The sequence below is a fragment of the Scardinius erythrophthalmus genome (assembly GCF_964197995.2).
Source record: "Scardinius erythrophthalmus genome assembly, chromosome: 1".
Taxonomy (NCBI): domain Eukaryota; kingdom Metazoa; phylum Chordata; class Actinopteri; order Cypriniformes; family Leuciscidae; genus Scardinius; species Scardinius erythrophthalmus.
Genome location: NC_138221.1, coordinates 29,081,791 through 29,204,560, shown reverse-complemented (window position 1 = coordinate 29,204,560; position 122,770 = coordinate 29,081,791). Strand labels below are relative to the sequence as shown.

The following is a 122,770-nucleotide window of genomic DNA, read 5'->3' as shown; positions in this document are numbered from 1 at the left end:
TTTTACGCGTGCCGTTTTTCGCGTCGTTGTGCACACTCACATTGGCGCCCTTTGTTTAGTTACGAGGTGTTAAACGTCGGCATAACTTTCACAGACTCAAATGTGTTTTTAGAATGATTGTTTTGACCGAGTAAAATAGGGCTGCGTTACCTCACAATTTTAGCTAGTCAAATAAAGTGACCTGTATGAGTAATAATACAGAACTTGCCGCCGTTTCATTAGAATGAAATAAATAATGTGAATTTAAGTGATCAAACGTAACTGTAACAAAATGGAAGTTTAGGGAAGAAGGAGGCGGAAAACAGCAAGTATCACGTAACTTTAACTGTAAAATAAACATAAGTAACTCGACCACTCCCATGAATCCACACTCATTCGCGGCTTCATCAAGCTATGCCTTTGTAATTGTTTAGAATAAGCGACCTCTAGTGGCGAAACTTACACACTGTACCTTTAAGTTTGATTATATTTCCTTTAAATAATTAGGTTTCTTATTTTGGTTGTTGAATACTATGCAATGGAGTGTTAATGTCTTATTCTTTAATGTTTACTGTGATATGTTACTGTCACATGTTTGATTGATTTTTCTAAGTAAAGCTTTCTTTAAAAATAAATCTATACCTTCAAGAAGAAAAAGGAGCTGATTGTAATTGCTTTCATAGAAAGCATCTGTCATAAATGCTCATGTGTGAAAAGGGTCAAGCATACGCCAGAGAAAGATCTTCTGTGACGAGCGAGGGCTTGGTAACAATCTTTACCACACACACTATCCTACCCACACTGTGTTAAATAAATAAGGAGCTCCTGTCAAAGGAAGGGAACATGATAAATCAACACCAGTAAACAAAGAGACCAAGAGAAATGGGCCGGTCTGCCGGTGAGTACTTGCATAAGTAACTAATGTGATCACATCTTGACAGCCACATTAATGATGTGTGTCTCATATGCTGCATTAATGCTAAATAGTCAGTTCCTGCGGTCTTGCTGTCCACTGTGACATCATAGGCAGCTCAGATTTCATTGCAATGCATTCTGAGATTGTCTTCTCCATGAAGGATGCACACAATGCTGCTTTAATTTGGAGAAATTAAAGAAAGAAGCATAATTTGGAGAATATTGCCAATGCAGCTCACTATAAGTCGCCAACTAGTGTTTTAGTATGATTTTGGGATAATGTTTTTTTTGTGACGGTATGTCTTCTGCACAATCTGCAGCTTTAAAGGGGTGGTTGATTATGATTTCACTTTTCTAACTTTAGTTAGTGTGTAATGTTGCTGTTTGAGCATAAACAACATTTGCACAGTTACAACGCTCAAAGTTCAAAGCAAAGGAAGATATTTGCTTTTAAAGAAATCGCTTTTTAAAGGGTCATTTCACCCATTTGAACATTGTTTTTTATTTAAAGTGGGTCATATATGTAGTCGAAATGTAAAATAATTTTTGAATTTGGTGCCTTCGTGACCGAGAAAAGACAAAAAATAACTTCAGAACGCATTTGTATGAAAGACAACAACTCCCACAATGCACCACATTGCACAGCTCCGCAAGCCACTCCCACTAATCCAGAAAGTGCATATCTGCCTATAAGAGAAATCACTCTTCCGTCTACAAGGCTAGCTACCACCAGAGCTTGAAATTCATTTCACATTCACACAAAATGTCTAGTTAGTTGGCGAACTCATATAGTGCATTACTCCTCGTTTGTATTTCTTTTGAAAAGGTGAATTATTGCATGGTACCTGGATGTTCAGTCAGAACATATGCGGTGCGAAACTAGGATAGTTCACAACACAAACGTCCGTGTCCTCGTCTGATTCAGAGATTTCGTCCAGGAGAAATTGTCATCGTTGAAATTCTTTGCCGCAGACGGACTCTATCTCTGTGTTCATAGCGGTTCGTTGCTGCATAGTGAGATCACCGGCGCCACCGGTCCGCCCTAACTCGAGCCAGTCCGGGCTCCTCGTCCGCGGCAGGCAGGTCTTCTGCCTCGGCTGCTCTTCGCTATAATGCGGCTTGTAAAGGTAGCCACAAACACCTGATTCAAGCATCAGACTTCCGAAATCCTCTTCCTCTAGTCTATATCATATTGAGCACTCTCCTCCGCTATTGTCATAACTGTACATCTGTCTCCACAGCGCCTGTTAGCTTAGCTTCAAACAAGATGGAGGATATTGCTTTCAGTTTCAGAGAGTAAAGTCCCACCCACTGATCTGTAATAGGTCTGTAGCGTGAGCGCGCCCCACCCTGGGAAAGATGAGAAACTAGTGTCTGTAGTCTTAACAGAAATCCCCCCCTCTAACACTTCCTCCTACAATGACGCAAAATGACGATTTTTGCGTCATTGTAGGAGGAAGTGTAAGAGGTAAATAACAGATTTCTCCCGTCTCAGGGGAAAATGAGAGAGTGTTGCACGACCATTCAATAGAATGACTGGGTTTCTAACAATGCAAAGCTTAATGCAAATGGGTGAAGTGTCCCTTTAAGGACTAATGGCTGGTAGGGACTACACGGCATTACTCCAGAGTTAGTAACATCACCAACGCTAATATTAACATAAACCCGCCCCCCGGAACACTATTTATAGATTATCATGACAGAATATGCTAAGCAATGACCAGAAGATAACTACACATGAGCTACATAAATTCATCAACTAACCATTCAAAAATATCCTGTTGCTTCTACATGTTGTCACTTCTTCTTGAGTCTCTCCATCATTGTCTGACTCCGGTTTGAACGTAAAAGGCTAATAGATTTTGAAATGTTCAGTGCATGTCTGTGTGAGGTAAAAAGACAAATCTCTTGAAGCTCCACCCCCTGTGCCGGGAGCAGCAGCTCATTTGCATTTAAAGGGACAGACACAAAACGGTGAGATTTTGCTCACCCTCAAAAAGTGACAATTTTAACATGCTATAAAAAAATATCTGTTGGGTATTTTGAGCTAAAACTTCACACACACACTCTGGGGATATCAGAAACATATTTTACATCTTGTGAAAAGGGCATTATACCACTCCTTTAAAATCAAATCACACGCTTTTGAGTGGATTCTGATTGGATGTTAATGTATTCATTGTTCATCAGCTTGAAAAAATAAAATAAAATCATTCTGATGGTGATTCCAATTATACAGTTTTTCTGTGTCCAAAAACGATTACTATAAGGATGACTATAACGATAACTTAGTTCTATTATGGCCCACACCAACACACGACATTAGTTTATTATTATGAGCGCGCGTTGCCGTTACATCTTCTGTCAGTTTAAATGCTCGCGCTCTGGTGGATTCTGATTGGCTGTCGATGTTTTTATCATATCAGCTGGAGAAAAAATCATTCTGATAGAGATTCCAGCGACATCTTTTCTCAGTGTCCTATGGTGTGGACGTCCCTATTAAACGTTCATTAAAACTTGTTGTGTTCGGTCCATTTTTGACCCAAAGATGATTTTATTTTTCCTTAAAGGGGGGGGTGAAATGCTATTTCATGCATGCTGAGTTTTTTACACTGGTAAAGAGTTGGATTCCCATGCTAAACATGGACAAAGTTTCAAAAACTAAGTTGTACGTTTGAAGGAGTATTTTTGTTCCAAAAATGCTCCTTCCGGTTTGTCACAAGTTTCGGAAAGTTTTTTTCGAGTATGGGCATGTGTTACGTCAGATGTAACGGAATTTCCTTATATGGGTCCTAAGGGCTCTTCTGCCTGAAGAACCGCGCGCGCACGCGCACTCGTAGACCAGAGCAAGAGAGTGAAAGCAGTTCGCCATCAAAGCGCCCTGCCCGGCTTTTGGGAAGTCAATGTCACCAAAGAAGTGTGTTTTTGGTTGCCAGGGCAAGACAACCCTGCACAGATTCCCAAAGAACCCAGCGTTAAGGCACCAGTGGATGGAGTTTGTTTTCCTGAGCATAAACGGAGTTGTGTAAGACTGTTGTTCCCTGCATTTCGACGATGATTGTTTTATAAACAAAGCCCAGATCGACGGATTTGCAGATCGTTTAAAGCTTAAGGATCGAGCAGTCACAATGATAAAGGTTCGCGGTCATGCGTTGGAACGGTGAGTAAAACTGTTGAACAAATGTCTCTGTGTGTTGTTGCTAGCTCGGCGCGTTAGCACAGCTTTAGCTTCGCCCACACGGCCCACCCCCAGCCGCTCGTTTTTTCCAGAAAGACTCGGTACAGCCAATCTTTCAATTAAAAATATAATAAAACAAAATACTTTTTTGAGATATGAAGGATGCAATATTACTCTATAGGTAAACCCCCCCCCCCCCCCCTTTAAAATGTTAATTTTAAAGTATTGGACAAAAATACTGACTTTGCCCGAACAGGGTTTTACTACCCAGCATTTTTGGAATAATTTTTGTACCCCCACCTTGTTACACTTGTGGAGTTCAAATGACTGGCCTTAAAAAATGGCTTATAAATTTATTGTTATGCTATAGCCTATAATCACCAAATATTGGATTCAAACTTTTTGTCAACTTGTTTTCTTTCAGTTAGGGCAGGTTTTGTATTTATTGTTGAAACTGAAATATTGAAGGCCTCATTGATTTGAGCTTATATTGGTCAAAAATCACCATTCATAGAAAATAAATGGGGGAGATTCAGAATAAGAGAAACATTTTGTTTAGAAGCATGTTCATCATGTTCATGTTCACATATTTACATGTGCGCTTGCAAAGATAAAGGCCTTGGACCTCTGCATGCGTAACACAAACACACACATTTATGTACACAAACTATTTTGAGTATTTTCCACAGAGATTAACTTCATATCCTCAGATCAATGGGGCCTACGATCAATCCGTTTCAAAAATAAATACTAAACCTATCCTAATTGAAGGAAAACAGTTTGACAAAAAAAAGATTGAATCCAATAGGCTATTTGGTGATAACAAAGGTGTTGCAGAGTTTTTTTAACACAGTGTAAAGGTAGGCCTATACTATCTGTTCTAGATTCTCCAACTTCAGATCCTGTTTTCCGTGTTTCATGACCGATGAGTTCTCCGCAGCCTGTGTGGCTTTTGTTCGAAGCCTGGCGTGAACTGCTAGCACTGGAATACAGGGTGATTTGTCTGATTTGGAGCAGGTTTATCGAGTTAGATGTCTGGCTGCAGGGCTTTTCATGTTACAGTGGAGAGGAACATGAAAGGGCTTCCAAATCTCTCTCTCTCACCCTTTCTCTTTGAAAATTCATTTATTTGAGTTTGTATCTGTGGATCTCTGTGTTTTCCTTTAACTAAGTTAACAGCGTCTACAGCTCTGAACGCAAGCATCACTCTTCAGGGTGCCATGCTCATAGCCAAACAAAAAATGACACCCAGCAGCTTTAAATCACCCCGTTAATCATCATAAGCGATGGCTGTGTGCTGATGTGATCAGTGTGACCGCAGCTTTTTTTACAGGGCTCATAAAAACGAGCTGGCCCATAAAGAATGACGGTAAAATTCGGTCCTGAATGAACCGCCAGTGCAGTGCAGGAGGTTTCATAAGCTCTCGGGGTTTCATAATGCCTTTATCATCACAGAACTGCACTGCTGCAAGACTAACTACACAATCTAAAGCCAACTTCAGCTGTAAAAACACAGCTTCACATTCAGACACCTCCTCTCTGCCGTTATGTTAGAAAACGTATTACATTATAACGATGAATTAATGATTTGGTGTAAAAAAAAGGGGAACAAATATTTTTTTTTCACACCACATCATTATTTCATGGTTCACCTGATGGATTCGCTGCTGTAAAATCCAGCTTCAACTGGTGGATGTGTTTTGGGAAATGCAGTGGATTTCTTGCTACCCTTTATGATCTGGTTTGATAGGCCTATTATTAGCTGGTAATGTATACCTTGAATGCAGTATGTCATTTTTGGATAAAGTGTCTGCCAAATGCTTAATGTAAATCACAAACTAAGAATGAATAATAGTTTTACAGCATTTATTATTAATCTAGGTTGATATTAATTTATATAATATATTCTAAGTATACATTTTAAGTATATTTTCACCAGTGTTTTGACCAGACGGATGTGTTTCTGGGTGAGATGGAACATTAAAGTTATGGTTTGCATCGCTTTATTGCTGTGGTTCTGCTCTACAGGAGTTCGGCTGATATTTCTAAGGCTGTCGATAAACAGCTCACAAGCTTGGAAGTGCGTGTGTATGTGTGTGTGAGTCTGCCCATGTCCTCGTGTAAGCAAGTGTGTTCTGAATATTGTCTTTCAGAAAGAACACGGGCAGTATAGATTTTAGTTAGACTGGCTTTCTCTGAAACACCCTGCTGTTTCGATTCAGAGCAGAAGGTCAATAATGAAGCTCTACTGCCCTCTAGTGTTGAGATCTGGTAAATCTGATTCATTTGAATGAACGCTTCGGTGAACCGCTTTGATTCATTTGAGTCATCACTAAAGTTTTAGAAGTCATTTAACGAATTCTTTTTTTACTCAAATATTTAATTGAATACTTCTTGTCAGCTTAGATAAATAGGTTTGTTGTAGTACACCGCCGCAACCCACACAGAGTCACATCTGTTTGAAATCAACACTTTTCTCTCTGCTTTTCTTTAGACACCTCTATCCCAGAATGCACTGGGCATTGAGAGTGAACTGAGAATGAATGTTGTCCTCCTGTCTTTGAGTTTTACATCCAGTTTTATTATATAATGTTGCATTTGACTATTTAGTTCACATGCCACATATTCTCTTGCAGCAATGAGATAAAATGGAAGGCAAATAGAGACTTTTACTGACATCTCCTGCTTCTCAGATGCAAGAGTTTTAGAAGAGTTCATAATTTCTTCTTCCTCTGAACATCAGATTCAGAATACGATGGAAAGGCTCTATTGGGAATATCTGACCATCATGTTTCAAACTTAATTACACAGTGATTAATGGATTCCTGACAGACAGAAGATGAGATCATGATACCATCAAGTCCTCATGGACCAGAATCTGTGGTTCTGTGGCAGCTGGGAAAACCACAGCATCATTACTGACAAATTGTGCGCACTAATGCATTGTGGGAGAACACCTGGTTTAGGAGACATGTAGTATCTATCTATCTATCTATCTATCTATCTATCTATCTATCTATCTATCTATCTATCTATCTATCTATCTATCTATCTATCTATCTATCTATCTATCTATCTATCTAAACATCCATCCATCCATCCATCCATCTATCTAATATTGTCAGCATTTAAATTCTGCATCAGAGCGATGACATCTCAGATCATTATCTAGTCTCATGTATACTTCATTTAGCCAAGGCTGCAAAACCGACTCGCTGTTACAAGTATAGTATAACTGTGACTTCTACCACTAAAGATTGCTTTATTAATAATCTTCCTGATCAGTTTCATCTCCTCAGCATCCCAGATAGCTTAGAAGAACTCGATGTTGCAACAGAAACGATTGACTCTCTCTTTTCCAGCACTGCATGGCTGCTCCTTTGGGCTTAAAGAAGATTAAGGAAAATAGTTTGATGCCGTGGTACAACGAACACGCTCAAGAAAGAAGCCCGAAAAATGGAGCGCAGCTAGAAGAAAACAAAACTAGAGGTATTTCGCATTTCATGGAAGGAAAGTGTTATTGCATACAGAAAGGAATCTAGACTTAAAACACATCTCTTTAACCTGTGTGTTGAAACTGATCTCCAACCAGATGGAACTAGATTAAATATTTTGAATGTTCTGATACAATCTGACCTATAATGCTGCCTGAATCATAATTACACCGTGTTTGTTCGTTGGCCCTGACTGAGCCTGGTTTCTCCCAAGGTTTTTTCCCTCCAATCTGTCACCTGATGGAGTTTGGGTTCCTTTCCACTTTCACTTTTTGCTTGCGTAGCTGGGGACACATAATATTCAACAATATAGACACCAAATTAACTAATTCAATAATTGATCATCTTTACAATGGAACTGAATAAACACTGAAGTGACTGAAGCTGAAATGCATAATGTTCCTGTTATCACTGTAAAGCTGAGTTGAAACAATATGTATTGTATAAAGCGCTATATAAATAAAAGTGACTTGACTTGACTATCTATGTTCGTTCGTTCGTTTATTCAGTCTTTCATTCATGCATTCTTTCATTCTATCCGTCCTTCCATTGTTGCGGAGAAAAGTCATCTCTTTCTTGCAAATGAAGCTCAATACGCAGAGTTCCAGAAGTCAAAATAAGACATTATTGGACAATGCAACAAAGCCGAGATGCAGGACATCTTAATCTGTCTCTGACCATGCAGGTCTCATCTTTATACACTCATCTTATCAGCTGTTAACCAATGAGATTTCAGCTCAATCGCTATACCTGCTTCCCACCATTAAAGCCCTCTCTCCTTGCCTTCCATCTAATTTTGGGATCCTGCCAATTGAACTATCCATCCATCAATGAAAAAACTATCAGGACTGTGCTGGTAAAGAGAGGATGAGAGAGTGTGGAAATCAGAGGAGAGGTGGGGGAGGGGGGGGGTTGGGGTGAAAATTCCACTTAGTGTCCATACAAAGCACTTTAGCGCGCACACACAGAGACACACACACACACACACGCCTCTGAGGTCTTGGATCATCTCACAGCAGAGGAGTTGACAGGAATGATGCTCATCTGACAGATCAGACAGATATCGGACTCCAGATAAGAGGATACTCACGAGTACAAAGATTGCTCTGTCAGGTAAGACCTATAATTATGTCTCTTTTTGACCATATTTATTCACAGTGAAAGATTATAGTATATTAGAGTATATTAATGATCAGAACTGATATTTATAACTTCAATTTATTTGCAAATCTTTGTATTGGACAGAAGTGATGCATTTAACAGTCGTCTTATTAAACACTCTTCACTTATACTATAGCATAATATTCTATTATTACGGGCTGTTTATGTTTATGTACAGTAGCTCATCAGGGTGTGGTCCTGTACGCCATATAAAACAGTTATTTCACTACAGTAATACTGAGATCACCACCACCACCAACAACAACAACAACAACAACAGTGCATATAATGTGTGGTGTCTGTTTACTGTCATGTAGCTTATGACATTGTTCATAGTCTTCTTTTTGGACTTTATTAGTAATGCTTGCCAATGAAAGCATCACTATTTTACTTTCCACACTAAGTGTTAAACTAAAGATTGGTGCTACAGATATGAACGATTCCTCCAGTTATGTGTGAGTTTGTGCTGATAATTTACTAACTGATCAGATGCACGATTTTCATCTGCTGGACCAGAAAACAGGTGAAAAAAAGTCCACTGTAGGAGAAACCTGAGCATATCTTTAGACTAAAAGATCACGGAGACTTGAAGTACAGGTCTCCTTTTACTCCAAAGAGAAAGAAACCACCTAGCAACGATCACCATAGAAACATCCTACCAACTGTAAAGTAACGACACAGAATACTTTAGCAACTGCTTAACAATGCACTAAAAACCCTTGATCGCATAGCAGCGTAACATCATAGCGGCAAGATTTGCAAATGCACGTATGCACATTTTCAAATTATGAAGGCACTGCGATATTAATAATAATGCATTCTTTTATTATTATTATTATTATTTTGATGCTCAAATTCATTGGTTGAATTATTTCCCCAGTCTCGGCCGAGTCCACGGGCGGCTGTGGGACATCTGAAGACATGCCGTCTGTCCCGGAGCACCTGCCCCTCAGGGACTGTTCCCGCTCATGTTCCCGCGAGCAGCTGACGCCTCGCTCCGAGACCACGGTCCTCAGCCTGACCGGCAAAGAGATCCGCTGGACCCCTCTGCCCCCTCCAGGCAACTGCGAGTACTACTGGCAGGCCATCCTCCTCATGACCTCTGGGGGCAGCGTGCTCCTCTCCGGGATGGTGCTGAGTGGACTTTACTTCACTGGGGTTTCCATCATGGCCACCAATATTTTAGGCCCCGCCCTTCTGTCTATTGGTCTGATGGTGCTGGTGGTGGGTTTGGTTTTGATGCCCATCACAAAGGAAATGAGGCATCAGAGTGCAGCGAATCGTCTCAGCAGTTTATACAAGCCTCAGATAAACCTATGAGAAGAACCTAATGTGTCCAGACCCTGTCCTGGAGGGCCACTGTCCTGGAGAGTTTAGCTCCAGTTTGCCTCAACACACCAGCCTGGAAGTTTCTAGGCTGTGTTCGAAATCGCCCCCTATACCCTCATTCACTATTCCCAACATTACTCTGCTAATATCGTTCACTTGAAGGAGTGAATGAAAACGAGTGAGTGAATTCGGACACTGAGTGCTGCAAGGGCTGCTGCTTTTACATAGTTTGTGCTGTTTAATAATCATTTGAAACTTAGCAAACTGGCAGCTCCAGTAGTAATGAAAATATTTCACTTTGTCATGTAATCTATGTATAAACTCTAATTTAACAATTTAATAATCAATTAAACAGGAAGTTATACCTGTATGATATTACGCTGTACCCACATTGGACGAGCGATCTTGAAAATGGATGGATGGATGATTCAGCTGCACGCGCCATCTTCTGGTCAGATGTGGGTATTCATTTTATGTGCGACTCTCACGGTGCATTATAGGTATTCTCTAGCCGTTGAGTGTACATTGGTTGTACACTCGTCATTGTGGGATTGAATGGGAGTGCGCTCAATAGTGTCCACTATGGTTTCAGACACCACTACAAATGGCTAGCCCTTCAAATAGTGCCCTATCTAAGGGTATAGGGGGCAATTTTGAACACAGCCAAGTAATTCTGACAACCTTAATTAACTGGTTCAGGTGTGTTAAATTGGGGTTGAAGCTGAACTCTGAAGGACAGTGGCCCTCCAGGAGTGGGATTGGACACCCCGGCAAGACCATTGTTTTTTTTGTTTTTGTTTTTTAAGGCACTGTTTGATTCTGCTTCCATTACATTTCTTTCTTCTTCTTTTTTTTCGCTATATATATATATATACATTTTGTTAATTGAAATAAAGCTGGAATAAAATAAAATAAAATGTCAGATGAAAAACAGTATTTTCGGATCTATGAAAAAGATTTATTCAAACTCTCCCCTATAAAATGTTTTTTTTTAATATAATTTCTAAAATATTATATTCTATAATATGTTTAATTGAAAAGTTTATAGCACTTTTCACAATGCATATTGTTTCAAGCTTTACAGAAAAGATTGTTCTTCTGTTCTGCAAATGAGTGCATATATAATTAAATATTTGCACTTTTAAACATACAATTTCAGAAAACGTGTAATGTGAAACATTGTCTTGATGTACAGTGATTAATCAATTGGAGAGAGTGTGGTGATATCTATTTAATTTTTATCTATTCACGTAGTATCTTGTCTTAATGGAAAAAATCGCTTTGTGGCTGTAAAGAGAGCCACTTCCTTGGCAAAGATACTGAAGTTCACTTTATTTATATAGCACATTTACAACCGCCACTAGGCTGACCAAAGTGCTTTACAGAACAACCAGATAAAAATAGGAAAATAATACATGCATAACAACACATAAAACACAAATAAAAGCAAATAAAACCTTAAAATCGGAGTAGCAAAACAGTAGCAGACTCAAATATAGAAAAACAGGAGTGGCAAAACAGTATCAGAGTCAAATATAAAGTAGTAATACCAACCTAAGAATAGAGATCAATATACTAAAGAAAACAGGTAGGTTTTTAACAGAGACTTGAAGACAGACAGGGTAGGGGCCGTTCTAATCTCTAGAGGCAGGGCGTCCCAGAGTCGTGGCCCTGCCACCGCAAATGCACGCTCCCCTCTACGCTTGAGTCTAACGCGAGGGACGACCAGCAGAGCCTGGTCGTAGAGTCTTAGGCTTCTGGAAGGAGTGTAGGGATGAACAAGTTCAGAGAGATAGGCAGGAGTTGAGTTATGTAGAGATTTAAAAACAAAGAGTAGAATTTTAAAATCTATTCTCTGTCGAACTGGCAGACAGTGTAAGGATTTGAGAATCGGAGAGATGTGGTCATATTTGCGACACTTATGTAGAAGTCTGGCGAGCAATTTGAGAACTTTGCAGTAATTGCAGTAATCTAGCCGAGAGGTTATAAATGTATGAACAGCCATTTCCAGAGTTTTCGGGGTGAGAAAGCCTTTGATTTTAGACAGTTGACGAAGTTGGTAGAAACTGGAACTGATTACGGATTAAATGAGTTTGTCAAATTTTAAAGGCTGGTCAACAAGAACACCTAAGTTCTGCACCACTGTGGATTTAAAAGCCAAAAGACTCTCTAAGTCAGGGCTTATACACTGAGTATTTTCATTTGGGCCGAAAACAATGACCTCAGTCTTGTCTTCATTTAGAAGGAGGAAATTTTGGGCTAGCCATGCTTTAACCTCCTCTAAGCATTGCAGAAGAGAATTCATCGCTGCAGGGTTGTTTCTCTTGACTGGAATATAAATTTGGGTGTCGTCCGTGTTAACAAGAAACGATACATCATGTTTCCTTAGAATAGCGCCCAAAGGTCACATGTAGAGATAAAACAGAGAAGGAGCCAAACTAAAGCCCCGTGGAAGACCACAGGTCAGAGGTGCCGTAGAGCTGGAGAAAGTACCCATCTTTACTCCAAACTTTCTGTCAGACAGGTATGACTGAAATGTCAGAACCAAAGCTTTTAGACCCACCCAAGACTCTAGTCTAGATAGGGTGGTCAATGGTATCAAAAGCTGCCGACAGATCTAAGAGAACAAGAACCACAGTATCTCTGGAATCAGTGGGAAGATAAATATAATTTAACACTCTCAGGAGGGCGGACTCAGTGCTGTGAGCAGTCCTCAGACTAAAAAACCTCATATACAATTATTTGACACAAAGTGTTGGAGTTGATCAGCACAATTTTCTCCAATAGCTTATGAATGAAAGGTAAGACAGTGAAGGCTTCTTGAGCAGAGGAGTGACGTAGCCACTTTAAGATTGGCAGGAACAGAGCCCGTATTGAGACACTTGTTGATGAGAGATACCCTACCTGGCCCAACCGAATCAATGATTCATTTAAAAAATCTCAGGCGAATGATATCATTAGGACAAAATGAAGGTTTGAGTTTGACAGTCACGTCTTTCAGTGTCTGGAAACCTCCCAAAAACCAGAAGCAGGTGTCAAGATTGGGGGACAGTTAAATTAGGGCAGACACTAAGTCTAAAGTTAGTGATTTTGTTAATAAAAAGTCTTTAGAAGTCTTCACATAGAGCATTTGAGGCAACAGACAATGTGTTAACAGACTGATTTACAACAGACTGAAAACAGAACCTTTGGGTTAGAGTAGTTTGGATTCAATTAAGTTAGAAAAATAAGCAGCTTTAGCAGACTTAGCAGAATTGTGGTATGATGTTAGAGTGTCTTTGAACATTTGGAATGAGACAAGTAGCCTGTCCCATTTCCATTTGCGTTCAGCCTTTCTACAAATTTGTCTTTGGTTTTTGAAACCAAGATGGCGCCTGTGTGTTTGGCTTGCTGTCTGTTATACTCTCGTGATTTCTTCTCTGGTTGTCTGCTGTGTCTTTAACCTGCTGTACGCTTCTAGCATACGAACGTCAAGCTCATCGGCGTCTCTGTTGTAGACTCATTCACAAACTCTCGCACCTTGGACGTGGACTGCCCATTTTACAAGGTTGCTCAGAACGTTCATCCTGCACGGTATCCGCCGTTGGCCGCTCGACATCTCATGGAGAAAGCGAAGGAGGAAATGACGAATCCACGGAGGATACATTGCGAAACATTACATTCCTCTGCCTAAGATGGCATTAATAAACGCCTGCTCTGAGGTGAATAAGACCTTTTATTCCTCCACGCCTGAAACTTTGTGTACATGTGCATTAGTTAAGCAAATGTGGTTTTGGGCCTGGTTTGTTCGATGATATTTTTTTCAGCGTGTCCTGTTGTTATTGAACCATTAGTCTCAGCCTCAGACGTCTCAACCATGGACAGTTGGCTGAATGTCTGATGCATTATGGCACATAAAATGGGAAACACTTCAGGAGTTTCGAAGTCTGATTGGTTGAATTCTACAGGATTTCTCGTTCTTTAACCACCTGGAAATAAAGCAGTCGTGAAGCCAAAACCCCTCATGGAAAAAGAAAGCCACTGTGTTTACAACTGTGAAAATGAGTGCTTAAATTAATTCCACAGCACCATTATTGCAGTAAAATTGCACAACGTTCTTGAATGAATTGCACACCAGTCTGTTATTGTGGGGACATTGACTTTATATTTTCACACACCTAAACATGATGCTGAACTAAACAAGCTGTGATTGGTTGCTTTGTGTGTCAGTTAGACGGCCTCTTGGCTCTCTTTGGCCAGTGAAAGCTGCTAAGGAGTCAATCTGAAGGTCTGGCTATACGCAAGACTATTGAAACATATGTTGGCAAACAATTTTATATTTCTTGTATTTTAATTCCACATGAGCTGTGAACTTGCATGCCTTGAAAATATATGTGTTGAAGCATTACTAAGATGGGCGCTAACTTGCTTTAATAAGGACTATTCAGCTGTTCGGAAGCTGTTTTTGTTGTCTGTCTGATGTGATGAACATTTTGGGTCCTTATAATCCCCAAACTGACCACACAAACCCGTTGTATACAATACAGTTCAATGATTAGTGGTGTTTGCTTAAGAAATCCCTGTCAACATTGCTCAAAGTTTAGGAATTTGAACAAATGTATTAAAAAATTGTTTTGGGGATGACTAAATGGGCTTTACAATGCCCTCAGATGCATTGTAACTTTATACGCAAATTTACACTATGGTAAAACAAACTGCATAATGTGAATGTTTATTAAAATTCTGTTTGATTATTGACACAGATTCATATTTAATGTGCGAGATGTATTTGTTGTCTTTTTAAAATCTATAAATTTGTAAAGCATTTTTATACTATGAGTTTAGTATGTTCGTTTGGCAGGAAGCTAGTTATTTGACTTTATAAAGTTTTAAATTTTAATATTTTTTTTTTTACACTAACTAATTGTTTTGCTTCAGAAGGCCTTTATTAACCCCCTGGAGCCATTTGGAGTTCGTTTATGATGGATGGACGCATGTTTTTGAGCTTCAATCTGTTGGTTGCCATCCACTGCCATTATAAAACTTGGACATTTATTAGTATAACTCCAATTGTATTCATCTGAAAAAAGAAAGTCATATACAAGATGGCTTGAGGGTGAGTAAATCATGGGCTAATTTTAATTTGAAAGTGTACTACTCCTTTAACAACATCTTATTAAAGTCTTAGGAAGTCAAGCTGGCATAAAACATTTTCTTTTCTCATCATACCATCCAATCAGAGAGTGTCTGAGATTAGAAACTAACATCTAACCAGATAGATGTGTGTGGCTTTGGTAAAAAAAAAAAAAAAAAAACAGATCTCTCATTTGAATTACTTGAGCCCACATTTGACAGGCAAATTTTTAGGATGTAGCCTACAATCTGACACTGAATCCAACATACTGAGGTATTAGTTTTTTTAATTATTCAGTTTTGCTTAGCAATAGGCTATCATTGACTCTAAATAACATATAGTCAATAAAGAGGCCAAAATGGAGGTGTAGCCTACTCTTTTTACAGCATAAATAGTAGTAATATCGCTGAATTAAACATGCGATGTAGGATGGCCATTTGACTGCAAAGTCTTGCCGCCATAGTGACGTTACAAGGGCGTTCCCCTCGTGCGCCAGGTGAGTCTCACCTGAACTCGGCAGATCTTCGGCGATACCGACAGGAGCGACAGCATCCTCCTCCTCCTGCTCCTGAAGATGAAGGAGCTGCGGTGCATCGGCACCTGTTTGCCGGTATTCGTCATGGCGATCGTCTTCGACATCATCGGTGTGATCCTGCTGTTCGTCGGCGTGTTCGGGGACGTGCGGCAGAACGGCGTGTTTTACGGGGATTTCCTCATTTACTCCGGCGCGCTGCTGCTGTTCGCCAGCCTGGCCTGGTGGCTCATGTGGTACGTGGGGAACATCAGGGTGGAGGATGAAAGTGTGGAGCGCAGATCGAGCGCCGCGCGCAGCGTCAAAGAGCTCGCGAGGAAACTCACGGAGAGACTCTCCAAACCACACAACTGCGGTGAGAAGCTCACAAACTCACAAACCAAAACAACATTTACGTGAATCATTGAGAACTTTTGTAATCTCCAAAGAACCATGGCGGTAACACTTTACAATAAAGTTCATTAGTTAGCCTACCTTAAATGAATAGGCTACTTCTACAGCATATAGTCATCTGAATTCATATTCATTTCAACATTTACTAATACATTATTCAAATCAAAGGTTGTATTTGTTAACATTAGTTAATGCACTGTGAACTAACATGAACAAACAATGAGAAGCTGGATTTGTATTAACTAACATTAACAAAGATTAATAAATAGGCCTACTGTAACAAATGTATTGCTCATTGTTAGTTCATGTTAGTTAATAGATTAACTAATGTTAACTAATGAACCTTATTGTAAAGTGTTACCAAAAAAGTTTTATCTTAATAATAAAAAAAAGTTATGGAGCCTAAAGGACATGATGATGGGAAGAAAAATATAGGCTATTTAAATGCTGCATAATATGATTCTTAAGATGAAAATAATAAGTTGTGGCAATACAAATAATTCAAGCTACTTGAAATTTAGCTATTTCTTTCCTCCCGTCTCATCTTTTTATCATCTCCGTATAAAGGACGATTGAAGAAAATACCTTAAAGTGCATGCATCCTTATTCTTTAGAGCTTTTTTTATTTTTAGCATCATATATATATATATATATATTTTTTTTTTATTCAATTTAAGGTTAAATACTAAATTAAAAATTAAATGATACATTCAAGGTTCTTTATTGGCATCAAAGGTTCCATGAAGAACCTTTAACACATTCATGGAATCTTTCCATTCCACAAAAGGTTCTTTATAGTGGAAAAAATTCTTTAGAATATTCAAATGTTCTTCACACTAAGAAAAAGAAAAAGGGGTTCTTTTAAGAACTGTTGACAGAAAGGTTCTTCTATGACATCACTGTGAAATCCCTCATTTGGAACCTTTATTTTTAAGAGTGTGTGCAACTCCAGTCTGTATATCCACATGTATTTGTGTGTGTGTGTATTGATCTTTATATTGAAGCTAGCCATCTGTCTTTGTTTTGCACAGGTGAGAAAACAGGAAGCAAATCTTCCACCATTCGAAACGTGACGTGGGGCAAATCCACATATTTCCCAGGACACAAGGATCTTGATATGATCAAATGTGATGAACTATCCAAAGAAAAGCCAGGTGATGATCAGTTCATGTACTATCAGAATCAAGGGTACGAAGACGAGGAGTCGGGCAAAGCAATCCCAGTCGATGGTTCTGAATCAGATGTGATCGAATGCAATGAGGAGAAAAAGCCAAAAGAAGATCAGTTCACCTGTTACCAGAATGAAGGGTATGAGGATTCAGAATCAGACGGGAAACCTCAGGAGGAGAAGCCAGATGATCAGACAGAGCCACAGAGTTTCGATGATCTGCTGTGAAAAGAGGCGAGTAAATATGAACCCTGAATTTCCTTCATAATAAAGGCACTTCAATGTAGTTCAGTTCAACTAAACAAACTCCCATGCGACACGAACTCTCCAAATTTTCATGCTGTGCCCATGACATTTTCATAAATATACATCCGTGACTTATTTTAGTTGGTGTGTAATTGTTTACCAAGGATAATCTGCAAATCTAAACCTACAACTTATTTACATAGGATCATAATGTTGTATTTAGGTATGTTACTTATATGTACACACTTGCATGCATGCTTCTTTATTCAATTATTGGGAAACACTTTACAATACGGTTCATGTTAGTTAACACATTTACTAATGTTAACTAATGAACCTTATTGAAAAGCGGTACCAATTATTGTTTATTATGATCATATATTTAGACCATTTTCAAGATACATTTATTGAAGCAAACTCACTAATTAGTTCATGAATTTATGTACATGGGAAATTGTTCTACTTGTGAATGAGGCCTGATATATTTTCACACAGAAGTTTAAGAAAACTGTTCTTATTTTCCAGGTCCTAAAACTATGACTGAATTAGCAGAGAATTCTTCAATAGTCTTCAACTATTTGTCATCAGCAGTACGCTTAGATACTGCACACATTTCAAACAGGGTCTGAAGTGTAGAATTACAGCTTTAATATACTAAACACAACTGTCTGTTTGTGTTTATGTTGTTTACTGATAACCTTTACTGATATCTGTGGCTTATGTAATGGAATTTAGTAACCAAACTGGTCAAATGAAGTGAACTCTTACTTTGTACATTATTTACACACTTTTATACGCTTTGGCAAAGCTTTTGGCAAATTACCTCCAAAAAGTGGAAGTAACACCAACAATTGATCATTTCAAAATGACCAATGCGGTTCAATATAACAGTCTATCTCTATTTTATTGTGTGATGTTGTGTCCACTTGTGTCGTGTTTCAGTTGATATTCTGTGTTGTTTTGAAGTGATACTCAGGTTCAGCCCTTGTTTTTGCACATCCTCATTTGTGAATTCATGCATCGCCTCATGCATTGTAGGAATCCATTTCCCTTTCAAAGTGGCAGCTGGAGCGTTCATGCAAACTCCTCCACAGAGTCAAGTCATTTCACTTGTTAGCCAATCAACATTCGGTGCCGTCATCAGCGACCAAACCAGTCCGACAGCAAATGCTGCTTCAGCCTGACATTGCAATACTTTAGTGCTTTAGTGGAAAGGGGGTCAAATGAGAATTTTATTTTATTGCTAAATATTGTGGCATAAAACTACAGTATATGAAGAATTATATATTGCCAGATCAGGAAATTTCAAGATGTGAAACATAACTATATTTTAATATAGATTATATCTGTAGTAGTGAGTGAGGCATGGGTGTGTGTACATGAAGAATTGCATAGTGTATGTAAATATAAAACATGTAATCTTGACTAATCCTGCTTTCACTGTACCAATGTAATATGAAATGCATGTAGTGTTAAATTTGTCTTTAGCTCAAGTTTGTATAAACCGTCCATGCTATCAAATTAAACCACATTTCACCCTTAATGACTTATTGGTGTTTTTTTGTCAGTCAAGAATCACTTGGCACAATCTCAGGGTTATTGAACCCATAATCTTGAGTATTGAAGGATTAGTTCACTTCAAAATGAAAATTCTGTCATCGTTTACTCACCCTGAAGTTGTTTCAAACCTGTATGTATTCCTTTCTTCTGTTGAACACAAAAGAAGATATGTTGGTAACCAAACAGTTGATGGACCCCATTGACTTCCATAGTATTATTTTTTCCTACTATAGAAGTCAACGGGGCCCATCAACTGTCTGGTTACCGACATTCTTCAAAGTATCATCTTTTGTGTTCAACAGAATTGAAATTGAACGAAAATCGTGTGCCTTGCTGAAATGTGCAATGTGACTGATCTGTGACTAATAGAAGTTGTTTGAGTATTACATAACTCAGAAAACAACTCTTAATGCCGCATCCGCGGTGGTTCTTTGACTAAGGCTTTTAGAAGGATCTGAATCAGTTCTCTTCACAGTTGTTCCACTTTCATTGTGAGGAAAACAGTGTTGGATAATATGCATAAAAATAATCTTGACCTCGTCTGTAAGTATTTGACAGGCGGTTGGACTTGTTTGGATTGTTGCAAAGCATGCCGTCAAAGGAATGGACTACGTAAGAATGTGGGTGAGCTGCTTCATAAAAGCTTTACAAAGAAAGGGTTCCTGTCATTCATTCATTCATTCTTCAGGGTTATCAGCCTGCTGTACGTCTGTTGGCTCTCCTTACCTGAGCTTCTCCAAGATGGACTGCAAGGAAAGAGTGGGACGTTGCATTATCTTTTTCTTCTTGGCCATTCTGTTCGACGTAGTCGGATTGGCTCTCTTGCTCATTGGCATTTTTGCACCTCTCAGTTATTGGGACTTTTTTGTCCTTTCTGGACCGATCATCATCTTCCTCAGTCTGGTATTTTGGATCTTTTGGTACATGGGGAACCTCACGATACCGTACCATGAAATCCTGCCCAAGTGAACATGGATAAGAGGAGGAATATGGACTGGAGAATTTGAAAATATGAACTCTTGGAAGTCGAAGGGACTTCATTCTCAGAAAGAATGACGTGTCACTGCCAGAGTCAACTGTTGAACCATCATTGTGACCACTTGTCTTGGGAGTTAAAACCTTGGGAATTTAAAACTTTAACAGTTTTCTCCATCTCAAGATGCTTCCAGATTGAGAAAAGTGGAGTGATATCCTGACAATGAATTTTATTGGCAGAGACTTGACCCAAAAAGAGAGGAAGATTCTTCAATTCCATCTTGAATCCTTGTTCATTTTTAGCCATTCCATTTTTCCTGATTATGAAAGACTTATTGCTGAGTATCACATACATAGTTCTTGACTCTTTTGGGGAGATCCTGTCATGCACTTTATGGAAAACGTTGGAAAACCTCAGGTGAAGTGCTGAGCCCATAGACACTGATTACTGTACTGAAAGCTAATTATTGATTTACTATCCATGTCTTGACTTTTCCAAAGATTTTGCTTCCGTTTACAGGCTAACAAATCAACTATTATTAATCTTTTAGGGCAGACAATGGTGATGCTGAATGTGAACACCTGTACTGAAATCATGCTGTGGTTACTTTGAATGTTTCATATAAGATTAATTTATAAAATTAAGTTTTTGTTTGGTCAATGACAGCCAGGGGCGTCGTCTTCTATGACTTTGTGTTTTGGTCAGAATGCTTTCTGGAAACCAGATGAACTGGAAATGCCAGCACAAACGTCAGTATTGAATGTGAGAGATCCACCCTGTATGCATGACTCAGGATAAGCTTTTGTTATTTTACAGAAAGTGCTTCCTCTTATGCTTATGGTGTCCACCATGTTGAGATCATATGGCAAGTCCAATATTACACATTTCTCATGCTGATACCAATATTACTTTTCAGTGTTCAGTTCTGAAGACATTATTGTTTACTTGATAAACACTTGATGTTCAAAGTTCAAATTCTGGATACCTGAAGCAAAACCAGTTGAGACCAACTGACTTACGTTGGTTGCAGAAAGTCTGCAAAGTTTTAAAGATCAAAGTGCACAACAAATAAATTATTGTCTCCCGAAAGAAAGAATTTTTTCTGAACTGCTGAAACGAGTCGTCAGCAATTCCAGTCTCACTTCCTGTTACATATCTATGTTACAATGTAACAAATTTGCATAATGCCTGGCTATGGTCTTCATTGGCTGCCGTAAACAATGCCTACTTTGACTCTCAAACACAGTAGTTGTAGCTGCCTGAGTCTGGAAGAGTTTGGTTCGTGTTATCAACATGTCGAGAAAAATTTTCTGAGCTGCGAATACACTTTTCATCCGCTTCAAAAGGATGGAAGGATGAAAAACTGATGCCATCGTTTGTATCACTGTGTATCATTTGTTGAGGTACATCTAGACCTGAAATTCAGATATAGTAATAGGTTTCTGACACACACTGCAAGTGGTCGACCAATCACAACAGACTGGACCATCTGACCAATCAGAGCAGAGTAGACCAATCACAACAGACTGGACCGTCTGACCAATCAGAGCAGAGTAGACCAATCAGAGCAGAGTAGACCAATCACAGCAGACTGGACCATCTGACCAATCAGAGCAGAGTAGACCAATCACAACAGACTGGACCGTCTGACCAATCAGAGCAGAGTAGACCAATCACAACAGACTGGACCGTCTAACCAATCAGAGCAGAGTAGACCAATCACAACAGACTGGACCGTCTGACCAATCAGAGCAGAGTAGACCAATCACAACAGACTGGACCGTCTGACCAATCAGAGCAGAGTAGACCAATCAGAGCAGAGTAGACCAATCACAACAGACGGGGCCATCTGACCAATCAGAGCAGAGTAGACCAATCACAACAGACGGGGCCATCTGACCAATCAGAGCAGAGTAGACCAATCACAACAGACGGGGCCATCTGACCAATCAGAGCAGAGTAGACCAATCACAAACAGACTGGACCGTCTGACCAATCAGAGCAGAGTAGACCAATCAGAGCAGAGTAGACCAATCACAACAGACTGGACCGTCTGACCAATCAGAACAGAGTAGACCAATCAGAGCAGAGTAGACCAATCACAACAGACTGAGTCATCTGACCAATCAGAGCAGAGTAGACCAATCAGAGCAGAGTAGACCAATCACAACAGACTGGACCGTCTGACCAATCAGAGCAGAGTAGACCAATCAGAGCAGAGTAGACCAATCACAACAGACGGGGCCATCTGACCAATCAGAGCAGAGTAGACCAATCACAACAGACGGGGCCATCTGACCAATCAGAGCAGAGTAGACCAATCACAAACAGACTGGACCGTCTGACCAGTCAGAGCAGAGTAGACCAATCAGAGCAGAGTAGACCAATCACAACAGACTGGACCGTCTGACCAATCAGAACAGAGTAGACCAATCAGAGCAGAGTAGACCAATCACAACAGACTGAGTCATCTGACCAATCAGAGCAGAGTCGGCTCTCGGAAAGTTTAGAGAGACTCACCCTGTTTCTCAACTTGATAATGCCATTCACCTCACCTTAGCTACTACTATCCCCACTTTACATTAACAACAAAACGAAATATAATACACAATACACAAACCTGCCTCTTTTCGTTTTCATTTTAAAAATATGAAACATATTAATATGTGGTTCAGGTAATATGTGCATGTACTCTGATTATCTTTGGTGTATTTATTTGTATCTATAATAAAATTAAATACGACATAAAACACAACCCTTTTCATTCCATGTCAGTTTTAATGAACAATAATTGCCATTATAAAAGTACAAGTATAAAGTATAAGAAGCTCATACAATAGGAAATTTAGCCAAGCAAATAATTCAGTCAAAAATATAAAGTCAAAGGTCTAGTGCAATGGCATCTATAAATAATAAATAAAGTTCTGAAACGTAACTTTGCCCTCAGCCAAAACAATATACCTGTGAAAAAATTATATATTCATGAGAACGAAGATCGCCCGTTAGATATACACAAAACAAATTATATCTCATGTTTAACCATTATAGATACATCAAAACCAACGGCAAACGTCAGAAGGAGTAGCCGAGGAAAGTTTGTTCTCGGCGGGGTTAATGAGCGCCCGTTGATCGCCTGGATCTCACAACTCCGAAAACTTCAGATCAAATTTTCAAATAGGCACTATCTTTATAAATAAACCACAGATTTGAGCTTTAAACAACTACATTCTCACCCGAAAGCTCTTAAAACTACATTTTGTGACACAATAACCCACATGGCAACATTGTGACATCCTAGACGTCTGTGTGTGTGTCATCGTAGATTGACATTTTGAGCTCATGTTTGTTAAAATCTTTTAACTGATTGTTATAATATTGCTGGATCTCATGCTGCAGTAACACGGGGTGTGTGATGTGAATGTATTAATGGAACAATATAATTGTTATAAACAGACATCAGTGAATCAGTCTATTTCATGATGATTATAAAACCATCAACAGATAATCATCATCACCTGATCTCATTTCACTTTAGCTTTCTTTGCTGCTGCAAATGTGTTTAACAAACACAGTGTCATAGCAGCAAAAACAAAGACATAATAAGAGTTAAGAGCCCAACTAATGGAAACACTAATCACTCTTATGGTGACTTTAAATGAAACACATTAGAGTTAAACCTCTGTTAATTCTCAATAAAAACTTCTGTAGACGTCTGACAGAAATAAAGTCAGTCTGGTTAGTAATAAGTGAAGCTGGTAATGCTGTTTGTGGAGTTGTTTAATCCTCTGCTGAGATCTTCACAGATTTAATGTCTTCTTTTCTCTTCAGTTGATTTCATCTAAGGCTGTGTCTGAAGTCAGTTGTAGTTCTTGTGTTTCTGCTCGTCTCTTTTTCTGTTCTCTTCTTTCCTTCAGTGATTCTGCTTGTTAACAGGCTTATTAAGGCTGAGATGACTCCATATTTAATATACACAGACTTTGTGGCTCAGATAAGGTCCAGTTCTGGTTTATTTCTTTTCTCTTGGCTGAGATGTGGCATTGCTATGGCCTGCTTGTGGCCCAGATCTGGCAAACAGTAGAGACCCGCCTAAGTGCCATCATTCCACGCTGCATGTGGGCCAGATCTTCATTCCACATGTGCCAGATGTGGGCCGGATCTGGGGCGTCACAATGTTGCTATGTGGGAACAGTAGTATTTTTACTTTTGTATTTTTGTGTCCAAGTGCATTATTTCCTTTTTAAAATTCATGACTTGTATCACTTTATTCTATAAAACCTATTTAGTTTGAATTCATTTTCAGTATATTCAAATAATAACTATAATTTTATGTTTTCGTATCTTAAACCCCCAAAATGTCAAGTGGTGCAGCCGTCCGCACAAAAACCATTTAAAGTGGTGTCTTAATTATACGAATTTCAAAATAATATACTGTCATAATTTATGTTTACAACCTTTCATATAAACAAGTTGTATAAATATTAGTAGTTTTAAAGCTGTAAACTTTTGCCTGGGAATTTTCATATTCTCAAATGTCAGGGTGGCACAACTGCAAACAAACATGGCTCTTTTATTATGAAGTGAAAAGGTAATAACAGTAAACATGATAATGTATCATCCTGAGGAGCCTGACTGATCACTGTGGAAGAGTGAAAGGTTTGTTGATCTCTCTCAAATGCTGGTAAAAACTGCTCATTTCAAGTATGTGTGTTTGGTACACTTTCCATGTCAGGTGCTGCAGTCAATGCAGGTTTAAAACCAGAAAAATAATATTTTATCATAAACTTCTTTAATGTGTTTAAAAATTATTTTGCTGCATCCGAAATAGTAGGTGAAAAACATTATGTGACAAAATAAGTATGTCTGATTTCATCGTATTAATAAAAGAGTAGGCATAGGCCTAGTTATTGTCTTTTGAGACTTTCTGATCAAAATTGTATTTTGCATGATAACATTATAAAAACAATCACACAATCTATAAATCAGATGTCTGGAGGAAATTGTATTTTGCATGATAACATTATAAAAACAATCACACAATCTATAAATCAGATGTCTGGAGGAAGTGCACTTTAAAATTCTTACTGAGTGTATATCCATAATTTTGTGTTAATCTGTTTTATGATTGTAAATTTGCCTGTGCCTTCTGGGAGGATTTGCATGGTTATTTTCTAAATTTACAGATTTACCATTAACAACTGAAAATGTCAAATGTGGAATGAAAGATGAAACGCATGACTTGGCAGTTAACACATTTATTATTATGCATATAAAATTCTTTTTACACAAGAATAGATTCCTGAAAAGAAAACACTTCCAAACTTTGATGTTTTTCATAAGGAACTGGGTCATTACTTCTTATCGTTAAAATTAATGAAGAAACAGAATGCCTTAATCTAATCTACTTTGATAGAGGATGAAAACCCCTAGTCTTGTATTTACTCTAATGTATTTTTATTTTACATCTTTACTTCTTTATATTTCCTTTATCTAGCCGTTGTGAAGTAATTAGTTATTCAAAATAAGTACCTACTCTAGAGAGTATGTGAATTCGGATGCAGCCAATGTATGATCTTGTTAGCATATAGGCTAAAGCTAATTCAGGCATCCAAAGTATAAACCTGTTCATTGTAAGATTAGTTGCAAAAATCAGGTGGTGCAACCACAATGAATGTCCCTATATGAAATATATCTAAAAAAAAAAAAAACCATTATTTAAGCTAAGATTGAGGTATGGTTAATTAAGGGAAGGAAGGATCAACAGTGTAATTGTAGATCTTATTACAGATATTAATTACAGATGTAATAAGAAGCCATTTTTTAAAATATATATATTTACAATGTAAAACATGTATGTAGCCTACACAATAGGTACATTGCATGATTCATTTACATGTCAATACATGGTAGTTAAAGACACTTAATAATATAAAGTGGGACTGAGAACTCAGGGAGCGCATTGAAAATTATATGGCTGCAAGGAAAGCATATCTTGCAAAAGAAAAGAGAGGTAATGAATCTTGTTTTGTAGTTATATTGTTTTCCATTAAAGTTGCTCTGCATTTTATGTTTTAAACATTTTGATGAATGCATTTTTGAGAGTTCATTTTAAAGGCACAATAATATAAGCTTTTTTGTAATAAAATATCCAAAAACCACTTGCACAGTGTGATATATTTCAGTTGTACTTGCATAACCCCAAAAGTGTGTAAATCCAGAGAAATTCCCATTTTAAATAATGACATTTTTTTTTACTTCATTTTTTATTGAAAAACATAGAGATTACATGTATGACATACAACTTTGTATACAATATACAAAATGTATTAACAATTAAAGAAGATCCAAGGCACTCTTCTCCAGAATTATTTAAAAAGCCTTTATTTACCGGGCTTAATCATGTCTTTTAAATGTTCAATTATGATATAGCCAGTTAAATAAAGGCTTTTTAAATAATTCTGGAGAAGAGTGCCTTGGATCTTCTTTTTCCCACATTTAATTGAATTCCCGACCCCAAAGAGCACCTCGCTGAGCACCCGGCAAACACTTTTTTATTGAACTCCCAGAGCACCCATTTTTTTCTTTCCTTGTATTAACAATATGTGACTCTGGATCACAAAACCATTAGGCTAAGTCACACGGGTAAATTTGTGGCAATAGCCACATTGTATGGGACAAAATTATCAATTTTTCTTTTATGCCAAAAATCATTAGGATATTAAATAGGCTAAAGATCATGTTCCATGAAGACATTTTGTAGATTTCCTATACCATAAATATATAAAACGTTTATTTTTGTGAGTGGATGCAGCACAATCGTGAACATAGGCAACTTTAAAGGCAATTTTCTCAATGTTTAGATTTGTTTGCACCTTCAGATTCCAGGTGTTCAAATAGTTGTATCTCGGCCAAATATTGTCCTATCCTTACAAACCATACATCAATGGAAAGCTTATTTATTCAGCTTTCATATTATGTAAATCTAAATTTAAAAATTGTGACCCATGTGACTGGTTTTGTGGTCCAGGGTAACATATGTTCAATGTCTTCTGAATACAAGTGAGAAAAATAGAGTTAGAGCTAAAACGTTTAGTTACGTTGTCTCCTCACTATCCGCTAGCTGCCTGTCCCCTGAACACACACTGTGAAAAACCGCAGTCTCTGTAGACAGTCCAGGCTCCACAAACGGCAACAAAAACAAACTGGGCTCACCCGCACCACTAAACATAACAAACAGAGTTCCAGCCAGTATTTAAGGGTGGGGTTTAGGGGGTTAGTGCGCGTGCACATGAAGTGGGTGTGTGGAGGAGAGAGAACAGAGAAGCATGAAGAGGTAAGTTGGAATTATGGCTGACACACGACCAAAGAGACGACGTTCCAAAGAACAAATTGCAAAGAAGAGGGACAAGGATAAGGAACGCGCGAGGTACCGAATTTACATCGGGAAAGCCTTCGAAAGGTGGAGAGAACTCCGCCGGCACAAGAGCTTCCAGTCCGACATTCAGGTGGCTCTGTTTTTGCTGGACAGGTGGGTAAATCCATTTTACTTTCTGGTTGAGCAATAAAACATGTGAAAACAATACATTCTATACTTTAAAAACCTGTGTGTAATTGCAAATTATCTAACAAACAACGTAAAATGCCTACATAATTGCGATGGAGAGTAAGTAAAAACACGCTGAACGAAGCTTGCGCGGAATTATGAGGTCATGATTTTCGTCTTGATGTTGCGCGCACGCGCGCTGAGCAACAGCACTGGGAAACAGCAGGGAAACCGGGGAACTGAATTCTCTGGCACACCGAGGAGGAGGAGGAGGGGAGGAGGAGGGGAGGAGGAGGGGAGGAGGGGGGAGGAGGAGGGGAGGAGGGGGTTGGAGAGGAGGAGACGGGATGAGGACGAGGGAGGGTAGGGTGACCACCACCATCAAACAAACCAAATGTGGGACGATTATAAGTTTGTGTGGGACAATGTGGGACATTTTACCAACACTAAAACATAAACCACCCCTGTGTTTCTGCACCCTTCAGACTGATTATCTTTAAAGATGGACTTTTTTGTTCGTTTTTTTATTATTATTATATGTCTAACTTAATAAAAACATTTGAATTCTGCCTTTCAGCTGATACAAATTCTTTGTTCTTTAGTCCCTTCCAGAAAACACCATTAGCCTATGTAACACACATAGCCACAATGTAACATAACATGTCTTTATTTGACATGTCATTTAAATTCAACATCTGAGCCCAAAGGCAGCAGGCATCATGCAGATAACTATTTTTGAAACAGTTCTGACCAAGTCCAATTAAAATCCAACAAAATAAACAATGAACAAATAAAATATAAAACAACATGAAATTAGATCATTGACAGTCTTATATATTAAGAATATATTAAACCAAAAACGTTCATATTTTTAGAAAGGATGTGAATTAAAACAACCACAGCAGGCAACAAGCTGATAAATTCTGTTAAATTAAATAGTTTAATTTAATTAATTATTAATTATTTAGTTATTTAACAATTAAGTTCATTTTAATTGACCGAATTATCCATTTGTTTTCTGACAGGAAACACATGGAACGAATCACCGGTCCACATATTGATTGACAGCTGTCACAACCAACTAGTGACCGTGTTTACTCCTTTCTTTTCAACCATTGGATAGGATTTAAAAAAAGGCTGTTGTGTTTGTACTTCTGACGAAGCGCTGTTAAATAGCCTATAGGTCAGGGATAGACAACTCCGGTCCTGGAGGGCCACTGTCCTGCAGAGTTTAGCTTCAGCCCTGATAAAAACCCACCTGCCTGTATCTATTTAGTAATCCGGAAAACACTGATTGCCTTGTTCAGGTGTGTTTAATTAGGGTTGGAGCTAAAGTCTGCAGGACAGTGGCCCTCCAGGACCGGAGTTGTCCATCCCTGCTATAGGTGAAAAACTACACCGCAAAAAAGAATAAATAAAATGCTTTCTTAAAAAGGCAAAAGAATGCATGCTCGTTTTCTTAGTATAATAATTAAAAACCAATAGACCGATGAAAATGCGGGACATATTCTCAATATGCGACGTGCGGGATAAGGGGTGAAAATGCTGTGCAGTACAACGCAAAGCAGGACGGGTGGTCACCCTAAGGGAGGGTCTAGCTAGCCTCCGTTTTGTTTGACAACAATTCGAACGTCAACAATAAGTTGACGTTCAACTTTCAAAAACACAGAAAAAAAGTTTTTTAAATAATGGTCTTTATTTATTTTTTTATTTTATTTTTTTATTAATGCCATGAACCAGAACAATATAATGAGACATAATCACTTAAAGGGAAAAAGGGTGTTATAATTATACTTTCTACAACATCATACCTGCTTACAATGCTATAATAAGCTCTAATTGCCTTTTTACTTGTGCAATTACACAAAACAGAACATTAAAGCTTAAAATCATTTTAAAGCAAGGAAAGTTAGGTTTGGAGTCAGACCATTTCATTTTATGAACATGAAACTTTAATATTAACAATTGTATGAAATATACCTCAACCCCATTATCATTGAAGTGCATCATTATGTCAAATCCACTAAGCTGTAAATCAATGTTCATTTTTTTCTTAATTAAACGCTCCACATCAATCCAAAATATTCTTGTATGCAATGGTAAAATAAATGAAAAATTGTTTACTTTTCAAAATAATCAATATCTAATTTAAAACGTTCCAGCACATATTTTACTGGATATAATCTATGCATTATTTTAAGTTAATAATGGTCGTCCCTTGTCATTGTCGCCTATAAGTGACGTAAAATCCGCGCTATCCTCGGTTTCCGCTTGTAGAAACCACAGTATATATACATAGATGCCTCATTAGCGGCCGTTTCAATGGGCTGCTAAACGTAAGTCGACAATGAGGCATCTATGTTTTTATATACATCTATGATACAGCCTCTAGCACACGCCGCTGTTGTGTTGTTCAGTCATCATGATGGATCACAATTATGCATTGGCGATTACAGAAATCCCCAAAAAACGTAAACGTAGACCAACAGAGGCAAGCAGGTTTTGGGATAAAAGGAGAAATAAAACCAGGATAAATATCGGCGTGGCGTTTTGCAGATGGAGAGAACTTCGAGACAAACTTAGAATTGACAAAGACGCTGCTCTCGCATGTTTTTTAATAGACAGGTAAGCAAATGGGCTATATATTATTTATTGTACAAGTAATAGTCATTTGATGATTTCAATAGATTATTCATTTACTTTTAGTAGCTACGATTGTTTTCAATTGTCCAAATCTGTATCACATTTTCAAAACTCTAAACACAATTAGCACAACTGTTGTGACCGTAGCATTAACACATGTAGTTTTAACTCAATATAGCCTACAGTCAATTAACACGTTTCTAATATGTTTACATTTTCTTTTTTAGCTTACCCAATACTAAAATCATGGATCTTTCTGGTCTTATTTATAAATGCTAAAACACAGTTTGACAGAAATGAAGACCTATAATGTTCCAAAACTTAAAATTATTCTTAACTTCTGCAACATCAGCTCAAAAGTACTGAGAATATATATAATATATATATATATTGAAACAACTGGTAAGCATTTTTTGGGTAACAGATCACTGACATACCTGGATCCAATCTCAGTCAAGACATTGTCAGGTGTTGGAGTTCTTTCCATTACATGGACATGTAAAATAGGACTTGAATTGGTTTTGTTCAATGTGGATGCCGAACAACTCCGAGGAGGACAGGGAGAGGAATAGTTGGAGGAGAGTAGTTGGATCAGGACAAGGGAGAAGAAGAAGTAGAGGAGAGGAGGAATGTGTGCCAGACTGTGCATCTTTATGTTTTCCCCCCTTACATGTGTGGAACCTATTCAAGCTTATTTCCACAATGGAAAATAAAATAAAAATTGTGACTTTTGATCTCACAATTCTGCCCCTTTTTTTCCTCAATTCCTAGTGTGCCGCAATTCTGAGAAACAAAAAGTCAGAATTGTAAGATGTAAACTTGCAATTGCAAGAAAAAAAGTCAGAATTGTGAGATTACAAAGTTACAATTACTTGTTATCCTTTTTTTTTATTCTGTGGCAAAAAAAAGCTTTGTAGTAACCAAAGGCCATATGTTAGATTTGTTGTTGATCAAAGCTTACACTAAAAGGAGGTTGTATCAGCGATTTCAGGCCCAAACATAAATGATCACATTCATCTTTCCTAACGATACCGCCCCATAAGCAGGCTGTCAAAAAAACGCGTCTCTGTAGGCAGCCTAGGCTCCGAGATCTGCAGACAAAAACAAGTGGTTTCACCAACCACTCAAAACCAAAATAAAGTGTTCCAACCAATCACCGACAGGGGTGGGTGTTGTGTGGTTTTGCGCTCGTGCACGGTGACGGCTGCACGCGAAGTCGGAGCTGAAGAAGAAGCAAGAGAACAAGAGAAATTGAACATGGCTGAGTCTGTCCCCAAGAGGAGGTGTAGGATTAGGTCGAGGGAATACCATCGTGTTTATTCCAAGACACGAATAGTTATCGGGAAGGCTTTTGAAAGGTGGAGAGACCTTAAAGAACTGAAACATTTTAAATCGGACGCCGAGGTTGCACTGTTTTTCCTGGACAGGTGAGTAGCTGCTAGTGCTGACTTGTTTCAGTGTGATCTGTGTGTTGAAAATATCAACATCAGCTGTGGTAGGCTGTAGCTCTTGGTAAGCAGTCCTCCCTCCCTCTCCCTCTCCCTCTCCCTCTCCCTCTCCCTCGTGCAGAACTGTACTAGGTCAATAAATGATAATAGGCAACGTTATGACACCTTGCTAGTAACCATTTATATTTCAAATGACTATTCTGTTAGCTGGGAGCAAAGCTGGAAGCGAGCTATGTAGTTGATAACATAATGTTCATGCATACAAAAAAAAAAAAAAAAAAAAACATTCTCTGCATTAGCCTATTTTAGAATACACAATATTGAATGTGCAAGTAACGGCTATTATATTTACTTGGTTATAAAATTATGTTACAAAACAACTATAATGACTTACCCAGCAGAATGAGCCATCAGTAGAACGTCGATCTGAATATCGTGTTTCTGTCGCTTTAAGAAATGCGCGTGCATGATCGTTTTTTTCTTTCATGATGCACGAAACGGGAGGGAGGGGCGAGCTAACTTGAGGGTTGTTCCATAAAGATGCCAAGAAAAGCGGGGATTAAACTCCAAAACCCGACTTGAATAAACCTAACAAATAAGTTGGGGCTAAAGCGGTTTCATAAAAGGTAATTCAAATTCACGCAATCCCACTAATTTGATCCAGGTTTATCTAGTCTAGATAACTGCGTGTGCACGCGTTTCTGAAGCAGCCCGAGAGGTCGATCATAGATCAAATCGATCCACCATCAAAGAACGTATATTCTGTGCTGTTTTATGCGTTTGAGACATGGTGTTTGCAAAACTTACATTTCACAGGAATATTCTCCATCTGTAAATCTTAGAAAGTCGTGCAAATATTTCCATTTTGCTGCTAAACTTCACATTGAACGAGCGCTGCTGCGCGCATGCGCGCCAAATAGGAGCACAATAATTTGATCAATATACATTTTGCTTGGAAAATTAATAGGCTATGCGATATTTTATAACACCAGAAATATCTTCTAATTATAATAATTTATCTTTAGGATGTTGGATAAGTTGCAGTGAACTTTTAGCTCATTACACTCATATTGTATAATTAAAATAATAATAAAAAAATTGAACAGAAGTAATTCAGGGAAGAATTTTTTAAGAAACCAAATATAATAAAGATACAAAATGTAGTTTTGGGTTTAGGACTTAAGTTACTTAACAGAGATGACTTATGCTTATTTAGAATGCTGAGAATTACAGCTTTTAAAGCAATAATTGTTTTTTTGGAGAAAGCAAGAATGTTTGGTTAGATTTAGTTTATTATGGAGAGGATAACGTGAAATTAAGAGCAAAAGTATACATTTTGAAAATATATTTGTGACTCTAAAATTAAAGAATATTCCATAAAATAAAGGAATACATATTAGCCTACATTAAAGGAACCGTATGTAAGAAATGTATTTCAATTAATCATAAAATGGCCCTGATATGTCACTAGACATTAAGAAATCATGTTCATTTCAAATACTTATATCACTGACAACAGTAGTCCGGCCAGGATATTGTCATTTAAAAGTGAAGTTGCAGCCCTCAACTGATATTGATGTTGTCATGTTGTGTTTTGGCCTGATGCGCCACACTCCACCTATCTACCAATCACGAAGTCAGTAGTGTTTCGGCATCCGGGTTGCCAGCTCTGCTCTAGTTACCACAGCTGCAGCTACAAACGTGTCGGATAAAAAATGTCTAACATTACGAAACCCAAAAGACCTCGTTATGAATCCGAAATACGTCGTGACAAAGTCCGAAATAAAACAAGGATTTGTATAGGATACGTCTTTGAAAGATGGAGACAGCTGAAAACGGAGAAGAATTTGAAGACAGACACCAACGTTGCTAATTTTCTCCTGGACAGGTAAGATTCATCTATGTTTGGTTAGACTATCAGCTACTGTTCTAACAATGTACTGTCGCATACGAGCGTACATCTTTATGATTATATTTGGCTAGTCGCCATTAGTAAATTTTTGCGATTACATAATTACTTCGCAAAACATCTCTCATGAAGCATAAACATAATTAACAGAAAAAAAAAGTACTGTGTAGACTCGTCACTTGCCATTGGAAGCTCCTTGTAGCAGCCTACGTTCCTGCTGGATCCTGCAGCCTAGCTGGCAACCTCGAGTCGGGGGGAGGGGGAGGGGAGGGGATACACCGCTCTACAGTAATTTGAAAGTGATTGCAGTACCAGTTTTGACCACAATCTTACATACGGTTCCCTTAAAGCTACACTGTGTGATATTTTCCCCCATCTAGCGGTAAAATTGTATATGACTACCCAGTGAATATTAGTTTCTGTTCCTTTCAATTCCGAGGGCGTTTTAACTCCTACGGTGGCCGTATTATTCCAAGATGAACATGGCTTCCAGTTCGACTTCGCAAAAATTGCGCCTTTAAATCTATTCATCACCTGTGATCCGTCGCAGCACAGATTTATGTTACAAGGTAAACAATACTTTTTCACCATTGACACGAGGAAAAGTAACGCAAGTTATACTAGAGGTCGTTCTGGCGTTATGCACAACCATGCACAACCAACTATGCGTTATCCTCCATCTTCAGCAATCTTTCAAATCTGCCGGCAGTCGCGAGTAAACTCCCCTCACATTCGTCTCGGTGGCACTGAGTGTAAAAACGCGAAAGGCAAAGCTTGAATTTCCAGGTATGTCCCTGTTTGGCGAATGTATTTTCAAGATGGAGGCACAACATGGCTGCCGCCATTTGAGCTACTCGTTCGTATGTATTATAAATGGCAGATTTTACGCTTACGAGAATACTTTATTGGTGGAAGTAATTACACATGAATGAGCACATACTTTTAATAGAACAAAGTGTTTTTTGCTAAGAATCAACTTAAAAAGTTACACAGTGTAGCTTTAAATAAATGCACACAACTTAGAGACAAAGCTTTGATGACAGAATTGAAAGTTCTAGCAGGCAGAGGAAAATTATGCAAAGTCATAAATTCTTCATATTCCAGTATACTGCCATCCTTTTTTAAATAAATCCATAACAAAAACAATACCTCTATCATACCACTTATCCATAAAAAATGATTTGTTTCGGATTAAAATGTTCAAATTATTCCACAGAATTTCTTTGTGGGGACTGGGGAGGGTTTGTTTGGGATCTCGCTTCAAACACAAACAGAAGTGGCGTCACCCACAATCGCTGATACAACCTTTAATTATAAAAAAACTATGTATTTCATATTGTCTGCAGGAACTGAAACACACAAGTAATGCAGTTTTCATGATGTCATCAACTATTAACCTAGTATTTTGACAGTCATTGCGCTATGATTCACTATATGTTCATGTTGGTAAGAGAACTAGTGCTAGTGTTTTGACTGAATGATTTGATTTTGAGTCCGTGTTTGATGGAGTTATTACCCTATATGTACAAATGTTTTTTTAGCATTGTGAAATTTAGAGTTTGTATTTATGTAACAAAATGTGTTTTTGGCCAAAATTGTGTGATGTAGGTGTGTTGCTGTGTTAAAGGTGCTCAAGCAATGTCACACGTTTTTTAAGCTGAAAAATGTTTTTGTCACACAGAGCAAACATCTCCTCACTATGCGCTAGCTGCCTGTCCCCTGAACACACACTGAAAAAACGCAGTCTCTGTAGACAGCCCAGGCTCCACAAACGGCAACAAAAACAAACTGGGCCAACCCGCACCACTAAACATAACAAACAGAGTCCCAGCCAATAACCGGCAAGAATGATTTGGGGTGGGGGTTGGGGGGTTAGTGCGCGTGCACATGAAGGGGGGTTTGGGGACTGGAGTGGAAGAGAGATAAGCATGCAGAAGTTAGCTGGAGGAGAGATGACAACGACTAACGTTAGAACTATATTCCCTTGAATTCTGTTATGGCTGACACACGACCAAAGAGACTACGTTCCGATGAGCAAAAAGCTAAGAATAGGGAAAGGGAGAAGGAACGCGGGAAGTCCCGAATTTACATCGGGAAAGCCTTCGAAAGGTGGAGAGACCTCCGCCGGCATAAGGGCTTCCAGTCCGACATTCAGGTGGCTCTGTTTTTGCTGGACAGGTGGGTAGATCCAGTCTGGCGTTCATGACTGTTTCAGAAACGCACGCACGCAGGGAAGGAACGGGGAGGGGACGGGATGAGGAGGAGGGAGGGTCGAGCTAGCCTCCGTTTTGTTTGACCCAACATGGCTTAGAGCAGCTTTAAACCAACAAATAACAGGTCGAAGTGAACAAATTGTTTCTTGAAAACTTGGCAACCCGTGCCGGAACGTCTGTTATTGTTGTGGTCCGTGTGGCCCCGCCCACTGCCGGGTTGCCAGTTAGCGGAAAATCACAGTTGCCGTCATGGAAGCCAGCGAACGAACTGTCTCAGAGACCGCAGATTCTGCTCGACCGAAAAAGCCCAGGCATCCGTCTAAAAAACGCTATGACCTGAATTACAATAAAAAGCGGATAAATATCGGAGATGCGTTTGAGAGATGGAAACAGCTTAAAGCCCAGAAAGACTTTAAAAAGAATTCAGAGTTGGCTGGTTTTCTCCTGGATAGGTAACGTTAATCGTTGAGCTTCAGCTAAAGTTAGCTGGCTAATAATCAGGCTTCTAGTTGGAATGGATATTTTATGGTTTTATTGAGACACCGTGTTTACCTCGTGACGAAAACCACAAGTTTGACTCGGATTTACGAATGCGAATGCAACTGAATAGATGTGTCTAGCGTTAGATTGCAATAGTTTAGTTCAATGATGTGTAATTTTCTGTGTGCATAAGTTGATTATGGCATATTCTTTTATAGATACGAGGGTAAAAGCACCCCCATTCCTGGTAGACGTCGTAAGCGTAAGTCGAAGGCTCCTGCACAGTCCAGTTATGAAGGTCCAACAACACTCTCAGAATGGTCAGTATCTGAATCCATATTCGTTTGCAAACTATATTGTGAAGTGTATGAGTACATAAGCTAATACTAAGAAGTTTGTTGTTAAAGTCAATTTGAGTGCATTTTTGTATTACCTGTATAGACATTTGCACAAATGTAATGTCTGTAAAATGGACACAATCTCTATAGAGAAGAGTTGCAACATTAAGAGAATATTTCAAGGGGTAGTTCACCCAAAAAATGTGGTGTCTTAGTTAACATGACAGTGAACTAGAAGCATACATATGCAGAATTGTTTTGTATATCTAGTCTTCAAAATTTGAGTGTCCACAACGATGAAAACTTTATCATAAATGATCACTGACCTCACTAACACACTGTGCAAGTTGTAATATTTGTTGTTTTTAATAGTATTGCATATAGTATATAATGTCGTATGATTCCTAGTTTACTAATCTCAAATTTTACAGTTATGATTGGGGAACAGATGATGAGGAAGAATATGAAGATGAAGAAGAAGAAGAAGAACAGAAATCTGATTGCTATGACAGCCAAGATGATGAATTTGTTCCTCGTCTTTGTGGACGGTATGTTTATATATTGCTCTTATCGAACCAACCTATTGCTGGCTCAATGTTACTTAAATCTATAGTGTTGTTATTGTGTACAATGGGACGAGTCTAAAGTCACTACTCATATTTAACTGACATTTTATTCCTTGCAATGCACTACACACTCAATCTGTGACCAAACTGAATCTTCATTTGCAACATGTACAGTCAAACCAAAAATTATTCAGACCCCAGATATCATTTTTGATATTTTTTTTGCAGGGCACTACAGTTCATTTATGTAAGTGAGGAGAGCAAAATAAAGTAAACTGTCACATATTATACCCATGTGTATTTAAATTTAACAGCTGACAGATATTCAACACAATTCATCTGTGAGACAGTCTAACAGAAGAATGGACAAAACCAGCGAAATATCAACTGACCTGATAACTCTGAGTTCGTCATATTACCGTTTTCTAAACTATAGCGAGTAAACCGTGATAATGTGAGAAATGTTGAAGGTGTCTGAATGAATTTGGTTTGAGTGTATATGAGTGTGTGATGCGTATTGGCTAAACCTGTGATGAATATATTTCGTGTGCTGACAGGAACGATGGAGCATTGGACGACATCGGACCGGATGAGATTGTTTATGATGTCCGTGCCACAGAGCCTCCATCCACTCCCCCGCCCATCTTTCCCTCTCCTCCCGAGATCTTCACCGAGGACGACCTCACGGGGAAACGGGCATCCATCACCTATGAGGAGTGTCTGAAGCAGCTGGCATCGTTCCTCACGCTGCCTGTGAAAAGGTGCCCGTACAGGTGTGACGTCAGTCATGTGAGGTGCCAGTGCCTTCCCCCCTTCCAGGTCTCCATCACATTCAGGGGTACAGCGAGCATCATGGAATGGGTGAGGAACTGTATAACACTGTAAAACACTGTAACCAAGTCGTGTATGTGCAGTGAACGTGGTTTTGTGAGACTTTATTATTCGGTTGTAAAAGCTTGTATATAAAATGTGAATCACTGTATACTTTAATTTGAGAATGTTAAAGGAATTACCCCATGATTACATATTACACATTTATTATTGATTACACTATACTTGCATTTGAGAAAAGTAAAGGGTTAGTTCAGCCAAAAATGAAAATTCTGTCAGTAATTACTCACCCTCATGTTGTTCCAACACCGTAAGACTTTTGTTCATCTTCGAAACACAAATTAAGATATTTTTGATGAAATCTGAGAGCTGTCTCACCATGTAATTTCATTCTGCCGGCCCAGAAAAGTTAGTAAAGACATCGTTAAAATAGTCCAAGTGACTACAATGGTTCAACCTTAAAGGTCCCATGACATGAAATTTTCACTTTCTGAGGTTTTTTAACATTAATATGAGTTCCCCTAGCCTGTATATGGTCCCCAAGTTTCTAGAAATTTCAATCGGTGTAAATCGAGCTTTTGCTATCTTTCTCTGCCTTTGAGAAAATGGAAGCTCAATCGCGCTGATCTTGAATCTCCTCCTTGTGACGTTATAAGGAGGAATGTTACCTCCCCTGTCTCTGCTTTGCCCGCCCAGAGAATATTTCTCGCCCATGAGAAAATGAGCTAGGAAGGAAGTAGGAACACGCGCGCGCGATTTTAGTTTGTCCACGAGAGATATCATGGCTTTTGAGCGAGCGAAGCATAACACTTGCTCAATAATTGGATGTACAAATGAACACCGAAGGGTTAATACAGAGCTGGGCTTGCTGAACGTCTGAAACTAAAGTCTGGATCACTCTCTTTGGCTCAGCTACACACCTCGGAACAGTAAGTCAACTAATGATATATAAGTGTGTTGCTTTACTGTTTATGTTTGCCTAGACTGTTACAAGTAGAATGTGGCTGTCACATTAGCTATGCAGCCATGCAGTTTATGTGTGTGAATACACACACTGTAACGCGAGTGTTGTACACTTCTTTGTTATTTGGATAACCGTTTTCCTGTTGGTTATACGGCGCGCGCGATATCCGCATTTCAAGATCGCAGAGCTTGATGATGTAATTGTAATAAGATAAATTACAGATGTTACAGATCTCTCATGAAAAGGCAACAGTAGGTTAGCGTTAGCTACATGATAATAACTGTAAACCATCCGAATAAAGTACCGTATCCAGACATATACAGATATTTTAAACTAACCATTCGGAAATGTCCTGCTGGAACCGCTGAGTTGTTGCTTCTCCATCCGGATCAGATTCTGGGTCAAACTGAAATGCTTGAACGACTGCGTGTCTCCGTGCCATCGCAATATATCCAATGTAAACATGCATGGTCTACCGTTGCCGCAGATGGTCAAGGCCACACCCACCCTCCACCTTGCGCCGCCTTTCTCCTCCTTATTAGTATTTAAAGCTACAGACACCGAAACGGCCTGTCTGAAGGAAGCTCATTCTGGGACTGGCTTATAGTGGCTATAATTCTGCACTGAGACTGAATTTTTGAAAAGAGATTTCAGATACAGTACTAGGGACCACTAAGGCCTATATTAAAGCCTACAAAAAATAGCATGTCATGGGACCTTTAAGTTTATCAAGCGACGAGAATACATTTCGTGCGCAAAAAATGACTTTATTCAACCATCTCTTCTCTTCCATGTCATTCTCCTAAGCTGCTGCAAAAAAAGTATTCCCATCGCTTGATTAACTTAAGGTTGAGCCACTGGAGTCTCTTGGACTATTGTAACGATGTCTTTACTAACTTTTCTGGGCTGGCAGATATCAATTACCTAGCAGCCTATGAGGGAGTGAGACAGCTCTCAGATTTCATCAAAAATATCTTTTTGAAAAATTTGTGTCCCGAAGATGAACGAAAGTCGTACGGGGTTGGAACAACATGAGGGCGAGTAATTACTGACAGAATTTTCATTTTTTGGTGAACTAACCCTGTAATAGTGTGGTGTAGGTATGATGTCACTTTGTAGGCCAACCGGTAGTTTGCATCACCCTGGTTTCCTTAAGAAAAACCTAATAGGATTTTCCCATAGGCTTTTGGATTATCGCTAAAAACAAGGTCTGTGATCAACAAAAGTTTATGATACTTGCACGTTTTGACCATCAAGATAAATATCACTGATGAACACAACTTTTGTGAATTTTGAAGCCTAAATGCAGTCGCTAGTAGTAAAAAGCTAAAGGTAGGCTATAAACGAACTACATCACGGTCCCATGAATTCAACGTCACCATCATTAAGCTTCCGACAACTTTTTCAGTTTTTCTCCAAAAAACTAGGGCTGCAAAAATAATGCATTAATTTGTTAAGTAATCGGAGAAAAAAATTATGTGTTAAAAAAAATAACGCAGATTAATCCATTCAATATTGACCTTTGACCTGGAGCCGTTCTAGCCACCATTCGACTGTAAAATGAAGGAGGGAGACGAGAACGCGCTGCCTGGATCATTGATTGGAACATTTACTTATAAAAAAACGCCTGATGGAAGTGTTGATAAAAATAAAGTCGTCTACAATGTCTGCAGCAAGAAATTTTCATATCACCGGAGTTCGTCAACTCTAAAGTACCACATCAATGCAAAGCATCCAGGAGTTAATGTTAATCTGGAGGCACGACCTAGCACGTCCCGTGATACCAACTCTAGAGTGTTAATTTATTCATTGTGTCCCCTATGTTATAACTGTGGCCTGAGATGCCTTGTATGTTCAGTGAAAAACATCTTCTTCCTGAAGCACTTTTAATTTATTTCCTCAGCGTATTAGGTCATATTTTTGATTGTTATGGCCATTATTTGAACAGTGAAAATAATAATAAAAGAGTTTTTGAACTTCAATGTCACTAATGCTGATTATTCATTGATTCATTTGAATTGAAATATTTAAAATACTTTAACAGCAAAAATTATGTATGCGGTTAATTTAGATTAATTAATCACACAGTATGTAATTAATTAGATTACTTTTTCTTAATCGATTGACAGCCCTACTAAAAACATTTTCCCAAAACGTTTGAGTTAGAATAGTTTATAAGAACACAATTACACGCATAACGACGCTGTAAAAGCGGACTGAGTTTATCTGTTCGGCGTGATGACGTTTAGGGCGCTTTCACACTAGCACTTTTGGTGCGCACCCGGGTTCGAATGACGTCAGAGTTCGGTTCGTTTAGATGATGGGAACGCTGAACCGTACTCGAGTCCGCTTAAAAAGGTGGTCTGGGGTACGGTTCATGTGAACTCGTACAGTTCGCTGCTGATATGAACGCAATCGAACCAAACCGCGGAAGTGAACCGCTAATGTGTCTTCGGCGGACAACCCGCTGTCTTTGAAACGTTTTCAGAATTTTTGCGGCAGACAGACGCAAGTGTGTTTCTGTATGTCTATGTTGAAAACAAAACAAAAGGTTAAAAAAAGAAGAAAAATGTCAACCGAGCAAGTCTATCCATTTGGGCGCCTTTTCATTCGCGGTTACCAAGCAACACCATTACGTTGTCCCATTAGCCCGTTGTTAGCAACCGCCTTTTTCAAGACACATAACAGCTTCACGAATCACGAGTGGAGTAATACTGATGTATTTTATGTCGTAGAAAAATATCCTGAAAGTGTCTTGAGCTTGTGTTCACACCACATACCTTATTTCAGCCATTTAACCAACAAAACCCATTCATAAAAACCCACTGACTTCGGGACGATGGAACTGGAAGTGAAAAAATGCAACTCGTTTACTCGTTTTTGCCTACAAAGTGATGTCATACCTGCACCACTCTAGAATCAGAGCATGGTTTTTTTCCAACTTTCTGCTGTTGACTCTCAGACCTGTCCCAATGGCCACACTGTGTGGAGGTGGAGCTCGCAGCCAACAGTAAGGTGTGGCATACAAGCGGGGGATTACATGCTGGCCACTAACATCTTGCTCTCTGGGAGCAACTACTCCAGCATGGGTATGACGAGCGACGCGAGGTTGGCATGTCTTCTGTTGGACAGGTATGTGCCCACGTTTCCATTACAACTTCTTCTGTTCATACAGATTAGGTTGCAGTATAAGGCCTGCTATCAACCAATGCACTGGCAGATCATATGACATGATGTCGACGTTTTCGTGGGTTTGCGTTTTTGTGGTTTGCGCAAAGATAACCTTTTTTTCCCAAAATTTTTCAAGGCTTGCACCTTAGAGTCTATTTCAGGGTTTGCGTTCTCGAGCCACCAGTTACTGTTTTGTGCGGAAAGGTGGCATTAAGGGTTTTCTGTTAGAACGGTGTCGTCGTGTTAGCGTCCCCTAAGTTAATAACTGATGATCTTTGCAACGGAAGTGAATCAATCAATCAAAACTAACTTTAGCTGGACATTAACTTTATCCTAGAGCTGCTGTAAAGCCAAAACAATCTTTTCCTGTAATTTCCTATTATCACTGTAAAGCTGCTTTGAAACTATCTATATTGTTAAAAGAGCTATATAAATGAAGGTGACTTGACTATTTATTCAAATTAGTGCTGGGCGGTTTACCGGTTCATACCGAATACTGGTGTTTATTTTTGTTACGATATGAATTTTTAATATACCGCAATACCGGTGTATGTCACTTTAATCGGAACGCGGTGCTGCGCGACACAGTCTCACCCCTCATTTACAACACACGTCTGCGGCGCATTACAGCTGCGACAAGGTTTTATTCCGTCCTCCACGCGGTGCGTCAAAATAGACTAGGCGCCTAAATTTAGCGAAGCGGCGCGGAGAGCCGCTTCTGGGAAGCTTCGATCTGAAACACAAGCATTGACTAGAATGGGCACGAGACGTGTGGGGGTGAGAGTGTCGTTATTACGATTGAATCTTTCTTTATCTTTCCTGATAAAGCAGTGTTTATGAGCGTTGCTGCTTTGTGTACAGCCGTTACCGGGGAAACCACTGTTTCTGCCGCTCCTAAAGCGCGTCCTGCTGGCACCTCTTTGTAAACAGCCTTGCAAACCTGTATTATTAATATTAGTGTGGATTTTTTCTATAATATTCACTCATGACAATAAAATAGGGCATTATAAGTAAATCTGCTTCCGTATTTCCTCTCTCACTCAGTAGAAAATGTGGTTAACACCCATCATGCTTGAAAAAAAAAAAAAAAAAAAAAACGTTAAAAACCGTGAAACCGGTATAATTTAGAAAAAAAACGTGATGTTGATTTTTGGTCAAACCGCCCAGCACTAATTCAAATACAATTTATTTATTAATTTAATGAATATGCAAATGAGCCCCGCCTCCACTCACTCACAGCAGCTCAGAGATCCACTCGTTGACGATCACACGTTGATCTGATTGGTTACAAGGTAGTTTGTGATGTCAGAACCCGTGTTTTTGAGACTGTCTTCGGTTCACTGCAGTTTTAAAGGCGCAGTCTGTAAGATGGACAGCTAGTGGTCGAAATAGGTACTGCAGTCCAAATTCAAAATATCGTAGATCGTTGTTTCCGCCGCCCCATCCTCCTCAGACTAGACTTGTCAGTTTGAGGACGCGCAACAGGAACGAGCGCAATTAACAATGAAAGCAGAGGAGACTTGCACACTGTAAGTTAACGAGTTGATTTATCAGTATTTTAATACGATCTCGTCTCGTTCATAGAGATTTTTAGATGGATACCATGGCTTTTTAGGTTGTGTGTAATCTGCGATCTCTGACCCAGTTTGTTTGCTGGCTTTAATACGCTGTGTTTCCTGCCAACTGGCATCCCGGAGTGTCGAAATACTTTTGGGTGAACTGGCAGTGGGCGAGATCAAACAGATTAAAACAAAAACAGACATTTCAACACAGAACACAGATTTCAAAGTAAAATAACTGGCTGTAGAAGAAACAAGTATGTGAACATTAAGGACATTAAGGTTTTAACGGATAATGTTGGTTTTACTATAAGTCTGAAGGGATTGTTTTTAGATAGGATGGCTTTTAATAGATATTGATATATATGTGTAATTTTTTTTTGTTATTTATTTCTTTTTTTGTGTGTATGGTTTGTCTTGAAAATGTCTCGTTAAAAAAAATCAAAGACCACAATGGAAATAAGTTAATGCAACTTTATTGTGTTGTCCTTGACAAAGACATTGTGCATTCATTGCATTATGCTTTCATTATAGTGTTGGAATTTAGGGTTTATGATTTTTTTTATGCCTATTTGTTCACAGGGAAATGGCAGAATCTGAAGACATGCTGTCAGCAGAACAATCCGAAGACAGGTAACGTGTATTTGACTTTATTACTCGACAAACACGTGATTTATTGAGGTTGCCAATAATTTACCCTCTTTAGACCTATTGTTTATTAAAGATGGGGGTGTACATACACACTTACACACAAAGAGTGCTTATGCATGATTTATATTATTATATCATTATATCATATAAAATAATATAACAATTATGAAGTGTGAAATTCTGTTCACAAGCAGTTGCATGGCTGTGAATCTTTGGGTAGACAGCGAATCGATTCGCTTTGTGATTCATTGGTTTTTGGCTCAATTCAAGAACGATTTTTTACAAATTCAGAATGCTTCAATTCGAGATGATTCTCAATGAAATATGAATTTGATGATTAATTTTTTTTTAAGTGCATTCATGGGATTATTTAAATTCTTTCCCTAATGTGTCTTAGTCAGGGTGTGAATTACACCGCGACCTTCAGGGTGTCAGAGAGTGAGGGCAAAACAAAAAAACGTTGTTTAATGATGATACATTGAATTGCATTAAACATACAATTCTTCCATGGATAGACTTCCCTAAAATATTATGCATGTCAGTTTAGTGCATATCACGAGAGTTTGTGAGGGCGCAACGCAAATAACTTATTCATGCATGCAATAATTTAATGTTTATATTAGGGCTGTCAAAGTTAGTGCGTTAATAACGCGTTAACGCAAAATCATATTAACGGCACTAATTTTTTTAACGCACGATTAACGCAGCGCGTATTTTCTGTTTGACCCGTGACCCAACCCCTAGTTGGAGAAATGGAGATACACAGTGTTGGCAACTTACCGACATTGCAGACCCCTTTAGCGATTTTTTTTCCCTTCAACAAAGCGCCCAAACCTTATTTAGTTTCTGAGAATATACCGGTACCGCCGGTAGGCTACTGCTCTCTCAGCACCTCTCTCTCTCTCTCTCTCTCTCTCTCTCTCTCTCTCTCTCTCTCTCTCTCTCTCTCTCTCTCTCTCTCTCTCTCTCTCTCTCTCTCTCTCTCTCTCTCTCTCTCTCTCTCTCTCTCTCTCTCTCTCTCTGCGTCTCACGCGGAGGAGCAGCGCTTTAATTCAGTTAAACACAGATATTATGTTGCTTCTCTAATTTTACAAATATAGCCGAAATCAGAGCACGGATATTGTCTTTAGCTTATGTGTATTTGATTTCACCAGACGACGGCTCGATTATCAGAATTTTTGTGCAGATTAACGTCTTGGAAGGGAGAGCTGGTTATGTTTATTTGGTCGCGTTTCAGTCACCATTTCAAATTCATTCCGTTGTTTGACAACAGAAACAGTAAAATATACGTTTTATTGAGAATTTATTGAGAATTTAGCTTCATCAAAATGGGCACAGAGAGAGACAAACTACAATGTAATAATAAATGCTAAATGTACATTTAGCATTTTCAGAAGAGCTGCCCTGTCATGCAAAAATCTAAACATTTTTGTGTTAGTAAATTGCTCAGTGCAAAGAAAGAGAAGTAATGGGAACCTGGTATTTCTTTGTTCTTTCTAACAAAAACATCTATGACCTTTGAAACATGTCTGTCTTCATGCTATATTGACTATGGTTTCAATAATAAACATACATTTGCATAAAGCATCTATATTTATTCATGCCCACGTTGATTAGAGTATTACAAACTTGAAAAGTATTAATTTAAGGTGTATTTAGAACAAATAAAAAATGTGCGATTAAATGCGATTAATCGCGAGTTAACTCATGACAATCATGTGATTAATCGCGATTAAAATTTTTAATCGATTGACAGCCCTAGTTTATATATTTAAAGCATTAAATTGCTACTGAATCACGTTTCATTCAGTTCCTAGCATTTTAAATCAGTTACTGACTGAAAATGATTCACGTTTCAAAAATAAATGTTTCAAGAATGATGCATATGTGAGGATGTAATTCATATTACACACCCCTTCTGTTGCCACCAGATTTGTTTTTTTTTTTCTTGTAAAAGCTCCTGAAATGCCATTCTGCCTAAGTGAGATGCCGTCGTTTTGCCACACAGTCTCCCAGTAGCGTTAAAACACGGGTTTCCTAAATGGTTTCCTAAATGGTTTCTGGAAGGGCTTTCCAATGTAATTGTCGGCAAGGCTTTCTGGAGTGCTGAATATTGATCTCTACGCTCTTTATTTTAGTGATTGTGCATCCTGGTGGACATCGGTAGATACAGAAAATACCACAATGAGGCACAAAGAGCAAATGATGTGTGTGTGTGTGTGTGTGTGAGAGAAAGACAAGCCATAAAGAAGAAGAGATGCTAATGGCAGTGATAATGGGATGAGGCCAACCATATATTTCATCACATAAAGATTGTATTTCGAATTATCCACATAATTAATGAGCAAACTAATATAATGGCGTAATCCAATAATTCCCGCTTGTTCAATACATTGTTTCTCTAAAGACCTCATGACATCTTAATGGAAGTTTTATGGTTTATATACATTTAATGTTTTCAGGCTTTCTCTTTAGGCTGAATGTACCAAAAATATTAATAAGTCATCTCGTTCACAGGGGCGTATACTGGTTTTTGTGCAATCAAATCATCTCTAGAATGAACAATGTCACTCATTTCTCACCGTCCCTTTACTGACAATTTACTGATTTAATCTTTAAGTTTGATAAGCATGGAGGATATTTCACAATTTTATTTATACTTGCTCACTGACTTTAATTTGCTTCAGAGCACTTTTATTATTGTGGCCACTTGTAATGTGGCATATAGAAGAAATATATAGAAGAAATTTTCAAAAGGGGGTTTTCACTGTGATGCCATAGAAGAACCATCCAGTTGATGACGCTTGCTCACTCAAAAGTCATAAACATCAAACATGTCTGATATTTAAGATATGGGATTGGGTAGGATCTGGGGAAGTAATATAATGGTAATGACGCCACACAATTGAGGAGTTTTTTGACAAAAAAAGTCAGTTGCAACAAGCCTCAAAAGCCCCTTTTACACAGAGATTCCGGAAAATACACGGATAATGTGTTCCGGGATTGTTTGATTTTGGTTCATTCACACTGCCAGTGATTTTCCGGAATCTGTAAGTGCGTTCACACACATCCCGTAAAGACACGTGGCGTCAGGATGTCATTGCGATGGCACGTGCGTTGGGGCTGTCAAAATGAATTTCTTTCTTCAATATTAGCAAAATTCGAATTCTATTCGAATTCTAAAGGCAATACTTAAAGGTGCTTTAAGCGATGTTGGGTGACGTCACTTCTTGTTGATGTTCGAAGTACTGTCAAACAAAACGGAGGCTAGCTCGACCCTCCCTCCTCCTCATCCCGTCCCCTCCCCCCTTCCCTGCGTGCGTGCTGCATTCTGCATGCTTCTCTCTCTCTTCCACTCCAGTCCCCAAACCCCCCTTCATGTGCACGCGCACTAACCCCCCAACCCCCACCCCAAATCATTCTTGCCGGTTATTGGCTGGGACTCTGTTTGTTATGTTTAGTGGTGCGGGTTGGCCCAGTTTGTTTTTGTTGCCGTTTGTGGAGCCTGGGCTGTCTACAGAGACTGCGTTTTTTCAGTGTGTGTTCAGGGGACAGGCAGCTAGCGCATAGTGAGGAGATGTTTGCTCTGTGTGACAAAAAAATGTTTCAGCTTAAAAAACGCGTGACATTGCTTGAGCACCTTGAACCAGAGTCCTGCACGGGTCCGATTTTGTAAACCCGCACCTGCCCGTACCCGCAGTGCTTAAAACCGCATCCGTCCCGTTATCCGTCAACAGCACTAATTAAAATCCGCACCCGACCCGACCCGCTTAAAATAGAACCGCTACCCGACCCGCACCCGAAATAAAATCAGTTTAGACTATCACATTATAGACACAATTACAAAAATGTTTTTTTGCCAGGTCATACAGAAGTTATTACAGGACAATTAACACAAGGACAACTTCAGCCGAAGCTGTCAAAAGGCCGGTAGGCCTACATGAAGAACATGGCTAACGTTACCACAAAACTGAGTAGCCTTATAACATTTTACCAATCGAACAGATGCGGCTACAACACTATCTGCCACGCAATTCGTCTAGCCGACAATTTTGGGTTCAAACACGCCCTGCACACCACACATTATTAACAGTGTTAAATTTGAAAAATACTGTTCGATAGAACTGCTTTGTTACCACAGTTATCTGCGTGCTTCCTCGGCGATGAAGTTCCACATTTGCGGCTATCCAACACGAAAATGCATGCAGCAAAGCCTTTCACAATATTTTCTTCAGATAACTCCAAATTTCTCCCACACACTGGACTTTATTTTTGATGACGTATTGTCGACAACTTTACAATCTCCACTAGCTATTCTTTTCCTCAACTCCTCAGCATCCATCTCGACGACTGCAAGCAGATCGCTCGCGCGCCGTTATGAGGATTTTTTTAAAGTGAAAGTAACCTATACGTTATAGATTCCTGCATGGGAGGGCGGGGCGCGTGGGCACAAATAAGCTGATGTGGATTTTAAATGTTTTTTATTAACTTGAAATACTGGCATATTTTTGTAGATGTGTTCCTAAAATAATGCATATATTTTTTAGGGCTGACTTCTAATAGTCGAGGATTCGACGATTCGATTCGGAGAGGTCTGATTCGACTATGAACCTCATAGTTGAATACATATGGGCGTCAGTTTGGTTTGAAATGTGCTGGGGACAGAGACGCATTCGCATTTTCAGAAGGGCTGGGTACCATTTTTATTTTCTTTTTTTCGCTTTCGCGCAGGTCATGTTTTGAAAGACGATGTCCTGTAGCTTACTAATGTAAATAAATAAAAATGTATTCAAAAACCTGCTTCACGTTTTCAGCAGGGCTGCGGAGCGGCTGTGAGTTGACTCCACATGGTTCTCATGTGCGTTAAAAAGCTTTACGTGGTTTAATGTACCTAAACAATGATTACCAAATTCCCCTCTCATGTTGCTCCTCATAACCACTTAAAATGGTAAAAAAAATCGAACCCAGAGTCCAATTATTATGGACGTTAACAGATATTAAGCGTTTCTGCTTCACATTTTCAGCAGGGCTGCGGAGCGGCTGTGAGTTGACTCCACACGGTTCTCATGTGCGTTAAAAAGCTGACTCCACACGGTTCTCATGTGCGTTAAAAAGCTTTAAGTTGTTTAATGTACCTAAACAACGATTACCAAATTTCCCTCTCATATTGCTCCTCATAACCACTGAAAATGGTCAAAAAATCGAACCCAGAGTCCAATTATTATGGACGTTATCTGATATTAAGCGTTTCTGCTTCACATTTTCAGCAGGGCAGCGGAGCGGCTGTGAGTTGACTCCACACGGTTCTCATGGGCGTGAAAAAGCTTTACGTGGTTTAATGTAAACAACCATCACCAAATTTCTCTCTCATATTGCTCCTCATGTTTATGAAATGTTATGATATATGTGTGATATATATGTGTTTTTTAGCTCTTTTGTTTGAAATGGAAAAAATCTAGCTGCTATCTAAAAAAAAAAAAAAAAAAAAAAAAAGGTTCGACTATCAGTCGACTACGGCAAAATCTAACGAATCAGATTCGACTATGAAAATCCTTAGTCGAAAACAGCCCTAATATTTTTACTTTGCATGTGATTGTTTTAAACCCGTGTTTAGACCCGTGTTTCCCCCGTGTCCGACCCGCACCCGTATCCGACACAGTTGGATATTTCTCACCCGTTTGAGCAAAATTTGCGGGTCACCCGTCGGGTACCCGCGGGTACCCGAACCCGTGCAGGACTCTACCTTGAACGCGCTGTGTGAAAGGGGCTAAATTGAGCCATCCGCCTCCCCCCAACATTTTAAAAATCTAAAGAACAAAGAACCATAAAGAACCTTTTATGGAATGAAAGGATTCTATAGAGCAGGGGTATTAAATTAAAGGTCCAAGAGGTCCGATCTCTATATTTAAGTTATACATTTCCTTCGGGGTAGCTGTAGGACTCTGTCAAAGGAAAAAATCTTCATTCGTTGCATTCATCAGAGCCAAAGCAGTGAAATTTTGACAAATATTTTCCAAAAAAAAGGTAAATATTACTCCTAGCTGGATATGAATATAAAAAGGTTAGAATAGCATAACATAAATGCTAGTGATAAACATAGCCATGTTAAGACAGTGTCTTACGTTTTAGTATGACCCACTAGCATTTAGTCAGGGGCGGTCAGTCTTACTTTTCAGTGCCAAATTAGGCCAATCTCAGTTTTTATGTAACTGATTAAAAAAACTAACTTAAAGGTTTAATGTCTAACTAGTGTTTAACTTTAATGTCTCACTAGTCTTAGAGGTGTATGCAAATGGTCCCAAATGTTTTTTTTTACATTTTTAGACACCTTTGTGTATGGCACAAGGAAGGCCTTGGGACTGAGAAAACACACTGGGAGAGCAGGTTTACCTCTTAAGAAATGTGTGGACCATTTTTATATTTTGCTCAAAGAAATAAACTACTAAAAACAAAGTACATAATCTAATAATCAAAACTCTCATCATGAGTACAAAACAAAGTGAACTAGTCATTTCAAAGCTCGTCTTCCCTTCCCTAAATCATTTTCCAATTCATAACATTGTTTTTTTTTTTTTTTTATGGAATGCTCTTACTATGCTGATTAATAATGCTAATTGTATGCTATGCATTAACTTGTTAAACAGTCTGAGTCATCTCTATTACAGAGAAAAATAACCGTATTTGCTGCAATCTGCAGCGTTTTAGCACGGAAGCGGAAAGGGCTTGAATGAAGTGTGTTTGGCTCTAGATAAAAATATTAGAAGATGTAGTGCCAAAAGACCATTACCGTAAGCACTCACTTTAAAATATAAAAGGTAAAATGGCTCAAGTATGTCCCCTTTGCCTTCACTAGGCCTTTAAGTGTGACATGCATTTTCACAAGTACAAATTTCCATGTAGTCTATCAGTTAAAAATGAACTAAAAGCTGCATGCATAATGTAAGAGAATTATCAAAGTGCGCGGCTTTATTCTGTGCCTTCATCTCTTCCGTCTATTGGCTATTGTAATTTACACCCTTGTTTCTACAGTGACATTCAGCATGTTTCTTATGACAACATCTGACATTTATGTTTATCGTGGCGTGAGAAACTCACATATACCATGTGAAATCCAATGGGAGCGGTCAGACTGAAACGGATTTCCAGAAATGCGATTTGAATAGGATTCAAAACGCATGAATGTAGCTTGAAACTGATTTATACAAATTGCATTTCATGTGATGTTTTTTCGACATTCAAACTTGCAAAATACGATCAGATTTCAATATAACATGCACAAAAACGGATTTTGAACGAGGCTAGCAATGTTGAAAAGAAGGCGTGTTGAACGGTCTCTGTTATTGGTGGAGTGAACGATGGGGGCGTGGCTAAAGGGTTTCTGCCATTGGTGGAAAGAGGATCTGTCAGGACCAATGGGAAAATCCGCGGAACCTCGCATCATTTCCTTTAGCGATATTTTGAACACGAAGACGACGGTGGTAAGAGAGATTTTTCTATTGTACTATTACTAGGCATATTTATTCTGCATATCCTATTCTATCTATATTTTATTAATGCTCCATAGAGTCAGTTATATTTTTGAGTCACAGATGTATTTACACCATCTGAGAGGTAAAAGCCTTTGTTACACAGGAAGCTCAGACTTCGTTCAGTGAATGCAGGTTTTTGTCATTATTTTAGTGTTTAGAAACAGAGACAGTTGTCAGATTTCATTGGTGATTTCAAAATATGAAATTTAATCGTAAGCTTGGAGAACAGCTTTGGAGGATTTGATGTTTCCCCATTCAAAGAGATACGAGTTGTTCTTGCATGACTGAATTAGCGCTTCAAAGATGGCCGCCGACTGAAATGACTTGCTTTAAAGGGAGTTTTGGTACATCTAAATAACATTTTGTGTGTTTTGCAGGTATTGTGACTGGGATTATGTCCATGTAGAGGTGAAAAAACAAGTATAGATGTATATGTTGGAGCACAAGATGACCAGTAGTGCTGGACGTGGACAGGTACTGTAAAGTGAAGTATGCAGTGTCTGAGTAGGTACTACATTTGAGTTTGAATTTATTTCAAGACTACTCTTGCCGTACTGTTTTCCGCCTACAATATAGTTAGGGAAGTGTTTGATTATATATATTCTAGTCAACTATTCATGAAGATCAATTATTAAAATGTTTTCTTTTTGCTACTCATTTGCTGTGATTATAAAATAAATGTTTTCATAGTTAATGATGCTGTTGTGTTTTTAATACAGATGGGTGTGTAGAACTGATGATTTGAACTGTGATGTTGGTCACTTGTAGTGTTCAAGCTAAATAAAGCAATAACCTATCCTACAATCATTCTGTGGCTGTAATGATTTTGTGATCGATGAAATGCAGAACACTTGCATTTGATTGGCCCTCTTTATTGCTTATCAGGCATAATATGCAAATAAATAACATAATAATCTACAAGCAAAACAGAAGTTGTGTCATGTATGTTGTATGTGTCTCAATACATTACAAAAACACCTCATAAGTGTTTACATCCACTGCTTAGTCAGTGGTAACAGAAGTTTGATTGACAGCGAATTAAATCACACTTTGACCTGCTGTCTCCATTTTTTTTTTATGCAGTCGGTTTGTGATCAATTCACAAGTCTTTCCATCGCCAGACTCTCAACACGTTTGGGTAATAAAACAGTGTGTCCTGTCCTATTGTTTGGATGTGTATTGTGTTAGGTGACACATACACCACTCACAACAATCACCTGACACCTGACCTCACGTTGGATAAAAGCGTCTACTGAATGATGAATGTAAGTGTAGCATCAGGCTTTATCAGGTGTCAGTCTGTGGCATTTCCCTGCAGTCTTCTGTTCCCCCGCTGGTCATTTGAACGAGGTTCATGAGGATTGAACAGCTGTCAGATAAACATTAGTTTGAAGGGTCGTTTCATTGGGAAGACTATCATCCCCACATCCTCCTGAGACAAAAGACAACAGAGTAACGTCTCCCTCTAGTGGCTGATGCACAACTGACTAGTCCTGAACACAAATCAATAGGCGCTTAATGCATTTATCCAACCTTTTGGCACAGACTTTCTCAGGCAATATATGCTTTAAATAAATAGCACTTCACTTATATTTATACTTTATGTGAGTTGCATTTATTACCACTTGCAGTTAGTATAAGCAAGATGTTTTTGTTGTTGTTTACACTTGTTGCAAAACTGCCAGATATATAATATTAACGGTTTAGACATTAAATGACCATAGTGTTCCCTGTGTGTGTGTGTGTGTGTGTGTGTGTGTGTGTGTGTGTGTGTGTGTGTGTGTGTGTGTGTGTGTGTGAGAGAGAGAGAGAGAGAGATTGTGTGTGTGTGTGTGTGTGTGAGAGAGAGAGTGAGTGAGTGAGTGAGTGTAAGTGTGTGTGTGTGTGTGTGTGTGTGTGTGTGTGTGTGTGAGAGAGAGAGAGAGAGAGATTGTGTGTGTGTGTGTGTGTGTGTGTGAGAGAGAGAGAGAGTGTGTGTGTGTGTGTGTGTGTGTGTGTGTGTGTGTGTGTGTGTGTGTGTGTGTGTGTGTGTGTGTGTGTGTGTGTGTGTGTGTGTGTGTGTGTGTGTGTGTGTGTGTGTGTGTGTGTGTGTGTGTGTGTGTGTGTGTGTGTGTGTGTGTGTGTGTGGATCTGAACATCCTAAAATCAAAATACATTTGCTTTGAGATGCAAAATGATGTAAAGTCTTGTTTTGAGGCTTAGGTTTCTGCTTAACAAGAACAAATATGTGTCAATGAGTTATAAAAACTAGTTTTTGCTTGAACTAAGTCCATTGGCAGATATCTGTTATTTTATTTTATCATAAACTGTTTATTTTGATCATTTTATTTTCAGAAAACAAGACCTCTTATGTCATTTTGTTTCTAAATGAAATGTGTCTTGATTTAGGAATCTTTAGGCATTTGCATTGGAAATACTGAGGAAGAGCAGCACTTGTTTACAGTGTGATCCGAAGGAAACGTAAAAGTTATTTGCATGTTCTAGTGGTTGGGAGTGGAGGTGTTGAAACCATAAGCTACTTTTTTTTTTTTTTGTAAAAGTAATTAAAATGTAATATGGTCGGTTGGAACAACTCACCGTGTTTCTCCGTAAACATTTACATTTAGAAAACATATCAGTATATTTTGTTCCATTCAGTTTATTCCTTATATTTTCTTTACTTGGTTTAAAACGGTCTTGAAAACGTCTTAAATGTACCGTCATACAACCTTCAGAAACCCTGGGTAAAGAATCATGGAATGTGCTCAAATAACAGGGTAACAAAGGCAGCATTGAATCATAAGGAAAAAATACCATATTAAGCATGGTTCTACTATATACTTCCTACTGTAAAATAAACAAGTGAATCAATTGTGGTACGTGTGAAAGTGATTATGCAGGACAAGATTCTCCATTGTTCCACAAACAGCATGTGCTTCCTCTCAGAGCCGTTCTCGGGTGTAACGGGGTGTGATCGTGAACGCGCCCGGGCGGGTCACACCCATAGAGCACTGTTTACAAACACCAGGAAGAGATGACGTCACCCTGCTCGAGCACATGTTCCGCGAGTATGCTCGCACATCTCCCTGTGCGCGTGCACTTCGTCGTGGAAATGACGTCTGCTGAACGTATAGAACGTCGTTCTACGTGTAGTTTAAGGAAAATGGGGGGTTTCGCGCTTAAAACGAGGCAAAAAAACGCGTTTGTTTTCATGACCTCCATACTCAAAACACACACGCTGACGGGCGCGGAGGATTGTGGGGGAATCGGCGACTGCAGACGTGGAGAACCGTAAAACACGGAGTGGATTCCAGTAGGATTCTGCTCTAGGGTTACTCTGTTTTCAAATATACAGGAAAATAAATGCTTGGGTTTTTTTCCCCCACTCAAGAGATACACTTTATTTTTAGTTTATAAAGATACATTATTATAAGCTTTTTTTGATTGAAGATCAGTGACGGATTATAAAAAAATGCATATCACATATTAACTAATTGTGAACTATTAGAATATGTTAAATTGGTGATGAGCTAAAAACCTTGGTTCATTATATTGAACCACAGTTATAGATTCTAAATTTCTATTTTTTTTATTTTATTTTTTTTGGCAACATTGTTAAAATGTTTTAAACCTGTTTAAAATGTTTAAAATCTGCCCATTACCCTAGTATAAAATACAATTTTACTTTAAAGGTATTTTTATCGGTAGAATTGATGTACGTGAAATATTCCCAAAGCATTAATAGGCACACACACACACAAAAAAAGGGGAAAAAACATAACAGTAAGACAAATACGAATAAAAATAACCATTTAAATCAATTAAATTAAATAGCCACTCTATTACAATAATCTTTTATTTTTATTTAAAATATTTATTTTATTCTAGAAATCCCTATTTTATTTGTATTCGATACTTTCTTATTGTAATATTTTTATATTTATTTATTTATTTACTTGTTATAAAACCATTTCACGTCCTTTACACAAATCTCCAGACCAGTGTTTACAACTCTCCGCGTACATGCGTGTTGGGGCACAGCGCAACCGACCTTCAATCCGTCAAATCGTCCATGTTTTTTATCTCATTGGCTGCGATTGAATTACTGCATTCCTTAGAGCGCCTCTAATTGGTCGGCGCACCCGTCAATCACAGAACCCCCTCCTCCAGCGCGCTTTGATTGGCTAATCCCCCCTTCCCTTTCTCTCTGGTGTATCGCGGCGGTGGGTCGAGTCGCCGCCGCTGCTGATGCTGGTGTCTCCGGTCGGGCACGTTTAACGTTTCATATTTTCCCTTCATATTCATATCGTGCCCCGTTCCGTGTGCGGAAAGATAAAGATGGCAGCGGTGGCTCGTTTGGAGGGTCGTGAGTTTGAGTATGTGATGAAGAAGCGCTCGGTGACGGTGGGTCGGAACTCGTCGCAGGGTTCGGTGGACGTGAGCATGGGCCACTCGAGCTTCATCTCCCGCCGGCACCTGGAGATCTTCACCGCGGCGGCCGAGGACACTGGCTCGGGCCCGGGCGGAGGAGAGTTTTATCTGCGCTGTCTGGGGAAAAACGGGGTGTTCGTGGACGGGGTGTTTCTGCGGCGGGGGGCGCCACCCCTGCAGCTACCGAGAATGTGAGTTATTATCATAACCTTCATCATTCTTCATCGTGCTTATCATACCATCATCATCATCCTCGGCGATGTTATTGTTGTTGTTGTTATGGTGAAACGCCGGGAGCACGTGCTAGTGTGCCTATGCCGCACAAAATTTTCGTTTCGCTTTCAGAGGCTCTCTGGGCTGTGTCTCATTCCCCAGTGAGGTGCCTAACTAGACAGCGTTCACGCGCTTCATGTATTCATGCAGCATTTTGGCCATTGTGTGGAGAAGCAGATTCATTGTTTTTAGAGCATCATGCAGAATTTTTGGGGCCACCAAAACAATTCTGCTTTTTTTTTTTTTTTTTTTTTTTTTACGAGGGCATGGCAGACCCCATCTTACTTCACCATAAATGCATGCATTAAGTTTGGGGTGTCATGGACACATGCTGCTACAGATTAAGAGCATCACAAGCGTGCACTTTTGCGTGAATTGTGTGTATATAGATTTTTTGGGGGGAGGGCATTATACAGGCTTGCAGCATTTTGGGGTGTTAAAGGTGTGTGCAACATTTTTGGACATCCAAGGGTGTGTGTAGCAGCATTTTTGAGAAACAATAGGTGCATTCAGCATTTTGGGGCATCATAAGCGTGTGCAGCAGCAATTTGGGGCATTATAAGTGTGTGCAGCAGCAATTTGGGGCAGTATAAGCGTGTGAAGCAGCATTTGGGGCATTATAAGCATGTGAAGCAGCATTTGGGGGCATCATAAGCGTGTGCAGCAGCATTTTGGGGCATCATAAGCGTGTGCAGCAGCAATTTGGGGCATCATAGGCGTGTGCAGCAGCAATTTGGGGCATCATAGGCGTGTGCAACAGCATTTTGGGGCATCATAGGCGTGTGCAACAGCATTTTGGGGCATCATAGGCGTGTGCAGCAGCATTTTGGAGCATCATAAGCATGTAAAGCAGCATTTTGGGGTATCATAGGCGTGTGAAGCAGCAATTTGGGGTATCATAGGCGTGTGAAGCAGCAATTTGGGGTATCATAGGCGTGTGCAGCAGCATTTTGGAGCATCATAAGCGTGTGTAGCAGCAATTTGGGGTATCATAGGCGGGTGCAGCAGCATTTTGGAGCATCATAAGCATGTAAAGCAGCATTTTGGGGTATCATAGGCGTGTGAAGCAGCAATTTGGGGCATCATAAGCGTGTGTAGCAGCAATTTGGGGCATCATAGGCGTGTGCAGCAGCATTTTGGAGCATCATAAGCATGTAAAGCAGCATTTTGGGGTATCATAGGCGTGTGAAGCAGCAATTTGGGGTATCATAGGCGGGTGCAGCAGCATTTTGGAGCATCATAAGCATGTAAAGCAGCATTTTGGGGTATCATAAGCGTGTGTAGCAGCAATTTGGGGCATCATAGGCGGGTGCAGCAGCATTTTGGGGCATCATAAGCGTGTTCAGCAGCATTTTGGGGTATCATAGGCGTGTGAAGCAGCATTTTGGGGCATCATAAGCGTGTGTAGCAGCAATTTGGGGCATCATAGGCGGGTGCAGCAGCATTTTGGAGCATCATAAGCATGTAAAGCAGCATTTTGGGGTATCATAGGCGTGTGAAGCAGCAATTTGGGGCATCATAAGCGTGTGTAGCAGCAATTTGGGGCATCATAGGCGTGTGCAGCAGCATTTTGGAGCATCATAAGCATGTAAAGCAGCATTTTGGGGTATCATAGGCGTGTGAAGCAGCAATTTGGGGCATCATAAGCTTGTGTAGCAGCAATTTGGGGTATCATAGGCGGGTGCAGCAGCATTTTGGAGCATCATAAGCATGTAAAGCAGCATTTTGGGGTATCATAAGCGTGTGTAGCAGCAATTTGGGGCATCATAGGCGGGTGCAGCAGCATTTTGGGGCATCATAAGCGTGTTCAGCAGCATTTTGGGGTATCATAGGCGTGTGAAGCAGCATTTTGGGGCATCATAAGCGTGTGTAGCAGCAATTTGGGGCATCATAAGCGTGTTCAGCAGCATTTTGGGGTATCATGATAGGCAATGCTGTCTAGGTAGGCAGCTCACTAGAATTTCAAACACCACTTCTAAACAAATGCATATACATGTTAATATCACCTGTCAGAAATGTGCACAAAATAAATAAATGTGTGTTGTGTGTCATGGAAGAATGAGTGTTGTTTTTGTCTCAGATGGAGTGTAAACAGTAAACACTCACAGGGTTAGATGTTAACTAGGGGTTTAGATCCTGACAGCATCAAAGGCTCTTTCTCAAATGGATTTTTTATTTTTGGCATCTCAGAAAAGCCCCGTCTGTCAGTTAGCTAGGTTTTGTGTCAGATGTTTGCATTTTCTTATTTGTTTGTCTTGAGAAGATGTTGGACATCTGGGTGTGTTGACATTATCCTGAAGTCGACCTTTGGATCGTGATCATCGTGCTTTATCTGTTTTGAATGAATCGTCTGATTTGTACTTAGTCTCACCCACGGCTGGCCAGCGCATTTCAGAATCATTTTGCACTGAAGATTTCAGGTATCTCTTTTTGAACGACATCAAATCACAGCGTCAAGCACGACTGTAGTGCACACTTATCCCTTTGCTTTTTTTAACACATGACCCACATATCTCAATATAACAACAAATCTGTTGCACCCTACAATGCCAGCCTTTAAAGCTATTTTATGCACTGCCATTTTCAGCTCGTCTCATTTCAGCAAACCTTTCTGTTGAATTCTGCACAGGTTTAGAAATGCACATCACCTCTAGATCATCTTGATACGTGGTGTCACTTTAAGAGTGCAGTAAGGTAGTGTGAGCTGATATAGTTTGACTGATTAGCGCTTTCTAAATATGGAGGCATGCATGTTTCGTTTGTTTGAGTTATAAAGAGACTCTCTGATGTATTTGTGCTGACAGACTTGATGTGGCTTCAGAAAATGTAAATAAGGCTTTTTATAGCCAATATTTATCTTTAAAGCTAGGGTATGAAATCTGTTATTTCTCTCCCTAAATTTTTTTTTTGTTCGTTTTAATGTTTCTGGATTCCATTGTAATGGTTTAATTAAATTTTAATAATCTAAAAGAACGTTTTATCAGTTGAATTAATAAAATGTTAATTATAATATTGCCCTATGAAATCTGTCTATTAAATTTTTTCTAGATTCTGTTTTATGGTTTAATATAAATTTATTATCAAAATAATGTGGTAATCAGATGAATGCATAAACATTTAATATTCTAAAATGTAAGCAATTGAAATTTGAACAATTCCTTTTATTTTTAATGCCAGACAAAGTGTTGCGAAACAAAGGTTTACTGTTATGTACAAAATTAAGTTTTGATAAAAATGAAACATCTTTTAAGGAATAATAAATAAATAAACAGTATTGCTATTAATGCTATATATTATACTTTAACAAAGTACATTCTACTTTGCAATAGGGGTGGGAATCACAGGGTACCTCACGATACATGGCTCACGACACAGCAATTCTGTGATAATCAATATATTGCTAGACAATCCTATAACGATACATCACAATATGTGTCTAACTATGAAAATAAAATGCCTGAGAAAAGGTTAAGTGCAGGTTTTTTCTTTTTATTAAAGTCCAAACTTTTAGAAAACGGCACAACATTTTTTCAGTCTGTAAATTAAATCGAACATTTTAATTAATTTAAACATTTTATGCTTATATTTTTTAAAAGCTTAAACTTTTCTTTGTGTGTAAACTGACACATTTAACTGCTTACCAACCTCTTTTATTTAAACCTGGGAACATCTCCGTGTTTACCAGCTGCTTCCTTAAAATAAACCTGGGAAAGTGTCGTCAAAGGGTACTGACTTTTATACTTTAACATTTTAAAAATGTGACGACACCAGCTTTTCCGACTAAGCGTTTCGAGCGCTGTTGAGCGGATTCTTAAACGCCTCTGATTGGCCAATTGTGTTCACACGTTCAACACATGTCTGTGATTGGCTAGTGGCTACAATGATCAACGGTTCCAAAACATGTTGCAAATAGACATCGTCTACATTTAAAATAACGAACTTGAGCGCGCAAAAGACACGACGTGAACCATTTTATGACTGGATTTCGTGTTTCCATCTGCATTTTTCACGGAAATCATAGGGCCTTGTATAGTGAAAATGTGCATATTTCCTTCTTGCATTTATGCATTTGCCAGATGCTTTTATCCAAAGTGACTCGCATTGCATTCAAGGCATGTTTTACCAGTTAATGCATGACCTAGACGTGGCTAGCGCAGTGAGGACTGACTTATAATGGCTTACTTATAGGTGACTGCACTGAAACGGGTTGTTTATAAATGTTTGTCCTTTAGCAGTTTTGTGTGTCTGTAAAGCTGTTAGCGTGCCATACGTGCTGGATGCTGTTGCTAATTACACTGCCACTTCTCTAAAGATTAGAGACAGAGCCACGTCCACACTTTAATTATCAAGAAATCAATGCGTCGCACCCGCGGAGACATGCAGTACGTCCAGATGGTTTGTATGGACTGTAATGGACAGCGCGTTTGAGGTAGAGACGCTCTGAGTCACAATATTGATCAAGAAGCTAAAGAGCATTTAATTAGTGGAGATTCGCTGCTATTGGCTCTCTGTCAGCACAAAGAGATGCTGACGTCTCCACACATGTCATGACCTGGCCTAGACAAGAAACCATGAGCTCTTTCAGCATTATTTTTTTGTCTTTATTGTTTGGAATGGATTCAAACATGGTGAAATGTTTTAAAGCATCCTATTCTTGTCTCTATGCCCCGGTCAAACACTGTTTAATATGTCCATCGATCCTGGGGGTCTTTTCCAGAGTGTTTCTGATTTATTATGATGTTTTTATGTGCAGAAGCAGCAGTGAGGTGTCAGGTGAGGAGAAGGTCATTGGTTTGGGATGTGTCGTAAAAGACTATGCTAAATAAATGCACCTCCCGCTGGGGTCGGTTGAAGCCAGAGAAACCCAAACACTGAATCTGAACCCACTGACCTTCTGCTCAGAGACAGAAACTCCTCTGTGAGGGAGTTTACACTGTGAAGATGTTAGAGCTGAACAGTGCTGGATAAATTGAGAATCAAACATTTTTTTGTTTCAAACAGAGGTCACGATTCTCAACTTGACAACTAGATAGATAAAATAACATGTAATTTACTAGAGGTTCTGACCGAATGTTAATTTCTGCAGTCTTTTAAAACTTTGAATGATTCAATGACTCATAGATACTTCACTTGTTTCATGAGTGGATGATTCAGCGTTTTTGAACGAATCTCTTGAATGAATGATTCAATGACTCACGAATGAATGATTCAATGACTCACTCATGAATACTTCACTTATTTTATTCTTGGATGGATTAGCGTTTTTGAATGAATGATTCAAAGACATTTTTTAACAGTATCTTGTCGCCTCCTGGTTAGGGCTGTCGCGGTGAAGGATTTTCCCTTGCGGTAATTTTAAATGGCTCAATAGCGCGATATGCGGTTTTACCGCATTTATTAATTTTTTTTTATTTATTTATATTTATTTGTTGCTATATAAATAATCCGCATGCACAAAAACGAGTACATTTTTAGTAACCAATAAACTGAAACTAAACGGCGTCTCTGCGCATTTGAAAGCCTGTCACTCAGCGCGCAGTTGTTACGGCAATGGACTGTCTTTGAGTGAGTCATTAAACTATTCATTCAACAACATGTTCAAAAACGCTGATTGATTCATTAAAAGATAGTAATGAAACAAGGTTAATTATTTTTTAACTTTGAGCTCCACTTTTCAAGGCTCAGCTAACCAGCAATGCGACGCATGTGTAACGCTGAAGCTTCACTTAATGGAGACAAATGGCATTGATTCAATGCGTGACTCACTGAGTTTTGTTTCCCGCGACCGCAAGTTCCTCGCGCTGTGGATGCTGACCAGCGCTGTCGCTGATGCCATTCATGGTAAATAACCTTTATTTTAAACGTTAAAATGACAGGACAAATATTTACCTTTCCTTGGACACGGTAACCTTTTCACAAATATATGACTTGACCTCAAAGACAGACGCAGGTAATCGCACGCGCTCAGTCGATCGCTCTCATTCACAGTCTGTTTTGGCTTAAGTGCAAATCCACGAAGCCTCTGTACAAATCACCATGATAAAACCATGATCGCCGCGTCTTATCATTATTAACTTATTTAATATCAATACATGCACGAAGTTCAAAACAAGAAGGGTATAGCCTTATGAAAAAAGAAAACACGCGAATATCGCGGTTGCTGCGGTTACTTGAATTCCTCTGCGGTTGGCTTGTCAGTAGCGCGGTACTGCGATATTGCGGTTATCGCGACAGCCCTACTCCTGGTGGCATATAGCGATGTAATCGATATAATCTTTATTTGAAGTGCCATGTTACTTTCTAAAGGTGATTTCCTTTAGATTTTTTTTCCCAGTTCTTTTTTTGATATGAATGTTTGTAACTAGGGCTGCACGATTAATTGCAATAAAACTGCACGCGATTTGGCAAAGGCTTTGATTATTTTGTGCGCAACTTGTCAGTGGAGTGCGGCTGATTGGTAGTAAATACTGCCCCATCTGAACACCAGAGGGCGCTCTCACGCAAACACGATAAATATGCCCCGCCGCAGAAGTACAATATTTTTTGTCAGCCGAAACCACTTTGTGTCATTCAGACCTCATATTATGAAGCGATGCGAGTGCTTTGTTTGTACAAAACAGAATTTACCACTTTATTTACAAAATATAAATCTCCAATGCAAGTTTAAGCAACAACATCTGGTCTCGCGTCAACAGAACACGCATGCATCGCGCGTTGGAAATTTATATTTTGTAAATAAAGTGGTAAATTCAGTTTTTTTTGTACAATCAGAGCACTCGCATTGCTTAATAAAATTGGGGTTAAACCACTGGAGTCACATGGGTTACTTTAATGATGTCTTTACTAGCTTTCTGGACCTGGAAAGTGGTAGTTGCGTAGGCTGTCAATGGAGGGACAGAAATCTCTCAGATTTAATTTAAAAAAAATAAAAATAATGTGTTTTGAAGATGAACGAATGTATTGCGGGTTTGGAACGACATGAGGGTGAGTAATTAATGACTATTTATTTTTTTGGGTGAGCTAACCCTTTAAGATTTGAAAAATGCCTAACTAATCTCTAATGACGTTTTTTTTTTTTTTATATTTTTTTACTCATTCATTATTTTATAAGTTTAGTCATGGCTTAATTTTATAGTTTAGTCCCAGTCTTTCCCCTCTGTGTCTACATCTTGGTTTACTGTCATGGCTCTAGACAGGACTTTACCGCCGGAGGAGTGAGTCAAGCTTTAATATCTGTTATAGTGTTGTAAGACAGTGAGTCACTGGGAATGGGATTGTTTCTGTCTGGAAGTCATTAGGGTTTGCTTTGGTCCATCTTTGAGCATATACACCCCAGCTGATGACGTGATCTAGTTTTAGACTCCACTAACTCACTTCTTGCTCTCTTCTGTAGCTGTTGTGAGGATCTTACACTCTTGAAGCTTAACATGCCAAAATATTTCACACTGCCAATGAAGTTATTTAATTAAAATTGATTTATAGTTGTTATGACAAGTATCTGTTGTTCCTTAGTGTACTTGCAAAAAAAACAAAAAACGTGGGAAGTTTAATTTGATACATACTCTACAAAAACTAAGTTGCACTAACTGTGTTTTGGTGTTGCTAAACCCAGTTTGTAAAGAGTGTAAGTTTTGGCGTGATTCCTCTGCTTTAAGTGTTGAGCGGTGCAGACTGGGGAGGACGAACACTCCCACCATAGTCAAATACCTTCTGTGTCATTAGTTAGGGCCAACACTTTTTGCTGTTTTACCAAAGGCAAACGCACTCATAATTGAAGCGACACGCTCATTTTTTTCCAGGCGCAGCGAGATGAAAAAATCTCAACTTTTCAGAATGCCTCAAGCACACCGCAGGTCATGTGACAAGAACCAACCAATCAGCTTCGCCCTTTCCATAACAACATTGAAAGCTCAGTCAACATGAAAGATGGGGGTGCACCCAAACACTATGGGTGTTTTTCTCTTCTCCGTAAATAAATCTTGTAGCAGAGCTAGCGTTTTTCGGTGGTGGAAATCCATTAGCTACTAAAACTTCTTTGTTGTTGTGGAGAGCGCAGTGCATGGTTGCATAGCAACGACAGATGCCACGGGAAAATCGGACCGAATTTTACTATTAATAATAAAAGATAAGCTAAAGAGCATTGTAAATGTCTGTAATTTATCATTTTTGACTCATTCTTTTTATAAAAAAAAGATTTAAAGGCTGAAATATGTGAGGTTTAACTTTTTATAAAGCCTTTTGTCACAACTTCATTTGAACTTGTACATGTTACTAGATAACAACATGTTGCAAGACACTCTTTTAAAAATGGCCATCATTTTTAATGGTATTATTTTAATGTTTATGTAAACAAAAAGTACATATTGATGCTAATTCTATTAGCAATTTTATTTGTTATTTGCTGGTTTTCGACATAAAACTTGGTGAATTGATTTCATTGTGTAGTTCTTTTTGAACAGGATTCTGTGATAACCGTGATAATTTTTTTGATGACTGAATTCATTGAAATAAAATGATTCTTTTTCAGAATTTCTTTGATTTTAATATTTTTTTTTTTGGTAATGAGTCGTGTAGGTCTTAAATTTCAATCTTTATGGTCTTAAAATGTCTTAAAAAGGTCTTAAATTTGACTTACTGAAACCTGCAAGAACCCCCACAAAAGACCATCTCTCTGTCTACTGAACTAATGTGTAAACATTATGGGAAACGCTCTAGCCAGACGGGATTTAAACTGTCGGCTGGAGACCCAAGTTTGGTTTGAAGATGAAAAACATACCAAGCACAATGTTCTCTCTCCATTCCTGATTTCTAACTCACTCTCAGCGTTCAGCTTGTCTTAAAGCTGCTGCTCTCCGTATGGTTTCCTGTCGTCTCCGGTTATGTTCATATGTAAATTGCGTGAGCTTATTTTGTCCATTTATATCGAAAGATCTGAAAAATGCATACATTTACCCAAACATAGACTCTCCTCGAAGAAATCAGGACAGAAGTGGTTGAAAGTGGACTAAAGAGACGGATTAAAACACCAGGTGTAAACTGTTAGTTTGAACCGCGAGAAGCGTCAATTGCTGTCATTTACATTGTGCGTCAGTCAAGTACAAGTGTTACTCTTTTGGTGTAAATCGATTGCTTCACTTCAAAAGGCCTTTATTAACCCTCTGGGGTCTGAGGGGTTTTTGGGGTCCTTGAGATGTTCTGACATGCCCTGACATTTGTGCTTTTTTCAGTTGCTTATAAACATATTAATGGCAAAGGTGTAAATTCACTCTATTTAGCACAAACAGGGCTACCATAATATGTGAACAACTTGCATGTACATGTTTGTATTTTTGATAGAATAATGTAAATGCATGTTTTTTTCAAAAACAAAAAACTAAAGTTTCTGAAATAAGGCCATAAAACATATTCTAAATATATGTAAATAAGACTTCTGACTAATGGATGATGTTGCCTAGAATTTTTTCTTCAAAATTATGTGAAAATCATCCTGCCTAATCATTCACATAACACAATACATTGATTTAAATCTTGTAAAACACTTTTTGTTTGGAAAGGCCATATGCGGGTGGGCGTGATTCACACCTGCGGAGACAATGGGGCCCGCATAATGAGGCTGCATACGTAATGAGCCTTTCATTCAGGTGTGTGACTCAGCCACAAGAATGCAAGGACAATATATAACTGGTTTGTTGTTTTTTTCCACAAATTTTGCTTGCAAATTGTACAATATCCAAGGTAAACATTTCTAGTAATTGTGCAGTTAATTGTTCTCATACTGTATTTTCAGATTTGGAATATATTCTCTTCCCAAATGTGTCACTAATAAAGCATAATAAAATTATTTAAAGAGAAGGCTTATAATGACCTTTTAAGATTTTGTTTACATCTATCCTTATATAATATATATGTTTTTTTTTTTTGTTTTTTTTTTAAGGTTATACAATTACAACAACATTTAAAATTGTAACAATATTTCCAGTGTAATCTTTCTTTGTATTCGCGATTCATATTAAAACAGTATTTTTGCCAGCTGTAGTAGCTCCACAACAGCACGCATCTTTGCGTTCATTCATTCAGATTAGAACAAAGCAAACAGAACTGACCTATTCCTCAGCGGGATCCGTTTGCTCCTCGAAATGATACTTCCAGAACTTCTGAGGTAAATTTTTGCAGGATTATTATCAAGATAGTATTATTCCTCACAGCATCGTAAAGTACATAAGTCTGAAAGTGAACTCGCGGTGTGTGTTATCCAGCTGATGTGGGCGTTTCACAGGTTTGTTTGGATCGCCTCACATTTGCGTTTGAATAGCGCGTGCTCTCCGTGGGCGGAGCACATTAAAACTTAATGAGCTGTGATGAGAACGACTGACATCTCTCTCTTTGCATGCATATTACATAAACTGTGAATATTTGTTTTTTATAAAAATTACTTCATTTTAAAGAAGAGAATTCAAGCTTCATGCCTGTGTGACTGTATGCCTGTTTGACTGAGTTTTCGCTGAGTTACAGTTCATTTTCGGACGCGTTTCAGAATTGACTTCACTGACGGAGAGTAGGCAGAACTTGCATCATGTTTATTTTTCTTTATTTGGCGAAAAGCACAACACTTTGTTTTTATTATGAGCATACACAAAAAAAATACACACTAAACAGGATCGATTGATGTATAACACAAGCATATAAGATAAAAATTAATTTTTTTTTTTTTTTTTTTTGCACTCATAGCCAACCTCAGGGGGTTAACCCCCAGAGACGCGTGGAGCACTTTAATCATGAGTAGATGCACTTCAATGTTCTTCCAAAGACATACACCCATTCACTGCCATTATAAAGCTTGGAAGAGCCAGGACGTTTTTTTAATATAACTCCGATTGTATTCGTCTGAAAGAAGAAAGTCATATACACCTAGGATGGCTTCAGGGTGAGTAAATCATGGGCTAATTTTCGTTTTTGGGTGAACTATTCCTTCCTAAGATTGAGTGCTTAAATCACACTTTTTCTTTTCAGTCATGATTTGTTTGAGTGCTTAAATCACACTTTTTCTTTTCAGTCATGATTTGTTTGAGTGCTTAAATCACACTTTTTCTTTTCAGTCATGATTTGTTTGAATGTTAACAAGAAAAACACACCAAAGTTTGGGGTATTTGAGCAAACCATGCTTCCTGTGTGAAGTCGTTAGTGTATTTTTGTAGAATCTTTGAGTGTTTTGGGTTTCGTGGGAGAGACGCAAGGAGATATGCGGGAACAAGTCTGTTCAGAACACACACACACACACACACCACCCACAGGGAGGAATGTGAGGGGTTGGGATCCCAACATTCCTGTTTTAAAGAGCCCCTCGTAGTTGCCATGACTGAATTGTGCTTGAAATGGCTGCTTGGAGCAGAAACACAGTTAAGATTTTATCCTGAATACTTAATTAAATTTGCATCAACAAAACGATTGTTAGATATCTGACAAAAGCAACTGGCAAAGATTAATGAAGGTTTATTGAAAGAGTCGATAAATGAGAGTGGTTGGTTATTTTCTTCTCTGAAACATACTTGTTAAAAACGGCTGTACTCTATAGTTTTTCATTAACATTTTCCATGCTCATTTTCCAAGTCTTGTGTTTGTAAATGTTATGATTCACTAACCCTTCATTGTTATATTAGTATTTATACACAGTCGTAGGTATTCATATTTTAAATCCGCTTTTATTGTAATATATATATTTTTGTTTTCATTTTTAGTAGTTTTTGTTCTTTTTAAACATTGCCATTTAGGTTTAATTATTTTTATTTTAGCTTTTAGTTCAGTTTTCATTATTTCCAGTTAGTAATTTTTAGTGCTTTAACTTACACTTATTTTAGTTAGTTGCCAAGGAAACATTTTTGTTAAAAAAATTATATTAATTTCAATAAACAAATGCTTTTAGTAGTTTCAGTTAACAATATACTGAGTGTTTATGTAAATTATGTTGGTCATTGCAGCTTATTAACATGATTGTGATGTCTTAATCATGAATATTTCTGCATTTTTTTATATATATATATATATATATATATATATATATATATATATATATACATATACATTTTTTTTTTTTTTTTTTTTTTTTTTTTTTTTTTTTGCGAGTTAGTTTCAGTGAATGTTGTGGTTAGACTGGAGGAGGAATTTCTGTAAATTACTGACATCAAACTATTGTTCGGAGAGAAAGAATCCTGTTTTCAACAACTTGAGCTGAAGGAATGGACTCATTACTGCAGAAATGTCCCGCAGATGTTGTTGATAAAGTGTCACAAGCTGCTCGTTCATGACCGGTGCGGATCTGAATAAACCGACACGTGAGAAATCACAATGCCGATGTGTTCGACTGTAGAAGAAATCAGAAGGACCAGAGTTTATCTGTCAGATCATGTGGTATTATTTTTATCGTTTGTCTTGCTGGATGTGGAAAATGTTGCTTTTTTGTTTATAAGTAAATTATTTATTGTAGTTTGTGCCACATATTTCCTTCAGTCTAATCAAGTAGAGATTCGCCTTCTGCAGAGATTGCAGGTTTGGTAACAAACACTGTTTCATTAGTTAACGTTGGTTAGTTAACATGAACTAACAATGAATAATACTTCTATAGAATTTATTAATCTTAATTAATCTCAGCGTTTGGTTAATGAACTAACATGAATAAATGATGACCAATTGTATTTTTAGTTACTGACATTAATCAAGGTTAATAAATGATTTAGAAAATTGTTCATTGTTAGATCATATTCGCTAATACTTTAATGTTAACAAATTATTGTAAAGCGTTACAGCAATTTCAAAACCTGTATCTACTGAAAAATACCAATTTAATGAAATGAAATGACCTTAATTTGAACATTTAGTGTAATGAAAATATTGTAGTTAACTAAAGAATAAAAGCCAAAGTTTGCAAAACTAAGAAAAAACCCACCCAAATAGAGGACGACGCGTTTAACTTGACGTAAAATGTTAGTTCGTTTTTTTGTTGCTGTTTTTCCCCAATTAGATTGTCAATGGCAGAATGGACTGTTGGTGCTGTGTTTTAAGGAACGATAGCTAAAAATAATGTGCAAACACTAGTCAAAGGTACAAACAAAATGAAAACGTTTGACATAAAATTTCACTGAAATAGAAATCAAAATGCATTGAATTAAAAAAGTATCAGACAGCACAAGCATCAAATAGTATTTTGCAGCCTGAAGAATTTATCTTCACGTTGAAACTTATTTCAGATCAGCACCTTTTTTGAATTCCCGTAAAGCGGCGTCCTAATGTTGGTGGTAACTCAACTCAGGGCTGCGTTCATTCCAGACACGTACCAGTGCCGTCTCTGTTTCTGAACGAGAGCAGGGTTGAATCCTCTTTTCATTTGTTAGTGAATAAGCAGGATAGTCTTCCGCTGTATTCTGGGATAATTGAAGACGCTGGGTGTGATTTGGTGTGTGTGTGTGCTAGGGCTTCAGGGGCCTGGCGCAAAGTTTAGTACAAGGCTTGGCACAAAAACACGTCACCTAGTGCCAACCATATGGACCATGACGCTAAAAGAAAAGGAGAGAAATGGCCCTTGTCCATCAGAAGTAGCGCATCGTTTCTGAACTCCTCCAAGGGGGCGCTTGTGTGCTTTACTTTTCGTTTTGTCCTCTCGGGTTAAACAGGTTGTTGTTTATAGGATATTAAAATGATGTGAGTCTTAACTATGTCAGTAATCGTGTCATAACTTTGAGCAGCTTGAAGCGACAATCGCTTAATTGAGAAACACTGGAAGCGTACTTTAATTAAATTTGTTTTCACATTATTGCAAATATTGCTGTTTAATATTGCGGTTTATTGCTATTTTGGTGCAGATAAGTGAAAAGTATAATTAACTTTTTTTTTAATAAAGGCTTTTTTCAACCGCATTCATTTGGGGAGAATTGTGGTGATGTTTTTTTATTGTGCATTGTGATTTGCAAAGCTAAAATAACTGGTTTCTGTGTGAGCCGAGCCATGTTTTCATGGATGAGGTGACTTGTTTACTCCTGGGGCTGTTAGTGTTGAGACTGAATATTAGTTCATCAAGGGGCGGTTAATTTTAGCATCGCTTGGAGATCCACTTATACTCCTGAGCTTTATTACCACAGTCATCTTGGTCATAAGAAAACCTGTGTCTGAAACACATCGAGGGTGTTTACATGCATCTAATAATCTTACACCGATTACACGTATTAAGCCGACTGCGCATAAGGTCATATAAACATCGTGAACTGTGCTCTTTTATCAAGCAGAGATGGACACACCTAGAGATTTGCCTGTTTCTGTGGTCTCGTTTTGCATGTAAACAACTTTAATATTCCTACAGGAGCTTGTTCGCTGGACCTCATTTATGAAACGCGAGCTGTTTTTATGCGTTAATTGTTATAAACATTCTCACGTAAATGAATATTGTCACTTCAGACCCTCTTCAGATGTTAAAAGCCCTGCTTTCCACTGTAAACGCTCCACCCATGTGTTTTTGGAAGCGTGAATCTTTGTTTTGGCTTGGTATGATGGTTCATGTTGATGCTTGTTTGATCCATAAGGATTACATCTCTTTAGTTGATAATTGTCTTTCTCTCTCTTTTTCAGGTGCACGTTTCGGTTCCCCAGTACGAACATCAAAATCACGTTCACGGCACTGGCGAGCGTCAAGCGTGAGAAGAGGGAACCGGAGTCTCCGGTTAAAGCGGTTCAGCCACAGATCTCCCCTTTAACCATCAACATTCCCGATAACATCGCTCACCTCATGAGCCCCTTGCCCTCGCCCACCGGCACCATCAGGTACACACACACACACACACACACACACACACCATCAAGTACACACACACACACACACCCCATCAGGTTTAAGGCTGAGTGATTTATGAAATATTTTAGGGATGCACGATATATCGGCCAGACTGCCACCATATCGGTATCGGTCGATATGTTCATTTTTAATGTTATCGTTATCGGCCCTATCGGATATATTAAAACCGATAAATAATGGATTATTTTGTTCAGCTGAGACACTTCAGATGCGCACTGTTTGCCATGATGGTTTTGAATTTCTTGAAATATGATTGGAATCACTTCAAAAAGGGAAAATACAGTTAAGTGCAACAAGTGCGGCGCAAGTCGGTCATAAAGGCTACGTAAAATTATGAGAATATTATAGCTGTGCGCTTGCGACATGGCGTTTAATGGAGAGACTTGTTTTTGTAATCAGGCTCTCAAAAATTATATAAAAAAAAAATGGATTTAGATTTATCATCCAATATATCGGCTTTCAAATATAAAGAATTATCGGTTATTGGTATCAGCCAAAATGTTCATATTGGTGCATCCCTAAAAAAATAACAAAATTATACTCAGTATTTGTATTATTTTATTGTCAACGTGAACCTGAGAATATTTTGAGTTATTAGGGGCCAAGCACTGAAAGTGCGTAGGCATCTGTGAAATCGTTGGCGTTCTTCTTATTCTTCTTCCGCTCTGGAAGTCTATGGCAGCCCATAGAATCGCTTGCGGGAAAGTTATGAAATTTGGCACACTGATAGAGGACAGTCTGAACTGTCACCTTAGCAAATTTGGAGTCTCTAACTCAATCCCTCTAGCGCCACCAACTGTCCAAAGTGTTCTCTCATGTTTATGCTAATAACTTTTGAACCTTAACGGCTAGATTCTAAATTCTGATTCATATCCGTCATGAAAATGTTTCTGCCATTGTGAATTTTTTGAAAAACCTACTTTTTTGAACGCAAGGCTGTATCTCTGCAACGCTTTATTGCATTCAGACCAAACTTGGTACATGTCATCACAAGCATGACCTGAGGCTACATGCTGCTGTGTTTTGATTCCCTTGTGTTATGCCGAAAACATAGATATCAATTTTGCCATAGTCAGCCATACTTCCTGTCCGCCATCTTTATTTTCTTTTAAAACCTACTTTTTCAAACTTCTCCTAGACCATTTGTCTGATTTTCATCAAAATCGAATCGTATCATTTTCAGACTGTGCCGACTAAAAGTTATAGATTTCTTGACGATAGACAAAATTGTTTTCGTATAGCGCAGCAGCAAAGTTGAGGCATGATGCCAAAATGACTATTCAGGCTTTATCTCTGCAATGCCTTGACATATTGACACCAAACTTTGTATGTCATTGTCACCTCACTCTGACCACATCACATCAGTTTTGTAACTGCCCCACCTATTGGTCGAAAGTGATAAACCATTAAATCATATTTTTAATTACTGTATATATATATATATATATATATATATATATATATATATATATATATATATATATATATATATATATATATATATATATATATATATATATATAATGATTATTCAGCCATTTTGTCTAAAATCATGTTTAAATGTGTTTAATTGCTCATTGTTGCAGTTGGTCTGACACTCCCAGCCATGTTGGCATGTCTTATCATCGTCTTGCGCTTGGCCCCAATAATTGCTGCTTGTTTTATATAATTTTTTATGCATATTACACTTTAAATAAACTAAATAGAAATGTTGCCTTAGCAACAAACTGATTTTTTTTTTATATTTTTAAATATTTAATAGTTATAAACATTTAACTTTTTTAAATATCATTTTAATTCAATAGTTTTAGTTAATGAAAACACTTACTGAAAGATAAGATATAATTGATGAAGCAGAATCATATGAAAGTTTTCTGATCCATGAAGCTTCAAGGCGAGTTGAAACTGAAACGTTGGTGTTCGTGCCTCATCGGGTTTGGTGGTTTTTGAGTGACTGCGTTTGAATTGTGTCTGCAGCTGCGTGTCCTTTATGAGCCACTTCTGATTTGAGTGATTTAATTGAGTTTGGCTCCCACATAAACGAGGCAGTTTCCTGTTCTGCAGGGAAAATGAAACCTCCTCCTTCCCTGCGTTCCATCTGTTTCCATCGGCCCGTTTTACTAAATGATTTTGGTGTGTGTACAGTATGGTAATGCATTTTTTGTGTCGTGTGTGTCCCTCAGCGCTGCTAACTCGTGCCCGTCCAGTCCGCGGGGTGCGGGATCGTCCGGCTACAGGCTGGGCCGAATCGTGCCTGACCTGCAGCTCATGAATGATAACTCTCAGTCCGAGAACGACAAAGAGGCGTCAGAAGGAGACAGTCCAAAGGTGCCGAATCTCAGGATAAACATCACTACCGGACGAAAGTTTTGAAAAATTATGAATTTTTTTTAAGAAGTTGCTTATGCTCCCCAAGGCTGCATTTATTTTTATGTAAATTATGATGTTAACAGTAAAATTGTGAAATATTATTACTACTTGAAATAAGTGTTTTCTATTTTAATGTGTTAAAATGTAATTTATTCCTGTGATCAAAGCTGAATTTTCAGCATCATTACTCCAGTCTTCAGGGTCACATGATCCTTCAGAAATCATTCTGATATGATGATCTGATGATCAAGAAACATTTCTGATTATCAGTGTTGAAAACAGTTGCGCTGCTTCATATTTTTTATGGAAAAAATTATACACTTTACAATTCACAAGATAACGCAAGTGAGGGGTAAGTGAGATTTAAAAAAGAATAATAACAATTAATGCTTTTATCCAGAAAGGTTGTATTAAATCAAAAGTGACAATGTTTCAAAAGATTTATATTTCAAATAATTCTTTTTTTTTTTTACTCTGTTCAGCAAATTATTCTGAAAGAAATGTAACATAGCAATAGCAACTTTATTTATATTGCACAATTAAAACAACACAAGTTGACCAATGTGCTTTAATGTCACACAGAACACAAAAAGAGAAAAAGGCATTGCATAGGCAACACGTATAATAAAATTGTCACTGATTAAAAGCTATTGCTTATGGTTTTAGCAAAATATGAAGCAGCACAACACTGATAATAATCACAAATGTTTCTTGATCATCAAATCATCATATCAGAATGATTTCTGAAGGATCATGCGACACTGAAGACTGGAGTAATGATGCTGAAAATTCAGCTTTGATCACAGGAATAAATTAAACTTTACTATATATTCACATAGAAAACAGTCATTTTAAATTGTAATAATATTTTACAATATTACAGTTTTAACTTTATTGTTGATCAAATAAAAGCAGCCTTGCTGAGCAGAAGAGACTCTTTTCAAAACTTCTGACGGGTAGTGTATAATACCTGGAGAAAATTGTCCATCTATTTTAAATGATCTTTAGTTCATGGTAAAGGTGAAGTCTCTCTTTCTCTCTACAGGACGACTCCAAGCCCCCGTACTCGTACGCTCAGTTGATCGTGCAGGCGATCACGATGGCGCAGGACAAGCAGTTAACACTAAACGGCATCTACACACACATCACCAAGAACTACCCGTACTACAGGACGGCAGACAAGGGCTGGCAGGTCAGTGTCTCTCACACACACACACACACACACACACACACACACACACACACACACACACACACACCAGATCAACCAGAGATGAGGCTGTTCACACAGGCTTAGTCAATCATTAACAATATCTGGAAAACAAAGCATTTTAGGCGCTCCATGACTGTTGAGTTTAAGTTTGTTGCATTTTTAAGTAGATGCTCTGTTACTCTCTTTGTGTGTAATATATAGTCAAACCAAAAATGTTTTTTTTGTTGTTGTTTTTTTTTAACTAGTGGTTGCAGGACACTATAGTTCATTTATGTAAGTGAGGATAGCTAAATAAAGTAAACTGACACATTATACCCAAAATTGCTCATACAGTGACTACCAGTAAAATGTATAAAAATTTGGGACACTTTGACCTGACCATGTTTTGCTGAAGTGTTTTTTCTTTAATTGCTAATGCGACCTTTTTACAGCACAGACTGAACAAAATGAAGCATTGCTTGGTAATTGGTTGAGCTAAATTGCTATTATCTAATTGTGTATTTAAATTTAACAGCTGACAGATATTCAACATAATTAATTTGTGAGACAGTCTAACAGAAGGGCAGACAAAACCAGTGAAATATCAACTTGATTTGATAACTCTGAGTTCTTGACACATTTTATTACCATTTTTTAAACTATAGCGAATAAACTGATAATGTGAGAAATGTTGAAGGTGTCTGAATAAACTTTTGGTTTGACTGTATCATTTTACAGTCATATTGGATGAGGATTTCAGTCATTATGAATAAATTACTCTGTTTCAGAACTCGATTCGTCACAACCTGTCCCTGAATCGGTACTTCATCAAAGTCCCGCGCTCTCAGGAGGAGCCGGGCAAGGGTTCGTTCTGGAGGATCGACCCGTCGTCCGAGAGCAAGCTGGTGGAGCAGGCCTTCAGGAAACGCAGGCCGCGGGGCGTCCCCTGCTTCAGGACCCCGCTGGGACCCCTCTCGTCCAGGTCCCAACACTAACCTTTATCACATGCCATTTCACACGACTCGAAAATATTAGTCAAGTCAAGTTTTATTTATAGAGCACAAGTTGAACACAACCAAAGTGCTTTACAATACAATAAAAAGAAATCAATAAAAAGAAAAGGAAATGGAGATACAAATCAAGTATCAAAATATTAGCAGATTAACTATTAGTCAAGTCGTGTAATTTGACTTCTTGTGTTTGTTTGCTTGGTTTTATTGTATTTATATGAAATTTGCATTTTTGTAATTTCATTTTTGCCATTAAAATAACCTGACATGACGTTAAATAAATAAATATCTATCTATTAGTCAAGTCAAGTTTTATTTATTATTATAAGTTTTATTATATTTCTTCTGCTCAGCAAGACTGCATTTATTTGATAAAAAATACAGTAAAATCAGTAATATTGTGAAATATTATTACAATTTAAAGTAGCTTTTTTCTATGTGTTAAAATATCATTTATTCCCATGATGAAAGCTGTATTTTCAGCATCATTACTCCAGTCTTCAGTGTCACATGATCCTTCAGAAATAATTCTGATATGATGATCTGATGATCAAGAAACATTTTGAAAACCAGTTGTGATGATTAATATATTCTTGTGGAAACCTTTTTTTCAGGATTCTTTGATGAATAAAAAGTTCGAAAGAACAGCATTTATTTGACATAGAAATCATTTGTAACATTATGAATGACTTTGCTGACACATTTGATGATTTCCTGGTTGAATATTAGTTACTTTTGAATAAAATCTCTTTAATAAAATCTTTCTGAAGGGTAGTGTATGTGAAATGTGTTCTGATGTGTTGGTGTTTGATGACAGGAGCGCCCCGGCGTCGCCCAATCACGCGGGCGTTCTCTCCGCCCACTCCAGCGGAGTCCAGACTCCCGACAGCCTATCACGCGAAGGCTCACCGGTTCCCATGGAGCCCGAGCCCGCCTCGGCTCCGCCCCCTCCTGCTGCTGCCGCCGTCCAACCCAAACTAGCCGTGATTCAGGAGGCCCGTTTTACCCAGAACACCTCAGGTACTCCATCACAGATGAACAAACATTCACTTGGGCTGATCTTTTAGGCTCAGAAATACACGAACTTGGTTATTGTTCAACTGTTGACATTATAATTTTTGCTTGGCTTCAAAGCGTTTAAAGCGGTTGTAAAAAAAAAAAGAAAAAAAAGTGTATAAATTTCATAATTATATATATTTTTTTAGTTTACAATAGTAAAATTACAATGCTTATGTCTTAATTTTATTTTATTTATTTTTATCGTTAGTATTATCTGTATTTGTCTGATTTAAATGATATTATATTATCAACTACTCTTTATTTTTTATTAGATAATCACTGCTTACCAGTATCAGTCAGACTCTGTGCTTCAATATTGTGTATTAGTTTACTGTGAAATTGTAGACTACTAATTATTTGTTTGTTTTATTATGCGCCTTAACATAAATAATAAACACTTTGTTTTCATGTCAATAATAATAAATAATAAATATGCAGTTTTCATCCGTATCAGTCAGAATTTATGCATCAATATTGTTTGTTTACAGTGAAATTGTAGACTACTTGTTTGTTTTATGAGCCTTAACATAAATAGACACTTTGTTTTCATATAAATAACTAATAATCACAGAGTTTTCATCTGTATCTGTGAGAATCTGGACTTCTCTTTGTCTTTTAATATTTATTTGTTTTGTTATTCAGCCTTAACAACCATAACAACCTGTTACTGGTACCAGTCAGAACCTGTGCATCAGTAGTATATATCAGTTGACATAAGATCACTTAGCGTGTGCATGTTTTCTCTCTCTCTCTCTCTCAGTGTCTCCCATCACCACCCAGCCGGTCCTGATCGCAGTCCAGCGCCCGTTGACTCAGTCGATGAAGCCCGTGACGTACGCGCTGGCCACCCCCGTCACGTCCTCCACGTGTGCGCAGCCGCTGATGCAGACGGTGCACGTGGTCCACCAGATCCCGGCGATGACCGTCAGTGCCCTGAGCGGAGCCAACCTGCAGAACGCCATCAAACCAGAGCCGCTGGAGAACGGGGAGTACGAGGAGGTCAAAGGTGACGAGCTCTGGTCAAGGAACATGAACTGGTTTTAATTTCTTCAGATAACGTTAGTAACAAACGTGTGTTCTGTCTCTCTTTAGTCAAGGTAGAGTCGGTTCCTGGCATCACTCACGACTCCATAGGCTCAGCCAATAGGATCATTCAGAGCAGCGCCGGAGCCACGCCCCTTCAAACAGTTACCATAGTGCAACAAGCCCCATTGGGTCAGCACCAACTGCCAATCAAAGCCATCACCCAAAATGGCACTCATGTAATGCCTATTGCCACGGCAATACAGAGCCAGGCTAACTCAGGTATTCTATTATTAATGATATAATCAGAGGAAGGATATTATTATAGAACAGTGGAATTTAAAGTCCCCCTGTAGTCAATAAATGTATCACTTAAAACTCTTCTTTGATCACCGAAATTACACATTTAAGTGTTTTGTCTTCATGCCTTAAAATAGCTTGAATGTAACTCTACACCCTTGCCTCATTTATTATACGTGGTTCTATGAATATGCAAATGAGCCCCGCCTCCACTCACTCACAGCAGCTCAGAGATCCACTCGTTGACGATCACACGTTGATCTGATTGGTTACTAGGGTTGGGTATCGTTTCATTTTTAGCGATTCCGATTCTGCTTATCGAATCCGGTTCTTATCGATTCTTGTTTCCAATTCCAATATTTTTTGGAGGGAGAAAAAAAAGGGCAAATACTTGAAGAAAAAATATTTCTACCTTTTATTCTTTCCAATTTTAAGCAATAACCAATAAAATGGCTAAAGTGAAAGGAGTCTCTTCATATAAAGGTGTTGATTACATTATTACTGCTACTCCAGCAGTGTGGCAAAAATCGACTTTTTTTTTTTTTTTTTTTCATTTAATTATTTATTGAATTAGACTTGAGAGATTCGGTCAAAAACGGCGAATCATTCATTCACTAAACAAGTATTTATGAGACAAATTAAATTGGTTTGAATTAATTATTCAAACTATTTTTTTTTTAAAATAGACTATTAGACTAAACATGTTATTCTGAGTAGTTGTCTGATGTATGTAATCGTGATCTCCATTTTAAACACAACAAAAATGATTTTAAGCCACATAGATTCCTGAATTAGGGACCGTTCACATATCGCGTCTAAAAATGCATGGAAAAGCACGGCCACGGCGCTTTCTCCTTTCCACAAGCGCTTGCGTTCCCGTGGCGTCTGTCGTTGCTATGCAACCCAACCATTCAGAAATAAAAACCCGCTGTTCAGATATGATCAGCTGTTCAGCCGAGCGTTTGATGTTACAGAAAGGTCGGTTGGTTTTTGTCACTTGACCTGCGCACCGCCTGCGCCATTCTGAAAAGTTGAGATTTTCATCTCGATGAGGCATAGGCGCGCGCGCCTGCAAAAACGAGTGCCACGCACCGTATGCTCGTCGCGCCCACGGCCCATGTCGCTTCTATTATGAACGTGCTTGCCGCGCGCCTACATTTGAAATAACGGATAGTCAGGAATCGATAAGAGGAATCGAAATGCGTGCGTCTTATCGAATACCCGGTTTTTGGGAATTTGTTACCGGTTCTAAAATGGAACCGGTTCTCGATACCCAACCCTATTGGTTACAAGGTAGTTTGTGACATCAGAAACACCAGGGATTTCAAACCGTGTTTTTGAGACTGTCTTTGGTTCACTGCAGTTTTAAAGAGAAAATACTCAGCAATGGTGATGACTAAACACATTAAAAACATCACATAGACACATAAACAACATTAAAAACTTGATTTTCACCACAGGGGGACTTTAAATACAAAATTATTTCTTTGTTGGTTTTGTTGTTGTTCACCTTCACGCGCACACACACACACACACACACACACATATTCTGGAGTACACATATATATATAGTGATGAGGGTGTCACACATCCTGTCCATGTTGATATCTGTCTAATGACTGACAAGTTTCTGCTAAGTGAATGATGATTTTGCATCAAAATATTGTTTGACTGGGCGAAGGAAAAAATGTAATTCTGTTTAAATAGCAAAGTGTAAGTCTGTCCATTTGTGTTATGCTAACTCTGCATGATTATATGCATTTTATTATTTGCAAATTTTTATTTCTTACTGTTTGCACTTTAAGACTTGGGAGAGACAATCTTATGTTAAATGTCTCTTTCTGTTTGTCTTCAGTGTCGAGTCCGTTACACATGTTGGCCGCTCACGCCTCGGTGTCCGCCTCTCTCCCCACGAAGAGGCAGAACGGTGAAAAAGCGAGCGAGCCGCCGGAGAGCAAACGATTGAAAACCGAGGACGAAGAACAGAAAATCACCTCTGACCCGAACGGGACCGCCGCGGACACAGACTCCACCAACCAGCACGGCAACCACAACTAGTCACCCATTAAACAACACCACCACTTTCCCTCCTTCTGTTTTCCATTTTTTCCTTTTTCTTTTCCTCTCATCACGGTTTCTCTTCCATCCAGCTCATGGTGCCAAAACTGAAGGCTTTCAGGCTGGACAACCGCTGTTAACCTTTTCAAGTGAAGCAAAAATAAATTCTAACGTCAAAAAAAGAAAACCAAACGCGTAAAATAGCGTCCGTTACTGTTGTAATATGTTTAGTTTTTTTCGCAGCAACCAGCTGCCCGTTTTCCGTTTTATGACTCGAGCCTGACTGAACAAGAACTCGCACCCCGAAACACAAGAGCAACTGCCATCTGGTCCGTAACTGGGCATTTTATTACAGACTTTCACAGACCCTGCAGATGTTGTCCAATCGGAGGCGTTTGATTGGCTTGGATTCTGCTCTGGGGGGTCACGGTGATGTTTAGCGTCTCGCGGCCAAAATTGGAAGCGTCTTTAAAAAAAAAAAAGACAAAAAATGCATTCTTTCCTGGATGTTTTGCGACGTGCGATGCCCTCCGGATGTGCAGATGTTGAACCTCTCTGGACCGCCGGAACCCGAAAGATTCTAGAACCTCCGGAACCCTTGTGTTGTTCACAGTAGACTGAGAATTCCAGAACTCCCGCTTGTGGAATCTGGATCTCTGACAGCGGAACACGGGCTTCCATCCAACATTCCAAAGTTTGGCATTCCGATTGTGGAGGGGGAAAAGCCAAGAGGATGTCCTGGAATGGAATTACTCACCATGAACCACAAATAGGTTGATGTTTTTTTTTTTGTTTTTGTTTTTTTTTTAAATAGTGCATACTAGGGCTGTATGTGGAGACTGTCTTCAGCCAAAGGGATCAAAATATTCCGAAATACATCACATATTCCTAAACTTTCGGCAGCTAGCCTGACAGCATCCCCCACAATCCCCTGCAATTGTCGTAGTGGATAATATGCAGTATTTTGTCGTTCATACGTGGAGCGTAGGATCTGGGTGTGTTTTCATTTATAGAGACGTTTTAAAAAGTAATAATAACAATAACGATATATATAAGCAGCAGCATACGAGCAGAAGAGGATGTGGGACGCCTGTCTCTTTTCTGCTCTGTGAAACTAAGCGTAGTTTCTTTTCTAAGATGGAGAAAAATGTATTAATGGAGTATTTCCTTCCTATGTTTTTCCTTTGTTTATTTTTAAATCTGAGCAAAACCGGCTTTGTTACACTGACATATTTTCATACATGCACAGATGCTCGAGCGGACGTGTCATTTCCATGTGTAGTTGAACTGTTTTCATCCAGCTTGCATGTAACGGACTAGACAAACCTACCTGATCCGGCAATTTAAACATAATCCAGAAGAAGAAAAAAACACAAGAACCTGCTTTGAATCGGACCAGATCTGCTTGATTAGATTCCTTTTGTTTACTTTTTCCCCCTGTTTTCTTTCTGTTTTGTTCCCTTTTGTTTTTAGGCTGTATTGGTGTAGGCCGATTGTGTCTGCTTAATGATTTGATTCTGGTCAGGCCCATGAGTCTGACTGATTATATATGTTTCAAACAAAAGCAAAAAAAATATGATTGATGTTTGTTCTGCTTCAGTGGGTCAATGCTTTTTTTTTTTATAAATTAATTTAAAACCTTACGCTGATGATGTTCTTGTCTTTTCTTTGATTAAATTAGTCTGGTCATACATAGACACATCATATGATGATATATATATATATATATATATATACATATATATTGGTGATTTTTTTTTAATGTCTGTAGGGGTGAATACAAAGTTTGGGACTTTAACTATTTTGAATGTTTTGGAAATAAGTCTCATGCTCACAATGCGGCATGTATTTGATAAAATATACAGTAAGATATTAATACTGAAATATTGCCATTTCAAATATTGGTTTTCTATTGCAATATATTTTAAAATGTAATTTATTCCTGTGATCAAAGCTGAATTTTCAGTATCATTCAATGTCACATGATCCTTCAGAAATGTTCCATTATAATGATTTGATGATCAAGAAACATTTCTGATTATTATCAGTGTTGAAAACTTTGTGAACAGTTGTGCTGCTTATTATTCATGTGGAAATTATGATGCATTTTGTTCATTTAAGGCTAAGATTTTTCTGGCTTGATGATGCACCAATAGCACCACATTGTCATATTTTCTAATTCTCAAACATTAACTTGCATTAGTGAAGTTGATTAAGATCACTAACACTAATTGGAAAAGCTAGTTCAAATATTGAATTATGTTGCAGTTTCAATCTAACCTCTGTGGTTTTTAAAAGCAACATAGTTTGCTCAACAATACTTGCAAAATTAAATAAAAGCAAGTTTAGTTAAACTTAAAGTCCCAAAATAATGGTCGTCTTCTCACTAAGATGAGATGTGAAATCCATAATCAATTTTCAGATTTCTCTGAGATGCCAGCTGAAGACATTTAAACTAGAAATGTGGTAATTTCTCAGATGACCACTGTGTGGCGCTGGTGTGAAAGCGTCCATAGGCTGTATGTGGCAGCAGAATTCAAATGGCTTCTGATATTGTGTATGAAAAGGTGCATTTCAAGTCCTGTCCTACAGATTATCTGTACTGGTAATCTGGTTTAGATTTGTTTTAATACCCGCCGAAAATAGTTGAACCTTTAGCCTCTCTTTATAAGGTGAATCTCGAGAGAATACAGATCTCTTAAGAAAACTGATGATTAAAGATGTGATTTGATTGACCTGTCGACCCTCCTGAGGGGCTCGTCCTCTCTTTGTTGAGTTTTGACCTCTTTACGTGCTGCATTTGAACATGCAAGATGGCGTCTCGTCTGTTCAGCCTGAGATTTGCTGTAACGGCCGAAAGGTTTTAGTAACTTAAAATGACATTGCATTCGAATAAAATAGTGGTTTTGTGTTTATCTATCTCTAGTAGATGATGATGTTTAATGTGATAAAGATTTCAGGTTAGTTTTGATGAAATCCCCTTAATGAGAGTTAAGGTGCAGTCACTTTTACCCTTGCGCGGCAAATTTTCCCGGTCAAAATCCAGTAGTTCCAAAAGGAATCTGCGCGTTCGAATGTTTCGCGTGAAGGTGAAAAAGTTCCACACGACGATTTCTCTAGTGTTAAAGTTCGAATTCGCCGAGTTGGTCGGCACAAAACTGCCCTTTTGAAAACGATTTACTTGTGAGCTGTGCCTTATTCATTGCTACTCTTCTGACAATGGACCTTTTTGTGACCGTATTTTGAATACGAGACCGTTACCCTCAATGTTGCGCTTTTAGTAAAGTGAACGCAAATTATTTCGCTTCAGCTATTCATCTGGATAGATAGGCTTGATTTGAGTTTAAATGCAGTTTAGGATTAAATGTGCTTGATATTCTTCATGGTAGCCTCAGACAGCAGGAAAAGGCAGCAGAAAATCACAGGTAACGCTGTCGGATAGAGCGCGAGACTGTGGGAGGTAAATTAAGGCTCTAATGAACACATCTCACTGTCACCCAGACGTGGGAGGAGTTGCCATGGCGACCGGGAGCTGAGTGATGCTGATGAGAGGAAACGAAAGGAACCTGACATTGTGTGTGTGTCAGACGCTAGCATCCGTCTCCAACACACCTTTTCAAATGCGTCTCCTCTACATAAAGCAGGACCTTGAGCTGAACTGCGTCTGAAAGTTCATGACAAACTCACATCTGATGCAGAAATTACTGGATGTCTCAGGCCACATATTGAAAGAAAAGCCAGAAAGGTATTGGACAGTTTTATGCAATGAAAACGCTTTTGCCTTGAGATGTTTTGCTCAGTAGTTGTAAAAGAGGAACTTTTAAGTAAGCTGTGCATTATGATTCATCTAGAGTTGTCTTTTGGAATAGCATACTTCTCATATGATTTCTTTATGCAGATTTCCAGTATATGTGGAACAGAAGACCAATAGGCCTATTACATTTGCCAAAATGAGCAAGTATACAGCAGAGTAGCCTACGCTATGTATCCCACAATGCAATATGTTTGACTTGAAAAGTGCTTGTATTTGGTAAAAGGGTGAATTAATGCTTACTGGGAAAAAAAAAAAAGTGCACTGCGTGAAATCCATATCCAAAAAGGAGGGAATACAAAGATAGAAACTTTACATTACATTTTGATTCATTATAGGTTCATGATTATTTTATTGTTTTGAAATACGAGTTAATGCAACCTACAACCTACTATAGCTAACTTCAAACTTCACATATTATCGTTTTATCACAGCTTTATTTGCTGGATATAAGTATATATTCACAGTATATAAGGTAAAGCAATATATACTATATAACAAATTTCAACTGCTTGATCATTTAAATTGTCGCAAATGTAAATATCGCACAGCTCTATATAAAGTTGGGTAGATACATACAATTTTACACACATACATACAATATAGCCTACTGAAATAAAGCTTTACTCTCTCTCTCTCTCTATATATATATATATATATATATATAGTTAAATGATATAAGGCATGAAGATATTATGATAGTATTAACATTAGCATCATGATTTTCTGTAAAGCTGCTCTAAAACAATGTCTTATTGTGAAAATAAAATTGACTTGATTTTTACATTTTCAAATGTTACATTAGCTAAATATAGTATTCTTCCTGATAACGATAAGCTCGTTCCAGACCCATGTAGATCATCTTGTGGTGCTTTAAGAGCTATTTTATCCTCCTGACACTACTAATAGATCCTCTGCCAGCCCACAACCCTGTTTCTGACCCCGACACAGAGGTCAGCGAGGGATTAGCCACAATCTGATTATCTCGCTGTTGTTTTGCTAACAAGCTTCTTTGGCTATTTGGCCAAACTTTTTCAGTAGTCTGGGTCACTAAATTTAGTTAGTCTCTATCTCTGTAGCTGAGGTTATATATTTGCATCTTCAAAAAAGTGCTATGGTATCGGTACCATGGTTATACCATTTTGAATGTGTATACCATTTTCATTATTAGGGGCTGTTTACATGACACCATTTTCAACTAAAAACATTAAACTTTTTATGCGTTTTGGCCGTTCGTTTACACGACAACAGCGTTTTGAGTGCCTGAAAACGTAAAGTTTTGAAAATGCAAAGGTTTCAAAGTGCAAGTTTTTGAAAACAGTCCCATTGTAAACAACAAAAACGCAAATCTCTGAAGACAATGATGTCATCCACATGCGTATTAAGTGTTCAGTCTATACACTGTAAAACCTAACAGTAACGTACTAAATAAAACTGAGTTCACAGCACTCAAATATTACCGAAACTTGAATGACTGAAACAGAACTCAAACTGAATGAATTATAGAACATTTCTAGATCCCAGAATGATAATTGTATAATTAAGTGATTAATTAAGTGATGATTGAGCATTAGTGATGAGCACCTGCTGTTAACAAGCAGAATCACTGAAGGAAAGAGAAACACAAGAACTACAACTGACAGGAGCCATAGAGAGGAGTAGCTATTTTGCTAAATATGTGCACTATATTACATATTTATTGTATTTTTAAACCGCATTATATTATTGAGTTATTTTTAACCTTTAATAATAATACCAGCTGACAGTGCTCTCTCTGTATAGCATTAGGAGAAAATCTACTGTACCTAATATGTATCCAAATGAATCGATATTGAATCAAGATCAGAATCAAATCACAAGAATTGAATTGAAATTGTGAAATTTGTAACATGTTGTCAGTAAACCAAGTAAAATTATGTTTAGTTACCAGATGTTTTGACAATCACAATACATTTATCGTGATGTAAAAAAAAAAACAAAAAAAAACTCCAGGCGAGTAGTTGGCTATGTCACTTTGTAAAGAAACACTACGCTCCTATAGACTGAACATGTTATACACGTGCATTACGTCAACTTTTTTTCAGGCCCCCAAAACGCTGTTATCATGTAAATGAATGGCCAAAACGCATAAAAAGTTTTACATTTTTGTTTGAAAACGTTGTCGTGTAAACGGCCCCTTAGTTTACATGGTAAACAGCAGAATCTCAGTTTGCGAAACTGACAACTTCATGTGTCTTTAATAAAGTACCGTGGTATTATTAAGGTTTTTCTGTCATGGTATTAGATTTCTCTCAAAGTCAAGAAAGCTGCTTCCAGTTTCCACAAATCAAAATATCATGACAATGATTTATTGAGCAACTGCCAGGCCCAAGTGAGGGTGAATAATTCCCCATGAAAATGCTGCTAAATGGTTCTCCTTCGTCCTCCTGAAGCGGTCGAGAGCGTGTACGTGCCACAGCAACACACGCTCAACAATCACAACCGCTGACAATCGCTCCAGTGTTTATCAGCTATTTTCAGCGGATAGCTCATTGATTGATCCCTTGTGATCCTTATTTTGAAATCACAAAGCCGAACAACAATCTCTTTTGTGTTTGGAGCGTGTAATTCTGTGGAATTCGGGCCCGTGAAGAGATTACGTTATAAAAGAGATCAGGTTAGCTTGGTTGGGATCAGCTAGCACTAACTTCTACCTGTTTTTAGCTCTGTCTGCTGTTGTTTTGCACTGGACGCAGGTGGTGTGTTTGGGATAAGTGTGTATTTGTGGGTCAGATGGGACAGACAGGTCCTCAGGCTCCCTCATGGAGGCGCTCTGGAGCAGCAGATGTGTGCTGGAGCAAATCTGCGATTAAATTGACCTCTTTCAATCTGACTCCAGGATGTAAATGAATGCATTTCTCACTATTCGGTGTCTGTCGGCTTTCTCGTCCAGTAATGCTGGCGTGCCGACAGCAGAAGAAGCGAGTTTACGGAGAGAGTGTGTCATTTCCTCTGTGAAAACCAAATGACATGTTAGGCAGGACTGTTTTCCTTGTTATCAAAGTGAATATTTATGTCTCAAAGCACCATAAATGTTTCATAATGTACATGTACCAAGTCTTCAGACGCCATATGATAACTTTGTGTGAGGAACGGGTGCAAGTTTATGGCCCACTTTTACCACATAGTAGATCATAATTATGATATAAAAATGCCTACTTATGACATTAATTGAAATTATAAGAGAAGACATGTATGACAGTCATAACTATGACATAAAATGTCAAAATTCATACATAAAGAAATTATTATAAGATAAAAAAAACTTATATGACTTAATTTGTCAGTTGCTCATAATTTCAGCGTCATCATAATTATGACTTTTAAATATCATACATTAGCTTTTTTCATAATTTTGACATTTTTTTATCTCATTGTTTCTACTTGTATCATTAAGATTTATCAAAGCATGATTTTTTTCTTATGGTGTAATTGAGCTTCCATATACTTGAATGGATTATTGAATGATAATAATCTACTTTGGCCGTGTGAAAAACAGAAGCACTAACATTAATTTGTTCACAGAAGAAGAAAAAAGCTAATGTGGAAAGGGAACGACATGAGGGTGAAATTGTCATTTATTTGTGAACTTGTCCTTTTGTGCTGTTGCAGGTTATTTGGACCCATTTTAAACGGACTTTCTGCAAACCGAACTTCATCAACATCAGCCTGAAGGTCCATGTTTCATATGGGAATGTTAAATGTCTCCATGTCGCTCACAATCACTCAGTCATAAAGAGCGTATTGTTACTCTTAAGATGTGATTTTGTCACGTTTTGACCCATTTTGGCATGATGATCCTGAACTCATGACGCAAATGTCCAAATAGAAACATCACATCAAAGGCCAAACTAAACTAAACTCAACCAGACGGAAAACAGACTGAGGTGTGTTTTTTGTTTCCTCACCTTATGAACACAATGCCAGTGTTTATTTTCTTCTCGCATTAACTTTTCTGCATAATGCCTTCTAATTTTGACTCTTGGTGTTTGTGAAAGGCTTTTTTTTTTTTCTTTACAGCCATCGTTTACGTCATTGGTTGACAGCTTATATTACTCACATTGTCAGCTTGTTATAAGTTGACATGTCAGGCCACTCGAGCAAACAGGTCAGTAATGCGAAAGTCTCACAGAGTACAAAATAGCTCTTGTTTATCAGGTTTAAGTCAACATGAGATCCGAATTGACCTGGTTAACTTAATGCATGTTCCTAATGCGCTATTTAAAAAAAGAAAAAGTTTCGCACTAATGTAATAGCTTCTTCACTTCTAAGACAGCTTTATTTTAGGCTGATGTCATCTAGGCCAAGCAGACTATTGGATCATGTTAACCAGAAGCCAAATAGCTTCAGGAGAAGAGTATAGTCCTCAATAATCATCTCCATCCTGGTACAAAATAACCACTTTTTTTTTTCAATCTGGTCTTAATTTATAAAATCAAGTGTTGCTGAATATCCCAAACATGTCTCATTAAAGGATTAGTTCACTTCAGAATGAAAATTTCCTGATTTATTCTCCCTCATGTCATCTCACGTTCATGTCTTTCTTTCTTCAGTCGAAAAGAAACAAAAGTTTCTGAGGAAAACATTCCAGGACTTTTCTCCATATAGTGGACTTCAATGGGGTCCAAAGTGTTGAAGGTCCAAATTGCAGTTTCAGTGCAGCTTCAAAGGCTCTACACGATCCCAGCCGAGGAATAAGAGTCTTATCAAACCAAACCATCGCTCATTTTATTAAAAAAATAAACATTTATATACTTTTTAACCACAAATGCTAGCCTTGCACTGGCTGTGATGCGCCACACATTACATAATCACGTTGAAAGGTCAAGTGTGACATAGGCGTAAGTACCGACCTAGCGTTTACAAAGCGAACGTGCAAAGATTTATTAAAAAAAAAAATTAAATAAAAGGTAAAACAACGATGTCAGACGATTTTGAAAATGGAGGAGAAATTGAGATGGAGTTTTTCGCCCAACTCTACATTATTATAACCGGAACACGCGTGACCTTTCCAACGTGATTACGTAATGCGTGAAGTCGTGGACGTGCAAGACGAGCATCTGTGGTTAAAAAGTATATAAATGTTTTGTTTTTGTTTTTTTTTAGAAAATGAGCGATGGTTTGGCTATATAAGACTCTTATTCCTCGGCTGGGATCGCGTCGAGATTTTGAAGCTGCACTGAAACTGACATTTGGACCTTCAACCCGTTGGACCCCATTGAAGTCCACTATATGGAGAAAAATCCTGGAATGTTTTCCTCAGAAACCTTCATTTCTTTTCAAATGAAGAAAGAAAGAGATGAACCTCTTGGATGATGTGGGGTTGAGTAAATTATCATGACATTTGAATTCTTGAGTGAACTAAATGAGGCAAGGGTGCAGAGTTACATTCAAGGCATTTTAAGCTATGCAGAAGTTTTTTTTTTTTCTTCAAGGAGAAAATGCTTAAATATATCATTTTGATGATTAAAGATGGGTTTTAAGAGATAAAATGATTGACTACAGAGTGACTTTAACATTACACACCCTTTAGTAAGATCATCTTCCCGTTCTTTGCATGTATTCAGATCCGTTTCTACATGACTTGGCATAAACCGAGATTTTCCGCTCTTCGAAGCAAGTTTAATGTTTAGCCATCTGTTATCAGACCAACATAAACCTTCTCACTGCCAGGCCAGCTATTCTGGTCAGTAGATATCGCAGGTTTGTTTGTGTGGAGTTTCTGTACCGGCTCTCTAATCAATAAGCGTGCTAGTGGAGACATCTGCGATTCCAGACTTTAATTAGACACTAATGGGAATGCACATTGCCAAACTCCTGTACAAACGCTATCCTTCCGTCTTAGCGCTGGATTAACAGTGACTACTGAAGCTCCAGGCCATATTTTACATCTGTAACACACACACACACATCTGTCATAAACGAGTTCCTTGAGGTCTGACAGCTGAACGCTGGGTCTCCAAGTGGAGTTGTTGCACATGCAGTGATGAAGTGGTGTTTTCTGCTGAGAGAGTCAGAGGTCAACACGACCGTAGGGTCACACAGAGTGTTACTGTAAAGATCATCAAAACTGCATTGTGTTTTACTCCTTTCTTTTTCAGCTTTCAGTTTCAATTATTTTCCACTTTGCTTCGCTTGTTCTTTGAATTTGCCTTTTTTTTCTATTTAATTATTATTTTTTATTTTTTTGTTGGCTGTTTAAGTCTGCATTTTTTTATTTAATTTTGTCTCTTTTCATTTTGTTTCCTTTTTCTTTGTTTCTTTTCGTTGCTTTTAGTTTTATTGCTGCTTTTAATTTCTTTAAGATATTTTTTTTTAATTCTTTCCCTGACTTAGATTTGCGTTTTTCACTTTACATACTTTTTTTTTTTTTTTTTTTTTTTTTACGCTTTTTGTTTCCTTTTTTTACTTTTTATTTTGTTCTTATTTTGCTCATTTTATTTTTTGCTGCATTTATTTATCATGTTCTTTTCAATCTAGGCCTATTTCTTTTTATCAGTTTCTTTTCTTCATTTTTATTTTTTTTTGTCTTTTGATCTTGCATTATTCTTTTTCTTCTTATTTTTGCCTGTTTTTCGTTAGCTTTTTTACTTTAGCTTTTTTTTTTTTTGCTTTACTTTATCGATTTTTTCCTTTGTTCTATTTTGTTGTTTTTTCTTTCTATTTAGCTGTTTTTATTTTTGTCTCTGCATATTCTTTCTTTTTATTATATTTTCTCTTTGCTTCCCCTTGTTTATTTTCTTTCTTTACATTTTCATTTATTGAAAACTATTTATTTCATTTATTTATTTTTGTTTGGCTTTTTGCTTCTTTTCATACACTCTCAAAAAAATAAAGGTACAAAAGCTGTCACTTTGTACCTAAAGAGTGCATATTAGTACCTCAAATGTACATATTTATACCATAAGGTCATACCATACCAAAGGTATTAGAACCATTTTGAAGGGTACCATCTCAGTGACAGCATTTTGTACCATTTTTGTTTTCTCAGAGAGTTTCTCTCTCACTCTCTCTCTCTCTCTCTCTCTCTCTCTCACTCACTCACTCACTCACTCACTCACTCACTCACTCACTCACTCACTCTCTCTCTCTCTCTCTCTCACACACACACACACACACACACACACACACACACACACACACACACACACACACGTGTATTCTGGCTCTTAGACATGAGCAGCCTAATTCCTTCTTCACTGTGGTGTGTTTTGACTGTGTTTGGGTCTCAGTGGAGCTGTTGTCAACAGTTTTTGTTTTCCAGGAGGCTCTTGCTGTAGATTGTTGTAGTTTCAGCATGACAGACTGATTGTCACCTGGACGCAGCTGCCCAACACCTGTGTGCAGGAGATTTGAGCTGGGAAGATGTGGTTTCCAGTGAAGCGGCTTCAGTTTGGGGCTCCTCCATTTGTTGTATCTCAAGAGAATTAAAAGCAGTGAGATAGTGAGAGCTTTGCTGAATCTAGTAAATATATTTTAGGTGCAACCTTTCAATCTTTGTGCAATCTTTTCTTTCTTTTGTCTTTGCAACTTGACAGACATCCCTGTATTGCAGTGGAGAAATGCATCCTTGTTAACCTCTGGGCAAAGATTTCTCAGAAATCAGTTTAAAACTGATGTGCCCTAAAACAAACACTGATGGCATGTTTAATTTCCTTTTTGAGCTATAAAAAGCTGCTTGCGTGCTTATCAAGCTCAGGGAAGCCGCAAACCTCACGAATGAACCAGACTCATCTAATCTCTGGATTAGAATATCTGTGTGTCATGAACAAAATGCTCTCTTTGAATCCAACGACATGCTCTCTTTGAGTTTGAGTTTTCCTCATCTGCTCCAATTGTGCCGTGAACGTTATTTAGTGAGACCTTGAGTTTTCCTGAGACAGAAAGCAAGGAAACATTATTTCCATGATAAATGTGGTTTTATACATTATACGTTCTCTTTACATTATTTTATCAGTTCTAAATTATTTTATAACTTTATAAGTTCTCCATAAGTTATTTCATATGTGCTCTATAAGTTAAAGTTATTTAACAAAGGATATAAACATATAAATGAACATATGAAGTTCTCTGTAATTTATTTTATTTGTTTTAGGTTCTCTATAAAGTTGTTTTAAGTTTAAGTTCTCTATAAGTTATTTTATGTTCTCTGAGTTATTTTAGTTTAAAGGTCTCTATACTTTTATAAAGTTCTCTAATGTTATTAGTTATGTTCTCTAAGTTCTTCTATAAGTTTTAAGGTCTCTGTAAGTTCTATTATAAGTTAATTTATAAGTTATTTTATAAGTTCTCTAAGTTCTTATAAGTTTTAAGGTCTCTGTAAGTTCTATTGTAAGTTAAAGGAGAACTCCGGTCAATTTTAACATTGAGCTCATTTTATTGTACATTTGGAGTGCTGTCAATACAGAGAACAATGACAAAAATCGGTGTTGCCTACACCGAGTTATTCTATTTTTAAAATTTGCACCCTGTTGACTTCAATGGGGCAAGTACTAAACCTGCTTTTAGACTCTTAACATCCTTGATGTGTCATTACAAGTGCACAGAAAATGTGAGTGATTCCTTCGGAGTGAACACGAGTGAATCTGACTGCAGTAGATGTGAAAGATATTTATAAAAATGATGTTATTTAAGCCAGCGCAAATACCTTTGTTTACATCCTGTTTTTCGGTTGAAGTCCAAAGTAGTCGATTGCCGAGTTCACGCGCGTGATCATAGGTATTAAACCTATGCGTGTGAACTCGGCAATCGTGATGCACGTTTAAATACGTCATTAACTAGTTGTTTAGATTGGTTCCTCACACACTGTGTAGAATTTATGTAAATGTGGTTCTCATTACCTGAATTTTTTGGGAGTCAATTCAGTGGCAGAATTTCAGTTGTCATCTTGTAAATGACTGAACTGTGTGTGAACAGTACAGGATTAAACACTAAATAGTGAATTGACAACAGAGTTTAGCTCCAGTGTGCATGTGGCCTATAAGTACGTTGTGAATAAAACTGTCTCATAAATGCATCAGCATCTCTACTACTGCAACCCTATTTAGTTCAGAGTTCTTTGCAATATGAACATGGATGAATATCCAATGACTCTTTATATTCATGCTCGGCACAAAAGATACAAAAGATGCATAAAAAGCTGAAATTCAGAACAGGAGGTCACCACATCGAACGAGTGAATTCAGTTGTGGCTTTATGACGCTAATGTGAACGTTACTGGTTGCTCTGTAAATAAATCATGACATTGTTCTTGTGGTTTTGTGGCTCTTGTGTTCCTGCAGACCTGCAGCTGGATGTTTTGACACTTTCTGTGTTTGATAAAGCACTGAAATGACAGATTATAAAGGTCAGCGGCACAGAGGGTTTCCTTCGGGTCACTGGATCACGCTGCTGCATTAAACACAGCTGGACTCAAAGGTTCCCTGCTGTATATATCTGTATATTGATGACTATTTTTTTCTTATACATAGTATATGTGAGTGTATGCAATCTGCAGTCTAAGGGCCCTGTTTTAACGATCTAAGTGCATGATCTAAAGTTTTGCCAACTTTTTGCCAGGCACTTTTGCTAGTTTAACGACGGGAAAAATGGTCGGTGCTCCCGGCGCATGGTCTAAAAGGGCTGTCCCTATTCTCTCAACGAGTAATAGGTGTGTTTTGGGCGTAAAATTAAATAAACCAGAGTCTCATCTCCCATTTTCTTTATACCATCTATGGCACAAAGTGTATGCGTGTTGTGGACCTGCCTATAGGCGCACATTACTAACGCGCTCTTTAAAACAAAAAAAATATTGACCAGAAACCTTTAGACCAGGTTTCAGTTGGTCAATGGCGCAGTCTATTTCAGTTGCCTCAAAATAGCAACGCGCCAACAATGCGCCTGAACACAGCTTGTTTTCAGACCAGCAGCCCATGGGAGAACAGATGGGCACAAATGCATTTGCTGTTTAAACAACGTGGCGCAGGACTTGAAAATGAAAACTGCGTCGGGCTGAAACTAGCAAAAAGAGTCTACGATAGGGCTGAGGTGTGGATGCTCATAGTGTTTTTTTCTCTCCAGTGCACAACCAAGAATTCAGAACGGAAGCTGAGAATGGAGAAAAACAAGAGTAATTTATGAAGAGATCCTGATTGCATTGACTTCTATCTGTCTGTCTGATGAGACCTTGTTGTCCAGATGCCGTTCTGTACAAATGCATCTGTGAGGTTACCAGTATCACCACTGCTGTTAGCATCTGCCGGACATCAATGATCCAGGCCACAGACGGTATTTCCCTCTCTCTATCAGTGATATTACTACAACAATCAGCTTCAGAGGGCTGGATTTACCCGTCAAATTCTCTCTTTGCAAATCGCATTATGAGATAAATGAGGTGAAAGACAAACAGATGAATCATCTTTTCCTTTCCTTTAAAAGGCTAGTCAGATTAGTCTGATAAAAAGATTGCTTTTATTCAACTATTTTTAGCGTTTCTTTGGGGGCCGTGTGTGTCTGCGTTAATCCTGGTGAACCAAGAAGACAGAAATCACATGACCTTGAGAACGGCTTAACGGAAACGTTTAACTCAAACATTATTTTGCCAATCAAAGTGATTTAGACAATCTGACTGTGACATGTAAACTAAGGAACTCTTTACTGACCAATCAGCATCCAGGAATTGTCCGCCATCATGACATCACAGACCTCGACACTAATGAAACTCTGGAAATTCATTCTCTGGACGTCTGTTTGGGGAGGATTGAGCAGATAAACAATGAGTGTTTACTAAAGAGTCGTTTTGCCAGACTGTGATGTCCTTTACTTTTCCATCTCCAAAAATAGTGCATAGAATCCACAGCCTGAGCAAGAACAGCTCTAAATCTACTTGAGCGCTTCCATGACCCCCTTCATTTAAATTTTTCTTACATGAGTCACTTTTGATCATTTAATATGAAAAAAAAAACCACACGGTGAACTTTTTATAACTCCATTTCAAAACCTAGAGAGCTGCCTACCTAGACAGCATTGTAGGATACAAGGTTGTTTCAAACAGCAGGCCCAGAATGCATTGAAATATGTGAATATAAGCATAGCAGATGAAGTTAGAGAAATTATTGTTTTATTCAGTACTGGAAATTAGCTATAATAGGCTATAGACTCTTTAAAAACCTTGTGTAGATAAAGGGGTGGTATAATGCCCTTTTCACAAGATGCAAAAAAAAGTCTGATGCCCCCAGAGTGTGTATGTGAAGTTTTAGCTCAAAATACCCCACAGATATATTTATTTTAGCACGTTAAAATTGTCACTCTTTGAGGATGAGCAAAAACATGCCGTTTTTGTGTGTCCTTTAAATGCAAATGAGCTGCTGCTCCCGGCACAGAGGGCGGAGCTTCAAGAGCTCTTGTGTGTTAGCAGCTTCAATAACCTCACACAGACACACACTGAAAGTTTTTACTTTTAAAAAATTGTGAGGCGCATTTAAAAAAAAAAAAAAAAAACGTTTTGAAAAAACTTGACGTGTCATTTTAAAGACACGTACGCGGGATGCGGCGCAACGTCATAGACGTCCTTTTACATAGAAATCAGGAAAGGGAAGGTAGTTTCCAATGTAGACAGAGAATGGACTTTGTTTAATAAGGATATTAATCAGATATTCGTTTCAGAAGGTTCTATTTTTATGTTATCTGCACTATCACCTGTCAGTGAGGTCAATGACATACTGACTGATAAGATCAATGGTGAGGAGGATTTACATAGAATAATATGCCAGCGAACAGGTGTGAATGTGAATGTTCAAAACATCTGGGCTTTCTTTACAATGGCATACTAACTTACTGCTAGGGTGCTCTGAGTGGTTACTGTGGCTTTGTTTAGCTGGTCATGAACCACCAGGTGAAAATTTGTGGTAAAAAATCTCATTTTTGTTGTTGTTTATATATCTATATGGTGTTTTTATAAGACAAACCATGTGTCGAAATTCATAAGTCATAACCATTGCTGAGTATTTTCTCCTTAAAACTGCAGTGAATCAAAGACAGCCTCAAAAACACGGGTTGAAATCGCTGGTGTTTCTGACGTCACAAACTACCTTGTAACCAATCAGATCAATGTGTGATCATCAACCAGTGGATCTCTGAGCTGCTGTGAGTGAGTGGAGGCGGGGCTCACAGAACCATGTATAAAATGAGGCAAGAGTGTATTCAAGCTATTTTAAGGCTTGAGGCAAGAAAATATGCTTTGTTATTTCTGTGATCAAAGATGAGTTTTAAGGGATACAATTATTGACTACGGAGGGACTTTAATAACTAGAGTTGGCTTACTCTGATTTTTGGCTAGTTATAGGGGTTTGTTAAAATCAACTCAAATGGATGCATTTTTAAAACTGTAGTATTTTTTTCTGTTGTCACCTGCCATTATTATGCTATAGGTTAAATTCAGAAATTGTTATATTGCTTTTTTATGTTTTCTTGTCATATTGGATGACCAAAAATGAGATTGCAGTTAAAAGTCGTATTGCTACTTGTTCGTATTCATTCAAGTTGAATGCACTGAGTGCACATTTTGAATAATGTAGTTAGTCATCCAAGTGTTTACATATACACACAGGAATTTGTACACTAAGAATAGGCTATACTGCAGAAATAGTGTGAATGAATATGAATGGTAGGTAGTTTGCTCTTTTTGAACATCGCCAGTGACTGTTAGTTGATGAAAGTCTCATGATGATCTTTTTTCCCGCAGCTGTCTGTCGGCTCACACACACATATGCACTCATGCATCCTGTCACACACTTCCCCTAATGAGGTTTACTCAGCAACAAGAGCTCTCTGCTGTTCCCACGGAAACAAAGCGCATATATACACGCCGTGACATCGCCCGTCCGTCAGCCAATCTGAGCGCGGCCTTCCTGGATCTGCTCTAGATCTCTCACATCACGCCAACGCACCGCACTGCCTCAACATCTCTGGTTACTGTAAATCAAAGTCTCTTTGGTCTAAATTGCCTGGATCATCTTTGTCTTGAGATGTGCAGGATGGATCAACTCAAGAATACCTCATATGACTGTAATGTAGAATCTGACAAAGGCCACTTCCTGTTTTGATTCTGTTTACAGGAGAGCGCCGTGGCAACGCTTCAAACATTCAACACTCGTCGCCAAAGTTCCGAATCGAATTTGCGACAACATTCTGACCTCAGAGGAGCGGGAAATCACAGAGGCGTCACAGTGAACACAGATGCACCCTGGGATAGACAGGTGTCATATATGGCGATCATGAAAGATGTTTGACAGTCAGCGTAAAGTCTAATGTATATTACAGCTTTTCTCACCTATAACCACCCATTTATGGTCTGATTGACATGTAAAACCAGTCAGTGCTTCCATTGTTTTACATGTTGTCTAGGAGTGGCTCATTTCGATATCCACACCAGTTTTCTAATCTCCAAATTTCACTTAAGATTACCTTTAAAAACATGCCAAATCACCAATTGAGTTTCTGTCACTTGGAATAAACGCGAACTTAAAAACTCGGCAATAAATTATTAAAAACGTAGACTCATTTTATTTCATCTAGTTTCCAAGGCATCATTTATCATTTTACTTACCGGTAGTTGAAGTACTTTGAAGAAACTTCAAAATAAAAAATAAATGAGAACAATATAGACATAAAAAAAAATTAAAATAAAAACTAATTAAAAAAATTATATTAAACTTTATATACAAACTATAAAAGTATATCATCGATTCTAAAATAACGCAGGTTTGCGACATTCTAGACATATGACTTTAAATGGTTTTGTTTGCATGTTACTCAGTGACACGATTACAGAGAAAAAATGAACTAAGCAGTGTCTAAGAAGTGAGATATTAATATAAACGGCTTGTTAAACTGTTGTATAAAAGCAATATCTCACTGGCAATCATGCTGTTGGTCAAAATATCTGTGGCCTTCTGTCTATGGCTGAATCCCTGACATTTGCTTATGTGATTTTGATTAAATAATCTGTATTTGCATTATTTTAGCGAATGCATGTTGCACATGATATCTAGTTTACTCATCCGAAACTCAAGGCTTTGCTGTCATGACCCTCAGAAGTGCTCAATGCAGCTGTCTGGGAACATGTAAACAACATATCAGCTGCTGGAGCTCTTCCCAGTTTTGTGCGCAGTGTGCATTAGACACTCACTCACATACGTGACCCTGGACCACAAAACCAGTCACATGGGTCAATTTTTTAAAATTGAGATTTATATATCAACTGAATGCTGAATAAATAAGCTTTTCATTGATGTATGGTTTGTTAGGATAGGACATATATAATATTTGTCCGAGATACATCTATTTGAAAATCTGGAATCTGAGGGTGCAAAAAAAAATCGAAACTTTGAGAAAATCGCCTTTAAAGTCCATTTATGTTCGAGATTGTGCTGCATTCACTCACAAAAATAAATGTTTTATATATTAACGGTAGGAAATTTACAAAATATCTTCATGAAACATGATCTTTACTTGATGATTTTGATGACTATGATTTTTGGCATAAAATAAAAATCGATAATTTTGACCCATACAATGTATTGTTGGCTATTGCCGCAAATATACCCGTGCGACTTGTGACTGGTTTTGTGGTCCAGGGTCACATATTTGCTTGTTCTTGTACCTGCATATATTTTTGTACACCTAACATTAAGCACAAACATCAACTGAAAAGCTTCTTCTGAGTTGGTTTTAAAACATTCTCTCTCTTTTTTCTCCCCGTCTGATTCGATTAGCTGCACTGAATGGCTGTGGTCAGGATGAAAGGCTTGTAGTGTGGCTGTGAAGTCTTTCTCCTGCATGAATAAGCATATCCCAACATCTCCAGACCCCCAGGGGCCTCCCGGACACTCTCCCCTGCTCCGGGCCTCCTCTCCTGGGACGCGGTTTTCCTGACTTTCTGCTGCTTTAGATATCATTGCACATGTAGGGTCAAACATAAGACAGAGCGGCACCTTTTCTCCTCAAAATAAAGCTTCCAATTAGATGTTTATTCTCCAAATAACCATATAAGCTTTTGAAAAGCCCTGATGTCCTGTGAAGTTCTTTTTCGATTTTCGATTAGAAGTTCAAAATATCTTTGCAGCCGTTCACTGGTAGTTAACATCAAGACGACGCCGTACACACTTCTGAGAGCAACTTTTAGATTAATATGTAAATATGTTGCGCGCTTTCTTTCCTCTCAATAACAAAATAAACACACAACAAAAATGACAGCGGTGAGAAAGCATCAGTTAAGCCTCTGATTATAGCGCTTATTTTAAATTATATCTTTATTGTTATCATAATAGTTCTCGTTCTTCAACAGGCTTTTACAGTATTAAACATGAAAAACAGAGTCACTTTTGAGTGGAAGTGCAACTTTAATTTCTACTATAACAGTAGACATCGATATAACTGACGTCGACGGACAGAACGGAATAAATGATCCGCGTAAGATTTCCGCGACCAAGAAGGCGGAGCCTCAGAGCCACGCCTACCTGTTACATAATCGGCACTGACCAATGGTAGTTCAAAGGCTGTTTCGAACTCCCGAAACGAGCTTTGTTTTGGACTTTTGTTTTGATTTTGTTCAAAATGTCTCCAGTTTGTTATATGCAGAGAAAAATGAGCTCTTGAATTGTTTTGGACAGTCGGACAGATGTCAGTGAGCATGTGAAAAGTCAATGTGTGTGTCAGATTGTGTCCTTTGACCACACGCTAGGAAGCCTGCTGTGTGTGTGTGTGTGTGTGTGTGTGTGTGTGTGTGTGTGTGTGTGTGTGTGTGTGTGTGTGTGTGTGTGTGTGTGTGTGTGTGTGTGTGTGTGTGGAAAGACGGGTTCTCAGTAAGAGCACACGACAGCTCTGTCTAGAATAAACCTAGAGACCCGCTGTCCTGCCAGGGCATATCGTTTACTGTACCACGCCTGACACCGTGTTTTACCTCCTCGCTTACATCCCAGAGTCAAATTTTATTGCTCAGAGGTTTCGCAGGAGCCTTTCAGGAGTTTTCAATAGAAGTCGCCATGTGCTTTCCTATTTAATCTCATTGCTATCTAGGAGAAACATTTAAGATCTTAAAGAGAAATCATTTATGATTTTAATCTTACTGCTCTTTCAAAATGCAGTCAAGTCACCTTCATTTCTATAGCGCTTTATACAATACAGATAGTTTCAAAAGCAGTTTCACTGTGATAAACGGGAAAATAACAGAATCAATTATGCAAACTACAAATATAATAAAAATAAATTCAAATTCTGCTGTAATACAGCTCTAAACAGACACTAGTGTCATTATTCAGCTCAAGAAAGTCTGAATGTTGATTCAGACATAAAGTTCAGCTATAAGCAGCTCTACAGAAGACAGTAGTGTCATTATTCAAACCAGTTCAAGTTTAATGCAGGAGATTAAATGTACTATGTTCATTTATTCTCATCTAAAGCAGTGGTTCCAACCCTGAAACACACCTGATCCAGCTACGCAAGGTGTTCAGGATTCCTAACTTCCAGGCAGGTGTGTTGGAGCTGGCAGCTGCCAAACTCACAGATTTATATTTTCAGCCGGCCGGACGAGTCAACGCTAGTCGGTGTTGACCGATTTCACAGAAAAATCACATAATGTATGATTTCCTTTGACTTTGATTATGTCCAGTTAGAGGACATCAAGCTTGTTTAATGATTTGAGAACACATTGTTTGCATTTGTCATGCGTCTCCTTGCATCGAGGCACATGTTCCTGTTGAGAATTGTTTGGGAATGACTTAAAGTCTGGTAGTGTGTGATCTTCAGTCGTTAAGTGTATGATGCTCTTTTTTTTTTTTTATACTGTAAGTTGGAAAATGCTTAGTGCTTTAAAATCTGTTCTGATTCTAAAAGCCGTGTAGTGTATTCCAGCGTTGAGTTACTTCGTCTCAGATGTTTCTACCAAGATTCCGTTTGGAATAAAAATAAAAATAAAGTTAAGGTGAAATAGAACCGAATGAGTCAGTCGTTGTCATGTGAGAGTCTAGAGAGTCAAAATGAATGTAACGAACAGCTCAGGTGGTCTACTCTTCATACCTGGGTTTCTCAGTTTTACTGTTGACGATTTGACAGGTTCTTCGAAGCTCATCCTGGAGTTGCTGTCCGAGCAACATGTCCGTAAGCTTAAACCTGCTCAGGAGAAGCTTATTCCACATAAACAAGATTAGACTGCATCTTTTTGAAGGTGAAAGTCTGTCCCAGCCATTGCTACTGTCTTATCTTAATAAGAGCACCCTATTTTCTTGCGTGGCCGTTTCCTTTTTAATTACATGATGACGTTACGTTGCTGTCTTGATGCCAGCCAATCATTTCATTGCTGATCAGGGTTTCAGGTTTCAATATATATGCTTTCCAATGAACACACAGTAATATCAGACAACTTAATCCAGATATTTTATTTTTTGAAGAACCAAATTAGGCATAGGTCATTCATGATTAGAAGATCTGGCATCTGTCACATCATCATCAGGTTCAAAGAACGGACCCCAGACGTTTTCGACGTCTCTTCTGAAACTCTTGCAGACACTCTTGCATTACTAGGGTTTTTTCTGCATCTGAGAAACAGGAGACTTGAGTAAAAAGTCTCAGTTTTAGATCTCACAGCGGTCTAGGAAAAACTGATTTTGTATTCCCAACAGACTGATCTGTTAGAAACTCGTTGATTTGTCTTTGTTTTATCGTTCAAAGCGAGGGTGAAAAGGTGTCGTTTGCGGTTTGATTTCCAGGTCTAATGTCAACATCTCTTGATGATGTTGGCTGCAGTGTTTTGAGATGCATTCGTTCAGTGTTTCACAGAATCATTTAAAACCTCGTTTATCTGTCGGCCTGTTCCTGACGATTTGTCGAAGCAAATCTGCCAAGTCTCTCTCTCAGCATGACGGCCGACAGAAAAGTTGAAAAGACTTTGGAGGCCCACTGGAAAGCAGACGGATCTGTGGCGTTCGGATCCAGGGATGTGTTTTGGCTTCGGGGCAGTGGAACGAACCTGTCTGATCTTGTCTGCCTGGCATGCAATGGAAAATACCCACCTCCTGCATGGATATCAATGAGAGGCAGAGGTAAAAAAGTGTGTGTGGATCTGACATATGCATGAGGGCCCGTTCTGTGTGTGTGTGTGTGTGTGTTTCACAGCGAGCGAGAGGAGGATACGAGACTGGCCTCTAGGAAAGGAGAGGCCCTCCTGCCTGTGGTATTCTGGGTGCCTCCGTGTTTAATCACATTACCAACACTCGGAAAACCCGGAGCAAGAGACAGACTGCAATCCACTGACCGCAGGGGATTCGTGAAACCATGTCCAGGTTAGATATAACCACAGAATCAAGAGGAAAAAAAATTATAGTTGGCTTGAGAGAAAATGAAGCCAGTTTGTGGGACCATTATGATTTCCATTACTCTGTCTGTGATGTTAATTTAATTAAAATTAAGCACATTTTTGGCAAACATGACATTTTGCATGCATCATCTTAGCCCCATCATGTGCTGGATTTGATGTGATGGCCAGAAGTGGTTTTAAACATACAGTCAAACCAACATCTATTCAGACACCTTCAACATTTCTCACATTATCAAAGTTTATTCGCTATAGTTTAGAAAAGGGTAATACAATATGAGAAGAACTCAAGTTATCAGATCAGTTGATATTTCACTGGTTTTGTCCATCCTTCTGTTAGACTGTCTCACAGAGGCGGCCTGTCTCACAGGTGCGGTAGTGGTTCAGTGGTTCATGTAGGTTGTCTACAGACTGAAAGGTTGGTGGTTCAATCCCTGGTTCCACCTGACCAAGTGTCAAGGTGTCCATGAGCAAGACACCTAACCCCTAGCTGCTCCCGACGAGCTGGATGGCGCCTTGCATGGCTGACACCGCCGTCGGTGTGTGGGTGAATGTGAGGCTATGTAAAGCGCTTTGGTGGCCATAGGTCTGAAAGCGCTATATAAATGCAGTCCATTTACAGATTAATTATGTTGAATATCTGTCAGCTGTTAAATTTAAATACACAATTAGATAATAGCAATTTAGCTCAACCAATTACCAAGCAATGCTTCATTTTGTTCAGTCTGTGCTGTAAAAAGGTCGCATTAGCAATTAAAGAAAAGACACTTAAGCTAAACATGGTCAGGTCAAAGTGTCCGAATAATATTTGGTCCCAATTTTTTATACATTTTACTGGTAGTCACTGTATGAGGAATTTTTGGGTATGATGTGTCACTTTTTAGTTTATTTTGCTATCCTCACTTACATAAATGAACTATACACCTACTAGTAAAAAAAAAAAAATCAAAAATGAAATTTGGCGTCTGAATAATTTTTGGTTTGACTGTATATCAAATAATTTGAATAAAATAACAAATACACTATTGTTGCAATCAATATATATATTATTTCTATGCACATGAAATGAAATGTGTTATCATGAATTGGATCATTTCATCATGCACTTAAATAACAATAAATAATAGTTTAATTTATATCAAAGCCACCTGTATTACATACATGCTTGTTTGAAAGAGAATTAATGTTGAGTGGTTCGCAATTGATGTGTGGAATCGAGACTGGGTGGCCCTGACTGGGGTTTTTTAGCAGAAAAGGGGTAAGACATGTATTCGTGTCCCCTATACGGGCCTATCTATCACACCTGAGCGTCTGTCATCGATCTAACCCCAGTTGAACTAGCAGAGATTAATGCCCTGCTCCTCCTCTCTTTCTCTCTCCGCTCTTGCTCCAGTCCAGCTCTTCTAGCCCAATCCAGTCCTGGCTTTACTTCTCGCATGTTCCCTGTGTGTGTAAAAGTAGGTCAGTGTTTGCTTTGTATTATTCAGCAACTGGGCTGATTGGAGATAGAGAGAGAGAGAGAGAGAGAGAGAGAGAGAGAGATCTTTAATGCGATCTCAGGGTGGGATGCATGCAAATCCAGGCCTTGTCATTGCATTTGTGTGTGTGTGTGTGTGTAAGAGTGTGTGTGTTTTGCAGTCTCATGCCAGCAGCCCGTGTCTCGATGGCTCATTAGCAGGAGTCGCTGCTCCGTGGGCTGAAAGGTTGTCTGCTAAAATGCAGCGTTCCCAGCAGGCCATGCAGCACACAGCGCGCTACTGTTTCGTACCCTCGTCTGCCGCTCTCTCTTTCCCCTCCCGATGGCTCCGTTCCCTACGATAATGGCCCGATGTACTTTCCTCTCTGGCTGTCTGCTGCATTCCTCAAGCGGAGGAAGTCCGTGCAGGAGAACAGCTCCGGGAGGCTAAACAAGAACATTCATTATTAAACTGCATAACTAAAATGATTAAAAAACAAATTAAAAATAGCATCTCTGTACAACGTGTGCATTTACACAATATGAAGAAAGTTTTTGACCAGCGAATTTTGGACATATACGTGTTTTTTCCGGCATTAGAACGGCAGCATCTTAGGTAGTAAGTACATCACATTATGTTTTCATCAACTTTCAGGTTATGAAGTTTACTGTTGCTGTGTGGGCGCTCAAAAAATGCTAGACAAAGGCCAGTGCCGGTCCTCCCCACACACTTCGGGCCCTATTATACACCCGGTGCAATGCAGCACCAGGCGCAACAAGTGTTTTTTGCTAGTTTCAGCCCGACGCAGTTATCATTTTCACGTCCTGCGCCACGATGTTTAAATAGCAAATGCATTTGTGCCCATTTGTTCTCCCATGGGCTGCTGGTCTGAAAACGAGGTGTGTTCAGGTGCATTGTTAGCGCATTGCTATTTTGAGGCAACAGAAATAGACTGCGCCATTGACCAACTGAAACCTGGTGTAAAGTCAATGGCGCAATATTTTTTGGTTATTTAAAGGGTACATTAGTAATGTGTGCCTATAGGTGGGTCCACAACATGCGTACACTCTAAACACACAGTGTAGGAGCCTGTGAATAACTTTGTTGAAATGTTGTGTAAGAATTTATATGTATTTATGTACGTTTCTGTTTTCCTTTAATAATGTAATGAGGTGGGCTGTACCTATGATGTCAGAGTGTTTTGATTAGACGGTAGTCAGGTGAGGATGTGGCCAATGGGGGAAAGGGATACAGTTTTGAGACCGTGTGAGAGATTTGATCGGCCACTGATTTCCTTTACATGCTTTACGAACTTACGATTGTTTGCAAAAGAAATAAATGAAGTTTATAGAACACACGTCAGCTGTATTTCCTCGACGGAAAGATGGTCACTACACACAGGGACAGCAGCACACAAACCAGCCAAATATTAAAATAAAATGATTATAATGTAAAAGATTAATATTGTGCACATAAAGATATGGTGGAATCCGGCTTGTCCCGTAGATGGTTTGCTTGCGCACTTTAACCTCAAGCAGATCTGTTTCCTCACTAGAGAAGCGTTCAGTCTTTCCACTATAAAATTCTGCCATAGCGCGAGCGCAACTGGCTTTAAAAGGGAATTGGAGATGAGACTCTGATTGGTTTATTGCACGTTGCGCCCCAAAACACACCCATTACTTGTTAAGAGAATAGGGACAACCCTTTTAGACCATGCGCCGGGCGCACCGACCATTTTTCCCGTCGTTAAACTAGCAAAAGTGGATTCGGACACGCCCGAAGTGCACTTGCGCCCTGCGCTTTAGACCATGTGTTTAGATCCTTAAAATAGGGCCCAACGTATGCAAGTTTCGTAGGGCCCTCAGGGTCCCCCTTGCTCTCAAGAATTATGTAGGACTGCATTTTAGTTTCGATTTGGATTTTGGCTTCCAACGATTTTCGTTCCTTCCAACAATTGCTTTCTGTCCGCGTGATTGAAGATAGAGATAAAAGTACTGGCTACTTTGGGCTTCGGGAGTGCACTTGAAAGGATAAATACACAGGGGCAGTCGTGAGCTAATGGTTAGCGAGTCTGACTTGTAACCCAAAGGTTCCTGGTTCCATTACCGGCAGGAAATGACTTGAGCAAGACACCGAACCCTCAGTCGCTCCCCGGGCGCCACAGCATAATGGCTGCCCACTGCGTGTGTGTGTCCACGGTTTGCAGTGTGTGTATGTGTGTGTGTTCACTACTCCTAATGCGTGTGCAGTAACTTGGAGGTTTAAATAATGAGGACAAATTCCGAGTATAGGTTACCATACTTGGCCTTCACATGTCGTTTTCACTATTTTCACTATTAAAAATGTCAAAATGTCCCTCTTGGGGACTTTTTAACTTAAACACGATCAGTTATGTCTTCAGTGAGCATAAACAGCTTGGAAAATAGTCAAATGTGGCATTAGATATGTGGATTCGGTCTTAAAGTGACAACAGCCTGATAATTCTGTTGTATTTGTCCTATTGTTTACTGAGCTGAACGTTTCAACTCTCTGCTGTTTGTTGACTATGAAACTGCTCTGAAAGAATAGATTAAGGGGTTGGGAGTCATTATGAGGGTTTTATGAACGCACTGGCAGGGTATTGCTTAGGGCCCCCAAAAGTCTAGGACCAGCACTGACTAAGACACTCTTCTCCGCTCCTCAAATACAAAATTTACATACAAAATTTACTTATATACTTTGACTGACAGTTTGAAGAGCCAATGGAGTCACAAGGTTTAGTCGCAACCTCTTTTTAATACTTTTCAATGGTTAAAGGGTTAGTTCACCCAAAAATGAAAATTATCTCATAATTTATTACAAGCAGAGATGCCTTTATTAACACCTTGGAGCCATATGGATTACTTTTATGATGGATGGATGGATGGATGGATGGATGGTTGGATGGATGGCTGGATGGATGGATGGATGGATGGATGGCTGGATGGATGGCTGGATGGATGGATGGGCTTTTTTGGGCACCAAAATCTTTTGAATATTTTCAAACTTTTAATATAACTCAGATTGTGCTCGTCTGAAAGAAGAAAGTCATATACAGCTAGACTGGCTTGAGGGTGAGTAAATTATGGGATAACTACAATTTTTGGGTGAACTATTCCTTTAAGTTTTTGTAAAAGCCACAGAAAGACGTGAAGGCTGACCAGTTTATGAAAAGAAAAGAAAAAGACGAAATATAGAGATACAAGGTTTCTGCCCGACAGCGACGATATATAAAATAACATAAAGCAATTTATATTAATATGTTTCTCTGCTTTGATGTGTTTAGTATTTAGCTAGCTCGGTTTCGCTTCCACGAAAGTGAGAATCAATGTTGACACTTTAACCACTGTGTGTCTGTGAATAAACCAGTGCGGTGAGGTCACATATAGTTGAAGAAGTTTTACTTCCTGTCAGTCTGAACCAACAGTTTCTGGAATTTTTTTTTTTTTTATTCTCTTTGCTGATGTTCGATTTCTTGCATGCGTTTGCACGGTGCGGTTGCATGTTTGTGCTGTAAACTATCTGAGGCCCTGGGGAAACAAACCTGGTATGCTTGTAAAGCACTTGTTGCAGTTTCTACTAACCTGTACTAGTGATTGCATAACCGCCATTAACCGGAGACCTCAGATGCCTCTGTAATAGTTTCCTCGTGATAAAGATACTGGCATTAGGCCACCAGGAAGAGTTCCAGTACCAAGCGTATCCGTGTATCTTACTATTTAAAGTGTATGTGTGTGTGTGAGAGAGAAACGGGGTTATCAGGGTCAAACCAGTGTTGTCTCATTGGACAGAAAAATCACAAATGAGATCTTAATATCACAATTGTTCCTTCTGCACGGCGATGAGATTAAATGGAGAGCAAACGGATTACGTCTCCTGCTTCTCAGATCTTTAAAGAACAACTGTAATCTCACATGTGTCTCAAGAGCAACATCTCAAACTGTGCTCAAATTTGTTTCTCCTAAGAACAAAATTCTATGTTTTCTATGTGAATATACTGTCTTCAGTGTCACATGATCCTTCAGAAATCATTCTAAGATGATGATTTGATGCTCAAGAAACATTTCTGATTATTATCAATGATTAAAACAGTTGTGAACAGTTGTGGAAACCATGATGCATTTTATTTTTCAGGATTCTTTGATGAATAGAAAGTTCAAAAGAACAGCATTTATTTACTTGACCAAAACTTTTGTGACATTATACATGTCTTTACTGTCACTTTTAATCAATTTAATGCATCATTGCTGAATAAAAAAAGTGATCATTTCATTCAAAACAATAAATCGCACTAACCACTAACTTTTGAACGGTTGTGCATGTTGTTTTTAAAGCTTATTATTAGAGAATCATCATTAATTCATAATACTTTCCTTGGTATATGAAAACGAGCAAGACCAAAAGAACATTTGAATCATATTTGTAAGGATTGATTGATTGTGATTCAGCTGGTTGGTTAGGTTCACAGAGTAGAAATCTTTCTTGAAAACATTTTTAGATGCTAATGGAGAAACGAGGCCGCTCGCTGTTTAAGCTCTTTATCTGGATTAACTCTGATAGCAACTCTGTCCAACTGTGTCAGAAATCTGTCCAAATGCATTATGTGCTTGTCTGTGGGTAATAAGTCACACTGTACAGATAAATGACCCTCATGTGTTGAAAATCTCTTACAGTATTCACTCATTGTATGAAGATTGGCATCATGGGACAGGAAAATTATTCACATAAACGTTTGGTCTTTGCACAAGCTGTCCTCAGAACATGTGGGGCTTTTAACTGAATCATATGGAATAAACGATTGCAAACTTTTCATACATTCACACTGAAAGCTGTTTTGATTTGTGCTACTAAATCAAGTTATGAAACTAATTCATGCATTATCAGATGTACCTGGATATTACCTTATTTTTCATCAGTGCCATGTTGTTTTTGAGCTGGTCTATCATTCTTATTGGCATCGATGGTTCCATCAAGAACCTTTAACATCCATGGAATCTTTTCATTCCACGACAGGTTCTTTAGATTGTTTTTTAAATGTTCTTCATACCAAGAAAATAAAAGTTCTTCATCTGACAATCGGCCGATTGTTTAAAACAGTTGATTATCAGTGTCGATTATATCCTGTCAATCAAAAGGGTGCGGGAAAGCGTGTTAGACTGCAACTCATACTGTGTGTGAACAAAATCTCTCTTTTGTTGGATTTAGGGCAAGTTAACGCAACAATAACGTTTTAACGGTTCAAAAATAGCGACGTTAATGCAGGCTTTATTTGACCCTATGAATCACCCGTAGTTCAAGCAAGGGTTGACTTGCCAGGGGCACGTTCAAGTTCAAAACGGTGCGCAACGGTTTGCTACGGGCCGGGTTGAACGTCATGTTTCCTGGAAACGGCGTGCACCGGTGTGCAACGGGGTTTGAGATACGTTTTCTCTTGTTTGGTGGGTGTGTCAGAACTGCAGTCCAATCAGCAGCAACATAAAGCAAGCGGTATTAAAGTGAACTCACAATGGGTTCAAGGAAAGTAATTTACAAATGTGTTCGATGCAGCTCGGTATACGCAACAACTGGATATTAGAAGACATGTTTGTCGTAAGTTTTATTGTAAAAATATAGGATATCAACATAATGATGTAGGCCTAGTTGTTTATATTTTTTTGCTTCATTGCAAGTGTATGACATTTGGTATAGAAATAAATGGTAATTAAGTGCTTTTCCTAAAAATGAGAAAGAAAACACAGGCTATTAAAACAGTATGAACTACAAATAAAGTCAGTATGTGAGGCTAAATAGATGTGTTTTAGTCTGAATTATGTGTGCTTCCATTTCAGTTTCCACAAATCCCTTCACTCGATTGGCATGTTCTCTTTTGTTCTGGGCGGCAAGTGCAGTAACTGTAACATCGAGCATATTTTGTTGTATTGAACACATATTTACAGTATACCGACTTCATCAGGCTCAGAAAATTCTTCACAAAGAACACAAAGATTGGCCTTCTCAGCTGCCATAGTTGCAACTCTTGCGTCATCAGAACAGTGTGTTCAACGCATCACCGTTTCTGTTTAAAAAACGTTGTGCAACGTTTTGTCGGGGCTGAACACAGCCTACGGTTTTTCCAATAATCGCAAAGAGCTTTGTGTTCTGTTACTTCTGATAAGAAACAAAGTCTCAGCTTTCAAATTCTGTACATTTTATCACAAAATTCAAACAATAGGCTAAATGGCGTTTTGACGCTCTTAAAGGTCCCGTTCTACGTAATCCCATGTTTCAAACTTTAGTTAGTGTGTAATGTTGTTGTTAGAGTATAAATAATATCTGTAAAATTATAAAGCTCAAAGTTCAATGCCAAGCGAGATATTTTATTTAACAGAAGTTGACTACATAAAACGGCTCGTTTGGACTACACCCCTCTACTTCCTTCTTTAGTGACATCACCAGAACCGTGTTTAGACTAACCTCCGCCCACAGGAATGCTCCCTCAACTCTACTGGCTACTTGCGCACTTCTTATAACTTAGGCTACTGTGTTTACTCAGCTCTTACGGTGATTTTCTGAAGTAAAACTGACGCTTCATCTTTTGTGTGATGTACAATAAACTTTATTAAACTCATCAGTACATGTTTGATCATCATTCGGACCTGGTCCGAAACAGCAGACTTGTAGGCTGTTAATAAATAATGGATACATACAAGCAGATGACAAATACGTTATAATAACCGTAATTAAACTGCTAAACCATACCTGTTTCATCTCTATACAGCACTCTGACTCTGTAGGCATTATTGTCCGACTCGAAATGAACGCCGTTACTGAGAGTTTCTGATATTATCATCATTCCGTGAGATGAATTTGTCCTAACAGACAGCTCATTTGCATTTAAAGGGCACACACTAAAACAGCGCGTTTTTCTGAGACCCAAAAAATGACAATTTAAATATGCTGTAAAAAATGATCTGTTGGGTATTTTGAGCTAAAACTTCACATACACACTCTGGGGACATCAGAAACTTATTTTACATCTTGTGAAAAGGGGCATAATACGGGACCTTTAAATGTGATGTGACTGGCAGATCTCTAGCGCCTCAGTCAAGCAGCAGCGCGCAAGTACTTTTTTTAACACTTTAGTAAGTTATATCTAGAAAAACATGCATGAACATCAGAAGGTATGTTGAAAGATACAGTAGAACTTACCCAAATCCATATCATGACTCATGTAATCACTCAATCTGTGTTTCAACTGCGGAAAGACGTCAAATAAAACAGCTTGTGAACAATATGCATTTACCTCAGAGAAAGTTAATTAGTGTTCACAGTTCGTTAGCTATAAAAACACTAGAGAAGAGCTTATTTACTGTTAATTATATATGTATGGTTGACTAATTTGCCATGAAGAAGTGTTTATGAAAACTAGCCTAGGCTACCTTACGTGCAACTGAGTTGTATACAAACATTTCAGCTTTTATTTGAGTGTAAATATTATATCTGGAAATTGAATATAGTTGAATATAATAGCCTTGTTGTTAATTTTAATAATTATAATATTATAGTAATGTACCAAATGATAGGGTATAGTTTGCTGCATTATTTGCAAGAGATTTTTTTTCCTTAAGAAAAATCGAACTATCGGTATCGGCGGAGAAATTTAGTATCGGTGCATCTTTATAATAATAATAGTAATAGTAATATAATAAATATCTTAACATTTACACAACCTTAACAAAATGTGAAATTTGTAAGAAATGAATATTATTATATAATCGCAGTTGTAGCTGTGTCATACCCTTAATTCTGTATATTCGTGCTCTGTTGGTCAGATGTGTATGTGGATGTTGTATCAATAATGTGAAGCCGACTCAAAAACAGAATATGCTGAAAAGCGCTTCATTGAAAAATTCTGCATGAGTTTGAAGAGGTTTTCACTCGGGTGAGTCAGACGCCTTTGAGATATTTTCTACATCAGATGTTAATCTATTACCGTCTGTTTAGGCTGTAAAATGATTTATGCAAAGTGGAAATATTCAGATGTACGTTACCCATGGCAACCCATCGCCAGCACTTAAATGATACAAACAGCTCAATGTCTGTGGGGGAAAATGACGGTGTGTGTGTGTGGATTCATTCACATATCGCAGTTAGAATGAGATTAAATGGAGAGCAAGTTAAGATTCTTGCTCAAATCTGCTTCTCAGATGTTTCTCCTAAGAAAAAGATCCCAAAGATTACCGCATGCATGTGTCTCCTCAGAGTCTCACCAATGTCTCAAACCGTGGTCAGATTTGGAAGAGATCTCATTATGAACTCAAACATTTCTCATTAATGTCTTCAGAGATCAAATGTTCTGAGCTGCTCTACATTCATTTTAAAGCCCTCCTCTTACTGTATGAATTTTATATGATGTATTCATTTTAAAGCCTTATGCTCATAAATTACAACTAGTGACTAATTTATGTCTCTTTTAGGTCTCACTGAGTGTCCTGTGCGGGTCGGTAATGACCCAGTGACCACATGAACCAGGACATTTCTTACATTCATCTCTAAGTTATAATCATGAGTGACCTGAAGCTCAACTCGTCTGATGGGTAGCAGATTACAAGTCAGCCCTTTATGAAGAAACACTCACTTACTGTACGGCCAACATTCTTTTTCATGCGATCGAAATCAGCAAGTTATGGATTGTATCTCGAGTGCGTCACTTTGAAACCCAGTCTGGAGTTTTAGAGATCTGTTAAAAGAATAGTCATTTCGGAAGTCAAAAGGCAATTTCTGGCTCCAAGTTGTCAATATAATTGACACAAATGTTCATCAAAACATGATTTTGTGAATCAGGTTGATTGGTGTCCTACACTGGGGTTTCTATGGGATTCATAAACAATTTGAGAAAATTTGAGTCCTAATTTTTAGGACTTAATGTGTTTAAAATGTTAATTAAATGTTATTAAATATCTGATTATTAATACAATCTGCTTTTTAAAGACTGATAAGAAATCATAAGATTAATTGCAATTATAAAAAACTTAATATCAGATGCATAGTCCTTTAAATAAATAGTAAATATTTTCATGTAATACTTCAGCAATTTCCTTTAATTCAGTGTAATTTAATACAATGACAATATACAATCTTTTTAAAGACGGGCCAGAAATCATGAGATTAAGTGCAATTATTTGATTTTTTTTTTTTTTTTTATTAATATTCGATACATAGTATTTTAAGTAAATATTTTCAGATAATATTTTATAATTAATATTTTATTTTACTATTACAATCTGCTTTCTAATGTCTGGTCAGAAATCATAAGAGTAATTGCAATTATTTAAATGTATTTATTTGTTGAAAAAAGTGTTAATATCAGATGCATAGTACTTTAAATAAATAGTAAATATTTTCATATAATACCTTGGCTATTTGCTCTAATTCAATGTCATTTAATACAATGACAATATAAAAGTCGGGCCAGAAATCATGAGATTAATTGCAATTATTTTATTTTAATTTATTTGTTGAAAAAAGCATTTAGATCCGATACATAGCCATTTAATTAAATAGTTTCAGATAATATTTTATAAATGTGCTTTAGTACATTGGCAATATAATTTATGATTATGAATAATATGATTACTAATTCAATCTGCTTTCTAAAGTCTGGTCAGAAATCATGAGATTAATTGCAATTATTTTCTTTTTTTATTATTTGTGAAAAGGGTTAACATAATAAAGTAAGATAAATATTTTTAATAACATTTTACCTGTTTAATTTAATATAATGACAATATAAAAAGTTATTTAATTTTGGAAACAATTAGTTCATTTTTTTTGTCTTTATAATATCACACTTAAACTGAGTTTTTATACTCAGTTATATAAAATATTAAGTACATTGTAAAACAAATTAAATGATCAACAAGTTATGGCAACATACGTTTTTACATTGCTATATCTCATCAAATTAAGTTAAGCAATTTTCAGCTTTTTATAAGTTATACAAGAACTCAACTTTTTTAAGTTGAAATGACTTAAACATCCAAGTTTCTTGTACTTAAAAATTTAAAGCAGCAACTTTTTTTTCTTTTCTTTGTTTTTGTTTTTTTAACAGTGATATAAAATATAGTCTTATATATTTTGGGGGTTGGCACCTGCACTAGTAGATCTGGTTGTGAAAAGTAAACTAAATGAAAAAGTTATTCGGGTAATGTTTCATTTCACAGCTGATATGCCTTTTTATTATCTTTAAAGCCTGACAGCCTCGGTCCCCATTCACTTCCATTGTATGGATAAGAGCAGCTCGGACATTCAGCAAAACACCTCCCGTTGTCCTCGACAGAAGAAAGTCAGTCATACAGGTTTCAAGCGACATGAGGGTGAGTAGAGTAGATATTTGAGTTCAATATTCCCGTCATCCATGAACAAGTGCTTATGCTGTCTGTCTGTCTTCGCAGTGAAAACACAGACGGTTCTGTCAATCCTCTGTGTGTGTGATCGTGTGTTTCTTTTGTAAATAACAAAAAGAGCAGCTCGTCGTGTTCAATCTCACCTCCACCCACACACTTGCAACTTCTGCTCAACAGCCTCCACATCTACAACTACAACCCTTCCTCTTCCTCTTCCTCGCTGTCGTTCTGTGGGAGGGGGTGGCGTGGGATCTGAGGAACATCGCTGCTATAGACAGAAATATCTAAAGGAAGCACACATACGCTCACGGTTGTGTCAGCCTTCGTGTTATTGGCAGGGAAAAGCAGCGAGGATATTTCCATAGAGCTGAAGCAGAACGGTATCATTTTTAGACACATCACTCCTCAGCTAACAAACGTGTTCTAAGAACATTCTCATCACGTTACACTCTTAGAAGAAAAGGTTCTATATAGAAGCTTAAAGGGTTCTGACAGGCGCATCATATTTAGAACCTTTAAAGGGGTCATCGGATGCAAAATTCACTTTTATATGGTGTTTGCATATAAATGTGTATTTGCAGTGTGTGGACGCAGTCACCATACAATGAAAAAATCCATTCACTCCATTTTATCCTCAAAAAGTCTAAACACTCTCAATAATCAGGCCGTTTAGATTTTCTGAGTAATATGATGTCATATTGCTCATGCTCCGCCCACGACCACTGATGGACTGTCCCGTATTACCATATTTCCGCCCTCAGCCATTTGTATACTTTCTGCCCGCAGGTTGCCATGGCAGCACTTTATGTGTCTTGTGTCGACACGCCCCATGGAAGAGAGGGGTGGGGTGAGCAGTTGCTCATTATCATTTAAAGAGACATACACCAAAACGGGTTGCTGTGAACAGAGATGTTTTTGAGGAGGTAAAAGAGTGTTGTTTTACACAACCATTGAGGAATTTTAACCAAAATATGTTACAAACTTTACACGAAGACCCTAAAGAATCATACCAACTTGTGGAAAATGGGCATCCGATGACCCCTTTAAGTTTGAATTAGTATGATTAATCATGATTAATCACATCCAAAATAAAATTTTGTGTTTGCATAATATATGTGTGTGTACTGTGTATAATTATTTTGTATATATAAATACACACACATGAATGTATACATTTAAGATTTTCTTTTTTATTTATGTATAAAATATTTATATATAATATAAATTATGTATAAGTATACAGTATATACATGCAAATATTTCTTAAATGTATACATGCATGTGTGTGTATTTATATATACAAAATAATTATACACAGTACCAGAGCCGGATTATCCATAAGGGCACTTGGGCCAGTGCCCAGGGGCACCAACCATTCACAACCACTAGGGGGGCACCACATGACACAAGCTTTAAAAATATTTTTCGTAAATTGTTATATTATTAACTTGAAATTCTTGAAAGACCATACATAACTCGTTTATGAACACAAATTTAACAACAATAATAATAATAATAATAATAATAAATTATAAAAAAATAAAGATTACATGACCACTATCACTCCCCCCTCCTCCCTCCCCAATCTGTCAGAGTTGAGTTGGTCCACAACAAGTACGCGCAAATGTGTCATTTTTTTTTTTACGGCTACAGAAAATTAATCTAAATCCAAAATGGACAGATGTCAATTGAGTGGTTTTGCAGTTGTTATGTGTTAAAGATTTTATTTTGAATGTGTTCATTGTGATTATATTGGCTGGGTTTATAAGTAAGGGATAATGTATAGAGAGGCGGTCGTTATAGCGAATAACAAGCCCGACAGGCTGAACGAGACCCCGACGCGAAGCGCAGGGGTCTTGACAGCCTGAAGGGCTTGTTATTCGCTATAACGACCGCCTCTCTATACATTATCCCGCTTATTACATGGCTACCTATAAAATAAATAATTAATTTGACACAAATTATTGATTTAAAAAGGCGTTTATTGTTTTAAAAACGATTGTATTGCTTCCGCCAAAGAAAATAGTCCGTTCCGCGTCCATAGCAACGCGCTGTTTTGCATGGCAACGGTCTGTTATACTTCGCAGCGGTCTGTTATCAAGAAATAACAGACCGCATTCTACATTGGAATTCAGCCGAGCCATGTAATAAAAGTTTATAAAATTGAAAGGATCTTTGCTTGGTGCATTTGTAAACAAATCTTGTCTATTTCTAAATGTAATCGCGTGCATCGCTGATGATTATACTGTCCGTGTGTTGAAAAAAAACTTTGATTAAACACACTCGCAACCAAAGCGGAGACGTTACAGCGTTGCCAGCGGCACTGAGCGGAGTTTTGCCGCTGTAGTGGACACGCACCGTTACTGCTAATGTTAAGGCCTATTTATACTTCTGCGTCGAACTGCCGCCGTAGCTACGTCGTAGGCTGTGTGTAGCGCGCGTACCCTACGGCGTACCCTGATGTGCACCTCTCCAAAAATGTAACAACGCATCAATTCTACGCGGACACAAGCGCTCTGATTGGTCTGCCAGAACCCCTCCCTCGGGGTTTCACATGCTCCCTAGGTGCGCATCAACGCGGACAACGACACGGAAGTATAAATTAAAACCAACACGTTGCCTACGGCGTATAGGCTCCGGCGTAGGTACGACGCAGAAGTATAATGAGGCCTTTAGCCTACTAGGCATCGGCGATGACCACCAGGCGAATGAGGATATTCTTCTTGGGGGAGACAGGAGCGAGGAAGACTCGGGTGAGGAAGAGGATATTAATGAAGGTTTTTTGGGCAAACGTGAATTGACGCTGTCAATTAATTGATGTACATTTTGAATTGGAACATTTGCATAAATTACATTTGAGAAATCACCTTGATTATGACACTGTCTTAATACGGCCCTGCACAGTACACACACATATTATGTGCAAACAAACTTTTATTTTGGATGCGATTAATCGTTGCCCAGCACTAATTAATTTAGTTTGAATTCAATTTAATTGGAATTCAATTTTAGGAATTGAGCAGCACATAAACACATTTTATCGTAACCCCATTTAACATGAAAGGATTATGCAATAGTTTAAGACATTTCTCTTTTTATAGAACCATTTAGGCATGAAGTGTTCTTTAAAATTGAGTTGAGAACTCTAGAGTTCTAAATAGAACTCCACTGAACCTTTTATTCTAAGAGTGAATGAAAAAAATATTTCTGAATGTTTAAAGTCTCCAGTTTTTTTAAATGTTTAAAAAAAAAACTTTTTTGGTTATGTAAACGTTAAGGAAACGTTCCGTTTTATAAATCTGCAAACATTATGTGAATGTTACTTTTGAATGTTCTCTGAACGTTCTGAAGCAAGTAGTAACATTTAAAAAGTGTTAGACGAACATTCAACTAAAACATTTCAGAAAAAAACATTCCATGAATGATGTATAAATAATATTTTTGTGCTAATGTTTTGAGAACATTATTAAAAAGACCACATAACTTTTAACAAACATTCTAGTAATGTTACCTCACTTGTTTGTTCACCTTGAACGTTAGCTAAAGTTCTGAGAACGTTCCCTGTTAGCTGGATCTTAGTGTGCTCAGATTACACTGAAAAAAATTGATGTAAAAAATACATGCACGCACACACACACACACACACACACACACACACACACACACACACACACACACACACACACACACACACACACACACAGACACACTCACTCACACACACACACACACACACACACACACACACACACACACACACACACACACACACACACACACACACACACACACACACAGACACACTCACTCACACACACACACACACACACACACACACACACACACACATACACTCACCTAAAGGATTATTAGGAACACCATACTAATACTGTGTTTGACCCCCTTTCGCCTTCAGAACTGCCTTAATTATAAGTGGCATTGATACAACAAGGTGCTGAAAGCATTATTTAGAAATGTTGGCCCATATTGATAGGATAGCATCTTGCAGTTGATGGAGATTTGTGGGATGCACATCCAGGGCACGAAGCTCCCGTTCCACCACATCCCAAAGATGCTCTATTGGGTTGAGATCTGGTGACTGTGGGGGCCATTTTAGTACAGTGAACTCATTGTCATGTTCAAGAAAACAATTTGAAATGATTCGAGCTTTGTGACATGGTGCATTATCCTGCTGGAAGTAGCCATCAGAGGATGGGTACATGGTGGTCATAAAGGGATGGACATGGTCAGAAACAATGCTCAGGTAGGCCGTGGCATTTAAACGATGCCCAATAGACCCCTTCACGGTTGACGTCACAGGAAAATTCTAAGTTTGCAGTGCGCATGTCGGGGTCAGAAAGTTCATTCCATCCCATTGAATTGTGTGTTAACCAGATAATTTCTCGTCAAGAAAAAATCCCTACTTGTTGCGTTGTGGACTGTTAAAATCACACCAGTTGTGGAGTCAAGTTTTTCAGGATTCCTGCAGGATCTCATCCGTAAAAAAAAAAAATAGACGACATCTGTTCAGATCTATTTTTTTTTTCAGTCTATGGTTCAGATAGATACTGCTAACGTTATCTGCTAAGTAGGCTAGCATGACACAGGTCACAATTAATGCCAGATATCAAACTTCACCTAACTATTAAACCAGTCTACAGTTTACAGAAAACATTTGTTTACTTACCAGGGCTTAACTATGCCGTTGTTGTCACAATAACTGTCAATAACACAATAACACTACAAACACGAACATCTTTGATCGTAGCATTGTCCCTGTCTGCCTGTTTATTATATAAAAAAATACACATACTTAACAGTGTTAAATTTGAAAAAGTACTGTTCGACAGAACTGCTTGGTTTGTTACCACAGTTATCTGCGTGCTTCCTCGGCGATGAAGTTCCACATTTGCGGCTATCCAACACGAAAATGCATGCAGCAAATAAGCCGTTCACAATATTTTCTTCAGATAACTCCAAATTTCTCCCACACACTGGACTTGATTTTTGATGACTGTCGACAACTTTACAATCTCCACTAGCTATTCTTCTCTTCAACTCCTCAGCATCCATCTCGACGACTGCAAGCAGATCGCGCGCGCGGTTATGATGCATTTTTAAAAGTGAAAGATCCTGGGAGGGCGTGGCGTGTGGGGAAATAAACTGATGTGGATTTTAAATTATTTTATCAACTTGAAATACAGGCATATTTTTGTAGACGTGTTCCTAAAAATATGAATATATTTTTATGTTTGCATGTGATTGTTTTAAACCCGTGTTTAGACCCGTATTTCCCCCGTGTCCAACCCGACACAGTTGGATATTTTTCACCCGTATTTTTCACCCTGTGGGTCACCCGTCCGAACCCGTGCAGGACTCTAATCAGGCAGACAATCGCCATTAGCTAAAACAAGTTTATTATGGTTCTGTTCCCGTTCCTGTGATGGCAAAGACAGTGCATACCCTTGACAAAATATGCCGGTCTATTAGCCGCACCATTTTTCTGACCCCATGCTGCGCGGGCACCCAACCTAGGCGTTTCGATGTTTACAAACATTGAAGGGGTCTATTGGCACTAAGGGGCCTAAAGTGTGCCAAGAAAACATCCCCCACACCATTACACCACCACCACCAGCCTGCACAGTGGTAACAAGGCATGATGGATCCATGTTCTCATTCTGTTTACGCCAAATTCTGACTCTACCATCTGAATGTCTCAACAGAAATCGAGACTCATCAGACCAGGCAACATTTTTCCAGTCTTCAACTGTCCAATTTTGGTGAGCTCGTGCAAATTGTAGCCTCTTTTTCCTATTTGTAGTGGAGATGAGTGGTACCCGGTGGGGTCTTCTGCTGTTGTAGCCCGTCCGCCTCAAGGTTGTGCGTGTTGTGGCTTCACAAATGCTTTGCTGCATACCTCGGTTGTAACGAGTGGTTATTTCAGTCAAAGTTGCTCTTCTATCAGCTTGAATCAGTCGGCCCATTCTCCTCTGACCTCTAGCATCAACAAGGCATTTTCGCCCACAGGACTGCTGCATACTGGATGTTTTTGATTCTTTGTAAACCCTAGAAATGGTTGTGCGTGAAAATCCCAGTAACTGAGCAGATTGTGAAATACTCAGACCGGCCCGTCTGGCACCAACAACCATGCCACACTCAAAATTGCTTAACCCTCTGGGGTCTGGGCTGTTTTTGGGGCCCTTGAGATGTTCTGACATGCCCTGACATTTGTGCTTTTTTCAGTTACTTATAAACATATTAATGGCAAAGGTGTAAATTCACTCTATAAAGCACAAACAGGGCTACAATAATATGTGAGCCACGTGTATGTACATGTTTTCATTTTTGAGAGAATAATGTTTATTCATGGATATTGAAAAAACTAAAAACTAAAATTTCTGAAATAAGGCCACAAAACACATAGTAAATATGTGTCAATAAGACTTTTGACTAATGGATGTCCTCGCCTAGAGTTTTTTCTTCAAAATTATGTGAAAATAGTCTTGCTTTATCGTTCACATAAAACCATACATTGATTTAAATTGATGTAAAACAGGTTTTGCTTGGAAAGCCAATATGCGAGGGGGGTGGAGTGGTTTACACCTTAGAATACAATGTCCCACCCACTCTGCATAATGATGAGCCATTCACTCAGGTGTGAAACTGACTGAGCCACAATGCAAGGACAAAAGATATATTTAGAAGAAGACTTATATTGACCATTTAAGATTTTGCTTACATCTATCTTGTAAATATGTTTTGCTATTTTATTAAAAAGGTTACAATTACAACAATAATTACAATTTCAACAATATTTCAAGTGTACTCTTTCTTTGTAAAAAAAAATGATTATAGGCCTACATTTTATCTATGTATTCATTAGTTTGAATTTAGTCAACATTGGAACAGCTAACATCTTAGTTGATGACTTTATTTTTGACAAAAATAGTAATTTATATATAGAAATTGCTAAACAAAAGCTTATTTGACGTGGCAGTATATTCTACAGTAAAAACTGTACCCAAATCTAGTCAACAAGATGTTGTCTTTCATATTTCGCCTGACTGTAACGTTGTGTTCATGAAATATTAGGGCATATTGTTAATTTGCAGTTTAATACGTTGCTTATTATACAAATAGCCTACATTTTATTTCAACATATTTCAGTCGATCGACTCGCGATCTTCGCAGTAGGCTAGTGAATGCACCGGAGAAATGCACATTTATTAGGCTACATAGTTTTTTGTTTTGGATGGTTTTGTTTAGAACCAGCTTTCTGTAAATATATTTCACATTTTTTAGACATGTGAGGCGAGTAGGCTACGGTCTGGTTCATGATTATCTCCAGTTCAAGCACCTTATGTTGTGATTGCTAGCCTATATTTACTTTAAATCCAGGAAATTTGTTAATGAAAAAATTATTAAAATTAAGATACAATTGATACAAAACGAAATTCGTTTTAAAGAAAGGATTTGTACTTTCTGTTTTGAGGTCTCTGTGAAAGTTTGAAAGTCTTTTAGTGCTTTTTTTAGAGCGCTCGCGTCCATAATGGAGAACTGTCACGTAATATTGTTTTTTGCCAGGTGTGGTAAACAGCGCGCATCTATGCCGTTCATTCATTCATAAACAGAAACCCGAGAAGGAAAAACTTACTAGTATTCCTCAGCTCGTATTCCTCGTATTCCTCATTATTCCTCACAGCGCTGCGAGACGGTGTAAACAAGTAATGTTCTGAATAAACTTGTGTTTTGGTTTTCTCGAGGTGATGGGGGCGTTCACAGGATTGCGCGGATTACCTCAGCCATTTGCGTTTGAATAGCGTGCGCTCTCCGTGGGCGTGTCACATTACATTTGAATTAGCTCTAATGAGGTCGACTGGAATCGCTCTATTTTAATACAGATTTCACAAGATGAGAATATTTGTTTTTTATATAAATTACTTCATTTAAAAGAAGAGAATTCAAGCTTCATGCCTGTGTGTCTGTATGCCTGTTTGACTGAGTATTCGCTGAGTTATTGCTCATTTTCGGACGCATTTCAGAATGGACTACACTGGCAGAGAGAAGGCAGAACTCGCATCACGTTTATTTTTCTTTATTTGGCAAAAAGCACAACACTTTGTTTTTATTGTGAGTATACAAATAATAATACACATTTAACAGAATCGATTGATGTATGAAACTTGCTTGTAATATCAAAGTCCACAGAGCAAAATTTCTTAATTTCTTTTGAACTGAACTGAAAAAAAGCGAGCTGGTATCGCCGGCGATACCGTCGACCCCAGGGGGTTAAA

General features: G+C 38.3%; 2 protein-coding genes across 7 annotated transcripts; both read left to right on the top strand.

Moving 5' to 3' along the window:
- Positions 1-15,586: 15,586 nt before the first annotated feature.
- tmem238l (transmembrane protein 238 like) lies at positions 15,587-17,572 on the top strand. Its single transcript, XM_081361924.1, has 2 exons — positions 15,587-16,056; positions 17,126-17,572. The coding sequence occupies exons 1-2, from the start codon at positions 15,744-15,746 to the stop codon at positions 17,488-17,490; spliced, it is 678 nt and encodes a 225-aa protein (XP_081218050.1). The 5' UTR covers positions 15,587-15,743; the 3' UTR covers positions 17,491-17,572.
- A 9,751-nt stretch (positions 17,573-27,323) lies between these two features.
- foxk2b (forkhead box K2b) lies at positions 27,324-82,060 on the top strand. 6 transcript variants are annotated; one of them, XM_081387303.1, is made up of 14 exons: positions 27,324-27,569; positions 36,496-36,597; positions 37,047-37,163; positions 37,739-38,042; positions 41,939-42,108; positions 44,289-44,339; positions 71,183-71,374; positions 73,589-73,733; positions 74,821-74,967; positions 75,756-75,949; positions 76,795-76,997; positions 77,797-78,042; positions 78,129-78,341; positions 80,215-82,060. In XM_081387303.1, the coding sequence occupies exons 1-14, from the start codon at positions 27,388-27,390 to the stop codon at positions 80,415-80,417; spliced, it is 2,469 nt and encodes an 822-aa protein (XP_081243429.1). In that variant the 5' UTR covers positions 27,324-27,387; the 3' UTR covers positions 80,418-82,060. The 6 variants fall into 6 exon arrangements, with proteins under 6 accessions (XP_081243429.1, XP_081243427.1, XP_081243431.1 ...); XM_081387301.1 differs by lacking the exon at positions 27,324-27,569 and adding an exon at positions 29,961-30,209; XM_081387305.1 differs by lacking the exon at positions 27,324-27,569 and adding an exon at positions 31,398-31,654.
- The last annotated feature ends 40,710 nt before the right edge of the window (positions 82,061-122,770 follow it).

Coding starts and splice junctions, on each gene's coding strand:
- tmem238l (XM_081361924.1), top strand. CDS start 15,744: ATGAAGGAGCTGCGGTGCATCGGCACCTGTTTGCCGGTATTCGTCATG. Junction 16,057..17,125: donor CTCCAAACCACACAACTGCG/GTGAGAAGCTCA, acceptor TGTTTTGCACAG/GTGAGAAAACAGGAAGCAAA.
- foxk2b (XM_081387301.1), top strand. CDS start 30,007: ATGATGGATCACAATTATGCATTGGCGATTACAGAAATCCCCAAAAAA. Junction 44,340..71,182: donor GCAGAACAATCCGAAGACAG/GTAACGTGTATT, acceptor TCTCTTTTTCAG/GTGCACGTTTCGGTTCCCCA. Junction 75,950..76,794: donor CTGGGACCCCTCTCGTCCAG/GTCCCAACACTA, acceptor GTTTGATGACAG/GAGCGCCCCGGCGTCGCCCA.